General features: G+C 42.7%; 9 protein-coding genes across 11 annotated transcripts; 6 read left to right on the forward strand and 3 right to left on the reverse strand.

Annotated features, from left to right (window-relative positions):
• The first annotated feature begins 383 nt into the window (after nt 1-383).
• On the forward strand, nt 384-12,564 carry acad9 (acyl-CoA dehydrogenase family, member 9). 2 transcript variants are annotated; one of them, XM_069178313.1, is made up of 17 exons: nt 384-667; nt 1,553-1,646; nt 1,755-1,856; nt 2,354-2,460; nt 2,653-2,753; nt 3,961-4,039; nt 4,129-4,300; nt 4,393-4,542; nt 4,647-4,717; nt 4,819-4,938; nt 5,032-5,160; nt 6,538-6,617; nt 7,369-7,495; nt 7,586-7,663; nt 9,020-9,148; nt 11,640-11,712; nt 12,144-12,564. In XM_069178313.1, exons 1-17 carry the CDS (start codon nt 491-493, stop codon nt 12,242-12,244), a joined length of 1,890 nt encoding a protein of 629 aa, XP_069034414.1. In that variant the 5' UTR covers nt 384-490; the 3' UTR covers nt 12,245-12,564. The 2 variants fall into 2 exon arrangements, with proteins under 2 accessions (XP_069034414.1, XP_069034502.1); XM_069178401.1 differs by lacking the exon at nt 1,755-1,856.
• Nucleotides 12,565-15,313: 2,749 nt separating this feature from the next.
• cfap92 (cilia and flagella associated protein 92 (putative)) lies at nt 15,314-23,286 on the reverse strand. Its single transcript, XM_069157542.1, has 12 exons — nt 23,058-23,286; nt 22,678-22,871; nt 21,475-21,694; nt 21,264-21,383; nt 20,994-21,104; nt 19,732-19,916; nt 18,672-19,537; nt 18,356-18,550; nt 16,862-17,120; nt 16,624-16,788; nt 15,965-16,147; nt 15,314-15,654 (listed from the first exon to the last, which is right to left on the reverse strand). Exons 1-12 carry the CDS (start codon nt 23,284-23,286, stop codon nt 15,490-15,492), a joined length of 2,892 nt encoding a protein of 963 aa, XP_069013643.1. The 3' UTR covers nt 15,314-15,489.
• Nucleotides 23,287-23,399: 113 nt separating this feature from the next.
• efcc1 (EF-hand and coiled-coil domain containing 1) lies at nt 23,400-43,796 on the forward strand. The gene is made up of 8 exons (XM_069178528.1): nt 23,400-27,053; nt 28,157-28,596; nt 37,608-37,756; nt 38,987-39,122; nt 40,262-40,418; nt 41,961-42,119; nt 42,727-42,796; nt 42,940-43,796. The coding sequence occupies exons 1-8, from the start codon at nt 26,385-26,387 to the stop codon at nt 43,071-43,073; spliced, it is 1,914 nt and encodes a 637-aa protein (XP_069034629.1). The 5' UTR covers nt 23,400-26,384; the 3' UTR covers nt 43,074-43,796.
• Nucleotides 43,797-44,338: 542 nt separating this feature from the next.
• Nucleotides 44,339-56,947, forward strand: cfap57 (cilia and flagella associated protein 57). The gene is made up of 21 exons (XM_069138333.1): nt 44,339-45,467; nt 46,387-46,700; nt 46,785-47,044; nt 48,271-48,445; nt 48,517-48,672; nt 49,368-49,507; nt 49,773-49,938; nt 50,036-50,149; nt 50,246-50,458; nt 51,231-51,404; nt 51,550-51,711; nt 52,290-52,445; nt 52,654-52,747; nt 52,882-53,072; nt 53,192-53,365; nt 53,587-53,745; nt 54,434-54,577; nt 54,938-55,054; nt 55,322-55,456; nt 55,605-55,748; nt 55,883-56,947. The coding sequence occupies exons 1-21, from the start codon at nt 45,311-45,313 to the stop codon at nt 56,120-56,122; spliced, it is 3,585 nt and encodes a 1,194-aa protein (XP_068994434.1). The 5' UTR covers nt 44,339-45,310; the 3' UTR covers nt 56,123-56,947.
• Nucleotides 56,445-65,459, reverse strand: nuf2 (UF2 component of NDC80 kinetochore complex). The gene is made up of 13 exons (XM_069138451.1): nt 65,254-65,459; nt 63,414-63,488; nt 62,674-62,750; nt 62,356-62,417; nt 61,935-62,032; nt 60,729-60,802; nt 60,448-60,541; nt 60,276-60,338; nt 60,011-60,148; nt 59,743-59,883; nt 58,298-58,473; nt 58,007-58,142; nt 56,445-57,511 (listed from the first exon to the last, which is right to left on the reverse strand). Exons 1-13 carry the CDS (start codon nt 65,374-65,376, stop codon nt 57,404-57,406), a joined length of 1,365 nt encoding a protein of 454 aa, XP_068994552.1. The 5' UTR covers nt 65,377-65,459; the 3' UTR covers nt 56,445-57,403.
• A 532-nt stretch (nt 65,460-65,991) lies between these two features.
• On the forward strand, nt 65,992-70,899 carry ap5b1 (adaptor related protein complex 5 subunit beta 1). The gene is made up of 3 exons (XM_069138563.1): nt 65,992-66,235; nt 66,846-67,640; nt 68,596-70,899. Exons 1-3 carry the CDS (start codon nt 66,098-66,100, stop codon nt 70,528-70,530), a joined length of 2,868 nt encoding a protein of 955 aa, XP_068994664.1. The 5' UTR covers nt 65,992-66,097; the 3' UTR covers nt 70,531-70,899.
• Nucleotides 70,900-71,198: 299 nt separating this feature from the next.
• Nucleotides 71,199-73,778, reverse strand: cunh1orf50 (chromosome unknown C1orf50 homolog). The gene is made up of 5 exons (XM_069138813.1): nt 73,632-73,778; nt 72,937-73,052; nt 72,749-72,835; nt 72,495-72,626; nt 71,199-71,708 (listed from the first exon to the last, which is right to left on the reverse strand). The coding sequence occupies exons 1-5, from the start codon at nt 73,678-73,680 to the stop codon at nt 71,523-71,525; spliced, it is 570 nt and encodes a 189-aa protein (XP_068994914.1). The 5' UTR covers nt 73,681-73,778; the 3' UTR covers nt 71,199-71,522.
• Nucleotides 73,779-75,384: 1,606 nt separating this feature from the next.
• p3h1 (prolyl 3-hydroxylase 1) lies at nt 75,385-87,586 on the forward strand. The gene is made up of 15 exons (XM_069138690.1): nt 75,385-75,943; nt 77,470-77,622; nt 77,919-78,108; nt 78,258-78,389; nt 79,331-79,470; nt 82,184-82,273; nt 82,375-82,427; nt 82,547-82,674; nt 82,793-82,920; nt 83,022-83,117; nt 83,623-83,773; nt 84,391-84,508; nt 84,613-84,688; nt 86,372-86,512; nt 86,721-87,586. Exons 1-15 carry the CDS (start codon nt 75,479-75,481, stop codon nt 87,192-87,194), a joined length of 2,535 nt encoding a protein of 844 aa, XP_068994791.1. The 5' UTR covers nt 75,385-75,478; the 3' UTR covers nt 87,195-87,586.
• A 20,295-nt stretch (nt 87,587-107,881) lies between these two features.
• Nucleotides 107,882-120,101, forward strand: cldn19 (claudin 19). Of its 2 annotated transcripts, none has more exons than XM_069139018.1 (5): nt 107,882-108,639; nt 113,692-113,856; nt 114,209-114,293; nt 115,743-115,889; nt 118,569-120,101. In XM_069139018.1, exons 1-5 carry the CDS (start codon nt 108,417-108,419, stop codon nt 118,603-118,605), a joined length of 657 nt encoding a protein of 218 aa, XP_068995119.1. In that variant the 5' UTR covers nt 107,882-108,416; the 3' UTR covers nt 118,606-120,101. The 2 variants fall into 2 exon arrangements, with proteins under 2 accessions (XP_068995119.1, XP_068995035.1); XM_069138934.1 differs by having other exon boundaries at nt 107,883-108,639; nt 119,105-120,101.
• Nucleotides 120,102-131,492: the final 11,391 nt, after the last annotated feature.

A 131,492-nucleotide genomic window follows, 5' to 3' on the forward strand; every position in this document is an offset into this window, starting at 1 on the left:
AGGGATTTTTTTTTTAGAATTGAAAGATAAATCAAAATGCGTTTAGATCTTCACGTGACAAAATATGTGATGTAACCGCACATTTGTTATATTAAATATTGAAATAAAGGCGATTTGTTTTTGCCCACGGCCCTGCATTCAGAAGATTGGAAAAAATTAAATCCTGTAAATAACCTTGGTAAAAGAGACATTTTTGCATTGATATATTATTTGATGTTTTTTTTTAAAATAGCCTTTAAAACGAACACATTTTTTTTAAACTTCCAAAATGTCTTCATATTTCTTAGTTTTTGTTGTTTCTATGTTTTCTATGTTAAAAACCAACTGTTTACAATGGTGCCGTGAAAGCATCTCCTGGCGTCATAGCGCGCGTCATCAGCATGAGACAGAAACGGGTGAAAGGTAGCCCGGTGGCGTTTGTATAACCAGCTGTTTTTTTGTACACAGCGCTCATTCACCCCATGGAGTAGAGGTTTATGCCGGAAGAAAGATGAATGTAAACCGATTTATCGTCTTGTCCAACACTTTTGGGAAGCGGCTGCTTGCCCATCGGGCGAGGCGCGCCGGGGGAGACGCGCTCCATCTTCAGCCGCCTCGGAGGTCCATTAAGACGCATTCAAGACACCTGGCGTACGCGAAGGACTTGTTCCTCGGCCAGGTGAACAAGGTAAAAGAGGTCACCTCGAACTTAACCGTGAACTGATCTGTGTTTACAGTTATTTTAATCTGCAACGTGAACACAGCGAGCACTTTATTAGGAAGTGGACGTCAGGAGATGTGGTGCACTGCGACGATGTCGGCAACAATACTGGCATAAGCTGTGGCTTTTAAATCACGACTTGATTGGGTATTGGTAAAGGCTCAAAGTGTGCCAAGAAACCCCCCCCCAAAAAAAAAAACACCAATATGCCACCACCAGCACCACCACCAGCCTGGCCTGTTGACACATGGCAGGTCGGTTCCATAGATTCATGCTGATGCAGCAGAATTATAGTTTTAACATAACAGGCTTTGTTTTTTTTCTCCATTTTCCAGTTGTGCTGATCCTGTGCCCAATTAAACCTCACATTTGTCCTGTCTTGGCCGGCAGGAGTTGATCTGCAGTTCACTGGATGCCTTGTTTTGTTTGTTTTATTTGTAATATACAGCTCATAAGTAACGCTAGACGCTGTTGTAGGAAAAAAAAAAAAAAAAACCCAGCAGATCCAGAGTCTCAGAAACATTGGACCCATGCCGTGCCGCGGTCCCACGCAGATCACAGTCTTTTCCCCCCCATCCTGATGCTCGGTGTGAACATGAGCTGAAGCTGTTGACCTGCAGCGCTGCACCGCTGTCACATGATCAGCTGATTTAGATAGTTGCATAAGCAGGCGGGCAGCTGTTCCCACATAATGTACTCTTTTTTTCTTTTTTTTTTTAAATGCATAAATCATTTTCCTGTACAAGTAATTGAAGTTTTATCAAGTATGTTATGGGATCATTAACATGACCTTTGTTTTGCTGTACGGAGTGGGTCATTTTCTTTCCTTAAACCGCCCGTTTCCTCCCCCAGGCCGAGGTTTTCCCTTATCCAGAAATTGGAAAAGAAGAGCTGGATGAGATCAAGCAGCTCGTGGCGCCAGTGGAGAGATTTTTCAATGAGGAAGGTGAGAGAAGAGACGCACGCGTCTATACGTACTGTACGCGCGAGCGATGCTTTTGGAATCCGTTGCCTGAGTAGTGTGATGAGTTGAATGTTGTCGGCGCCTTTTCAGTCGACTCGGCGAGGATCGACCGGGACGCCCAAATCCCTCCAGAGACTCTGAATGGGCTGAAGGAGCTCGGGCTGTTTGGCATCATGGTTCCTGAGGAGTACGGTGAGATGAGCCACGTCCTGGATTTGTTGGACTGTTAGTACGTTACCTTTCACAACCTGGCCCGTCGGGCCCGCGCGTCGGTTCGGGCTCAGATGATTTAAATGTTCCTGCGGGCTCGAGACCGCCGCGCATAAATTAACTTTGCAAGCTGGATATGGGCTCTTCCACGGACGAGGCCAACTAAAAGAAAAAGAAAAGGGGGAGAAACAAACACAAAACAAACAAAAAAACGGTGTTCTGTGTCTCACATTTGAGATCACGCAACTTGACCTGCGGACAGACTGCAAGAGAAGTTTCCCTAAAACATGACAACAGTTCGCACACCGTCCTGACTTTAATGGCACCGCAGCTTATTTCTCTCACACGCACCCATCCGCGTACGACAGAAATGCAGAAATGCTACATATCTGTGTCTCTCCGGTACAAGTCGAAGGCGCCATCTCAATTTTCTTTCTTTCTTTTTTTTTTTTTTTTTTTTTTTGGTCTTTTCTCCACAGGGGGTCTCGGACTGTCCAACACCATGTACGCACGCCTGGCCGAGATCATCTCGTTAGACGGCTCTATTGCTGTAACGCTGGCTGCACATCAAGCCATTGGACTGAAGGTAAAAAAAAAAACCAAATAGAACACCTTCTGCATGCCCGATATGGGGGATAGACTGGAGGGAAAATGTGTTGGAGAAAAAAAAAAAAATATATATATATCAAGTTTTAGTCTGTGAGAACGTGGTTGGTGCAGTAACATTTGAATGAGGTTTTTCCAGGTGATTTGCTATAACAGCTGTTTGGGCTTTCAGGGGATTCTGATCGCAGGGAACGAAGCCCAGAAGCAGAAGTATCTGCCCAAACTGTCCTCGGGAGAGAACATCGCAGCCTTCTGTCTGACGGAGCCCGGAAGGTAAAGAACGCCAAAGCCTCGTCTCCCTCTCGCGACAGCCGGATTCTACGTTCGTTCATCGGAGCTTTTGGACCGTCCCCGCTTGCTGCGTAACACAACGCCAGGTGTCACACCCGTCGGGACGCCTCGGAGCGTAACGTCAACTCTCGTAGACTGACACACGGGCTTTTTTTTTTTTTTTTCATTTTGTTGTTGTTCTCATCGCCGTCTGTGTGTTTGGAGCCCGTTTGGAGATTTCTACGTTTTACGTTCCTCACCGAAACGCCTGAAGGTCTAACGAGAACGTCAGATGCGTCTCTTTCCACGTTAAACGCGTTCAAAGCTGGCTTTTTCTTAAAATATGGTTCGGGCACATACGTCCGGCGTGGCGAGACGATACGGCTGATGCGCGTTTTGAGAGCGGGCGTGGCCAAACGGCTCGCTCGCCGTGACACAGGAAGTTGATGTTTAAGGTCAAAGGATGCTCGAAGCCTCGCGGAACGTGTCACATACATCCGGCGTGGTGAGACGATACATGTGATACGTGTTTTGCGAGCGGGCGTGGCCAAACGGCTCGCCAGCGCCCCCTAAACTGCAGCTCCGGGCACCTCGTTTCGCCTACATGCACCAAAATCGTGAATTTGTTTTCGTGGATCGGTGTGACCGTGTCGTGGCGGCCATTTTGAGCGTCTCGCCATGAACCCGCAACTGACTGTTAACTTTTGCGCACATATTCCGATCTTCCTCAAACATTGCACATCTTTGACCGCAGTCCCGCCCTGAAGACACCCGGTAGTAATATTCCGTCATAGTCGTAGCGCCCCCTGCTGGAGACGGGAAACAAGACAAAAATAGCAACCTGAAACTAAAAACTGTTATGTTTTCATGAGCCTAAAATGACCTACATAGGGAGGGGGGGGGGGGGTCCCACACCACGTTGCACCACTATGTTTCTACAGTAGCCCCGAAGGGACAAACCGTACACTGCCTCCAGAAAGGGCCTCGTGGTTTTTTTTGTTTTTTTTTTTCAAATTCCATGGCCACCATAGAATCTCCTCACTACTAGATGTCACTAAAACCTACACGCTGCTCCTTTTAAGGAAAGCAGTTGTACGATTTTCAATGACACCTTCCAACCAATCAGAAATAAGCATTTATTTTTGCTTCCAGGATTGTTTTAATATTCCCGTTGGATTAGCTTCGCTTACACTCGAATCGATCATTTCAGTGGCAGTGATGCGGCCTCCATTCAGACCCGTGCAACCCTGTCTGACGACGGAAAACACTACCTGATCAGTGGCTCCAAGGTGAGATGAACCCAGCTGTTCAAACACACGCAGTCACATTCTCCCATAATACGCATTTGGCCTCAGACTGACCAATTGTGTGCTATCAGATTTGGATTTCAAATGGAGCCATGGCAGATATTATGACGGTCTTTGCGAGGACTGAGGTGGTTGTAGATGGCGTGAAGAAAGACAAGATTTCTGCTTTCATTGTGGAGAGGGCCTTCGGGGGCATCACCAGCGGCAAGCCTGAAGACAAACTGGGCATCAGAGGTTCCAATAGTAAGCCTTACACGAACACTTTGATTGCGGTGGAGTTTGTGCCTTTTTTTTTTTTTTTAATGTCATTTGTAATCAGCTTTGGGCCTTTTCAGCGTGCGAAGTTTCCTTTGACAACGTCCCCGTGCCAGTGGAGAATGTGATAGGAGGAGTCGGAAGCGGATTCAAGGTCGCCATGAACATCCTGAACTCGGGGAGGTTCAGTATGGGCAGTTCCTCCGCTGGGATGATCAAAAAACTGATGGGTAAAAAAAACCAAAAAAACGTTTTCTACTTTTGTAGGAGCTTCCATCTCTGTACGTTTTGTGAGACTCCTTAAGGTTGGCGTTATCTGCGCGTCTTTCCGCAGAACTGACTTCCGAGTACGCTGCAACCAGGAAACAGTTCAACAAAACCCTGAGTGAGTTCGGTATGATTCAGGTACGGCGGAGCTGCCCCTCGCTGGAAGTCCAGTAAACAATCTCCAGCTCTTAGTCTGCTCAGAAGTGATGAAACGGCACATTTTTGCCCCGTCACTTCAGGAGAAGTTTGCACTGATGGCCCTCAACGCCTTCGTGATGGAGAGCATGGCGTACCTGACAGCGGGGATGATGGACAGGCCGGGGCTCCCGGACTGCTCCCTGGAAGCTGCCATGGTCAAGGTTGGACAACGTCTGCTCTCTGAACTTTTGTGCACGATAAACACCAGTGTGGGACAAAAGGCCTCGTGACGCGTTTTCTGTTTTTCCGGGCAGGTGTTCAGCTCGGAGGGAGGCTGGATTTGTGTGAGCGAGGCTCTTCAGGTCTTCGGCGGTCTGGGTTACACCAAGAACTACCCCTTCGAGCGCTACGTCAGGGACTGCCGCATCCTGCCGATCTTCGAGGTGAACTTAAAATGATTCCGCATTTTTAAAACGGGAGCCGGACTTTGTAGCCATTTAAGGTGTAACTCTTCGATAAAAACTCATTTTACACGCGAGACTGATTCTCATATCTCTTTTTTTAAAATTTGATTTAAAAAAAAAAAAAAAAAAAAAAAAGAAATCTAATTTGAAGGAAATCCAAAATCCCACACACTTCTCGTGAATTGATCCCCTCCAGACATGTTTCAAATGCATAACGAACTACCGCCTACAGTGAATAATAATGGTGTCTGACCAATGAGATCTGCTCCTTCTCCCTTTTTAAACTTTGCAGAATCGATGTGTGTGTGTGTGTGTGTGTGTGTGTGTGTGTGTGTGTGTGTGTGTGTGTGTGATTGCAGACGTTTAAGAGCGTCACAACGCGTCTCACACTTCACTGTGAAGTTCACTAGCAGTAAAGACTCGTCATCCTTGCGCAAGTTAAATTGGATCAAAGGTCGGCTTCTGAGCTATTGGTGACGTCCCAAATCACGCTGCAAGTTTTTTTTAATCTCGCACAGCTGTCACCTAAAGCTTCACGGTGTGGGGAGGATGCTATAGACTTGAAGGAGCCGTTCGGCATTGCGTTTTCATCGGTGGATAATCACCTTTCATGGCCTTTTTTTTTTTTTTTTTTTTAGAGAGCCCTCCATGTCAGGGAGCAGCTCCTCTCGTCTCTCCGCTAGGTGCCACTAAATTCCACACACTTCTCATTTGAAAGCGTATCCCAATATTCGATGGTATGTTTACAGTTACAATAGAAAACGAGCGCCATTCAGTGATGTCGTTTGACCGCGAGTCACAATAGCTTGCGGTCTTTAGAGCTTTCTTCCCATATTCAAATTTCAATGCAAATGTTAACACCAGTTTTTTTTTTTACTGTACTTTGAAACTAGACACCGGTGTCATGTGATACCACATGAGCTGTTTAAAAAAAAAAAAAAAAAGGTCTTAAAAGAAATTAAAAAAAGAAATTAAAAAAAAAATAACATTTGATCCATTTTCCACTGTCGCTGCTTGTTCAGATGATAACGTCTATAAATGTCCACCAGGTGGCACATTTGACTCTGGACTTAAAGCTCTTCCATGGATGAAGTTGGTGATAAAACCCAGATCCTGTGTGTCTTATCCCACCTGAAGAATTAGCAGGCGGGGCTTTATTACAAGGGATTTTCAAGCCCTCTTGTGCTTTCACGTGTAGGCAAATATCTGATATGCAAATACAGAAATGCAGAAGGGATCCCACACGACACACCCACCCACCCGCACACCTGCTATTATGATGCCTTCTTAATGGGCCGAACGATCACGCACATTTAGTATAATAAGGGTCAAACTGAGTGTCTTGTCTGTTTTCAGGGAACCAATGAAATCTTGAGGATGTACATTGCTCTGACTGGAATGCAGTACGCTGGCAAAGTTCTCACAAGCAAAATCAAGTAAGAAAACGAAGACTGCCTAAAGCTCGTTAGTCTAAATGAATTTCTATAATAGGAACACACGACTTTAAAACGTATAGGTTTTAAAAAAAAAGTGGCATTGGTTTGTTTTTCTTTGATTTGGCCACTTCAATAACAACCTGAAAATCACACTGCATGTTTGACACATTATCATTGTTATCATAGAGTGGTTATAACTAGCCTATCGAACAGAAACAGAAAATGTTAAGTGTGTCATATACCCTCCTTTAACTCCGGTCGTTGCTTAGAAAAATATCTTTGTTTTAACTGATAACGTCGTCTGCTGTTCAGTGCTGAGAAGGTGACGTGTACAGTTGGTTGTTAGCCGTGCTTTACAGTTTTGTATTTTGTTGTACTTCCCTGAAATAGTTGATGAATTTGTGGACAAAACCGTGAGTCAAAGTAAAAACTGTAAAACTGAAGTGCAGAGTCGAGGTCATCACATACAGGGACACTTTTCACATTACAGATCGTCATTTATTCCATTTTTGATGTGTAAAAAAAAAAAAAAAAGTATGAATTGTTGCAGCTTTACATTTTTAGTTTCTTTGGTCTTTAAACTGCTTCACCACCTTTTCTCTTTGTGACCCTACATTCCCACTATTCACTAACTTGTGTATGACTATTCTTCCCAGAATAAGCCTTACATTGTCTTATATTTCTTTTCAAATTTCCAGTCGAGTGTTTGGCCTTGTTCTGGTCCCTAAGTGCTTCTCTGCTCTGCCTTCAGGGAGATGAAGAAAGGAAATATTGTTCTTGCTATGGGCATGGTCAGCAAGAAACTGAGAACTTCATTCGGAGGCTCCGTGGACCTCGGCCTGACGGGGAAAGACGGAGTGGTGCATCCCAGCTTGGCAGTACGAACTGTATAGAACACATTCTGCGCCAGCCGTACACGTACTCGGCGTTTTCTAGAAACTCAGCAGTTTTCCGTTTCCCGCCTACAGGAGAGTGCGAAGAAACTGGAGCAGAACGTCAACCTCTTCGGGTCGACGGTGGAGAGCCTGCTGTACAGATATGGAAAGGTAACATTTGATTTATTCTGGAAAAGCAGCTGTTGGACTTTCCTGCTCCAAATGTCCCATTCGTCTTCAGCTGCGGCACGTACGAGTTGTTTTGTAATGCGAGGTGCTGTTGGTCTGAGACAGCTGCTCCAGAGTTTTCTCTTTTTCTTCTGCGACTGCTTTTGTAATCACCACTTTCCCGAAGAAGCTATAAACCCCTTTGGAAATGGGCGAGCTTTCCAAATCCTCGCTTCCTGTATCATTTGACTGGATTCTGATCCAATACACGAGAAACTGTCCTCAGAGGACTTTCATCACACTGACTTTAACATTTGCCAAAAACCTTCAAACTTCCACGTTCAGAGTGCTTAAATCAGAGCAAACGAGCACTTTTTAAAGTTTAATGGTCAACAACTGATTATCGTTCTTTTCGAGCCATTAAAGATCAGAACTGGAACCCTTGAGATCGTTTTTGGAAATCAGGACGACGCTATTATAGACTGTAGCAGTTTTTCTGGCGTTCCGGCGGAGGTACTGATGTGCGTAGGTTTTAACCAGACTAAGACAAAACCTTGGCGCGAATGATTTTCCTGTTTAGACAAATATTAAACATTTATTCAGTCGGTGGTCAAAATAATGATCATTTCGAACACTGGACTCTGTGTTGCCGCTGAGCAGCACAAGGTTATGCGAGGAGGTGTTCCTAATATTTTGTCCCTCCCGTATGGGTTGACATGATGCACAAGAGTCCTCTTAATTTTCCTGGCACGCACACACACACACACACACACACACACACACACACACACACAGTGAGCTGGCTGACATCATCCGCTTGGAAACGCTCTGTTTACCCCATACACACTGAAAGCACATGGTTTAGAAGGTTTATGTGACAGCAGTGAAGGCACAAACAGGAAGCATGTGACGTGGGGGGGTGGGGGGGGGTCTGACATGTCATATAGGTCTTCTATGGTATCCTCAGGTTCTTCTTGGTCAGATCGAGTCATATACCCGCCTCTCGCTGCTCCCAGCTCATCCAAAGAGTCCTGATCTTAAGCCTCGTGAAGATTTCAATCTACCTAGAGAGAAGGGCATCCCACTCCCACTAACACAGACACCACAGGTTTGAAATCCCAGATATAATCCTGGTTTCTCCAAAACAAAGGAATGAATTAATTACAACTTGAGATATAAATCTAAACTGTTTCCTAACCTCTCCGGTCAGAAGACTTTCTTGAAGCCACCTGGGTTGAAGTGACGTACAGCAAAATGAATCACAATTTTTTTTTTTCAATTTTTATTTTCACCCACCAGACTACAGATGCTAAAGTAAAGGACTTGAAAATTGAAGTGTCCTAATTTTTCTGTCGTCAGACCGTCGTGGACGAACAGCTCACCCTGAAGAGAGTAGCAGACGTGCTGATCAACCTCTACGCCATGACAGCTGTCCTGTCCAGAGCCAGCCGCTCCATCAGCATCGGCCTCAGGAATCACGACCACGAGGTGGGTACATTACAGTTTTAATTCAGGCCAATTATGGCACAATGTTAGGAAAGCAAAATCTCCATGGAATTTTGCATTAACATAGCAGAGTCCACTACACTATCCTTTTTCCACTCATCCCAAGCCGTATTTATTTATTTAAAAAAAAAAAAAAAAATATATATATATATATATATATATATAACTATAAAAAAAATATAACTATAAATATAACTATAAAGTATAACTATTAAAAAATATATATATTTTTTTAATAGTTATTATTTATAGTTATTTTTTTTTAATATATTTTATAGTTTTTTTTATATATATATATATATATATGTAGTTTTTTTCTATATATAGTTTGTGTGCGTGCATGTGTATTTTTTTTTTTTTTTTTTCGAAAATAATCATTTTCATCTATCTTACCTCATGTATATGTATTTATAAATTGTGTCTCATTGCGTGCACCTTTTCTGTGTTTCTTTTGCTGCCGTAACAACTGAATTTCCCCGCTGTGGGATTAATAAAGTCCAGGGTCTACGTCTACACACCAACATGTGCAGGGCGCATTTGAAGTCAAACAGTTGAGGAAGTATGTCCCCGCTTTAATATCAGAGGCTGCAGGCACCTGGAATTAATATTCATCTTAAAGCCCTTCCGTAGTGACCCGCGTATCAGATGAGCGGGTTTAGACTCCCAAGAGAGGTCAGATGGAGTTTAGGGCTGAAATCCTAAAATGCAGAATCGAGTTTTTAACGTATATGTGCGAGAAGACATATCATGAGCGAAATAAGCAGCCACTGCCCCGGTTAGACGGTCACTGCAGTTCCACAGTAACAATGTTTGACAGACTCCTAAACACGGATTCAGACGGTCGGGGTTTAACACGTCTCACACACCTGAAGGAATCAGTCCTGGAGAGAGCGGCGGGGAGGTGGGTGGAGTTGGAGGTGGAGGTGGAGTTGGAGGTCGGGTGGGGTGGAGGTGGAGTGGGTGGAGTTGGAGGTGGGGTGGAGTTGGGGGTGGAGTTGGAGTTGGAGGTGGAGGTGGAGTGGGTGGAGTTGGAGGTCAGTTGGAGGTGGAGTGGGTGGAGTTGGAGGTCAGTTGGAGGTGGAGTGGGTGGAGTTGGAGGTGGGGTGGAGGTGGGGTGTAGTTGGTGGGGTGGAGGTGGAGTTGGAGGTGGGTGGAGTTGGAGGTGGAGGTGGAGTGGGTGGAGTTGGAGGTTGGGGGGGTGGAGTTGGAGGTGAGGTGGAGTTGGAGGTCAGGTGGAGTTGGGGGTGGGGTGGAGGTGGAGTGGGTGGAGTTGGAGGTGGGGTGGGGCGGAGTTGGAAGTGGGGTGTAGTTGGTGGGGTGGAGTTGGAGGTGGGGTGGGGCGGGGCGGAGTTGGAGGTGGAGTGGGGTGGAGTTGGGGGTGGAGTTGGAGGTCAGTTGGAGGTGGAGTGGGTGGAGTTGGAGGTGGGGTGGAGGTGGGGTGTAGTTGGTGGGGTGGAGGTGGAGTTGGGGTGGAGTTGGAGGTGGGTGGAGTTGAAGGTGGAGTGGGTGGAGTTGGAGGTTGGGGGTGTAGTTGGAGGTGGGGTGGAGTTGGAGGTCAGGTGGAGTTGGGGGTGGGTGGAGGTGGAGTGGGTGGAGTTGGAGGTGGGGTGGGGCGGAGTTGGAAGTGGGGTGTAGTTGGTGGGGTGGAGGTGGGGTAGAGTTGGAGGTGGGGTGGGGCGGAGTTGGAGGTGGAGTGGGGTGGAGTTGGAGGTCAGTTGGAGGTGGAGTGGGTGGAGTTGGAGGTTGGGGGGGTGGAGTTGGAGGTCAGGTGGAGGTGGGGTGGAGTTGGGGGTGGGGTGGAGGTGGAGTGGGTGGAGTTGGAGGTGGGGTGTAGTTGGTGGGGTGGAGGTGGGGTGGAGTTGGAGGTGGAGTGGGCGGAGTTGGAGGTGGGGTGGGGCGGAGTTGGAAGTGGGGTGTAGTTGGTGGGGTGGAGGTGGGGTGGAGTTGGAGGTGGGTGGAGTTGGAGGTGGAGTGGGCGGAGTTGGAGGTGGGACTATCCGCATATTCGTAAGACCACACGTCCTTCATGGAGACGAGGGTGAAGAGGACGCAGAACTTCTCGGCCACTCAAAGGCGTCGGGGAGGTTTTTCTTGGGAAAAAAAAAATCCTTAACACGTAACTTTGATCAAAGATCTTTAATTCTCGTGTCAAAATCGCAAATTCTTTGAGAGAGAATTTCAAAATAAAAGACCGGGATGTCAATCCGAACTCGCAAAACGGGGCTCGCGCGTTAACAGGACGCAGCACGCGGAATCGCGGCCGACCGACTTCCCCGCAGCTCGTTAACATTTCCGTCAGCCGGTGGCACGACAAAAACAAAACCGTCCGTTTCCGGCGTCGAGACGATTTGGATTAGGAAACGCGACGCGTTCACGACCGTCCGTTTTCCGGGAGCGCGTCGCGGCGCGTTCGCGCTCGAAAGTTTAAAAGCTAAAATAAAAACCCCCTCGGCGTTGTTCCATTTTTTTCCAGGTGCTGCTCGCGAACACGTTCTGCAACGACGCTTTCTACAAGAACAATTACTGGATGGTTCAGTTGCAGAAACGTAAGTACAACACAAAACGGTAATTGAAAACAGCCCCGTGCTATTTGCTGCTTTTCTTTCTTTCTTTCTTTTTTTTTTTTTTTTAAAGCATCCCGGTACAAAAGACTTGCATGTGTTGCGGAATTTCCCCGCCGAACTCCACATACCGACACTCGAACGCCCCACCCACCTCCACCCACCTCCACCCCCCCCTCCCCCCGCTGCTTCTCATTTCCACACTGCATTTTTTTTTTTTTTTTTTTTTTTTTTTTAATGACCTATATGTAATCCAGAGCGAACCGGTGACACGATCCGGACAGATGACAATGTTGTTGTGTTTTTGTTGTTGTTGTTGTTGTTTTTTTAAGAGCGTAACGAATGGCAGCGGCTCGTTTTGTGATTTTTTTTTTTTCCTTTTTTCTTTTTTTTCCTCATCTCCGTCCCGTTTCCAGACTCTCCTGAAAACAACGACGCCAACATCAAGCGGATCGCCCGGGAGGTCCTGGAGAACAGAGCCTACATCTGCTCTCACCCTCTCGAAAGAACGTACTGAGGACCGCGGCGGCTCCCCCTCCCCCCCCCCCTCCCTCCCGGCGGCGGCTCCGGTCGGACGGCGGCTCGGCCCCTCGTCTTCGCGGCTGCCGGCGTCTGGCCTCGTTTCCGCTTTTCGACGGACGCCCGGAGGAGGTCGACGACGGGGGGGGGCGGCTGCGTGGTTTTGTTGGTTTTTTTTTTAAGCGGGAGACGGCGCGTCCCGTCTTCGAGCGCTCTTTGCCCCTTTTTGCGCGTTAACGAACCGCTCGCCCAAGATACTAGTTTAAGTTAACTGTAGTTTAACTAGTTTAACCATGACGAGAACGGGCGGGGGGGGTGGGGGGGGAGGGGGGGGAGGGGGGAACCGGAAAAGGAGCAGCGGGCCTAAAAGAAAGCGAGTTAAAGGCTGTATTCGTGGAGTGTTGTTTTTTGTTTTTGTTTTTGTTTTGTTTTTTTCTGGGGTGGGGGGGGGGGGGGGCACTGCAAATGTAACAAGGGCACGATTAGTAGCGGGGGGGGGGGGGGACGTTGTTAAACGGTAACTTATAAATCCAGCAAAGTAACGTTTGCGTTCGTCTGGAGTCGTTTGTCAACCCGACAAAATAAAGGGTCCAGAATTGTGGTGGTGGTGCCCATTGGGGGGGGGGGGGGGTAGGGTGGGGTAGGGTGGGGGTACCCATCATGGCTCCTTTTTGCTGAAAACGTCCGCCCGCCGGAAACGAAGCTGACGAGGAGCGAATGGAAAAACGGTAACATTTCCAAAACGATGAGCCGGAAGACGACAACAGATCAGAGTGGGGGGAGGTGGGGGGGAGGGGGGGGGGGCAAAGAAAGGTTATAATTGTCAGTGGGTCCGTGGCTTCGTTTCACAACGGCATTTAGAGGATCGGTTCATATTAAAAACAATATATATATATATATATATATATGTATTACAAAGTGGTGCTTTTATAGTCGTTTTTTTTCTCCCCCCCCTCCTTTTCTTTCCAGACAGGCACCGTTCTACATTCATTACCTACAGAAGACAAATTAAAAAAAAAAAATCACTGCATATTCTGAAACAATACGAGTTCCTTTGCGCAGCAATGAAATTGAAAGCGGAACCAGTTCCGAAAGCGTTGATCCGAGAACCCCGCGAGAACCCCGCGAGCCGAGCTTCAAGAGGAGGGTCTTTCGCAAATCTCGTCGAGGACGACGTCCCCGTCCGTTCCGGCGTCGGCGACGGGCGCGTTATTTATTTTATTTAATACGCAGCGCCAAATCACAACGCGGGCTGTTTCGCGGCACTTAAAACACATTAAAGTCCTCACGGCGAGACTTTTGCAAAGTGAAACTGTCAAACTATAAATGCTCTTCTCCTGCGTGTGTGCGTGTGCGTGTGTGCGTGTGCGTGTGTGCGTGTGTGTGTGTGTGTGCGTGTGTGTGTGTGTGTGTGTGTGTGTCAGTCAGCAGCGGAGACTCGTACTGGTTTAAATATCCGCCATCTGGGGCTTCAATCAAAACATATCAATATTAGCTTTCAGAACTGAGAAAAAAAAAGAAAGAAAAAGCTTCCAGCCCAGACGGTTGTAGGAAAATATCCACTCTGGTTCAATTTTTGTGCGATGCCAAGTGCCGCTTATAACCCGACTTCTCTCGGGCCGTCGCGTGATCTTCGCAGGTTTCTGTCTGGACTTTTATCATTTAAAACAAACCAAAAAAAAACATCGTTATCATTTAAACAAAGCGACATTTTTTTTTTTTTCCCGCCCCGATGAGCTCGGTTCACCGACGCGGCGCGCCGAGTTTGCCGCGGCAACCAAAAATGGAAGTGGGTCACGGCTCCCCCCCCCCCCCAAAAAAAAAAAACAACAACAACAACAAAAAAGGCAGCATCTCAACACTGCAAGAGCATCGTCGGGTAAACGTCCGACTCGGCGGAGCGCACGTCGGCCCACCAACCTGCGGTACGACACCGTTCTGCATCATCGCGTGCAGTGCATTATGGGAATTTCTCACTCCGCTTCTTCTCATTTTCTACAGTCTTGCTGCTTCTCTTCTTTTCTTTTTTTTTCTCACTGAATATTTTTATAACGATAACTATGTTTCTTTGATTTTTTTATTTTGAGATATTTGCGCGAGAGATGTCTGATTTGGGGATTGTTCCATGACGTAGTTGTGTCTGAAAGGAAAATCGTGTATCCAAAATGCAAAAAAGATGTTTGCGCTCTGCTGTGAATGTTTGAAGCCTTGCTTTGGTGCTTTGTTGTGGTTTTCGTTAACTGGCTCCGTTCGCCGTTATTTATTTGTGTTCTACAACCTGCTGCCATGCCCGGGACGCGACCGTCCGCTGGATCCGTTGGCTCTGAATTACTACCAGTAAGTAACTCGTGGGACATCTTCCGTGGACCTTTTGAAGACTTAACCGTAAAAATGGATGTGTGTATGTTTTAACTCTACAAAAACATACCAGTAAATATAATGTAATACCGTCGTTTAACTGGTGTTCTTGGGTGTGTTGCTTTTTTTTTTTTTTTTTTTTTTCTTGCTGTCTTATCACGTGACCTGCGGTCTATCGCGTGACCTGCGGTCTGTCACGTGACCTGCTGTCTGTCACGTGACCTGCTGTCTTATCACGTGACCTGCGGTCTATCGTGTGACCTGCTGTCTTATCACGTGACCTGCTGTCTTATCACGTGACCTGCAGTCTATCATGTGACCTGCAGTCTGTCACGTGACCTGCAGTCTGTCACGTGACCTGCTGTCTATCATGTGACCTGCATTAATTGACACCTGGTGGCTTCACTTGACATGCCGGTTTATTAAAACCGCTATGAGGAGACCACTTTCTGTCACCGTGATGATGGACGTTGCCTGATGACGTCCAGTGTAAAATGCCGAGTGTGTAAAAGACGCGCTCGCTCTGGTTCTCGGGACACCGAATGTCCCGACATGTGCGGCTGGTGTCTCGGAAGGCTATTATGGGGACTCCTGTAGCTCCTGCTTTCAGGGTAGGTCATTTCCCGGCGCAGAGGGAACCCAAGTGACGTCAGTGTACGGTGATCGGTTCGCTGCGTTACTTTGCCCCCCCCCCCCCCCCCCCCGGGAACGCTACCGGTCTCGGTTCTAGGAGGATTAACGCTTCTGGTGTAAACGCAAACATAAAGACACGAAGGCTTTTTTTTTTTTCACCGAATTTTAAGATCTGCGGTGCTTTTGATGCTTCAGTGGGCTGGTTTTGCTTCGTCTCCCTGCACATCAGTTCCTGGGGGAAATTAAAGCTCCTTAAACGTCCACACCGGCCTGGCGAGTGAAGGCGGGAGGGGTGCCGAAGAAAGGGGGCGGTTTGCCGAAGAGCTGGAAGTCCTTCGAACGTTGATCCCAGGTCAAATAGTCCCGCGACACCGGGGGCTTCATCGTGTTGTCGTGCAGGATGTTCTCTCGCCATGGCTGTGGGCACAGTGAGCAGTGTCAGCTACGAACGCACACTCATCATCAGATACCTCCCGGAGAGCAAAGCAGATGTCTCGGGACGGGTTATAAAAGGCAATCCTTAAATCCGGCGGGACAATAAAGAACGGTGAGGTCAGGACGAGTGAAGCAACAGCGGGGCTAATGGCATCGAGTCACGTCACATCACGCGCTATTCTGCCCTAACATTACTGGGTCACGGGGGGGGGGGGGGAGGGAGGAACCCCCCCCCCCCCCTCCCCACACACACACACACACACACTCGCTTATAGATGAACAGTGACGTAACCTTCCGTAGATCCTCCACGCGAGCCTCATCTGGATGTCGAGGGTGCACTCCGGACGCGCTGGTACTGGCGACCCAATCTGTGGAGGAGGAGTTGGAGCTGGACTCCGTTTTAGAAGTCACGGGTCCCGGAGCCACTGTTGCACTGTGGTACTGCTGACAGTAGGTGAACCTCTGATCGGGCACCTGGGGCGGTCAAAGAAACATGGCGCTTTTTGTTGTTGTTGTTGTTGTTTTTTTACACCATATCATAATCATCATCATCATCATCTTCATCTGCTACACTAGTTTAAAGTCTGGTTCTATTCTACGGCGTCAACATAGCCGACGGGGGAAAAAAAAAAAACACAAGAAAGGAAGCTGACAATGAGTTTGTCTTCCTTGAATAAATTCTTCGAAAGCACATCAGTGACACTATTTCACGAGGGCACGTGCTCCATTTACATTTAGACCCCCCCACCCCCCCCAAAAAAAAGAAGCAAATTAAGTCTTTGGGGGTGTGAAAGAAAACCTGATAAAAAAAACAATAAGACACAAACAACCTCAAAACTCAAAACCTCTTTCTTTGGTCTATGCCACAGCGCTGGTACTTCCACAGCTTTCAACGCTACACCCGGATATATTAAAGGCAGCGCGTACTTTACGTATCCGCGAAGTGTTACCTCGGCCATCTCTCCACGGAGCCGTTGTTGGGCCAGCACATTTGAGTTGAAGGTCTGGACGCTGTAGTTGTGCGCCGGTCCGGCTGCAGCCTGCTCAATCCTCAACACTGCCGCCTCCGGCTTCCGCAGCCGCTCACTTTCCTCTCGTGCCTTTTTAATATTTTCCTGGAATATACCCGAGACACATGAGTAGCTCCGCCAACAAATCCGATTTCAAGCCATTGCGGCGAACACGGACCCGAATGAAGCACTTCGTCTGCCGGCTGTCGCGTCTCCATCCGACGTCGTCCGGGCGGCGCGAGTCGACCACGCTGCGTCTTTTCGCCCGGGCGGGCGGAGCAGGTTCGTCCTCTTCGACGCTCGCTGCGGCGTCCGGCGTCCACGTCTCGGCGCCTGTCCCGTACCGCTTCGCCAGGCTGAAAATCATGTCGGCTGAGGGGAAGAGGTCGTGCTGCGCCACAAAATGAAGTTCCTTTTCTTCGCGCAGCTGGTTTAATCTAAAGAAGAAGAAGAAAAAAAAAGACATTCATGACAGTGTATTCAAAAGTGAACATTGTATTTGATGTTTACGGTCACATTCCTATAAATTCGTGCGATAATTTTAAGGATTTTGACAATAATTTTAGAAAGTTACACAGCACGTTATGCTTTCATTTGAAAATTAAAAAAAAAAAACAACCTTGATCCATGCATCCCTGGAGACCCTTATACAAGCTGAGCTATCAATGAGTGGTTAACAATGAAGACCAGCAGTTGCAGCTGAAAGAACTGGAATCTGGAATGATGTTTTTATGCTGTTTTAAGGCTAATGATGAACTTTACATGTTGTACACTTTACATTTGCACCCACCTTTTTCAAATATCACCTGTTTATAAAACACAGGAATTATTTCTCGACACCAGGACGCCGAATGTGTGACTTAAAAATCTCAACTCAAAGGTTTTAAGTTCATGTTATTTTGCTCTCGCGACCGATGTGCAGTTTTAGATTTTTGGATGCATTTTTTCCATCCATCCGAGCGGCCATTCGTTTACAGTATTTGTGGTATGAAGAGAGAAATAGTGAAAGATTACCACACGTGAAGCCTTGCCTAAACGTTTGTCAAAGTTGAACGAAGACCTTTTAAACAAATCGGTACTCCAAAGTGAAACCGAGTCCAACCTTTTGCCGGACAGCAGCCAATTGTGCAGAAGGGGCTGAAAGTCGTTTACCAGACTCGGTGATGTCATAAAAATCTGCTGTCATTAGCTACCTATGATCATCATGAACTACTGGTCAGACCAGACGACGCGAGGCAGATTTTCACTTGTAAGTGGAAACGTCGTGTCTTTTAAAAGTAAAATAACTCCACTTTGAATTGCGTTACTACAATTGAACTTTGGCAGAAATGGATATAGAATGGAAAATTAATTCTTGGAAGTATTTGCTCAGTGATTTTTATACCATACAAAAACAAATTCTGAATAAGTGGCTGCATGGAGAAAAAAAAAAAACAATACACATTTCACAGCTACACTGAAATTTGAACGCGAACAAAATCATGTGATGACGGTGTAACGGTGAATGGCGTGTTTTACAGCTCGTCCTGCTGCCACCAAGTTTTTAATTAAAAATTTTAAAAAAAAGTAACAACGGTGGTTTACTGTGATGAGTGTTCATGATTTTTTTTTTGTTTGTTGTTGTTTTTAGAAAATGGCTGAGAACATTACAAAGTGACAAAATGATGACTACCGTGACAGAGCTTGGAAGCAGGGTTGCGGGATTTGGCCTCGAATGTAGATCAGAGGGTTTCTCATAATCATCTCCAGTGGTTCGCACAGATGGATGGTACTCAGGTCCACATCTAATGAGCCGTAGATGCGTTTGAAGAAACCCATTTTTGAGTTGTAGAGAACTATCACCTGCTGCTCTTCACTCCCACTCACCCTGCAAAACATCACACAAACTCCAGGAATCACTGGAATCTAAACACTCCATCCGACGGACAGCGCAGCTGAAAACCGTTAACACCGGCTGTTTGGGAGCGAGACGGCGTCCGCGGGCTTACTTCATGGGAACGGCCTCCCGAAGTCTCTCCACTGCTTCACGTTTCAGCCCTTCCAGCACAAAGATGTGTGTCCTCTTATCCAGCACGTGGAATCCCGTAACAATATCCAGATCCCCGCTTTTATCCTGCTTGAAATTCATTTTGAAATTGGACAGGGCCGTCTCCACGCTTTCCAGCGAGCCCGAGCCCAGGTCGAACGCCGAGGCGTTGATTCTGACGATCTCCGACCTCAGCCTGGTCAACGCGGAGGAGTTGCCGCACGCAAAGAGGTAGACGATGCGACCGAACGGGCCGCTCCGCGATTCCGGGTCGCGGTCGTCGTTTTCAACGTTGAGCGGGCAAGCTATCGCCACCTTTACTTTGAGTTGAGAGTTGGCGTCGTAATAATGCCCCGGTGAGGCGGGCTTACCGCGAGCGCCCGCGTCCGCCGCCCTCCTCGCCCACGCCCGCCGCTCCCTTTCCAACGGCTGAGGCGGAGGGCAGCGCCTGATCGGCAAGTACCCCTTCAGGCTCGTCTTCCCCAGCAGCAGCTCGGAGAGGTCCAGGCTCGCGATGCCGTGAGGGTCAGCGACCCCCGCCTCCCGTTTTAACAGCGCCGAGCCGACACGCTGGACGTGTTCGTCCGACCCGGTGCCCGACGTCGCTGGAGTCTTGGGCGCCTCTTCCAACTTCGTGTCGCGGTCGTGAACCTCTATCTCCAGAGGCAGGCCGGAGAAGAACTCCTGGCGCTCTTCGGGACTCATCAAGCCGGTCAGGATTACGTTCACGTCGTCGAAGTCGATCTTGGTGCCGTGCTCGTGACGCCGTGTCCTGTGCACTTTCAAATTATGGAACTTGTACTGACAGTATACGGGCTCGCATCTCTCCTGGGGGAAAGGAATAGACCACAGAATGGTTTCTTTTCAAGGCTCGGTCCGAAATGTTCACGTTTAATTAAAAAAAAAAAAGAAAAAGAGAATGTATTCAAGACGCAGCGTTGGCACAAACCGCGTTTCAATTTAAGACTGGAAAAATACAAAAAAATTTAACAAAAAACGATGAAATGAGATGGAAATCAGACCTGTAGGACGTGGAAAGGGGCCGGGGATGAGGGCATCGAAGTGGCTGACAGAATGGTGATGACCAGCGGGTTAAGTTCCGCCTTCAGTCGCTCTGATAATAACGGTCTGTCCAGAGTGATGCTGCATACGACCTCAAATACGCCGGAAGAGTCGACTGGGAAGCATTCAGTCAGCGAGGTTTCACCTGGGAGTTCGAGAAATAACAAAAGTCAAAAATGTTTCCTTTTACAGTTACTAGGATGACTGACATTTTATCTTTTTTTTTTTTTTTTTTTAATTTTAAGCCTCGCTATAGCAACACAGGCTGCCAGAGGTGTCGGTGGGCCATATAAACAATATGGGGGCGGGGGGGCATGCGGAAAAGTATACAGATCCTTTTGTGAAGTAAAAAAAAAATACTAATATCAGACTGTTGGACATACTCTGTTGAACACGTTAAAATATGATGTGGATGTAAAAGTACTCGTGAAGAAAAGATGTCCCTTGTGGCAGTTATATAGCATATAGATTACTATTATTCGTATATTAGTGTAAAAGCAGGATTTTATTGTTTTAGTTGGTATAGGTTATTTGAACTATTTTGTACTGGACTACAACTGGGTATTGTTGTTGTTGTTGTTATGGATTAATCTGCCAATACTTTTTTAGCAATTGATTGCTAGTTTTAGAAAACACTGACCCAAAATGACACCTTCATGGGTTCTGATATACAAAGAGTATATCGGAACAGATGGGAATACATTTTCTGTCCATCGATGGGTCAACTAATCATCTCGGCTTTACTTGTTTGTACTTTTGGGTAGCTTGCTTTAAAATAAAAGGCGACGTATTGTGTTTTAGAAATTCTTCATGTTCTGCATGTAAAATCAGAATTTCTAAAAACAACTAAAGCCGTCGGATAAATGTGTCGTAGGAAACAGAACTAAATATAGCAGAGGTAGAAAAGTCGGGCGAAAGGACCATCGTAAAATACAAAGTACAGTACTCGAGGAAGTATACTTAGTTACATTGCACCAGCGGACACAGTGGTTTGTTTTGGTGGACTTCCCTCTCATATTGGCCCTTTTTGAAGTGAATTACTGGATAATTTTACCTCTCGGGCTTTTGAAAACAAAATACCGACCAAAGCGACTGTAGTCAAATTGGTCAAAACCAGCAGACGTAAACATCGGAGCGAGGGATGGCAAGCCGATACCGGTTTTGAACCCGAAAGGCACCGTTGCTTTCGAGGCTGTTCCTGCGAAGGCACAAGTCGACTCACCTGCCAGCAAAAGAACGGGACTGATTTCGACTGACGCGTTGCCTGGAGCTTTGATGTTCTCAAGGTCAACGGCATCACGTGTGGGTTTCGGTTGCGAGGTTGTGTTCATGTCTAAAGGGCGGGGTAAAGAAACATATATTTACCTGGAAATATGTCCGCACCATGTTTGGTCAAGACATTAAATCGGACACCAGTACGCCTCACTCGGGTATTGTGGTGAAATCATTAAAAAAAACAAAAACAAAAATCTGGTAAAAATGATTAATATACCTGATTTTAAGGTCGCCGCTGAGCTGGAGTTCACACGTTCATCTCTTTGTTGCTTTTTGTTTGTTTTTGACCTCTTCTCACACGAGCTTTTCAGTTGGTTTACCAGAGTCTCAAAACCACCTTGGAGTAAAGGTATCATTTCAGCATAGAATCTTATTACCCAATAGATGTAATGTTTGGCTTTTGAGGAAAGTTTAAATTGCATCCTCACCACACATGTCTGTTGCATCTTCAGACTGATCCTGAGGCAGTCTGAGAACTTTCTGTGTTTCAAACCAGACTTTTCTGGCCATTTTATTCTTATTGTTCCATATCTGAAGCCGGATCTTGTGAGAAAGCAGCCCGACCAACATGTTTCTGTCGACTCTGATGTTGAATTTCTGGGCCCAGCCAACCCACGTCTGATCTCCTTCATGCCACGTTTTGATGAGCTGTTACAAAACGCACACGTTTTATGTTCGCGTTCGATTCAGCAGCGGGATGTGTTTTTTTAGCGGCCGACATCCTCATCTCTCTACGAGCCCGTTCACACTTGGCGTTAAACGTGATCCGGTCACAAGTGGGCAGCTCAGGAAAGTTTGAACCCGCCCAGGATACATCGAGGACACGTTTGAGATCCCATTTGCCAAGTCCACATTCGAAGGTGGTCTGGGACACGTACGGACATCACGTGTCACTGTCACATTACAGCAGGCTTGTTCATTTTGAATGATTTTTTAATTTTTTTTTTCTATCCACTCAAATCATTTTTTTTTACACCCAAAGGTCACTGACTGCTTTTATTTCATTTTTTTCGTTACCAGTTTTTTTTTTTCCTGTGCAGTGCGGCTGTACTGTGCAGACAGCAGGAGAGATTCACCTGCTTATAACCCAACTGGTGGCTACAAAGCAGCTTTTTACTGAACGAAAACAAAAGCCGTCAATGTGACGCTTGTTTCACCGACGCTTCCTGTGGTTCAGCATTTTTCTTTTTTTTTTTTTTTTTTTGCCTTTTCAGACGAGGCAAACTAATGAATCCACCCGGCCCCGAGCCCGACCCTCTCAAACCCGCCGGAACGAACGAATGAATAATCTGAGCCTGAATCGACACGATCAGGTTTAGCCTGACATTTCTGGGGGACGGAGGTGAGGAAAGGGGGTGGTCCGACATTTACATTTACGCGAAATATGTCATACATTTCTAATAGACGACGTGTTAAAGCGAGGATAAGAATATCAAATTTTCCGCCGAGGACTTTGTGTTCAAAACCGGGTGCGAACCGACTCGTGCGACGATTAACTCGCGCGTGAACTCACTGCGGCTCGACACCGCGCGGCTTCCTTGCTGTCGCTCGTTCACCGCGTTCGTGAATTGTTCCGCAAAAGGCACACGCGCAGAGACACACGCAACACGCATGCAACATGTCAGGATTACCTTGGAATTGTCCTCGCTGTACAGCTTTGCTACCGGCCCAAACATTACCAGGTCCACTTTGGCCGTCCCCGTGTCACCCGGCAACAACTCGTATTCAATATGAAAGAAGCTCTGCGCTTTATGGGGCTTCAGCAAAACATTAGATGAATTCACTTTTCTTTTCTTTGCCGTCGCGGCAGCGTCGCTTTCTTTCCCTGGAAAGGGGGTACATATTTATGGACGATAACAAGGATAAAGGACATCCGTAGAGTCAGCTTTTTTTTCTTTTTTTTTTTTAACGTTACAGTATATTTGTGGGGCATAAACTCACCCGTCTGACTTTCAGTTTTAGCGTTTCAGTGAAGTTTTTGTTCCTCACGTGCTCTTTGTGAAAAACTTACCTCGTGGAACTGCTATGAAGACATAAATGGTCCACGTGACGTTATAGGAGCGGTCATCTGCTTCTGCTGTTGTATCCTCCGTTGAACCTGACTTGGTTTTCAAAGTGTGCTCCCCGAACAACAAAGCGGTCTCGAGGGCAAGGACCTCTTCCCGTCTTTTATCTGTAACTTCTCCATCATCACGGTCTGGCTGTGAATAACAAAGACTCGTCGCTGACCTGTTGGCCATGAAGTCTTATTTCACCGCAAGAGTTTCCACGAAAAGCCCTATAAGAAAAGGGTCAATGTAAAAACACAGCAGGGGGAGCGGGGGGGGGGGGGTATTTTCATGCTTCAGTGCTATTTCATGTCTCGGAAGCTAAAAGTACAAAATAATTGTCAGGATGTGGTGTATCCGTTGCAAAAACACGACGGCTCCATTTCTGGAAGATTGCCGAGCTCGTCACGTTCACCAAAGTGGCCGCCCGGCAATCTGTGATTATCATGGACGCAGCTTTTGTTGCGCTTCGTTTCAGCTGCTTCAAATTTAGGAGGAGATGCAGGTGAAAAGTGTAAGAACGACGTCACTGTCTATTTACTCTTTGTTTTAAGAGTTTATTCTCTGAAGTTTTGATTTAACAGAAAGAATTTAGTTTTGTTTTGCTGCAGTTTTTCAAATCTCACTCTGGCCTGGACAAGGAGTTTTATTGTATTTCAAAATTCTCCTCAGTGTCTCTTACCCATCGAGCCCAAGGTTGATCATTAGGGCCTCACAGTAGCACATTTGTGACATGCAACGCTTATTAAGTAAAGATGTAAGTAGTTCTGTAAATAGTTTAGATTGAGGGTCTCGGATATTTTCATATTTAAAATATACAACATATAGGCTATATATATTTTTTTTCTTTAACTCTTATCTTTTATTTCAAAGCAATTACATCCAGGTGGGAGAACATTTGGATATACAAGTAGTCATCGTGCAAAAAGAAGGATTTAAAAAAAAACAAAAAAAAACACATGTACAAAACAAAAATATAATCTCTGCCTAATTTTCTTTTGACTTCCAGTCTATTTAGATTTTTAGGGGGAGCAAATTTAACTATATTTTCTACATGTTCTTAACTACTACCTTATAAACCCTTATATGCAATACGGATTAATGAAGCTATGAATCCAAAAGCATCATACAAAGGGAGCATTTTACTGCACAATGATCACTTTTACTTTTGATAGGCTACTTTAAGGAGGCTACATGTATAATACTTACATACTTGTACTTAAGGGGTTTTAAATGCAGGACTGTCACTTGTACTTCGGTGCAGTAGTACTCCAGTGTATTGTTAAGGCTTTCAGCAGTTAATACTTTAACTTTGACACATTTATGGGCCTGAATACCTTGCAATTTTTTTTATATATATAAATAACGTCATGTGTTGTCATAAATAGGCATTAATAATGAATTGGTAGCACACGTTACCGTTTATGTTCCTCTTCGGTCCACTTCGGCTCCTGCTGGGTGTCCTAACTACCTTCATTTAACGCCAACACAGCTGAAATTCGCCTTGGAAGAGTTGCATGCGTCGGTCAAACTTACCTCAGGTAAAATAATAAAAAAAATCCCTTCAACTTAACTGGAAGTACGTGCCGTAGAGGAGGGCTGAAGTAAGTCAGGCTGTCACATAAACGTCAACCTATATGATTTTAATAAGTTGCAACGCGTCGCCATGGCAACCTCCCCCTCCCCAGTTCCGGCTGGAACTGTCGGAATCCAAACGAAAAAAAAAAAAAAAAAAAAAAAACAGACGGAAGCTCGTTTGTTTTGTTTTTGTCAAAACGATTTATGGACATGAAAATCTCTAAATGCGACTTTTAGCCTTACTACTGCATATGGACTGATAAAAAAACAACAACAACAACAACAACAACAAAAAACAATAAGCAGATCACATCAGTTTATTAAATGAAAAAAAAAAAAAAAAAAAAAAACATCAGAACTGAGTAAAATGCAAGTGCGAGTTATATCATTTGTAATGGTAAATTGATTGCCTAGTTACAAATAGGCTAAATGAATACACGATAGCGTATCATTTCCATAGATGTTCTCTGTTTTCTGCATCTCCCTATTACTATTTTAAGAGGCCCCTGAGCAAAACTTTGATGTGGGCTTTTAGATTCTTCACAAAGACGAGAATGCATTAATTCCCATGGATGAGGCTGGTTAATTATTTGCCAATAGTGTGCAAACTGTGGCTACTCTTGAGGAATCTAAAATGTGAGATTACAGGACATACGGAACATAAATATGAGATGACAGAACATATGTGATTTTTTTGAAAGACCGCCTGCAATGAAAGTCCAAGATTTCAACCTTGTTAACATGTCCATGTGTTGTTTTTACATGCCACACGTCATGGGCCGAATAAGAAGTCAACAGTTCAGCTGTGGAACAGCAACGACGGTCTCAAGAAACACATGTTCAGACAATCGGGGTTTCATACGTTCGTTATGTTCGTGTGAAATTTTGACAAAAAGACATGCATTTTTATTGGTTCAATTTTAGGGGATTTTAACATATTTGATGAATACATGAAACCCTATGTGTTATTTAATATTTGATGTCTTCAGATATTATTTACATCGTCAAAGATAGTGCAAATTAAGAAAAAAATGCTTCAGTGAATAGGTCCAAAGCTTTAGCATTGTATTTTACGCCTATAGGAAGACTGATGATCAACAAGCTTGCATGCAAGATGTGGATTTATGTCAGCATTTCAGATAAAGACTAACTGCAAAAACTACTGTATAAAACAGAACAGGATATCTGAAAGAGTGACAAGTGGACCATAGATGAAGATCACGTGCAAAAGCTTGAATGAGCTTTAATGAAACAGAAGAGGATGAACAAAGCAAGGTTTAACTTTCGCTAAACCTGTCCCGCAAGCATGCGTTTTACCCTACAAAAAGTCCCTGCTGCTCAAATTCCTCAACATAGTCTACCTCTCCGGCACTGGCCTATTAGTCTCTTGGGCATCTTACGTCTTAACAAGGTCTAACCCAAGTGAACGACCAAAGTTTATACACCTGGTGGCAATTATGGCAGCCCGTGCAAACGGCAGACTCTTATAGTAGGCCTACATGTAGGTTACTCCTGGTTGGGACCCCTGCTTGTGGATTTTGGGGGCAGAGCTAAATTCAAATCTGCTCTGTCTGAACACACGCCTCATTTCAGCCCCGCCAGTCTGCTCCAGGTTTGTGCTCAGGGCCAGAACAGAAACACACACGGGATGCTGCAAGAAGGAACAAAGTAACTCTTTTCACTTTGTGTAAATATGATGTTGCTCTATAGAAATGATGGATGCAATAGACTCCATTGATCCATACAGCCGACCAGCGCGCAGGACACAATGGATAGTCAGCACTCTGGCTTACCATTACGGACTGGACCGGGGAGTGGAGAACGAAATTATAGTTTTGGCCACCGGGTTGGATCAATATCTTCAGGAGATTTTCCATCATATGGACTATCAAGGGGGAGGCAAAATCCCCGTGGAGGACTTTAACATCTTGTGTGAAGTTTTAGGTCTGAACAAAGACTCGGAGGACACAGAATGCGCCGGTGTTTTAGACGGCGAGATCACCTTCAGACACTTTCACGCTAAACTGTGCGGATACTTCAGCACCAAGGCGGGGTGTCAGTATGAGAACGGCCGGCTGCTGGTCGGGAAGGACAGCGAGCACATAGAGACTCAGATCCGCCTGAGGAGCCCTCTGAAGCGGCGAGAGAGGCTGCTGTCGGTGGGGGTGAGCGGTGGCTCTTCTCCCTCCCCGGAGGGACGGCACGCCTCCGGCTGCAGGCTCGGCTCCTGCACCAGGGAGTGCTACGAGGAGATCGTGGCCCTGGAGGAGGCAGAGGACCGGCTAGCCAAACTGGAAGACGAAAATGCAAGTTTGAGGGAGCTGATCGAGGACATGCGAGCCGCACTTCAGAGCAGTGATGCCCGCTGTTTGGCTCTGCAGGTGAGCGCACTGAAGTTTTGAATATGATTCTGTCCATTCATTTATGTAGCTTGATAGTAATAGCATTCAGTCGTATCACAGAAGCCTCTGAAAATGCACAATAGCAGTCCTTGTGTTAAGGAACAGGGGCTCCTCTCACAAACCTTAAAGGGATGGGGGCCCCCAACCCCTGCCACCAGCACCTAGAAGTTGATACTAATGACTGACATATAGGCCCCTAAAATAATAAGGAATGATCTATAAACATTAATAAAGCCATTACTGACAAGTTACAAACCTTTTGTTCACGCTTCCAAAGAGATAGCTACCAGTTTCTGAGATAGAACCACCCAGGCAACCATGGGCATCTGCCCAGGAGCCCCTGACCCCGAAGAACCCTAAAAGCTACAGATTCATTGCCTTTCACTGTTTTTGGCATTTTCTTTAAATGTTAACTAGCCTATTTACTCAATAATATAGAAGTTGAGTCATGCATTATTAGTTAATTATCTAGCGCTGTGGTGTGGAGGGGCCCTCTGGGAACCTTAAGTAAGACTATTGCACCAAGTAAAACATATTAGGTATTGTTTCAGCTTAGGTGGCCAAGCTGCAAAGGGGTTAATGGGAACTTGGCAGAGTATATATTTATACGGCAGGTGGAGGTCATGGGACGCCTCTCAGCAGGTTAATCCACCAGGGTCAAACAACACCAACCCTTATTAACAATTAAGAAAGGGTGCACTATTTGAATTTGTATACCCAAACCTGTGACCGTTTTTTTTTTTATGATTTTATTAACATTAACAGTAGAGGAATTAATGGTCTGTTAGAAACTTAGAATTCCAATATCCTTGACTAATGACTTATAACTGCTGATTGGATGTCTTAGTGTAAGAGTTTACAATCGAGTCACAAAACTGACTCACCAGCAAGACATATTTTTCACTGCGTGATGACCCAGAAGTTGTTATTTTTATTGACTTCTAAGTAACCTATTAATGAAGCTATTGGTTAGAACTTCTACAAACTACAAATTCTATCAAAGGATTTAACTTATTAATATTTTATTTATTAGACAATATCTTGAATAGCTCCCTCAGGTCACCCGTTCCTCTCCTCTTCAGGTGGGACTGTGGAAAAGCCACTCCAAACACAAACCAGAAGAAGGATGTTTTGTTGCCAGCCAGAAACAAGCTACCCAGAAAAGTACAGACAACACCAGCATGAAAAGCAGCACCTACAGCAACCTGAAGAGCCTACAGAGCATTATCAATGAGATAGAACTGCTGCGTAGCTCAAGAGACCGGCAGGTGGAGGAAGCCATGCTGTGTAATCAGAGACTGGAGCAGGAACTGTGGAACTCTAAAGAGACTGTGGCTGCAGTGGAGGACTGCAACCGGGTTCTGAAAAGGGAACAGGTGGGCATGAGGAGGAAGGTGGAGGAGGCCAGGCAGGCGCTGCTCAGTGGACTAGGTAAAGTGAAGGAACTGGAAACCAAGGCCAGCCATGTGCCAGCGCTGCAGAGACACATCGTCCAGCTGGAATCAGAGCTCCTCTACTACAGGTAAAAATACATGGATCTCCCATTCACATGTAGTATGTTAGCATCAACAAACACTGCTTTTTAAAAGGTCCCATGTTGTATAAATTAAGATTTGGATTATAAAATAAGTCTGGGTGTAATATTACAACTTTGAAAGTGTCAAAACGCTCATTCCAAAGAAAAAGCCATACAGCCTGTATTCAGCAGCTGTGCCTTTTTTGACTTTTGTAAGTTTGTGATGTCACAAACTCACACTTATGTCATATGTCCACCCTCAGCACAGCCCATTGTCCAACCTTTTATCCGAAAGAAAAGACAGAACAGTCATTCCATCGTGGTGATAGCAGGCCACCACACCTGTGATTGGTCTGGGCGTGTGTCACTCAGAAAAGAGTCAGCCAATCAGAAGAGAGGGTCATTTATTTTAGTGTGTCTTAAAGACATAGACATAAAACAACCCGTAGAGCAGACAGAAGCAAAGGAGGTGATGTTAAACTATATTGAGATGTTTTTTGATACTTAAAACCACAAACATAACTTTGTATTGGTTATCAAGTCACCTAAACAACAACAACACCAGAAACATGTGACCTATGGGACCTAATGTTTAGTACAGTATTGCTACAGCTCAGAGTTTTGTTAAGACTGCTTCCTAGGCAGCCATTAAACCATCTTGACTGAATTGCCATTTTGTTTGAACATTGTGTTAAATCAATCTTGCCCTGTTTGCATCTGTGTTTGCTTGCTGTGGTCTGACTCTGGATGTAGAATGTTGCTCTAAACCTACCAATGGCTGACTATTTCAATACGTTTTCCTCCCCTGCTGCTATCTACGTATTATTTTTAAAATCCCTATTGCGACCAGAAACAACAATAACAAGACAACAGCTAGAAACTTACATGCTGTAAATGCCTTTTTCAACAGCTTAACTGGAACCGTGTACGATCATTTTGTAACTTTCCAAAACCAATAATCCAACAGTCTCGTGCGGCTTTATGCAGCAATTACCCCAGTGTTTGGGGGCGTGAAAGTAGGCAAGATTGGAACTTTTGTCAAGCTTTCCTTCTCACTCTTGATCATTTTCAACCGCTTCCATCCCTTCTGGACCTTTAATTTCATTGATAAGTTGTCTCTGACACTACCATTTGAACAAGAAACTGAATTTTTGGAGAGAGATTGAGGAAGTGTCACCATTGTGTACAGGTATAAAGGTTTTCTTGTTTAAGACATACTGGAAGAAAAGGCCAACGATAATAGTGAAGTCATCGCACTGGTTGAAAAAGGTCCAATCATCTGGGAAACTCTGAGCAAAACAAGTGTTTGGCCGTTAACCATGTCATGAGAAACAAGGGCTTGTTTTGGAAGGTTATGGTAAGCGGGGGGCTTTTGTGGTTAGAATCAACCATAATGAATTATAATTCCCCCAACAGTAGAATAAAATGACTCTGTTTACCTCTGGCCTCATGCCTGGAAAGCTCTGCCATGCTATTTATGAAGGCTTGATGTGGTTTAACTATTCCAATTTTCATCCTTGTTGTGTTTTAGTTTATTGAAATAGCTTCGTGTGTGGCAGACCGGTCCTGCTTGAGCTCCGCTACTGTTGGGAACCCTTCATTTTGGTGGAAGTAAGGGTGTAATTGGACTTTTAAAGTACAAAGCCATCGGTTCAATGTTTATCTCTGTGTCTGTTGTGTGTGCTTCAACCATATAATCAGTGTCTGCAAGTCTGGCTTTCTTAGATAGCAGATGTCTCTAAATGCTTATAGCGTCTGCGTAATTTGGAGTCTAAAAGTCAATTATGGACAACCAGAAAATTCCTCAATACAACCTGCATATAGGTGATTCTCCAAAAACTCATTTAGCAATAACAGTTTTTTAGCCCTTAACTCCAATAATCTATCCAGACTGTGTTTCAGTCTTTTCACTGCCCCTCCATTGATGCCCTAGTGGCAAATAATTCAACACCACAAAGGCAAGAGAGCGCTCCACTGAGTGAGGACCTCAACAGACTGAATGTTCTCATCAATCTCCGCTCACTTCTTTCACTGCTCCCAAATGAACAATACCACATAGGCACCCCCGTCCTATGGATCTTAGCAACCAAGCCCCATGAATACTCCCACAGAAACCCTCAAAGCTTGCTAAATCACAGCCCACTCAATGACACTGTTAGAGGGGAAGGTGCTAGGTGAGAGTTGATGCACTAGCTTTTTACCCCCTCTTAAGTCTTGCTCTAAAATAGTGTGACTCTGAGTTACCTTAGAAGGAAGTCATTACTCTTTCAACGTGCTGTCTCAGCGTCAACTGTATGATGTGCATATAGGAGTTTAGCGATGCAGCGGTATGTCAAGGGATTTGTTGAAATGATCGACCGTAACTTTATCCCTGCGGCTTAATTCTAAACTGCTGTGACAAGTAATGAGATTAACTCAGATGCTGCTGGATCTCAGAGATCCTTAGTTACAGGTTGCAGGGTGGGTGAGAACTGGCACTGCTACTCCTGTTGATTCAACAGTGATAGTTCAGTGATAATATAAGTGGAAAAAGACAATAGATAAGCATCTGTAAGATGGTGAAGGCCTCTAGTGTGAGCCATGACCCAACAGGATAGCAACTCACTTTTCTACCCGGAACATTTAAAGAAATAGTTCAGCACTTTGGGAAACACACTTATTTGCTTTCTTGCCAAACGTTAGATGAGAAGGCTGATATTATTCTTTCTATCTCTTGGGAGTTTAAAAAAACAACAACAATAGCATACATGTTGAGATGCATCTATGTCGCTACCTTATTGCAGCAGGATTCTGGCCAGTTGAAATAGTAGAGAATAACAACTTCTGAGCTCCTGTTATTTGTTAATTAAAGAAATGCCAAAACCAAGCCACTGGAGATAATATTTCACAGGGGAAAAGTTATCTGACTGTACTATTTTACAGTACTGAACATGTTGAATATCTTTCCATAGTCTAAACTAACATGAAGCGTCTTTTGATATCCATGCATTTATACACGCGGTCAATGCAAGCAAACCCACTATTAATCAAGTGAAGATACAAGTGAATATTTTGGTGAAATTCTTTTCTTCCAATGTAAAACTGTTTTTAAACATATCTATGAGATTAAGGCTAAATTAGTTGCATATGGTGCAGTTTTCTTGTAGAAATATGCTGCTCCGGGGAGATTTACTGTCTATCATTTATGCAACTAGCGTGACTTAAATGGTTTCACAAACTTATTTGACTTGAAATCAAATTAAATACAGAACTGAAAAACATCTGTGACCTTTGAACTTTACTGTGTGTTAATGCAGCACAAGGGGTGCAAACAGAGGGAATCTGGAACTCCCCTAAAGTAGCAAAGCCACACATTAAATCTTGTTTGCTTAATCTGCACAAAATGTCTGTAATAATTAGTGAGGTTTTTTTTTTGTTTTTACCTTTGCACAGAGAAAGCTAGCTGTTCCCCCCTGATTCTGGTCGATATGTTATGCCAAGCTGGGTAACCAACCTTTCTCGGTAACTTTGCATGCCTTCATGAGAGTTGTACCAGTCTCCTCAGTCGAACTCTTTGCAATGAAGCCATTAAGCATTTTTCCAGAAATACGGTACTTTCCTATGTGATTTTAGTCTGGATTGACTTTTCTGTTTTTTTTTAGCTTTCGGTAATGTTAAATTTGTTCATCAAGGAAATCCCCTTAAACATTCCATCAACATGCCAGCAGAGGTCCGTTTCAAAAAAGATGTGATCATCGGTATTAAACTTAAGCTGTGTGGGTGTTGTTGCATAACATGTCTGTGATTTCTTTGGATTGAATGTGAGAACAGAAGATGCAGAGAGCCAGATGGGAGCCACACCTTCAACGGAAGTAAATCAGCACAGGAAAGTCTTATGTAGCTGTGATCATCTGACACGGTTCCTTTTATGTTCTGTTTTCCTTTTTAGCTCCAGACGTTAAAGGGGATCTAAATCAGTCACTGTAGACTATAGAGCTCTGTGGGCCACAGGGATGAGACAATAGCAAGTGAGAACAGCGGGAGGAACAAAAAGAGATGAGGGGGAGGAAAAACTACCATCTGGAGGAAGAAGCAAACACTCAACTGTTTGTTTATGAAATGACAGACATGTTGTGCCAGGCGAGAGATGAATTGCTGCATTCATCCGCACCTTCTTTTTGTGCCCCCCCCCCCAAAAAAAAAAAAAAAAACACAGAGCGGAAATCAGAAATCCTTCAATAAAAGTGCACTTTGTTTCTTCTAGAACTTCTTCAGTTATTATCCCCTTGATTCTAGGTGTCTTACTTTATAAAGTCCGGGGATGTCTGGAGAGCATACCCAAGCACATGTATCCAACGTGTGCAAGTTTAAAACTTTGCATTTTAAAGGCATGCCTGCAGACTTCTTCTCTGTATGCCTCTAACCCCTAGCCCTCTGAAGGCAGGCCCCATGGGAGGCATAATCTCCCGGCCTTTTCATGCTCCCTGCATGGTGCCTGAAAGCAGAGGGGAGAGGAGGGTCTAGCAGACCATTTATCTGCCTCGGCGCAAGAGCTGCAGCATTGTGTGGAGCAGGTGCTGCCATGGCATTCCTACCCTTTAAATAATGGGGAAAGGACACACTCAAGGGACGTCTGGGACCCGTGGCATTCTGCTGCTGCTGCTGCCTTTCTGTTGTTCTTGAACGGCCTTCAAAAACCCACACTGCCAACTGGGCTCATATTCACATTGAACTGCTGCCCCGCTCTCCCTCTCTCTGGTTTTGAGGTATGCTGACATCAGCAGAAATACGTCACACACAAAATATCTTATAAACTTATACCACCCACCCTCGTTTTCTCCCCGCTATATTTCTCTCCACTTTTAATACCCTTGTTTGTTTGACTTTGGGGGTTTCTTTGCACTTTGCTTGCAAGGGAAGGCTTAACCACCGTCTGTAAGTGTTACATGAATTGGTTTTTGGATTAAGTCCTCAGCTAGTGCTAAACAATAATCACGTCCACGAAGCTGCTTTATCTGTATCCGAGGAACCGCTGCATTGTACGAGTGTGATCCAAGAGCGCTTGATTAATAACCGTCAGCTATGTAAACAAGACCTCTTGTCTTGCTGCAGGGCACCGACAAGCGGCGAACTTCAAGTTCAAGCTCAGGTTTACAGCATGACCACATTTATAACCTTTGCAGAGAAAGGAGACTGTCATTGACCGATGACACCTGAAAGAGGAAACTGCTCTTGTGGGATAGGAGGAGGGGGAAACGCTGATGGGGAGGGGAGGGGGTGTTGATGGAAAGTTCACTTAAGTGCCACACTGTGATAAACACAGAGAGGACTCTGGGTGTCCTGGCTCTAACAACAAACAGCTGGACTACCCCCCACAAGCCTAAAGCATGGCTTGTAAGTTTTACTAATAGAATACAGCATCCTATTAATTAGACATGCCTTGACATAGCACATAGCAGTCTTCACGTCTATTTCTGTTTGTGTCTTTAGGAAAACAGTGATAATTAGGCTACATTATAACGGCTCAAAAAAGGCTTCTATAACTATACCACCAGAGTATTTTCACTGTCAAGATCTTAGATGTCAAACCAATAATATAATCTAAAAATTATGAGGTGAAGTAGGTTTGGCACATTTCCTTTCCTCCTTTAATTTCCTTTATTCAATTCAGACTTTTTTGTTATTCTGTGCTCATGCCAAGTCTTAATTTAATTTTGGCCAGAGATCATATGAAAAGTTCCTTTGATACAGGAATATGATAAAAGAGAGTGAAAAGAGATCTTAAATTGTATAACCTATCTATTTAATCTACTTGTGTGCTACTTCCTCCAAAAAAAAAATGAGGTCTGTTTTTAAGTTTCCTGCAGATCTGTACGTCTAATCTGTGCCTTGATTCTCCATCTGATTTATATCATGGCCAAAAAGTTGGTGTCTGTGTTCTTTTTATTTTGAAAGGGGAGAAATGATCACTGTTCTAAACGACCCACAGGCCTGAAAAGTGTAATGTTTTATTCAATAGATGCCTAACAACAATATAAAAAGATGGAAGTAGGCTCCGTGATGTCACCCATAGCTTCCCTGAAAAGTGTTTTGGAAGCTTAGTGTGGATGACTTCGACTGTTGCCATCTTGGCAGTGCACGACTCCGCTTAACTACCGGCTACTTCAAAAATGGGCAAAGAGGTGGTGCATTGACAGAGCTGCGGTGGGCTGAATGAGGCCTGAAGCCAGTGGAGAGGAGTCTTTGTCTGGATGGCTCTCATTGATAGTCTACGGCTGGAACATGTTGGCAACTAGCCAACCGTGGTGGTACCCACCTGTAAAATTTGCCCCACCGTTAATTAATTAATTTGTTTTTATTCTCCCCTGGGAAATAAGGGTTTGACTCGCTTTCAGAGCCAGCCTCAAGTGGCCAGTCGGCGAACTGCAGTTTTTGGCACGTCTGCATCGGCTTCCTTTTTTAGCCCGAAGGTTGCCATTTGCAATACAAAATATTGATTATTGATTGATTGATTGAGCTTTAAGATGCTTTTTTGTGTCAGAGAAAAATAACTAACTCTTGAGCTGCCAAATTCTGTGCACTTTCTGTTGTTTAGTTCTGGGAAAGTAATACGGACTGGGTTTATCAGTTTTCTGCTGAAACAACCGGCAACAACATTTAATTCACAGAACAACAGCAGTAACGTTGTGGGCTACGGAACCAAAACAAACAGCTGAAAGATGCTAAAAGGCTCTTGAGAATTTTCTGTGGCATTTGTCGTTCTGACTCTTTTCATATAAAAATGATGATAAGTGCTGCGGGTGGCACAGTGGTGTAGTGGTGAGCATTGTTGCCTCACAGCAAAAATGTTCCGGGTTTGAATCCGGGCATGGGGCCTTTCTGTGTAGAGTTTGCATGTTCTCCCTGTGCCTGCATGGGTTCTCTCTGGGTACTAAGGCTTCCTCCCACCATCCAAAAACATGCACCTCAGGTTAATCGGTGGTTCTACAAATTGCTCTAAGGTGTGAATGGTCTTTGTTTCCATCTGTCTCTGTGTTGCCCTGTGATAGACTTGGCAACCTGTCCAGGGTGAACCCTGCCTTTGTCCAAAGTGAGCTGGGATAGGCTCCAGCCCCCCCCCCCCCCCGTGACCCTGTTCAGGATAAAGTGGGTATAGATAATGGATGGATAAGTACTGTTTAAGTTGTTTTTATTTTGCACACAAATTGGGGAGGGGGAGGGGGGGTGAGATGAGCCATTTTTTTTAATTTATTTTTTTTACTTTTGCTGTCCTTGAGGTATAAGGAAACATTAAGTAAAATCAAAACATGTACTGTTATTTCAGAATGTCTGCTGCCAAATGAAATTATCAGAAAAATATGTAGAAATGCAGAACATGTTTTATTTTTTAACTCATGAATATTTACTGTCTGCGGTGTATTTTACCGCATCTCTCTCTGTCAGCAAAATAAGTAAATGAACAGACAAGTTCGTTTTGGCAGGTCCGACCCATCAGTGCTGGCACATTGGCAAGAACTGGGCCGCTCTCATGAAGCACTGATCAAATTTTGTCTATGTCTGCTGCATCCCCCAGTCTAACCACAATCCGGAATATCTGCCTGGACTACATTCAGGGTGTCTCCACTCATCCAGTTGGAATTCCCATAGTCAGCAACAAACACTTCAGGGTAGCTCATCATTATCAAAATACGTGACGGGAAACCTTCTTGAAACAGTATAAATCTCACGAGTTACTAGTTACTAGTTCTCATGTGGCAGTTGGAAGGTCATTTTTTTTAACTAGCCTAAAAAGTGAGGATGTCTCCCATGACACAGAGCCATATTTAACATCAATGCGTGTCAAAGGCCTGATCCAGAAGCTGTGGCCTTGCTACAGTTTTCACTGGACACAGGCTGCGGCCTCCCTCCAACCACTGTCAATTAAAGTGCAATTAGTCACACCGAAGCTTGCATTTGAAAAAGCCTTCTTCCAGCTCATTCCAGAGTCGAGCGTCTCCACAGCAACCAGCAAAGTTTTGTGTGTTCACGTCCATGTTGGTCCAACTGCAGCTGCTGGCCCTGGTGAACTAACTCCTTCTTTCCTCCACCCTGGCCCCCTCTGCAACTTAAACATGGCTCTCTGATTGATTGCCTGAAATCATACTGCAATTATTGACCCTCAGTGAAGTCAGTTGTTTCTCTGCAATGTTTGCACAAAGAAAGCTGAAGTAGTGCACAGAGTATAATGTTGTCTTACGGCATAGTCTGCCTCGTGCCGACAGGATATAAGAGCTGGTGGACTTTCCTCTTTTTTTCCAAGGATTCAGGCTGCTGAAAAACTTTTCGAGATTTTCTCTCTTCTTTTTTTTTTCTTCGGCAAGACATCATCATCTGGAAACACTTATTCTGTGATTTATGAAGGCCCCCTATCGGATTTCCCCCAACACAAAAGAGCAGACAGCAGAAGAAACCTAGAAAATTCAAACCATTACAGAACGATTGATCCGCCCAAACTGCAGCCTCAGGCTTTTTATCAGGAGCGACTATTTAAATGTGACACGGACATAAGGGAATACATAATATATATATATATATATATATATATATAAAATTCTTTTTCATCAGATAAAAAACATGTAACTGAAGTTAGAAAACTTTTTTGCTGCACTTAAAAGGTTTGCTTTTGCCCCACATCTTGCAAGAAAAGTCTTGCACACTAATAGCACCATTCTACCACTGACCCACTTTACTGTAAAAATGCCTTAAAGATACAGTGTCTGGCTTCAATTACCCCACCCAGATTTGGCATACAACATCACAGGCCTCTATAAAATTATCATGGCGGTTGTATGTGGCGTAATACACACTCCCTTGTGTTACACGATATGTTCTCTTTGATGCTGGCAATTGGTTTAGACTGAACTTTTCTCATCTGTGCAAATTTGAAGAGCTGTTTTAGCCCCTTTGGTCACTGTCAGTACATATCCTGAGATACTCAGAACAACACAGTCAACATTATCGTCAAACAGCTATACTGAACTTGCAGCGCTGTCTTTTAGGTCGGAAGTGTCCAAACTACAACTCCCAAGCAGTGCCAGGACCGAGCAGCAGCTGAGCGTTAGCAGCAGGCCGGGCCAGAGATGCTGCACAGACGCCCAACATGACCGCTGTTCTCCGACAGGACGCGCTGTAACGACACCTGACAAGAGTAAGACATAAGACTATAAGCACTACTTTGTGCTTTTCATGCATTGCTTGTCTCATACATTAGTCTTAGATCTAAGCATTTGATTTTCCAAAAAAGAAATACCACGCAACCTTTAAAGAGGTCATTTGATAACACTTACTCTGATTTTGAAGGTATTTCCAGAATGCCCAAAGACTCCTTTAACCCTTAAGGAGTAAAAAAAACAACAACAACAACAAAACAATATAATCTAGTGCACAAACTGTTTTATTTCTCAGATAGTAAAACACTTCAGAAAACTGACACAGTGCAGCTATGAATTACACTAATTCCATACCATTTCATTTATTATTTTCTTGATACATTTGATAACATCATCATTCTCAGTTTTGTGATGAGTTGTCCAAAATGACAGGGACGGGTTTTTACCCCACTAAAAATTGATTAAAACTCATATTTTATTTCCTGCACCATACTTGTGCTTGTGAATTGTTTTTCATCAACTACGGGAGTCTTTAAAGATTCTGAACATACCCTTAAAATCAGTGCTGTCAAATGACCTCGTAGGTTTTTCATTCATAGCTCTGAAACTTCCATGTCAAGTAAAACACAGAAAATAAAACTGGGGCTTTTGTAATGAATGCCAGTGATGAGGAGAATTACCACAGAATGAATGATTTAGTACACATACTTTAGAAGAGTTCCATCAAGTCCAATAAGACCCTGTGCATATGGTATCTGTTTAACACAACCATAGTTCTATTGACTATCCCGAACCCCACAAGGCAACATTTTTACTTTTCCAAAAGTGGCATATCCATACGCTCTTGTAAACCCATAAATGATGTACAGCTCAAAAATATCTGTTGCAACATAACTGTTACAGATGTGGATTCAGTGGGCTACCTTTGTCAAGGCCAGCTGACAAGAACTCACTTTTACAGTTAGCTGCAACTAATAATTGTTTGAAATATCAATTAGAATCTGCCAAAGATTTTGTATGATTAAACAAATATCAGAGAATCACTTGTCACATTTAAGTCACATTTAACGCCCGTACAAATCGGCCAACTGTCCAGACCATATAGATTTTAAGTTTACTAAAAAACTGAGAAAATCGTCAACTGATCTATTGAATTGGTTTATTGTTTCAGCCTCAAGTCTTTTTTCTTATTCTACACCTCTGGCTACCACCCGCTGATTGCAATAATGATGATTCCAGTAGTGATGATGGTTTGTTTAATTGTGTAGTGGAGGAGCAGCTGTTTCGGTCAGTGGAGGGCCAGGCAGCCTCAGATGAAGAAGAGGACAAGTGGACCGGGGATCAACAGAGGCAGGTGGACGAGGTGAAGAGGATCTTAACCAGGCTGTCGTGCTGTGGGGAAAGGTACAGCACATCCATATCATCACTATATCTTTAAATTTACATTGTGCAACCCAAAACATATTTGTGATATAGGCCTACTTCCATATGCTGTTTGTATGAACACAGGAAATAAAAGGTTGCCACAGTGTCTTCGGCACTTATATGCAGCGCAGCCTCATTTACTTTCCACATATAATGTTGAATCAAGCAAATTGGAATGTGGGACGAGATAAAGTATGTGATAAATAATTGAAAGACTGTATACTAGCCTTTTTTTTTTTACCACTCAGGGGCAGAAGAACTCCTGACATTATTACGCTTATAAAGTTGCTGTGGCTACACTTTAGCAAGTTGCCTGTTTACCATAGACTAGGTCTGAAAAGTGAAGCCAATGTAGAATTGCCTTTAAGTGCAATACCACTGGGTGCCATTAGGGGCTGGCTCCAAAAAACCTCTGGCTTCAATAGACTCCTGTTAAAAAATGTCATGAAATACAAAGTCAGTGAATTATTTTTCACAAGTCATTACGGTGTTATTTGCTAAATTCCCTTTTTGTGATTGGCGTTGTGGTGGTAGGCTTTGGGCCACGTCTGGCTTGATTGACATGCCCGGGGTGCAATCAGGTTTAACCTACATAATAACCTACATATATTCATTTGATTTATTGTCATAAAAGTTACTAGTACATGTAGCTTTAAGGTTAACTTCTTATTTTGTGTGGGTTCCTCTATGCCAAAGTGTATTTAAATTTTGTACGAGTACTGTGGAATCTGCCACTAATAGAGGTGCAGTTTCAGAAATAAAAGTAAATTTCTACAAAAGACAAACGTATCTTATTTCCATAACCGCTCATCCTTTGACAACCACACTTTTAGATTCACACCTACAGGCAAAGAAAGCATCAAATGTGGTAGTTTTATTTTAAAGTCTGGAGGATTAACAACTAAAACCGAGACATGTTTTTGATGACTGATCCAAAGCACACTTGGAAACATCAAAAAATGATGACACGAAGAAGAAATTAAGAAAGACTAACACTCGGTAAACCACCGTTTCTCTGATCATTCCCCCAACATTTATCCAATTGTGATGTAATTTGCCAGCTACTGTTGCTCTCGGCCTGATGAACTTTATACCTTCTGGTATTTCTTCTCGAGCAGGTGCGAAGACAAGGCATTCAAGAAGCTGATTTCTAATTTCGGGAGCTCGAGAAGCAAAGAGAGCTGCAGTGCTGTTGTGGAGCTCCTGGAAAGGGTGACCAGGTTGCATAAACAGCTGGAGCTGAAGGAAAGCCAAGCGAAGATAGACATGGACCAGGTACAAACCCCCATAGACCTCCATCACACCAGGGTGGGCTTCAGAAGCGTCCTCTGTCCTGTTCCGCTGGATGCATTTATATGAAAATGTTCTCTCTGGACAATGTTCTGCCTCGCTCCACATCCAGAGTCATTTTGTGGCTGTGTGCGCAGTGTTGAACTAGATTAGAGAGGACTGGTGAAGGTTGTTATGAAAATGGAGGGCTTCAAAGGCAAAACCACAGCTAATGGTATGATCCTGAAGCTTCCACCTAACCAAACCACCAGCATCGGCTACACAGCCTCCCTCTGTGTGTGTGTGTGTGTGTGTGTGTGTGTGTGTGTGTGTGTGTGTGTGTGTGTGTGTGTGTGTGTGTGTGTGTGTGTGTGTTTGCAGCTGTTTCTCACTGGAGCTGACCCCAAAAACACTCCCCCCATGTTGCCACATGACACTAAGAAATATCCTGAATTAAAGCTCTCCAGTTACAGTCGAGTAGTATTTTCACAACACAGGAAGACAGGCAGAAGGGGAACTGTGATGTAATGCGTTCCCAGAGCATCTGAGCGCTCAGAGAGGAAAAGTTAAAACCAAACAAAGTCCTGACTGTGAGGCTTTGTTTATGCGCAGGATGTGTGGAGTGAGACCTTTGTCCTTCAAATATGCTATGACGTAAAGGTGCGCTGCGGGGATTTCCAACACTTCTGGCAGGCAAACGTTACAAAATGTGGCCTAAAACTCAATTTTAACCATAACATTTGACATGCATTTACACTGGGTATATTTATTTTTGTATTAAGATGTTCAGCAGGCCTACAAGGAGAAATGTTTACATTTTCAAAAGTTACATATTTTTCAAACCTGTCAAATTATGTGCAGCTCAAGAATATATATTGTCAAGTTGCTTAATGTGTTTTGGTCTATACTTTTAATGCATACTCAGATATATTCATGTTAGTTCATGTTAATGATGATTCAAAACAAAAGTTAGCCATGGAGTTTCATGCTGTAAGCAAACATTAAAAGGACGAATGAAATAAATGTTGCTATGCAGATGACACCCAGCTATGTTATAAAGACAATAAAGCCTGGATGACCTCTGTTTATTTTGACTCGCCAAATACACCGTCTAGCTGCTGTTTGCTACACAAACGTGTATTAATCTGCCGCTGAAAATAGTCCCCAACAAATACACCATTTCCTCCCATTTGAGCGACATTCTGCTAAATACTACATGGTTTAACTGTTTAAGGGGAATTACTAAACTGGCCCAAAATCTCCATTGCCGAGGCAAAACCAGTCTTTTACTTCTCATGTTACATAAAATTAAACCTTTTTCAGGCTAATGTTGACGTCTTCATAATGCTCGAGTACCTCGCTATGGTTTTAGGACATGTTTGCTGTGTAAATTTAACGATTCATTGAAAAATATTAGTCTCCCTTATATTTATACTGATGTTTTCAAAGACCAGATGTTAACGTAAGTTGAATCCTGACTGTATATACACCAGGCCAAAGGAAGTACCCGTCCTTTAGGTTTTGACTGTTTTGTGCCATGTCTTCCAGATGAAGGACTCGCTGATGCAGGAGCTGCAGCAGAAGGCCGAGGAGACGGAGCTACTTCAGATGGAGCTGCAGATGCTGGAGACAGAGAGGGTTCGTCTGTCGCTGGTGGAGGAGAAGCTTGTGGACATCCTGCAGCTCCTCCAGCAGCTCCGAGACCTGGTTAGTCACAGTTTCAGGTTATCCGCATTGTTGAGTTCAATTCCAAAACGATTTTGGAACTGAATAATCAAGGCTTTGTGTGGATATTCAACGTTGTTGTTTTTTTTTACCATTTAAAGGCCCAAACATGCTGTTTTGATTTTTAGCACAATGACAATTCCTGTTAACAGCAGGTTATCCATCATGTGAACTAAAATTTCAAAATAATGCAAATCATTTTGGGGGTTGGCAGTTGAGAGGAATCCACCCACGCTGCACTGGAAGGACTTTTTCTGGTCAGACATCAGAAAGGAAAACAAACTGAAAGATTGAATTAGCCTTGTTAATGGACAAACCTCCATATGGACAATAACCTAGTGATACTTTCAAATTAAGAGTCCACTTTGACCTGTTGAATCAGCAGACATGCCTTACCAATCAGATAAGACATAAAAAGGTTGGGTTTTTTTTCATTCTTTTGTGCTCATTCCTACAAGTGACAATAAGCAAATGAATATCTATCGTTGAACATGTGGGAAAGCTTTTGCGGTTAAAAGAGACCATTTGTCCATCAAAAAGCCTGTAAATTCTCGGAGAGTCTTCTGAAATTAGCTCTTTCTCATTTCAGAATGTCTCGCGGAGGTCTCTTGGGAAAATCTTGCTCAGCACTTTGGAGTCCTGCAGCGACCCGCAACATGGTTAGTGGCGCTCACATGCCCAATAAAATCAATACAAGTCCCGTAAAATGTGACAATGAAAATTTTGTTGCATACGGCGGGGAATTGAATTAACTTTATGTCGTATATAATGGGACTCAGACATCTGTTCTGTTTTTACGCAGGCAAAGCCCACATTCTGGAGGTGCTCAACGCTCTGTATCATGAACTGGCAGCTTGTGAGATTCTGTCTAGCGGTGGACCTTTGGAGCGTACACCGAGTCAGCAGTCTCTCAACGCCCTCCTCATCTCCTGCTAAACAAGACTGCCTCCTGCTGGGCCCAGAACGCTCAAGCATCTTTCTCGAGGACACTGACAGCTGAACAGTGTTTAAAAGTCGAGCCGATCGATGTGTATAGTGTATTATATTGTAGCGTATATACTCCTCATACCATATTATCTATAAAGGGATGTTAGTCTAGAATTATTGTATTCTTGCTTATCCATTTTTTTTTTCAAGAGCCTATTGTACATACCTTTTCACGAAACAGGAAGAATTTTTTTTAACATGAATTTTTCCAAAACAGAGTTCTTAATGTGAAAATGTTGAAATGAGCTCACATTTTAAAGGGGCGTAGAGTGCCTAGTAAAATTGATCGAGCTAGTCAAGCTGCCGGTCAACAGGTGAGCAACATCCCTGATAGAATTAATAGAAATGAACAGAAACCACTTATCAGTTCACAAGCCTGCATCAAATGGGTCGAAAGGGCAATGTTATTAAAAAAAAAGGCCTTTGCAAACTATATTGAGAGATGAAGCCTCTGTTTTGACCAACTCTGGAGACCAGTGTTTACTGTGGTGTTACTGTGCAACCCTCGGGATGCCTCGGTGTTGTTTCACATCGTATTCAGGAGGTCCTGTTGATGGAAAATATCCCGGAACCATCAACCAATTTGTATCTCATTATGTTGAGGCGCTCATTTGTCACTGGCCAATGCATCACGTCAACTAGACCAGTAATTGAAAAAATAAATACATTTTAAAAAGCAAATTTGTAAATATGGAAAGTACATTTGTTTCTGCATACCCACACTTGGTCGACATTTTTAGCTTTTTGACCATCGGCAAGCGGATGGATTATTGTTTCACCTCTAATCAGGCCATGATACTGTGCATTACAGCATGAATCATATTTTTCAGATACATTTCAATTTGTTCATATTCAGTGCACACCAAAGTTAGTCATGGAGTTCCACAAGAACTGGCACTAGGACTAGTACTTTTCACATTATACATGCCTCCTGTAGGGAATATAGGCTATTATGTGGAAGACATGCATAAATTCCCATTGCTATGCAGATGTCTCGTATTATGTCTTTATATTGGGACTATGAGACAGTGTTCGTATGTGAGTTCCGGATTGTGTAATTATTATGGTGTAAAAACATTATTATTTCTGTTTCTAATTCAGCAAAACCTTTTAAAATGTAGACTATATCGGCTGAAAAAAAAATGCTGTGGCACAACAGCTGGGACAAGAATCAGAAACCACTGAGAATCTTCAGATTTTAAAGAATTCACCAGGATCGAAATAATTCAGTGATACGTACCATCAAATAGCAAAAAGAAGCTGTTAACACAATTCGGTGTCACCTAATCTTTTAAAATCTAAGCCTTAACAAAAATATAACAACCCTACAGTACAACTAACTTCATCTGTGACTCATACGTCCTGTTTCTTCATTTGTTCATATCGTGAATATTTTCCATTGTGTTGAAAATAAATTAACTCAGGTAGTATCAAGTAGGCTAGGCCTCAATAGTGATGAATGATAATCGACCTTAACCTTTATCACGTTTTTGTCTTTTGTTAATGCAATGCGCTCCTGTGAGAGATTTTTACATTTCCATCTTGGAGCCCTGTTCACACTCTCACAAAATGACCATTCTGTTTGATTTTACTTCAGTGGGACAATACATTGTTACAATACATTGTTACAATACATTGTTACAATACATTGTTACAATACTGGTTATTGTATGGATTATGTAGTACACTACATGTGTTACATTCCTCTACTCGATACAGCTGAGTCAGTAGTGTAATCAAGAGTGCGTCGCTTGGCAACCGCCGAAATCCCGCGAGAACATCCCGAAAGTAGGACGCAAACAAACCATTTGTCTCGCAGTTCTTCCTTTTGCAGGAAAAGATGCAAACGTTGGAGTAATTCAAAGTTTGGTTGATATGAAACAAATGACAAGACGTTGCCAGCAAGAACAACATTGATTGTAGAGGGAACTTGAAACGAGTTCTCGTGTTCTCGCGGGATTTCGTAGCGTTACCTAGCGACATGACTCCAAATCACACTACACTCCGCAGTCGTCACTCGGTCGCCGATGCTCCTTTCTGGCATTGAAAACCAGTGTTATCTTAGATTAAAAAAAATAAAATAAAATAAAAAAAAAAAAAAAATTCTGGAAGTGTTACGAGAATATCCGTAGCTTTCAGTCTTTTCGCAGAATTAAAAAAAAAAAAGTGACTCAAAAAAAAAACAAATGGCTACTGTAGTTGCTCAGTCCCATTTCATTTTCGGTCTTCAGACAGGTGTGACGAACAACTTGTGTTTCTTTGACGAGCAAACAGTCGTCTTCCCCAGCGGGAACAGCTGTGTGTGCTACAACACCGTCCAACGATGTCAGAGGTTCATTTCAGGTATGCTGTCTGGTTTTGTAGACGTCTTCTTTGCGGTTGTGCCGTTTTGAAACTGTCACGTACCAAAATCCTACTTAACTAACTTACTGTTTCTGTTAGAAATGCTGTAACTTTTTTGCTAAATTAGTTGTCTGATTACATCATGTGGTCTTTTGAAATGTTGTTTTATTTTTCTAATGTTAGCAGTGTTTCGAGGTACTTGAACTTTACTTCAGTATTTCCATTTGATGCTACTTTAATACTTCCACTTCACTACCTATCATTACATATATTACACTTTCTGTTCCACTAGATGTGTTTGACAGCTTTAGTTACTTTTTACATGACGATTAGACACGATAGATAATGTGACGAGCTTTCAAAGTACAACACATTATTAAAGATTAAACCGGTGGTTTCAAGTAATTATTTTTTCCTTTAAACTTCTCACACGGTTTAATTTCAATAAATGTTCTCGTGATCACATATCTCACCAAAAAAAAATTGAAAGACCAGAGAAAAAGTCAAAAAAACTGAAAACAGAATTGTGGATCAGAACTTTTGTTTTTTTTCTTCCTTCCTCTCCCAACAATTATCTGATTTATCTGCTGTTCCTGTATATAAAACTGGATATAAAGTAGTTCAAACCAGCACCTCCTACAGCTGCAACAGTAACATGATGCTTACACGCTGATAATTATCTAATGATGTCACATATCAACACAAAGGAGTCCGAGGGACCAAACCAGGACATTTAATTTAGAACTTTGACTACAATGTTCTACTAATACCTCCTGTATTTTTACTTAAGTATCATTTTTATGCAGGACTTTTGCTTGCAATGGCGTAATCATCCATTGCTCGTACTTTTACTTAAGTCGGGTATCCAAATACGTCTTCCACCACTGAGAATCAGTCAGCTTTTGTGTCGCCTCTGCAGGTTCAGAGAAAAGCCGGGGCATGCGTGCCCTGGCGATCAGTTCCAACCGGCGTTACCTGGCGGTGTCGGAGTGCGGGGAGAGAGCCACCATCACCGTGTTCGACCTGCAGCATGAGCAGGGCAGAAAGAGAAAAGTTCTGACTGCAGGAGATGAGCTCGTTGCAGAGTTTGTGTGCGTGGCTTTCTCCCCTGATTCCAAGTACCTGATAGGTCAAACAGGGGGCCCGGAGTGGATGCTGACCTTCTGGCTTTGGGAAAAACACAAAGTCCTGGCAACCGTGAAGACAACTAACTCAAACAATCCCGTTACCCAGGTGAGTCAACTACGTTGAAGCTCTTTTAGGTGCAGCCATGCGCTCACTAAACGTACTGTAACCATTTCACTGACGTCCCGCCAGGTCAGCTTCAACCCTTACAACAACATGCAGCTCTGTGTGAGTGGGACTGGTGTGTTCAAGCTGTTCCGCTACTCGGAGGGAGCCTTAAAACAGAGCAGCCTTGCAAAGGTGGAGTCCATCAACTTCCTGTGCCACGCCTGGATGTCAGAGGAGAGGGTGATGGCCGGGACGCACACAGGCAGGCTGCTGGTGTTTGAGTCAGGACACCTGCGAAGAGAGATCAGCGTGACTTCTAAGTCGGCGCAAGGGCAGCCGGACAGGTCAAAAGCTTCACTACGTTAATTCTTTGGCGACATTGTTCATCTACAGATTGTTTTACAAACTGATTGATCGCATAGGCGCGAATAAATGTGTAGCGAAGGCCATCGGGCCTCGTCTATTCATTATCTAAGTGTTTAAACCCTTTCAGTCTCAGGAGTTCCTGTCCAAGGACCAGGCTGTATCTGTTCTTAAAACAAAACCCCGCTGTTAATTAGTAACGGTTGCAGGTTGCACGTTCAGTAAAACGTCTGCCTGGTGCCACTGCAACCAAAATGGACGCAGCATTAGTGTGCTTGATTTCTGTCGCATCATATTTGGTCGAGTCAAAACATTTTTACAACAGGTCCAATAACATCAGTGTTGCTGACACCTTATGTGGCAGTTATTTACTTTGTAATTTAGGATTTTTAGGCATAACTAAAGTTTGTTAAATCTCTGTCTGGCCAAAATCAGTTCGAAGAGGAAAAATGTTCGCTGTCAAATCAGATGGGAGATATGGTTCCAATATCCAATTCTGCTCCTGAATTGTGGTATTGAATAATGCACAGAAAAGAACATTTTGATATCACGGTGAAGTTGACCTCTGAACTTTTTGGGTGTACAATGTCATCACACCACCATTTCATCCCGAGACCCTTGCGTGAAATGTTGACATAGTTAGCGTACAGATGCTTGAGATATTGCCGCAAATGTGTTTCGTGAGGTCACAGCGACTTTTGACCTTCGACCACAACCTATCCTTGAATCCAAAATGAATGTTTGTGCCAGGCTTGAAGGAATTCCCTCGAGGGGTTCTTGAGACAGGCGTTGGCGAGAAAGGGATGGACCTTAAAACACCTGAAAACATAGCGTCTGTAAGAATGCGGGTCTTTTTTTTTGATCGAATTCGGCGACAGTAACAAGAATTATCGAATATCGTCAGTGCCAGTATGTTATGGACATTTCCCAGCCGGTAAAACAACTGCTGATCATTTAAACATGTGCTTGAGAAATTAGTATGAAAAGGTTTTGAGGAGTTCAGAAGTCATCCGTAAACCAAACGAGAAACGGCGAGTTCGATCAAGAGGCGATGCAAAGCTCCAGATCCTCAGTGGAAATGTGGCGGCACGCAGGAGCACGTGGGCGCAGTGACGGTGCCGTCACCGCGGCCGGCCGTGTCTTCAAAAATTAACCGTTTGTTTTGCGGAATCTGTCAGTTCAGCAAAGCCTTTACTTCACTGCGCAGGCTGGTGGAGATGAAGAGGATCAAAGACACCGAGGTGAATGAAAGTCCTGCTGCCGCTCCCGTCACAGCCATCCTGTCCTACTCCAGGGGCTTCGCCTGCTCCGTAGGTCCCGGCACCGTCTGCTTGTTTGAGAGGATGGAGGAGGACACTTACAGGAGGAGCCCGGACATACAGGTAAAATGTTGAAGCGGAAACCGCAGCGGTGCTGCAGTTTTCTGTTGTTTACGTGAACGCGCTGGTTTCAGATCCCGCCAGAGCCGTGCAGCGGTGATTCGACCCCGGCAGAAGAAGGCCGGGAGATCAACACCATGTGCATCAGTCCTGCGGAGGAGACTCTGGCCGTCAGCACAGACCGAGGACAGATGTACGGTGTCAGCCTGTCTTCCGTGGACGTGAACAAGGTGCTGCACAGTCACATCTGCCAGCAGCGCGGATGGCAAATGTCCAAACTGACCGAAGCACTGCGCGAATGTACACACCCTCCTCAGTCATGTCATCGAGGTTGCTGTGTCTTATTTTATTTTGTTGTCCTCCCTGCTTCCACCTGGAACAACATACCACTCCACATGGTGTTTCTTTTGAACCCACTTCTCTCTCAGTACCTGCATGCTCACACTTTCACCTTCTCTGTCAAAACTACCTCATACCCCAGCACGCAGTGATGGGAAGGGTTAGTTTTAAGATGTGACGGATGACCAGTTACCCTGTTAAAGACCCAATAAGTCATGCAACTATTTGAATTACTTCATCAGAGTAATGCAACTTATTACATTCAATTACTTTCCTGTGAATGTAAAAATCGAATTCAAAATGGCAAACATCAGCGTTGTTGTGAGCAAATTCACATGCCGATGTTAACATTTAGCTCATTAGCTTTACAGTGTTGAAGTGCAATAGAGCTGTTGGCATATCTGAAAGTGCTTTTTCAAGCCAGTGTGCCCCTCCTCTTCCTTCCACTTGTCTTTTGGCGCATCCGTCCCCTCGCCTCGCCCCCACTGTCTTTCTTTCTTGCATGTTTATTAGCGCGTCAGAGCAACTGTTCCTGGACTTTTTGATCCTTGAGTTATAAAGTTGACTTTGTAACTCTATCCATCAGGAGAGACAACTCTATTTTGAGTTCCTGTCGCAGCCCTTCCACTCCAACTCCATCACCGGTTTGTCCATCTGCATTCGGAAGCCCCTCGTAGCCACCAGCTCCCTGGACCGCTCCGTCCGCATCTGGAACTATGAGACAAAGTAAAAAAAAAAAAAAAAAAAACTCCCACACAAGCCCTCTGGTACATTATCTGTCACGTGACCTTAGGTTTGCAGTTTGAGGCAGGTTGTATTATAATAAAGAAAAATGACTTATTGAGCCCCGTGTTCACAGAGATGTTTTTTTTTTTTTTTTTTTTAATGCATAAGAGAGCTTAATTGATGTTCAACATAGCCTCTAAAGTATGGCTCACTGGGGACGTCCTACTGTGTTTCTCCCTTGCTGTTCTCTGGTAATTGTCACCAGAGTTCTGGAGCTGTACAAGGAGTTCCAGGAGGAGGCGCACAGTGTAGCTCTGCACCCCTCTGGCCTCCACATCCTGGTGGGTTTCTCAGACAAACTCAGGCTGATGAACCTTCTCATCGATGACATCCGAACCTTCAAGGAACTGACTGTGCGCGGCTGCAGAGAGGTAGAGTACGCACCGTACGCCGTCATTTTAATGGCCGACATTGCGGAAAACCAGCTTCGGCTCCTCACTCCTTCACTTTCTTCACCCGCGCCTTCAGTGCGCGTTCAGCCACGGCGGCCACATGTTTGCAGCCGTCAATGGAAACGTCATTCACATCTACGCTCTCACCTCTTTTGAGATTACCCTCAATCTGAAGGGCCACAACGGCAAGGTGAGATGGGCAGGAGGGGTTGTTTGTCCAGCACGGCCCGTTTGCCATATATATATATATATTTTTTTTTAATACATTCTAATGTTATTTCCGTAGGTAAGTGGCGTTAAATGGAGCCTGGATGACACCCGGCTGGTGTCGTGTGGGACGGACGGCGCGGTGTACGAGTGGAACACGCAGACCGGCAAGCGGGAGTCAGAGAGTGTCCTCAAGGCCTGCAGCTACACAGACGTCTCCTTCTCCTCCGACTGCAAGACCATCCTGGCTGTTGGGACAGACCTCACGCTGAAGGAGATCCAAGATTGTCAGGTCAGAAGCCCAACACACTTCGATGCGACCTGTTCATTTCCCGTCGATTTTAAGGAATAGTGTACTTCCAGACATCGTTGTGCAAGCGGCGGGTCCCAGTTTTTTTTTTTTTTTTTTTTTACCAACGCTGTCGTAACATCGCATTTTAAAATGCAAATATGAGCGTTTTACAGGATTATACGACGGTGGATCAATATATTACGAGAGTGCTCCCGCGCGCAAACGGAACGCCGTACAGCGATGTGCACGGAGCAAGGGGAAGCCCTGACTTCCATAAGTATGTATTCAAAATTTTCTCGCTTGATCATCAGTTGCACCGGAGTAATATTTGATCTCGTGACCGCTGGTAGGAGGGCATTTGCGATTTCACGATTGACATCAGATTTTGGGTCAAATTCAGACTCAAAAAATAGATGAAAAAAAACAAAACAAAAAAAAAAAAAAAAATCACAAAATATAGCAGTGAAGCAATGAGGTGTTTTCAGTGACATCTACATTTCAAAGAGTGGCAGAAAGTCACTGTGCCAAGACCGAAGAAGGTGCGTCGGGTCAGGAGCACAACCAAATCTCTGCCAGTCGTCGGGTAGCGCACCTGTCAATTCACCACCCAGGGTCGGACTGCCAACGCCGGAGCTCCACGGTGATGTCCTGTGAGGCGTCTGAGGGAAAACGTTTGGCGCGCTCGACCTTAACCGTGGCACGACGACACCTCGGGTTCTCTTAGCGGGAACTCTCTGGCTGCCGTCGTAAATCACGGTCATCGGTTCCGCAGGTCTTGAGGGAGGTTCCCGCTGATGCGACGGCTCACACCGCCCTCGCAGTGTCTCACTCTGGCAGAGTCGTCTTCACCGGGACCTCCAGTGGAGCGATCAGAGCCGTTAAATACCCGTTACCTCTCCAGAAGGACTGGATCACGTACCAGGCTCACTGTGGGCCCGTCACCAAGGTGAGCCCGAACGCCGGCGTGGACACGGAGCTGACAAAGAAGCAAACGTGCGTCGCCTTTGAATTCAATCTGCGATTGTCAACCTTTGTGTAACTTAGAAAGAAAAAAAAAAAAGTCGCACTGCCCAAACTGCGCGTGTCCTCAGATGGTGATCACGTATGACGAGCAGCTCCTGCTGACGGTGTCTGAAGACGGCTGTCTGTTGATGTGGAGGATCATCGATAAGGAGGGCCGAGGACTGAAGAGCAGCAGGCAGATTGTCCACACTGAGGAGATCCTCGTCACCAAGTCAGACCTGGAGGAGAAGGTGTGTGTGTGTGTGTGTGTGTGTGTGTGTGTGTGTGTGTGTGTGTGTGTGTGTGTGTGTGTGCGCGCCTGCACATAATGTGCAAAGTTCTACTCCTGATAGATTTGACTGTTTCAACCCATTGTTCCAACTACAGTCTCTGAAATTCCTTCCTAACAGTGTTGAAATGAATGTTGTACAGCTCAAACTAGCTGAGTGGCGATATGAAGATAATATGTCTGAATAAGCAGTTCAGAGTTACACAGTTAAAATAAACAAAATGTTTGCTTGCACCGTGGAAGGAAGCAAGTGTAGCTGCAAAAAAAAACAAAAAAAACCCACACAGGTGAAGACGGCGCTCCGGTACTGTACATGAGGACGTGAGGAACACGCGGCAACTTATTTTACCGCTTTTTCTGGTTCGTAAGCGTCTCCGTGTTCCTCCTGTACTGTTCGTGTACAGTACCGGAGGGTTTTGGAGAATTTGTACAGCTGTAACTAAGTAACAACTGTCACGTATTGGTTATAGATAATAAAGATGAAAAAAACAAAACAGTCGCATAATCTGAGCCTCATGTTCCCGTCCGTCTGCGTTCCAGACCCAGAACATGCTGGAGCTGAAGATGCGTCTGGAGGAACTGCAGATGGAGAACGAGTACAGGCTCAGCCTGAAGGACATGAGCTACAACGAGAAGCTCAAGGAGCTCTCTGACAAGTTCATCCAGCAAATAGAGTCTCTGCAAAAAACACAACAGGTCTGCCGCCGTCGGACATTTAATGATCACGACTCAAGTTGTTTACTTTACTACTTTCTAATGGCGTTTTAAAAGAATTAACGGAAGAAACGAAACGATTTAGCTCGATTTCCATACGCCTCCGTACGGTCAACGCAGCGGCTGCTTCCGCCTCTTAACGAATCGTGTAACTTTGCTTGTTTGCTCGCGACATACACCGCAACTGTAGGTTATGAAGACGGAGATGGAAAAGCGGGACCGTGAGAACCGGGAGGATTGTGCAGAGGTGAAGATGAAACACTCAAAAGAACAGAAGGATTTAGGTAAGGGGAGGGACGGGATCGACGTCGGCATAAACCAAGGGACACAATCTCTGTTTCTACAGGAATCACAGAGTCGTCTTGTGTTTTTTTTTTTTTTTTTTTTTTTTTTATGTCCATCTGTCCATCGTCCACAGAGCTATACTACAGCCAGAAGCTGATTTTGGAGCACGAGAAGTTCCAGGATCTTCAGCAAAAACATCAAAGAATGAAGGAGGACTATGAGAAGCAGCTGAAGTCTGCGGAGGACGGCAAGACCCAAGCAGTGGTGGAGCTCACGCAGGTGTGCGAGGCCCAGCTGGAGGAGAAAACTCAGCTCCTGGCTCAGGTCAGTCAAGGAGGAGACGGGGGGGGGGGGGGGGGGGGGGGGCAACGAAGTGGAAGGAAACCCCCCGAAAGTTCTCGCGCTCGCTTTGAATTTGCCCTTGGCTTTTATTATCCGTACAGTGTCGGGAGGACGCCCGGCGGCAGATCCTCGAGTTTGAAGAGATCGCGAGGCAGGCGGAGGAGGACGGGGAGAGGAAGATCCACGTCATCCAAATCCAGTACGAGAAGAAACTGCACACCGAGAAAGAGACCAGCGCAAACCTGAAGGGCAAAACAAGCATCATGACACAGAAGGTAAACCGAAGCTCCCGTTTGTTTTCGGGAATATTCGCTCTCGTCGGAGAGCGTTCTCAGCCTGTGGGTTTTTTTTTTTAGATGAACAATTCGCCGTGTTGGATCTCCTTCCCACCCCTCCTCCACCCCCCCCCCCCCCCCACCCCGTCTGTCTTCCATGTCATCTACCTCAACGCCTCGTCGTTTGCTTCTCTTGTCGGTGGACGTTGGCGTGATCCCAGTTCTACACTCTCCAGAGGCAGATTGACGACAGGGAGGCGGACATCAAGAAGCTGAAGCAGGAGCGGCAGAGGCTGCTGGGCTTGATCCGCTCCCTGGAGGGCGACATCGAGGACCTGAAGAGGCAGATCTCCGGGCATGAAAAGGCCGGCCAGGACAAGGTGGCTGAGACCGGCGCTTCCCCGGGCTTTCCCGTTTCACTGACAACCAAAAAAAAAAAACACATTAGATTAGCAAATTTAGATTTTGAACAGTTTTTTTGTTCGGGCCCCGTAAGGTCACAAGAGATTAAGTCTTGTTCAGCGCATCTCCTTGTTTAACCCGTGCAGTCACAGACCTACATTTGCCTAAAGTGTCTACTCATTTTTTATTTATTTTTTGATTTGTCTTTTTAAATATATTTAGTTTAACCCCTCGTGTTGTCCTCGGGTCAAAATGACCCGCAGCCGTGTTCAACCAAGTTCTATTTTATTTTCATATTTTTTTGGGGGGATCATCGGTGACAAGGAGGCCGTGAGGGTTTCTTTAAAGAATGATGACCAATGATCCCCAAAAAATATAGAAATAAAACAGAACTTGGTTGAACACAGCTGCGGGTCGTTTTTGACCCGAGGACAACACGAGGGGTTAAAACCTGATATGTGACTGTATAGATTTGTTGTAACAAAGACAATATCGATTCATGAAAGAATTATGTCAGTTAAAGTACGGACCATCCGGGGAAGAAATTGCTTTTACGTAGCCGGCAAACAAACCCCCCCCCCCCCCCCGGACGAGATAATGACCCGCGTTCTTTTCTTACGCTCTAAAAAAACAAAAAAAATGTTGCACCTGTTCACGCGCACACAGGACAACGCCGTCTCCGACCTGAAGAAGAAGAAGCAGGAACTGGAGAAGTTGCAGTTTGTGCTTGAATTCAAGTTGGACGAGCTACAGAAGCAGACCGAGCCTCTGCGAGACGGCATAAACCAGAAGAAGGAGACGATCCACGAGGCGAGTCTGCATGTTTCTGTCTGAGATTAAAAAAAATAAAATAAAATAAAGCCCGAAGTGCCCGTGCTGAGACGACGGCGAGAAAAACTGCGGCGAATTTTTTTTTTTTTTTTTTTAGCTTATCTTCATGATTAACATTCTTTTGTGTCTTTCCTAAACATTGACGGTGCTGGTGGGGAAAAAAGTAAGTGAAGAGCCCTGGATTAAATCCCTGCTCAAACTTCCCTTGGTGCCAATAATAAGAAAGAAAGTGGACGGTACTGCAGCTATATTAAGATGACATACGAGCGCATGAGCTGTCAGTGTAAACAGTGTGTGGGGTTAAAAGTGCTGTTTGTTTGTTTTTCCCCTCTTCGACAGCTGGAGGAGGAGCTGGTTCAAATCGACAAGAGCAACACTCAGCTGAAGCTCGCCGTCTCCGACCTGAGGCTCAAACTGAGGACCAGAGATGCAGAAATGAACAAGGAGATGCAGAAAGTCAGCAAATACACAACACTTGGTTTCTCTATGAAAGCCACAGTAATCAGTCTGTCCATTAAAAAAATAAAAAATTAAAAAAAAAAAAAGTCCAGCTGCAACTAATATTCAGCTTCATTTACAAGATAGCCCACTTGTATTGTCTAACTGAGGCTGCTGGAGTTGTATCTTAAAGCGATGAGCGAAGAAGAATAAGTCCCGGAAAGAAAAAAAAAAAAGACAAAAAAAAGACGTGAATCTGTCCTTTTAACATCTTTCTGTGACCAGGGGAAAGATTTGGAGACGCACATTCAGCGGCTCAAGGCGGACCTCCATCACTGCGTCGGCTTCATCCAGGAGCCCAGAAAACTGAAGGACAGCGTACAGAAGATCCACGCCCGCTACGTCACACAGGCTGAGGCGGTGAGCGTCGTTTTGTGTGCCGCGGCGGATCCCCCCCCCCCCCCCCCCCCCAACCCCCCACCTCCCCCAAACAACCGACCGGAAGCCGAGAGCTCTTCACGCCAAGTGTCTGTGCTTGTTTTTTTTTGTTGTTGTTTTGTTTTTTAAGGTGGAGAAAAGCGGCGCGTCGGCAGACGTTCAGAGAGCGTTCCGCCAACAGCGCGATCACCTGGAGAAGACGGTTAACGGTCTCAAGGCGAGGCTGGCCAAATCCGCCGAGGAGCACGAGAAGGTCTACGTCAAAATCATGAAGGTGAACCAAAAAAACAATTGAGGCGCCGGCAAAAGGCACCGAAAGGTCCCAACCCTTCCGAATAACCGATAAGGACCTGCAGGTCAAGGTTTTGCCGAACGGGCAGTATTCTAACGGCGGGCGTGTCTCCGCAGGACAACGTGACGCTGATCGCCGAGCTCAATGAGCTGCGGAAGGAGCTGGGCTCGGAGAGGACTCGGGTTAAAGATTACACAGCTCAGCTGGCCCTCTTAAAGAAGTCCCGCAGGTCTCGTTGCGCCGCAGAGGAAGGGCTCGGGGAGGGGAAGGAGCCCAGGCACGAAGGCGGCGGCCGCTCGCGTCGTCCGTCGGCGGGGACAAATGAAGAGAATTCCCGTCGAGACGCGACGGAATAATCCCACACAAACGTTGGTAATCAGGAAGCGATCATGACTTTAAAGACCAGTCGGTAGTAACACGTTTTGTCGAGGGTCGTGGCACGTCGTTGGATTAAGGAAGATGTAGAGAGTATTCACAGAAAAAAAAAAAAAAAAAAAATCACGGTTTCCATTTTGAGCTCCTTCATAAATGACAAACTAGAACTTGATGAAGAAACCAGTTTAATTTTGTTTATTTTTTTTCCAGCGATGCGGATTCTGCATATTTGTATTTTCAGATGATGTAGCTAAAAACTTGATGTAAATTCCTCTTCTGTGTAAATCCTCGTCTTTTTTTAAAAAATTATTTTTATTGATTGATTAATATGGAAGATTTCCTTAATAGTTCATTTTCACCGTCTCCCTTGCGTGAATTTAAAACGATCACGATGCGATCGTGATTCCGACCGGCGAAGGTCAGAAAAAGCAGCAAAAGCCGACGAGTCAACAGCAAGCTTCTCTCTTTCGCTCGGCGCAAACCTGCCTTTAATAATGTGCGACTTCGAGTAGTAACGGGACGCGTCGTAAACAGCCGAGTTATACGTTTAACTCTTCCTTCTGCAAGGAAAATAAGTAAACGTGTATTCCACACTTGCATGTGCGAAGCATCCGGGTTTTAGAATTTCTGGCGTCTCTGGAGCAACGTCGATATTCGAAGCGTCGTCTTGCTGTCAGACGGCTTTTTTTGGCCGAAGCGTGTAAACGCGTGTAAGGAAGTTGATTTTTTTGTTGTTGTTGTTGTTGTTTCTCTCGGAAAATGTACACACTAATAAAAAAAAACAAAAAACGGAACAGCAAATTTAAGTGTTGTCAAATACATTTTATTTATAAATCCCTAAAAGTAAACGTAATACCTTTCATGGACATGGATGTCATCTAAACTGATCCATTCCTTTTTTTTTTTTTTTTTTTTTTTTACACCAGCTAGAATCACGTCAGTCTTTACAGTTGAATACTGGAGTTTTATTGTAATGGTCAGCCGGGTGTCTGACTGGTCATTGAACAAGCGTACGAGTGATGTTAGTATTTGGATGCTGCATTTTTTGTTAGACGTCAGTCTTACCCGAACCGATTAAGTTTCTAAGGTGAAAGACAAAAAGAAAAAACGACAGAATTGACTCGCATTAATACGCGACTCTTATTTCGAATATTTTAAATAGTAGGTCTGAAAGCAACGAAGCGATACGAGGCCGAACAGAGAAGTAACAACAGGAGAATAGTGATAGAATAACAAAGAAAACAAACAAACAAAAAAATCGGTTAGAAGTTTGCGGACATCTTGGTGACGTTCAGTTTCAGGTCTGCGACGTTCGTCTCGATCCTCTGGTGCAGCTCCTCCATTGAAGTTGACAGGGTGTCGTACAGAGCCTGGACACACGCACACACACACACACACACACACACACACACACACACACACACACACACAAATCAAACGCGCTGATCAAAAACAATGGCTGAGACTGTGCAGTGCAGCTTGTCGTCTCCACCAACAGTTGTTCTCTTGTATCTCTATGCTGTCCTTTTCTCTCTCTGCTCTCCTCTCACCCCGACCGGTGGAGGCCGATGGCTCCGCCCACCTCTGAGCCTGGTTCTGTCGGAGGTTTCTTCCTGTTAAGAGGGAGTTTTTCTTTCCCTCTGTTGGAGGTTTTTCTCCCTTAAAGAGGAGGTTTTTTTTCCCCCCTCCTAGCTCATGTGGGAATTGTTGAATTGTTGGGTTTCTCTGTATAACATTGTAAAGTTCTGCTGTAAGGACTTTAAATGTGTTAAGTGCCATGAAATAACCTGTGTTGTGATTTGGGGCTATATAAATAAAATTGAATTGAATTGCAGCGGGGTGGAGGGGGAGAGGGGAGGGTGCACCTGAGCTTTCTCCGTCTCCTTGCTGCAGACGTCTCTCAGGTTTTTGATCTTGGCCTTCAGCTGCTGCGTCTCCGCCGAGATCTCCTGGACTTTGTCGGCCACCTCCTCGCGTTTGTGATGGACCTGGTTACACTGCCTGGGAGAACGGCTGGAAGTTAGATCTTCCGCGACTTGCACTCGCGCTCACGGAAGGTTTATCGCACGCGCACCGCTGCTGCAACACCCCCCCCCCCCCCCCCCCCCCACGACCTCGCGAGCGGCCGTGTTCATGACAGTGAAGTTAGCTCATACCCCAACACGTCCTGAACGTGCTGCTCCTTCATCTCCCTCTTCTTCTGCCTGCGGATGTTCCCTTTGCACTCCTTATCCATCTTCATGCCCAGAGCTCGCTTCAGCTGGCCTTCCTCGCTGCACAGGTTCTTCAGCTCCTTCTGCTTCTTCTCATACTGAGCCACCAGCTCCTGATGCTACACACACACACACACACACACAGCGTGTATCATTCATTTACAGTGACTATCATTACAGTGTCGAAGACCGGAACTTCAAACGAAGTAAAAAAAAAAAAATTTTAATTTAAAAAAAAAAAAAAAAAGGACATTGTGATCAATAAAAACCCGCACTTACCCGTTTTGACCTCTTTTATCTAATTATGTCTAATGTTTATTTTTTGCAGATGTTATTGATGTTATTTAGGATAGTCTCAGCAGCACACGACTGAGGACGACGCAGAACACGGGGCAGGTATTTCTACTGATGCCGTTTGACCAGCTACTTGGATCCATTGGGCTGATGTTTTGTCTATCGAGATTTCCCGGGTGTCACTGGGTATTTGGCGCCTCGTGTCCGATCTGTTTGGTCGCAGGCTGGTACGGGGACGTGCAAAGCTTTAAGAAAAAATAAAAAATAAAAGAGTTGCTCCTCATTTCAGCTTTGAGCGGGAGGGACAGTCCGGTAAACCTGTGGGGGTTTTGTTTTGTGCGTGTCTGATAATAATAATTTATAGGCTAAAGTGCTCATCTATCTTATTTTATTATACACTATTTACTTACACAACTGCATTTATAGTGTAGATCCATTGACAGGAGAATTGGGACGCGCTCATGTTATTTCACGGTGTTTGACATTGGGCTGTCACACACACACACACACACACACTCTCACTCAGCTCTGATTGGTTGCTGTGTTCCCAACTCACACCCCACAAGCTCCCTTTTTTGTTTTAAAATTATTATTATTATTATTATTTTTCCCCCCTCAAAAAAGCACCAAGTGACAAATCTGAGGCCTTGTGGGATGAACCCTGCGAGCCAGAGGCACATCTCTCCGCATCTACTCCGCTCAGAGACCCTCAGAGAGGCCGCGAGGGAAATACGGCCTCATCTTTCGGTTGTAACTTTCTCTTGGAAGTGATCAGTTTTTTTTTTTTAAAACCGGGAAATACAGCTGATTGCAGCCATTCTGCAAACCCGCGTGTACGGTGATTTTGTCAAGGCGACGTTTGGCGGTTATAAAAAAATCGGAAGTTTAGAAGTGCGGAGCAGCTCCTTGCGAAGTGACTGCCGCTTTTAAGTTTCGGCCGTCTTGTTGACGGACAACGCGAACAGAAGCCGTGCTGCGCAGCCGAGATTGGCTTTGTGAGGAGCCGGGGTGCGTTCAAATGTATTATAGGCGAGCAAAGGAGGGCACGCGTTGGTACGGCGGGAGCGCCGGTGCGCCCGCGCCCGGATCTTCACCTCCTCCTGGAGCCGCTTGGTGTTGCTCATGCTGCTCTCCAGGTCCTGCAGCAGGCTGAACATCTGCTGGATCTCGGCCTCGGTGTGAGTCAAGCTCTGCACCATGTTCTGCAGCTCCACCGCGCGCTCGTCCGATTCTTCCTGAAAAAAAAAACAAAAAAAAACAAACCCGAGATCGTACAGCGGGGCGAGGACAAACGCCGGCCTTTTTTTTTTTTTTTTTTTTTTGGAGAAGGACGTCTCCCCCCGACCGTTGTTTCATACTCACGATGGAGCTCTTGATGTTCTTCACGTTCTCCCTCATCTTCTCCATCTGGCTCTTCAGCTCCTCCGGAGACTCCACGATCTGAGACTTGAGTTTGCCGATGTCCTCCTTCAGGTTGCTGACATCCACTTTCACCTGGGCCTGACACACACACACACACACACACACACACACACACACGCACACACACACACACCCTTCTCAATAAAGGCCCTTGAGTGCAGACTGACATATAAAGCTGTGTTATATTGCCGTCGTAGTCAAGTACCAGTTTCTGTGTCTTCTCTGCTATTTTGGTCTTCCACTCTGCGATGCTGTCGTTTATGGCATTCTGAAAGGAAACACGGAGCTTTGACTGACAGGACACACACACAGACATACAACAACAACAACAACAACAGCTTTTCCTGCTGTGGCCATGTTTCATCACCACCCCCTACCACTTCCTGGTATTCATGCATGGTGGTGGCCTGCAGCTCTGCGAGAGCAGCTGCCAGCTCGTCGCATTCCGCCTGCTGCTCCGGTGGGACGGTCCTGAACGGGGAAGGAGACACATCTGTCAACATCTCACCGTGCAGGGTGAAACGTCCCCCCCCCAAAAAAAAAAAACCCCGATGAAAACGTCTCCACCCACGATCTTGCAACTTCTCTTTGGGTTTTACAGTAAATGCACCAAACAACAACAACAACAACAGCAGCCACATATTCAATCCGGACTTACGTCAGGATCTCGATCTTCTTCTCTGCCTCTCGGTTGCCTTTGGCGTACGCCTGCAGTCTGTCCATGTCTGCCCTCTGACAACAGACAACGTCACCGTTACGCCCTTTTTCACGGTATTTAAAATCACAACACAGTTCTACATTTGACACCTTTCGTCATCCAGAAAAACACACCTGAACGGCCGCAACCGGACTTATTCACCTCCCTCTTACCTGGAAGACCCGCACGTGTAAGCGATTTAAGAGAGAGAACAACGTTGAGCTCGTTAATAGCGGTACATATAAATGGCACGATCTCCAAAAAGCCCCATCAGCGAGATGATTTGGACCTCTTCGGTGAATGTTTCATTAGGCGCCATTCATGACCTCCGATAAATGTCTCCGCCTTTCTCACCAGTGTTTACTCTGCTCCTCGTGTTCAAAATCTTCCTCGCTAACATTCTCTTGCTTCTCCCTTTAGATCCTACAAAAACAATTTCAGCAGGTTCCGAATTCACAGACGGAGATGTCCACCACAGGATGGCCCCGAGACAATTCCCACGCGTCCAAACAGTTCCAGTTGAGTCTCATCGCTCCTTTGAACAGACTCCCAGAACTCTACAGGCTGATCCACACGTTCCTTTTTTCTTTCTTTTAATTCAGCTCGACTTCCGTGTGGATATTTTTCGTTGACGAACGGAGCTCTTGCTCGTTCCGTGTTCTTCTTACAGTTTGCGCAGACATTCTAGTTGCGGCCTTCGTCGGGTCCTCCCGCAGGTCCTTAGCGGTTCGCTCCGCCTCGGGGAAGGTTTGCCGCGTTTTAAACTCGCGTGTTACGCGTCCAGCCGTCTCTCTTGGAACTTGGAAGTAAATAGTAAATATTCTTAAGACATTTTCCGTTTTTGTATGAAACGATCCCCCCCCCCCCCCCTTTATCTTTGAGACCGCTGCTTCATCTTTGCCGTATTTGCTACTCAGCTTGAACACCGCAGCGGCCGATTTAAATCCGTCTCGCTGCCGAAAGCAAACGCAAGTGTTAGTCTCCAAAACCTTCGGCCTTACGTATTAGTAAGTAAATAACGCACAGGAATATTAGATGGGGTTGGAATAATTATGACGTGGCTGTGTAACTGCTGACCCTCAGGACACAAGCTTTGAGCTCACCACTAACACCCCCCCCCCCTCCCCCAACCCCCACAGTTCCCCACGTAGACCCAATACAACATACGAATTTTGCCTGCTTCTCCAAGACGATGTCCATCCTCTGCTTCCTGAAGTGGAGAAAGTTCATGATGGCGCTCAGGATGGTCATAGTCCTCTGTTTCTCTGCAGGAATGTGAGCAGAAAAAAAAAAATCATCGAAACAACTAGTCACCGGATGTCATGTTATAATTTAACACTCAATGATGTTAAGATTCCTCAAATCTGGAACGATTGGGTCAACAGAAAACGTATCTCCTGCTCCTCATTTTGTTTGACGTGATTTACAAACTGAATATTTTGGGGTTTAAGGACATTTAAAGGTGTTGCTTTGGGTTCCGGTGGCATTTTTGTCTCTTTACTGAAAGTTTACAGACTAAACAACAAATCGACTAGTTAAAATTAAAAAAAATCATCAGCACTTTAATCAATGAAAAACACAAACTTACTTGGAGCTAGGAGGTCATTCAGGGAAAAATCATACACGAAGCACATGGGCAGGAACTGCCGCCTGAAAAGAAAAATAAATAAATAAATACTCTTAAAAGAAATGATTACTGTACCTGGAACAATCCACATAAATTCCCCCGGGTCCAGAGTTTTGGACTGAAATCAAACTATCTGCGTGTTTATGTTTATTTGAATTTACCTGGTTATTAGATCAGAATATATCTCTAAACACTCGGTACCAGGGATCCTGACTTCTCTGAAGCTGTGTAAACTGGCCACATTGTGTTCTATCCCAGACAGAAAGCAAGAAAGCTCACATGCGGGTGTAGACGCTCATGATGGCGGTCGCTCCCTCGTGATAGGCTGGAAACTGAATGTTCTCCAGCAGCGGAACCTGTCGGGGGGGGGGGGAACGAAAGGTGAACCGACGGCCTCAGTGAAGAGCAGCTGCCGCAGCTGACGTTGTTCCACATCTCAATATTAAGGCCTGGAGGTCATTTTATCATGCCGGACGGAAAGAAATACGTTGACAACTTCAACGTGCAGTAAAAATGCACGAAGGCCTCTATTTTTAAAAGTCTGAAGCACGAGGAGGAGGTGCGTTCAGATCCACTTTCACTGCTTTAACCGGTGGATAAGAAAAGTATAAATGCGTAACAATAGAAACAATAAAAACAGACAACAACCACCGTGTTGCGCTGAGACTTAATTAATCATAGGTGTGTTTGAATGTAACGTGAAATAAACCAATCAGAGTGTCATCTCCTGTTTCCCCATAGGAACCAGGTACGCTTTGCGCCTCCGTGGATGCTGTAATAACAGCAGAACTGCTTCCCTGCGGAGGAAACAGATCCGCTCGTGCTCAGATTGATAAAATCAGATTGTCCATGTAGGTCTATTAAGATGTCAGCAATGCATAATTTAAAAAAATGACCGCGTCTTTGTGGGTCAGCAACTTTCACCTTGACCACACCTCATTTTAAAAGACCAACACGAACATCTACACGGACATATTTAATTGGACGGGAAGCCGACTTCAACGTCTGCCGGTACTCACCATGGAGTGACACTCGGGCCTGAACCGATACAGGAGATGCAGCACCCTCATGTACACGGTCTGAACTGCCTCTGGCTGTCAAGAGAGAACAGATGCTCTGTTAATGGTCTGTTGTTTTTTTTGTTTTTGTTTTTTTTTTATATGCGGTGACATCAACTCAAACAACATCTCTAACACAGATCCTTCATCTCATTCATCTCTGCTCCGGTTTCACATCCAGAAGCGCAAAATTCAAAGTTCAGTTCAAAAGCCAGTTTGACTTATGTGCTGCAACCTAAGCTCATTTTCATTATGATTAGTTTCTCTGTTGTTATAAAGTCTTTTTTTTTTTTTTTTTTTTTTAAGTCTCTCCAGCTGCTTATCTTTGTCAAATCTAATCGTGAACTGAGTATTTTTGATTTTTTTTGTTTTGGGATGATTGGTTGAATAACAAACAAATTCAATGCATTATTGTGGGTTCATGAAACTACTCGTTCGGTTCGTCATTATTTTCTACCATTATACAGATGAGATGATTAAATAAGAAAATAACCAGTGGAAATAACTGCAGCTTAATCCATTTTTATCTATGTTATGAAAAGCTCACACGGGACAAACCGAAACCAGAGATGGTTTGCTTGTTTTGCTTAAAAGAAATATATCCTGAATATGGAAAAGAAAATTGATCCAACTAGTCATTGAAGCTCCGACTTGGTTAAATCAAATGGGTCCCTTCAAAAGTCACAGCCTTCCCCCGAACCATCTTTTCAAGACATTCAATGAACATACAAACAAGTGAATCATGTGTTACAGTGTTTTGGAAATCTCCTTGAATACGTGTTAAGACCTCAGCAAGGAAACGTGTACATCGGGGCTGTGTGATATGACTTAATCAATCCAAATATAAACATGGTAATTTTTTCCAATACTGACGTGTGAAAATGCAAAAACCAGATTTTTAATTTGTCAAAATATAATAACGTCTATGTTTAATGTTGTGAATTTGGTTCTACATGACTTAAAAACATGATTCATTTTGGGACCTTTTCAATTCTGTTTGCTTGAAGTCCTTAAATGAGGGGAACAAAAAGCAACAGACTGGACTCAACGGTCTGCATCCTCTCTTGAGTGTAAAAGCTTTCATGACATATTTAGGGAAGGGTTGAGATGGGTGCTTAAAAACGAATGCCCTTTTTCATATAATTTTGAATTATTCTCATTACAATATTTATTTTAAAAAAAAATACACTGCATGTGACAAGAACAAACAAAACAAAAACTCACAGCACCGGTCAATCGAGGCTTGTAGCCTTCTACCATAAAAACAGGCCTTTTCTGTTCATTTGGCTTCGAGGCTGTGACAACTGTCCCATGGTGAAAACACGTCTCGATATTTTAATAGCATGTTTACTGTAAATATGTTATCATGTTGTATTGAGATTCCTGTGCCAACTACATTGATTAATCGTTTTTTTTTTTTACGTTTTTTTTTCTTTTAAAGCAAGTCTTAATTACTTAATTTGTGAGATGTACATTTTCTCCTTTTTGTTTTCATTTATTTTTTAATTTTCAACTTATGTTTGGATTCTCAAAAAAAACCCAGAAAACCGTTAACAGATGAATGTTTATTCTATTTTGAGTATAAAAAAAATATATATAAGTTTCGTTTAACATATCGACACCGGTTTGTGAAAACTCAACCGGTCCAATTGTAAAATACTGTACGACACACTTGAAAAAAAAACAACAACTGTAAACCTGCCCTTCAACGAGTCCTGTTTGTAAAAGTCTGATATTACACGTTCATTATTTATCCTCTTTTATAAATGGAGTCTGGTTCAGATGACACATGTTACGTTACCTTCGGCGACGGAATCAAGTCGGTCTTGGTGAAGTGTTTCGCCTCTTGACCGATGAGAACTTCAGTTCGATAAAAGTTCACTATCGCGTCCGCCGAATAGACAGGGAAGGTGTTTTCAGTCATTGTCGCAACTTTAGTGCCAAAGAAAAACAGACAAAGCGCAGTGAAGCCGACTTCGCCTCTTTCACCGAAACAAAATTGGCGCCTTCAACAACTTCCTTGTTGATTTGTGTACGGCGCAGCTGATTGGTCAGTTTGTCGTGTCTTCTTCTTCTTCTTGTTTTTTTTTTTTTAACGTTGGTCGACAACCAGCGTATTAGTTGCATTGCCTCCACCTTCTGGAGCATTGGGCGGTAGACTGTATATAAATGAGTGTGGATCTGGACTCGAGATTAAATCTTACCCATTTATTGTATTTTGTCTGACTAATAATCATTATTAATAATTAAAGTTTTAAAGTTAGTATTTTATTTATTTATTTTTAAAGAATACGAATGCAGTTTGCACTAGGAAGAGACAGGCGTGGCACAGGATTAATTAAAAGAATATGCGGGCCCAGTGAGTCCAGCTGAATCCGAGTTTGAAGGAAAATATGATAAAAGATATGTGAATAGAAAAAATAATAATAATAATAATAAAAAGTTCACGCTCCGACTCAGCAGGGGGCGATAATGTGATATTCCGTGAATTAGATGTGCACGTGACACAACACGGAACTTGCCCGTGCACCCATCGTGAGTGTTGTGTGTTTGTTCTAACGTCAGAGTTAACCGGGTTAAATATCCCCGGAAGAACTCTTGAGACGATGATTTGCAGATCGCCAACATTTGGGATTTGAGTCTCAATGGCGGCGAACTGGGTCGAGAGGATTTCTGCTTTCTCCCGCAGTCCGTCCCGCTTCCTTTCCGAGACAACCGCGGAGGCTTTCCTTGCAGAGTTGCTCCGGGAGCTCCGAGATGACAAAGCCAGTTACAGTGTCAAGGTATGATAAGTCTAGAATTATATTCGTGTCATGTAAAAAGTTATGTAAAAAAAACCCACAAAAAAAACATGTTTGCACAGATTTTTGTCGTCATACAAATACAATACGTCATACAACACGTCATCTGGTGCGGAATGAATCTGGTTTGCAGAAGTGGCAAAAGTCGTTTTTCTGTGATAAATCGATTTGTCACATTCACTGTGTGTTTCCTGATTCCTTTATGACGTGCTCAGACCCGTAGCCAACACTAAATTGTCCAATTTTTTTAAATGGACTTCGGCACGTTGCATTTTTTTTTTTAACACGGAGACAAACACATTCTTGGATTTAGGCAACTTTTGCCAGATTTGCGGCACTGAGAGAGGAAATTCACCACTTTCTGAATGTATCGCTGTACATTGAATAATTAAAAAGTAACGTAGATGTAAATATACTGGATGTTTGTTCGTGTTGTAGAAGCGTTTTAAAATGTTTGCCATTTCTTGTGTCAAGACGTAATGGTCATTGTTTTTTTTTGTTGTTTTTTTTATAGTTGTGTATTTAATGTGATTCTAACCAATGTGTCTGGTCTCCAGTGATTTATCTCATGTTTTTTTTTTACCCCCTTCAGGTCCTCCTGTGTTCCCCGCTGTGTGAGCACCCGGCTCTGCTGTGTCCCTCAGACTTTGTGGGTGAGGAGACAGCCCTGGAGCTCATGTCCGTGTTCGCCCAGTGTCCTCCCGCGTCTGTCCAGTTTCGTTGTCAACTCCTCCTGGCCCTCACCTCCGTCCTCATCTGCACTTCCTGCGCGAGCGGTCGCTCCCGTGCCTCTCAAGACTTCCTGGAGCTGCTCCTTAAAACAGCCAAGGACATCAGCGACATCCACGGCGATAGTACCCTGCGTTCTCTGAGGGCCACGGCTTGCGACTGTCTACGGGAGCTGGAGGCCTGCTGCCCCGGCCTTCTGTCCCAGCGTCTTGAGCTCTTGAGTGGGCTCCGGCAGCAAGAAACCTCCAGGCTCCACCAGGCCTTTGCGGGTCTTCATGCTCTGGTGTTAAGAAACGCGGTATATCTGCTCACCCAGGAAGCCGGAGCCGGCCCTCAGCATCTTAAAGCTCTTCTGGGAGGGAATACATCAGTCGCATGGGAAGGAGACCAGGACTCGGGCCTGTTGACTAACGAGGACTCAACCATACTGTCCTCTCTCATCCTGGGACCCATGGGCACAGTGCCGACCCTGCAGACCGGATCTGACTGTAAGGAGTTGCGATCGGTCCTCTCCTCCCTGCTGGAGGAGTCCTACCTTCTCACGCCTCTCTGTCAAGCTGCGCTGCTGCACAGGCTGGTAGAGGTGGTTGCCATGGTTCCCGGTGTGCCTCCGGCCACATTCAGAGCTCAGCTGCTGCGGCTGCTGGGCACTAGTGAGGTTTGTTTCACATGGGAAGTTTTCATTTGACATTTTAGTTCTTAAATTGATTGGTTGACCCTAATTTTGAAAATGTGTATTGCCACTTATTTTTGATGGTGTTTAGAGATTCCAATAGTACATTACTAAGAGTGGTAAAAAAGTTGACAGTCAGAGTCATGCACTCATTTGCTTTCTTTCCAAGAGGGAAATGAGAAGATCACTTCCACCTTCGTGCGGTGAAAAAATGATGACGCACGGCGTTTCAATAGTTTGTGCGACAATATTGGAACATAAAAAAAAAAAAAGAAGGATGCTAAGCATCTATATTGTATTGTATACAATCAATTTTTCAGGTGCATGCAACTTTTATGACGGGTTTTTATGACTGTGTCTGCTGTACAGTCCCATTTTGCTGCAGTTGCAATGAAGTGAGATCAACAGACTTCATTTCATTAGATACAACCGATGCTGGGAGTTTTCCTTTTGAGACATAATTTGCAGTTAATGTAATACATGCTGTCACAATACTTAGCATGTCACAAAATGTTTAATATGGCATTGCGTGGTACTGTGTCTTAAATATTGTGATACTATGTTATCGTCGGGCCTCTGGCGGTTCCTATTCCAACTCTCCGTGGTACTCTGTAGAAGGCTGTAGTCAGCAAAACGGGATACAACACCTACGTTAGTGAACTTTACTGGTGGACTTTGTTGTCTTTGGACCGAGCCAGACCGTCAGTTTTTTTTTTTTTTTTTCCTTTATCTCCAAAGCTAACCAACTTGCTGATTACAGCTTCATATTTACCGTACAGACGCGAGATGTGTTATCAGCCTGAACATCCCGTTTTTTTTTTTTCTCGTAAGATGAAACGATGTTTGTGTCCGCAGCTTTAAAAAAAAAAACAACGAAAAAACAGTTTCTACCCAATCGGCTGACTCGAGACTGACTCAAAATCTGCTGTCCTCCCGTCAGGTTTGCCTCTTCCACACCTCCCTGCTGATGAAGAGCGCGTTCACGGACAGCCTGTTCAGCGCCGAAGACGAGGCGTTCCTCCTCAAGCGGCTGGTCGTCCTCTCCCAGCACCCGCTGCTCGGCGCGCCCGAGAAGCTTTTCTACACGGACAGCCTCCTGCACTTTCCCGAAAACCGGCCGATCGGCTGCAGCGACGGCGACGAGGGCCCCCCCGTGCTGCTGACTCGGCGGCTCGCTGCGGCTCTGCTGCCCACCGTGTTCAACGACAGCGCCACCCTGCTCGCTCGCCTCCACCTGCTGTCTCTGGTCTACCTGGAGGAGGGGGAGGATGGCTGGCAGGGGGAGGAGGAGGAGGAGGGCGAGGGGCCGGCCTACCTCTACAAACTTCTCACCTCGCTGATGCACATTGTGCAGAACGGAGGCAGCAGGGAGCTCGTCGCCACCTTCTTCCGAGCTGCCTTCCTCTTCCTTTTCCATTTCTACCACGCCGAGCGCTACACCGCCGCTCTGACCGAGCGGCTGTGCCAGCTCTACCTCCAGCACGCCCGGCTGGCCCCGCATCTCATCAACCTGGCTGACCAGGCCCAGGACCAAATGGCCAAGTCCAACTGGGCCGTGAGTCTCCTGGAAGCCGTGCAGAAGGCCATCACCGGGGCCCCGCTCTCCCGGCTCACCTTGCAGGACCTCGGCTGGCACCTGAAGATGCTGGCCCGAGTGGCGGAGGAAGGCGCGATCCCCCAACGCGGCACCCTCGGCTTCCTGGCCGGCGTCGTCACGCCGTCGTCCTCCTCGCTGTGCGTGAGCGGCGACTGGCGCCTGGGGAACGGCGTGCTGGCGGTCTGCCGCCGCCTGCTCGTCCACCCCGGCCTGGACGCGTTGCTCATCCCCCTGGCCGACATCCTGCAGCATCTCGCCTGCCGCTACGGAGACACGGACATCCAGGACCACGCCCGCCTCTACTACAGCCTCCTCACCACGCTGTCGCAGGAGAAGCTGGCCGGGGTGTTGGCGCAAGGCACGACCGAGGGAGGGCAGCAGGTCAAGAAGAGGTCGCTGTCGTGCCTCGTGGCGGAGAGCGAGGGGCTGACGAGCGCGCTGACCATCCACCGGACCGGGAAAGCGATACTGAAGCTGATCGAGGGTCTTTCGGAGCCGCGGCAAGACGCGAAAGGAGACGAGCGAAGCCAGAATGAGGCGGAGAAGCACCCGGACGTAGCAAACGCAGCACTGGAAGCCTACAGAGCTCAGTTCCACGACCCCGGCTTTGCCTCAGAAATCCTCTTGAACTACCAGCTGGCTCACGTGGAGGCTCGCGACTCCCGCTTCGATCAGCTGTTCAGCGTTCGCCTCCACTTCGGCCTCACCGACGACCACTACGAAGAGCTGCGCGACATCAGCGTGCCGCGTCTCTTCCGGGAGGCGCCGTCACCCGTAGTGCAGCTCAGGCTGAAGCCCCGGCGGCCCTACCCCACCACCTTCCACGCCAGCGCCATCTTCACCACCCAAGACGGGCTCTCTTGGCACGCCGCCCTGCCCGACATCCGCCTGGCTTTCCGGCAGGCCTTCCTGCCTCTGCCGGCTCCCCCAGCCTGGGCCCGAGGCGGCAGACTCGGCGTGTTCGACGGATTGTGGGACGAAATTTGCTCCGAGGGCGGGGACGGCGCGACCAGTCGTTTCTGCTGCCAGCTGAAGGAGGCAGCTCTGACTGAGCTGGTGGGGAAACACTTCCTCCCATATCTTGTATCAGACCCGTCCCATAAAGAAGAGTTTAAAGCGCTCGTCTTCCTGCCGCCTCGGTCGCACTTGCTGCTGAAGATCAGGTCCGAGGAGGACGGCGCGCACTTCAACATCGCCACGGATAACTGGCGACTCCTGCCTCACGTCAATTCTTACCTACTGACAATCACATCTTCAAAGGAAGACACTCGGAGTTGACCATGATGCAGCTTTTTTTAAATTTTTTTTTTTTTTATACATATATATATATATATATAATATATATATATATATAAAACTACAAAATATGCAGATTTTTAACATCCAGATTTGGTCAATTTAAAAGTAAAATAACCAAACAGAGTTGATTTAAAATAAAGTTATTGCACTTTAATTGTCTTGGCATGAAATTAAAATATTTTTCAATGTATTTACTTGATACAGCCCAATCAACTGAAATCGTATTGCTTAGAACCTATAAATAAACAGCAAAATACATCATTTATTTGAGTTGAACAGGATCAACGTGTATTCTACAAAAGCAAAGATGAAATAAACAGCATGTTTAGTAGGACATGTTAAAATGTACCCTGTGGAGTTGTTGTCCATTAGTAGAGCAAGATCCCTGTTCTGGTTGCGTGTTGTTTTTTTTTGTTTTGAATCATAAACGAGCCTCGCCTTCTGCCGGCCGGCCGGCTGATGTAAGACAGCATTTAATTAATTAAGATTAATGATTATTTTGATTAGAAATATGGAACGGTGACACAAATTCTGTTGGTTTATAAGAAAACTCCTCTGGCCAGCTTTGAATCTGATCCTCGTGCTGAATGTTGGTCAGATAACCAGCAACATCTGAGGTGAAACGGTTCTATTAAGGGTTCCAAAGCAACGATTTAAAACATTTTAATTGTTAAAAGTGTCCATGCGCCGACTTTCCACGGTACCAATTTGACATTTTCTATTCTAGAAAAGCATCCAATACCAGCATTTGAGGTGTATACAGACAAAAACTTGTAGTCACGCATTGTGCACAGAAGTCAGTGTAACCTAGTCACCTAAACCCTTTTGATATCACCAGTTGCATTCCATGTATGGATTTCTGATGTCCATTTAAGACACAAGTCATTTTTTCCTCCACCGCCCGTCATTTAAAAAAAAATAAAATGCCGGTTCTTCTTTGTCCCAGTCGAGTCCAGTTTGAGCAGACCTTTTTATTCGGAGAGGCCCCTGAAGTTGGGTCCCGTGTTTGGCGGTAAGGCCGTCTGCTGTCTCAGAAGTTTGTCCATGATGGCGATCTCTGCGTCTCTCTTCTCCACTTCGCCCACGGGGGTCCAGGACATGTCATGCTGAAGTTTGAACGCGCCTACGAATGAATGAGGGCAGCTCGGGCCCCATTCCTTCGGAGGAGAGGAGACGAGAGGTATATCATGAGGACACTTTCAGGACAGACAGAATGTGTTTCTTCGACTAATTGAGTTTAAAAAAAACAAAAACAAAGAGGAAACTTTCGTTCATTTTCCAAAAGTTGCCACACGTTGAGGACATCAATTGGCTTAAATTTGTATTTTGTTTACTACTGCTTTGCAACTGGATATGTGATCGATCTTATGTCACAGAAAGCTGAATATCTTTTGAGTTTTGGACGGTTGGTCGGACAAACGCAAGCGATTTGAAAATTGCACTCGGCTTCAAATATTATTATTCGTATATAGCAAAATATTTAAGAAAAAATAATTGGTAATTGCAGCCGTAATTCATTAAAAATTCTAGAAACCAACAACCACAAGTGTATGAGATGCAATGTATTAAATCCCGGACATTTAAAATTGGAAAAATTGCCTGACGTTCCAGAAATGCCACGACCGACGCAAATCAGTCTGTACTTCCAAAACACACGTCAGTCGACCGTAACCAGTCGAATCCAACCTGAACTGCTTGCGTTTCAGCCACCCGGTTATTTACCAGCTTCCCCCTCTGCCTTACGTGAACTTTGAACATCAACGTTACATACACGGGCTGGTCGGTGTCACGTTTGGCATTCGCACGCGTTAACTCTGCGGGAACTCCCCCCGAGGGGATGTTAAATAACAGGTCGCGTGCTTGCGTTTGGTAACTTCTCCCTTTTCCCCCCACGCAGGGCGACGTCACGTTTTAGGAAGTATTTCATCAGTAATAACACCAACCTCAGGAGAGATGATGGAGAAGTATTTCTGTCCAGACGGCCGCTGGTAGAGGTGATACGTGTTGCCTGGTTTTTTCACAATGTTGCAGGCGGCATGGTGGAGGTCGGCGTCTCTTTTTGCTTCTTCCAAAACCTAAAGGAGATAAGCCCGAAAAAAAAAAAATCTTTGCGTTATGATCACATGACCACAAAAAAAAAAAAAAAACGGATGCAGCTCGTTCAACTGTGATCTTCTGTACGTGCTGGTGATCTGACCTTTCTGGCCTGTTCTTGCAGGTATCTGATTTGATCCGCGATGACTGTCAGTTTGTTGCAAGCGTTGGCTTTTATGAAATCATCTCCCTTAAATATACAGGTAAAAAAATATATATATTTATATATTTATATTTTTTTAGGACCGCATGAAAATAAGCACACAACAACAACAACAACTCAGTCCACACCTTCTGTACTTGTACTGCCAGGTCCACCAGGTCCATGGGGTCCCCCACTCTGTTGGTTTGGTATGAACTGACCAGTTCCACCCCGCTGGGGGCGCTGCTGCTCTCCACCAGCGTCACTGCAAAAACAAAAAAAACATTTGGCGTGAGTTATAATGCTTGGAGAGTCTGGATTTCCACTTTTATTTTTTTTCAAACGTCTGCCCGAGGACCCTGATAATAACCACAATATTTACTGAGTACTTTGTCCATTTACATTCATATTGATAATTAGCTGCAGTACTTCTATGATGTTTGTGTTCATTTCTTGACGCAGAAGAAAGGTCGTAAATTATAACTTTGCAATAAATAAATTCAGTATAAACTAAAATTGCGGTGATCGTCCTAAAAAAAATAAATAAAAATAAAATCGTTATTAATCAGATTCTGTGGAGAAAACTAAAGTAAATTTGAGCTTTTTAGGGCCCATGAGCAGCAGCTGGTAACCTGAGTTTTTTTTTTTTTTTTTTTTTTTTTTTTAATAACAGCAGCTACAACTGTTCGTACTTCTATACCACACAAGGATTACCGGACGTCAGGTGAGATGGAGATAATTTCAGACACGTGGAAAAAAAAAAAGGTATAATGATAAATAACAGAAGTGCTCGGGACTTCCTTTTTTTTTTTTGGAGTGAGTCACTGGATAAACGTGTCACTACCTGTGGTGGTTTTGTCAGGCTGGTTCGGTAAACTGACCGTGGTGTCCATTGCTAAAATTCTCGGCCGATACGATCACGTAAAAACTGCTCTGTAGTCTGACCACCTGCTGCTTTTATAACCACCTAATATTTCACTGAAAATAAATAAATACCGAGAGGTCCTAAATCTCCGCCCCGTTTCGCTTGGGGTGGTCGTCCGTACGCGTGCCTGTTAAAAACACCGACAATAAAACACGTATTTAGTGCTTAAATGTGAATATATATTTTTTTCTATATATAATTATGCAGCAGCAATGATAATTTAATCAGGATTTCTGTGGTTTATTTTTTATATTTCCTGATCATAGCGTTCATGCTTTCAGGCATGCTAATAACAGCCACGCGTAGATACAGAACATTTAAAAGAAAAGATGGGAATGATAACTATACCTATGATACCTATATATTTATAATAATAGCCTACGGCACCTCATTAAACAGTAGCTCTGCAACATGTTTTTCACAGTAACTGCCTGACACCATGTTAAAGCCAAGTTTATATTTAGTTTGTTTTGTTTATTGTCTCTGTTCTCGCCAATGGTTCAATATCTCGACTAAATACCCCCTCCACGCCCCATAATGCTTTGCGTGCACACTTATGAAAGTTTTTCTGAAACAGTGATTGGCAGTTTTTTTTTCTCATCAGCCACCATTGATAAATTGGGAATTGAAGAATGATGGAATAATGATGTTCATTTGTTGAGTTGAGTTTCTATGGTTGATGGCTTACACGGTTTTGAAAGCTGGTGGTGGAGCATCACCTTAATCTACCTGATGTTGGTTTTTCCATCCCATAAATGAGAGATATATGTGGAGGATCTCAAACTTGCAAATGATGCAGGAGCATTATTCTGCAGTTTCTTATTTGTCCTCTTCTTTGCCCCTGACTCCTGTTACCTTTTTGAGGCTATTCTTTTCATGTTATAGTTACAAACCTGTGTGGGGGGGGGGCACCATAATTCATGACATCATTTTAAGCAAATTGTATTTAATAGTGTGAGGGTACCTCTTGTGCGTCACCTTAAATAATTCATCATCATTATGGGTATAAAGGATTTAGGCTCTCTATTTATTTTGTTGTCTTTTAGGCACTCCTGTCGCCCTGCACAGCCTTTTACATGTGACATAGCAGCAGCCCTGATGTCAGCTAAGATGACTCCTATCTTCCATGTTGTGGACCTCCTCTCGAAAAGGGTCCCGATCTTAAAAATGACCTGAATGATTTTAGTTGTATTTTATCATATTTTCTCTATTTCTTTGTGTCAAGTTACACACACAATACCTCAGGCAAGGTCAATTGTTCCAACATAAAATGACTTTAAAGCTGCAAACAAAAGCTTCTAAAACTGAATGTTCTGTTTATAAAAATGTAAGAAAACAGTGAAATATAGCTATTATTCCCTTAAACTGAAGTCAACATGCCTTCATTTTATCTTGCAAACTGGACCACGTACCCCGGGGGCCCTTTAGGATGGTAATCCGGCCATTGCGTTTTGGAGTGAGAACCATTAACGACAGATCATGTTTTTTTTTTTTTCCCCTGAATGAATTTAAGGTGTTTTTTTTTTTTATTTGATTTGAGCTCAGCACAAATGGATATTTTACTGTATGCTGCATAAATCCAACTCGTTCTGTATGGCATTATAGCAATTGCTACATGCGTATGGGGGTGTTACCGGCGTCCCAGTTGTTCAAACCCCACCTCCTGACGAATTCCTGCCGGAGAAAGAAGACCTCCTCTCTCCACCGGCTCCTCGGTCTCAGGTCCAGGCTCCCGTCCCGCTGCGCATCCCGGACGTTTGGGCACGATGGAGCTCCGTTATGCGCTCACGTTTCTCTGTCTCGTTGTTGTGCCGTTGTGCACGTCGGACACTAACCTGAGCAATCACTTGACTTTGGAGCCTTATGATTTCCTTTTCGACACGGCGGTGGAAGCCTACTACAAGGGGGACTGGTTGACTGTTATCCTGAATATGGAGAAGGCGCTCAAGAACAAAGCTACAGTGCGCAACGTGAAGGCTCAGTGCCGTCTGAGCTGCGCCAACAAGACCGCTTTCGGCGAGCCTTTGGTCGGCTTTGGAGTTCCCATACCGGGGACCGGCTCTGTGGACGATCTGGGCTTCTTCCAGAAAATCCTGAAGCGGGCGGACTGTGTGAACTCCTGCGAAACTGCGAAACTCGGTTTACCAAACTTGCATCTAGTTGGCGAAGAAGTGAAGCTGGAGTTCAAGAAGAGGAGCCCGTATAATTACTTGCAAGTCGCCTATTTTAAGGTAGCTATAACTATATAACTGGGCTGTGAGCTACAAGTGTAACGGCCAAGGCAGCAATCACGGCTTCTCTGTTGATATGCATCACCCCTCTGCAGAGTTTTCTAGTGTGACTGAGTGGCTAAACACGAAGGGCAAACGATGTGAAAACTTTGCACATGTTCTTGTTTAGTAATCTCATTTAAGCTTCAATTTGTGAGGACTGTAAATGTCCCAACCCCCCCAAACCAAAGACTGCCATGCCACGTCTTAAGGTGGCGTCAGCTTCTGTGCGAGTCTGACGTTAGGACGTACAATTTGGGGATTCCGTGGTTTTAAGGCCTCAATTGTTGCTTCCAGGTCGCCACATCAGAGAACTTTTATATGTAAAAGAAAAAATGGACCCGATTGGCTTTGTTTAATTTTTAACATTATTCAGATAAACATGTTAATAAACACAATTGTTTCGTGTTTAAAGTTTTCTTAGATTGCTATGTGTGTTGTGGAAAATAAATGTAATTCTGAGATAGAACCTAAAGGCTGCATGACAAGGGCTGGAGTAAAATAATCTGCCACAAAACTCCATGGATATGGAAGAAATGACACATCATCATAAACAAAGCCGCTGTGCAGGTCTATATTAGTTTCAGTACAGGCAGTCAGTGATTTTCAAAAAATATAGCACCTGGGCGAAAGATAAGTCCAAAGCCCCCCCCCCTTTTACATAGACTAAAAGACTGACTAAAAGAGACAAAAAATAGTCTCTTACACTGGTGTCTCTAATTGTTTCGCAGTTCTTTATAGTAATTTGCCATGTCCCTACGACAATATTCCATTTTTGAACTGAACTTAGATTTTTGCGCAAGATTTTCAAAATAAATTTTAATTGTCATTTCATGCAAAGGCTCTAGCCCAAGGGTCCCTGACCTCTCAAGCCCCTCAACCTGTACCCGGCCCTGATACTGTCATAGTATGCACATGTCACCACAGACTTGTTTTATGATCAAACAAGTAAAGAAAATCTCAATACAGAAGATGTAGCAACTAAAGAGCAAAATATTGGTCTCAAGTGTTGGTGGACACTGAAGAAGAGCTAAAGGGAGGGTCAATTTTGAACTTACATTCATCAGGGAGTCAAAAATATGACCCAAAATAAATAATAATTTTGCTCGATGTCTGCTAAATGTGTTCATAGGTTACTCTCAGCAAACAAGTTAGCTATAAAAACGGATACAAAAAAACACGTCAGGATTGCGTGTTTGCTGGTTTTGGACTTCTTCTTCTGATTATGATAACATGTGTAAATAATTATGCGGTTATAGTACAACAATATTGTGTTATAGCTTGTTCCATTCCTCCCAAGTGAGCAGAAAAAGTCATCCATTGCTGCTTTAACACAGGAAGCTGGAAAGACAACCCCCTGGATGGGAGGCACATGTAGGGGGACATGTTTTACATATCACAAACTAGCTGTGAATATACCTGTTTCTCCTGTTTTTCAAGTGTATTAAATAGGAGCAAAAGATTTGAAAAGACCTGTGTTTTTTCAGATCAATAAGCTGGACAAGGCAGTGGCAGCTGCCAACACGTTCTTCCTGGCAAACCCAGATCACATGGAGATGAGACAGAATCTGGAGTACTACAGGATGATGGCAGGCGTACAGGCAGAGGACTTCAAAGATTTGGAGGCCAGGCTGCATATGGTGAGAGCAAACTCCTTCTCTGATCAGTGTTATGCCGGGTTTTTTTTCCTTTCGCCTCACGGTCAGCCTCAGTAGGTGTGCTGATTATCTGAATTTTTTTTTTTGCTCACATTTAAGTAGTCTCGTTAAGTTTATCAGAAATCTTTTGATATTTTTTCCACAAGATTTGAACTCCTTTTCCTACCTGACTCACTTAATACACATCGACCTTGACAACTTTAGACTGCTACCTTCGAAAAGACAATTTTTGTATAGTATCACGTTTGCACAAGCAGTGATACAAACTCTTTCCTCAGGCTGAATTTCTGCTGGGGAAAAGTTACTATAGTGACGACTCATTTGGCCTGGCGGCTGAACACTTTGAAGTGGCTGTGGATGAGTACTTCACAGCCGATAAGGAGTGCAGAGCTCTGTGTGAGGGAGCCTACAACTACGATGGATACAACTACATGGAGTACAGTGCAGACCTGTTCCAGACCGTGACTGGTGAGGCAGTGCATCCTTGATTTTTGAACAGAAAAGAGTGAAAAGCTGAGAGTTTCATATAAAGTGGCATGCGGAGGAGTAATTTGCATAGAAAATATGCATCCGCCAAGTGCAGTAACAACTTGCGTCAATGTGATTGTGTGTGTCAGACCACTACATGCAGGTGCTGAACTGTAAGCAGCACTGCTCTGTGGAGCTGGCCTCAACCGCTGGCAGAGACAAGCCCTTCGAGGACTTCCTGCCCTCACAATTCAACTACCTGCAGTTCTCCTACTACAACAGTGAGTCGCGCAGCCCTTTCTTTAACAGCCTGTACTGTGCAGAATGTGCCTCGACATTAACAATAATGTGGCAAAGAATGAAAGCCTCAACAGGCAGGGATTTGCTGCTTATGGTTAGATATATTTGTTTCATATAGAGGGCCGTTCTTGGCCATTTATGAAGTCTCTTTGTTTACAGATAGATAAGAAGATTAACAGCCCTCATCAGTGTGGCATCTATGCAGAACAGATGCCTTTCTGATACCTAAAATACACCTGTATTACCCTTCAGGTAATTGGTCAGATGTAATCAAACATTTGCATAACAACCAATAAGCATTCAGCGTTGGAAAAAGGAAAAAGACTGACAAAGTTCAACATAAAAAATGTGAGCGCTATCTATCAGACTTGGTTTGTCAGAAAATATTTGTACTTATAAAATGTTAATACACATTTAAATCATAAACAAACACTGTATTTTTTTTTTACAATATTGAAGGTTCATCCCTGACAAGATTAGTAGCGCATGCAGTGACATCTGATTTATTTATTATCTCATTGTTACACATTGATTACTTAAAAAATAAATAAATGTTTAGGTTTCTTTGGCAAATTTTACATTTTCTAAATTTGGTGGACCCCAGTAGCAGGATCCAAAAACACATGCCATAAAGCAGCCAGAGCCTGCTTTACAGGTTAAACTTTAAATGCAGGCTGCTTGCTGTAAAATAGGTGAAGTAGATATTGTGAATTTGGTAACAACATCATCAATGTTCTCAGTCTTGACAAAGCATCTATCTTTACGTCATGATTCGAAAACTGAGCCTCGAGTATGAACATGAATCTTCATTTGACAATATCCAACAAAAGCAATTTTAATCTGACTAACAAATAATATTGGACCCGCTCCTCACCCTCCTGCTCCCCCCCCCCCCCCCCCCCCCCCCCCCCCCTTTATTCAGGTGAGAAGTATGAGCAGGCCATAGAGTGTGCTAAGACCTACCTGTTGTTCCACCCTGACGACGTGGTGATGAACCAGAACCTGAATTATTATTCTGCCGTGCTGGGTGAAGACAAGGCAGGGACCATATCAGCCAGACAGGTACAGTTACACTGTTTTCAGTAGTGGCCTCCACTCTCAGCACCTCATTACGAGTACCCTTATTTTTAGCAGTTTGTTTTCTTAATCCACAGCGTCAGCAGTAAATCAGCCAGCACAACATGCACTGGCAGAAAAATGGCCTCCATTAGTACTCACATTTACTAAAGGGCACAAAAGACGTTAAAAAAAAGCTCTGATGGTAATCTAGAACACACAAAAGTTTGCTGCTTTTTAAAAGAAGGTTTTAATGTCCCAGGCACTAAATGTTATATAAAGCAATATTTACAGTGGCTTATTAGCTTTATCGATCGATACTAATGACTAAGTGATTATTGCCCGGGTCAAGATTTTTTTTACTCTCACAAGTGAACTCACTTTCTAGCCTGAAATATGCATGTGAAAGCTACAAGAGTGGAGATGTATTCAGAGGTTGGACCTCTAACAAAAAAAAAAAATGAAGGAATTCATTTATTTTCCTCTCTTCATGTACATTTATTGATTGTTTTGTTTCAGCGGTAGACTAGGGGTTTAAGTACACACACATTTCATAGTTCAGTATGAACCTTGGTTTTGGTGTCATGGTTTTGCACCTTCTCGCCTCAACTGAGAAAACAAATACAAAAGATAAAAATGCATTACCTTTTTTTCTTATTGGCAAATAATGAAAATGTTCAAAATTGTCTCATAGGCTACAATTTTTACTCTAGCACTAAAACAAAATCCTGCATATTGTCAGTAGGAAAAGACTCTGAGTTGTTTACTCTCAAGTATAGAATAAATAAAATACAAGTGCAACGTATTCCTCATTAACTTCCATTAACCATGAAAGCCAGCAGTGCAATATCAGCTGTAGAACTACAGAAAGTGATGCTGCCTAATGTGGTCAGGTCACTCCCAATATCAATGAATGCACACCGTATGATTTACAAATGCATTTAAGAATTGAAATATAAATGACTCCTCAAAAATATTTTTCAATGTAAAAAGACAAACCACATGTAAATAATTAAGGTTCACAAATGTGTTGCTTATGTACACACAAATATTTATTGTTACAAGTACTTGTAGATGCATTTAAAAGTAATTACAGTTATCATCAAAGACTTTGGTTATTATATTTCGATACAAACTGTTGAATTTTCATTTACAAATTCTTTTTTATTTGTGGTTGGTTTTTTTTTAGACCGCACTGACACAGCTGGAGTCACAAATGCAGTTTTTTCAAAGGGGAATGTATTACCTCTAGTCAATCAGATATGTCCTTCCTTTTCAGCCAATCTAATTAGTGTAGATTTAAAGGTATGATTTGATCTAAGTGAACCGTGGATGTGACCCCGTGTCTCGCAGCAAAGTGGAGCGTTAGCAGCAAGTTTAGCAGAGCAGCCGTAGACTGTATGTGTACATGCCGGAATACATCTTACACCTCTGTGCCATATCACTCCATTGCTTTTAAACTCGATGAGCCACACAGTTGTGTTGGTTTACGTATTTGTTTATTTTGGCTTCCATACACACCGTTTGGCCGCTTGAAATCTTCACTGATGCACCAAGTGTGTAGTAACGTGCAGCTGAAAATAGTTCCCATTAAATTCTGTATTTCCTTATGTTTAAGGCAAGGCAAGGCAAGTTTATTTGTATAGCACCTTTCAACAACAAGGCAATTCAAAGTGCTTCACATAAAACCATTAAAAGCATCAAAACATCAGGCAAAGGAAAAGCAAATTTAAAAACAATTAAGAACATTGATCGAAACATTAAAAACAGTCATTAAAACATTAAACAAGCTAAAAATAAAATAAAAGTTGCAGTGCAGTTTAAGAAATAAAATACAGTAATAAAATGCAGGAAATTGATCAACATCCTTGAGTCTGGTTCAATTGAAGGCAGCAGCAAACAGAAAAGTCTTCAATCTTGATTTGAAGCAGCTGAGAGTCTCAGCAGACCTGCAGCTTTCTGGGAGTTTGTTCCAGATATGTGGAGCAGAACAACTGAACGCTGCATCTCCATGTTTAGTTCTGACTCTGGGGACAGAAAGGAGACCCGTCCCAGATGACCTGAGGGGTCAGGATGGTTCATAAGGTCGCAGCAGATCACAAATGTATTTTGGCCCTAAACCATTCAGTGCTTTATAAACCAACAGCAGGATTTTAAAGTCAATTATTTGTTGGACAGGAAGCCAGTGTAAAGACTTCAGAACTGGAGTGATGTGATCCACTTTCCTGGTCTTAAGTAAGGTTTGCTTAAAGCCACAGTGCTCAGCTGTTTGATTGCATTATTCAAATGAAACTATGCATTTGTAGCCAATTTCTAAAGATTTACTGATTGTCTCCTTACTGGAGTCATATAATTGTTAATGTGAAAAAAACATTAGTATCTGTTCCAATTTTAGGCTTTTTGAGATTATAATAGAGAATCTTAATAGCACTTATGAAGATGAAATGATAAGCTGTTTCAGATCTGTTTAGCTTCTGCAGATCTTGCCCTCAGGATGCTTACATGGTATTACCAGCAACATGAACCAATCATAGGTTTTGCCAGGGTGAAAGAGGCTCCTAAAGCAATTGGTTCCAGCTCATAAAGGTTGTTTCTGTTTGACAAAAAGAACTATGAAAACATCTTAAATCAGGGGTGTAATTATTAGCTTTTAGTCCTTATTTAATGTGGGTACAGGAGCTTTGTTACTGGTTGTCAGGCTGTAAATTGTGATCCCCAGGTGGTGAAACAGTACATCCAGCAGTCCATACTGGAAAAAGAGCTGCTCTACTTTGGATTTGAAGCCTTTGGAATCACCTTTGTAGATCCAGTGAGTGAATAAACTGGTTATTATTCGATCACATTTAGTTTTATTTATGCAATGCTGAAAAAATAAATGTGGAATTTGACTTGTGAATTTTTGGTTTTAAGGACATATGGACCCCCGAAGACATCATGCCTAAGAAACTGAGAGACAAACAGAAGTAAGATTTAAGACACGTTGTATTTCTTTCAGCACATCTGTGTTGGCATATTATTAATTTACCATTAAAGAAGATATTATATGGCCTCAGTCAATCCATCATCTTTTTGTGTGTCTCAGGGCTGACAGAGAGACTGCAGCGAGGATCACAGAGGAGATAGGAAACCTAATGAAGGAAATTGAGACTCTGGTTGAGGAGAAGAAGAAAGATTTCACAGATATGACCAAGATGATAGCGCCACCAGAAGGTGAATGTTTGACCTAGAGTACCAAATGTCAGTACAGTATTTTGTTACCAACTTCTACAGCCAAACTTTACTATCCTTATTATATGTTTAACTCTGGACTGTGACCTTGATGCTGTAGGTGGTGCTCTGTTGTATGATGACATCAAGGTGACCATGATGTCCAAGCAGCTGAACGGCTCTCAGCGCGTGCTGCTGGATGGTGTGATCAGTGCTGACGAGTGCAGGGAGCTGCACCGACTCTCCAATGTGAGTCACCTAAAGAAGGAAGTTAAACACCTTTGTCACCTCACCTGACATCTGTTTGTGTGTGTGTGTCATCTTGGCATGATGTTGTGCTTATTTCCCAGGCAGCGGCTCTGAAAGGTGACGGCTACAGGGGGCAACCATCCCCGCACTCGCCCAGTGAGATGTTCCAGGGAGTCACTGTCCTGAAGGCTGTCAAGGTCTGTTGTACAGACTTTTTTTTAAAAATGGAGTATATGTCACCACTTCCTTCCACTGTACCAAAGTGAAGCTTAAATATCTCAAAAATGGGGGCTGCCATTTTATGCTCTTGACGTCATTTGCAACCAGAGTCTATGCAGTATTTTCCAGGGGACCAGCAAAAATTACAATCTGCAAATTGAACATAAAAAATGAAATACTTCTCTCGATCAGATTTAATAGCCACTGTACATTATAATCCTCATGAAGGGAGGATTTATTGCTGGGCTTTTGTATGATACTTTGTGCTTGGCTGTCAGAAGTTGTAATGTTATGGCTGATTGGGGTATGCAGTCTATGGTCTGTAGCTCTCCTGTGGCAAAAGTATTTAAACATGAAACCTAAAGCATTCAATCAAACCTGTGATGTTATGCTGACACAATAGCCCCCCGTTTCCTACATGCCAACGCTTCTGCATATATAGTTATATTTAAAGACTTTGACTCGTGTTTCCGCCTCCCACAGCTCGGACAAGAGGGGATAGTTCCGCTGAAAAGCGCTCGTCTCTTCTACGACCTCAGTGAGAAAGTGAAGAAGGTGTTGGAGTCCTACTTCCGCCTGGACACTCAGCTCTACTTCTCCTACTCCCACCTTGTCTGTCGCTCTGCCATCGATGGTAAGTCTGACACTGACGGTATGTCGGTGTCAGTTCTCTTGTGGGGACAAATGCTGTACACGTATGTTTGTTTTCCTGCTTCCAGTAAGGATGAATCTGTAATTGGTCTTTATTATTATTATTGGTTCATTCATAAAATGATCTCTGACATCTGTTAGATCCATCATCACATTTCCAGCCTTATAATGTAGGCATACTGGTAGAATTATAGTCTCAGGAAGTATTTTTTTTTCTCACCTACAACTAATAGATTTATTTGATTTGTTTAAAACCAGCTAGTCGATAAATGTGTTTGTCTGCTGTTTGCTGCTGCGTTTACAGGTCGGGTTTATCAAAAGCTTTTAGCTAAGGTAAGCCGCCTGCTGATGATGGAAAAAAGGTTGTGATATCGGATTTGCTTGCCGTGAAACCGAAATCATTGAGCTGAAAGACGCTGCAGTGATCTGGTAATTCTGGGTGACGTTGATGTATTGTTAATATAAAATCAGTCTTTTTTCATGCGGCTTTTAAAAATCCCTGGTGCAGTGCTACTGGCTGGCAATGTTGGTTTGAAAAAGTGAAAACAGTGTGGTCAGGATCTAAACTAGTCTAACGTCTCTGTGCGGCTCTTTATTTAGAGAAGCAGGAGGACCGTGAGGACCTGAGTCACTCTGTTCATGTGGACAACTGCCTGCTGGTTTCTGAGCTCAACGAGTGTATCAAGGAACCTCCTGCATACACACACAGAGACTACAGGTGAGGTCACGTACACTCAGAAATACACTGTGAAATGCCCTCCTTCACCCACCCAACCCTGGTGACGAGCACCCATCTGACATCCTGATGTCTCTCTGCTGCAGTGCCATCCTTTATCTGAATGATGACTTTGAAGGAGGAGAGTTCATCTTCACTGAGCTGGACGCCAAAACAGTCACGGTAAATATATTTCTATCTGCGGCACAGTATAAGCCCTTAATGAATTTAAATTGTTAAAAATGCAATTAACATGCTATTAATTACCCAGAAGACATGATTTTAACATTTGATTTTGTAAATTTATTATATTATTTATGTTATTTATAACAGTATTCAGACCCTTTGCTTTAATAATCCTTAAGATTTGTGTAGAATTTAACTGTAGTCCATCTTGGGTAAACCGCACACCGTTGTGTATATAAGATTTCACAATAAACACATCATGTCAGGACAAAAACCAAGACAGGAAGTCTTAGTAATTTTCTGTCGACCTCCACAAGAAAAGTTTGGGAAGGCATAGCTCGGGGTTAAGTTATGAGTGTTCCCAGGAGTAATTGTGAAACCTAAGAAGATTGGAACCACCAGGACTCTTCATAGTTGGCCCTCTGGCTGGAGTTTACCAAATTAAGAGAACGTTATTGTCATAATGCACAATATAAAGAAATTACACCGTATAAAGAAATTCTTACTTTGCTGGTCCTCCCTAACCTAAACAAGAAAATATCTAAATATTCACAAAATCTTTAAAAAAATGAACTTAAAGAAATATCTCAGAATAAAAATATAAATAGTTAAATAGAATACAATATAAGAAATACAAGAAATATGAACAAAAATTGTACAGTGTTGTGGAAGAAGCAGCAGAGAGTGCCAATCTGGTGTGCTTGACTGTTGGTCATAAAGTGTGGTATGCATTATTGCACATGACTGTGTGTTGACAAAAACGGTGCTTCTTGATAAGTTGCTGGTTGTTGTGAGTCCAGGTGAGGTCCTCGCTGATGTTCTCGCCAAGGAATTTGAAGGTTTTCACCCTCTCAACCTCTCAACCAAAGCAATTTATGCAGCTCCTCCCACCTTCTTGGGTCTTTCAGCTGGCGCATCCTTTGGCTTCTGCGCTGTTGCTTTATCGGCATTTAAAGGAATCTGAGAGCATGTGGAAAAATATTCTCTAATCTGATTGCATGAAAAATGTAATTACATGTACCATGTCTGTTGAACACCAGACAATGCCCGTCATCTAGTTAATACATCACTACAGTGAAGCTTGGTGGTGGCAATATTATGATATTGGGTGCCTCTCAGAAACAGGGACAGGGAAATAGCCAAATAAAGAGAAGTCTTTGGACATACCTGCTGCAGAGTACAGAGACCTGAGGCTGGTTAACCCCTCAGCACAAAATTTACCCGAAACAAATGGCCAAATGGAAGTGGGAGTGGCTTAAAGACAAGTCTCTGACAGAGGCCAGTTTCCCTTCCTCCCATGCCAGTTTGGTCTCCTCTGCGTAACGGAAGTCCTCGGCATTCTTGACTTGCCCCGTTGAACTTCTGTGCAGAGACCAGAATAGGGAAGTTCGCAGACACTTCCCATTCAGTCTGGCAAAGGTTGAGAAGATTTACAGGAAGAATGGGATACACTGCCCAAATCTGAGTGTGCAAAGCCTGCAGAGACTTACTCGAGAATACTGGAAGCTATAATTGCTGCGAAAAGACTCGTTTTTGAAAAGAAATCAATCAAAGATTTGAGTTTCTGAATAATAAAATATACTAATGTTTTAAATTTGTCATTACAAGTTGCTCCCTGATTCACCTGTGTGCATAATAGAAACAGAACCAGAAACATTGTGTGTTTTTGGACTTCTCCAGGCCGAGGTGCATCCGCAGTGTGGTCGCGTGGTCGGGTTCGGAGCGGGGAAGGAAAACCCCCACGGCGTCAGAGCCGTCACCAAGGGTCAGAGGTGTGCTGTGGCGCTGTGGTTCACCCTGGATCCTTCTCACGAGGAAAAGGTATGGACGTAGTTTTGGATCAGTGGATCATCAATAGATCATCAATGCAAAACAATGCTAGAACAAAAACAAAACAAAAAACAAGGATTTTGTTTTATTCAGTTTTTGTAGGCATCAAAAAAAGACAATATCAAGTCTTAGTTATGTTTTCTGGTGCTTAATTTTATATTCTGCTTTCCCTCAAATGTTGCCTTCTTCCGTTCTGTAGGAGAGAATCCAAGCTCAAGATTTGCTGAAGATGTTTTCTACCCCTGTGAATTCGGAATTCAGCAAAAAGGAGACAACTGACTCTTCAGCGCCTCCACCGGTTCCACCAGAAGCTCCTGCACAGGCTGATCCAGAGCCAGCAGAAAAAAAACAAGACGATAAAGCAGCAGAGCAGAAGCCAAAGGATCCGCCAGCTGACCCGCCAAAGGACACGGACAAGGTGAAACCGGTCAGCAAAGCAGCCACTAAAACCAAAACTGCCTCTAAACCAAAAGCCAATGCAGGAGACCAGGCAAAGGCAAAGACGGCAGAAAAAGTAAAAACCCCTGCTAAAAAAGATGGAAAAAAGACAGTTAAAACACAAGCCAAGCAGACTGATAAAAAGGACACAAAACCAGCTGCAAAAAAGACAGTAAAAGTTAAGAAGGTCTCCACGTCGGCCTCAGACTCTCAGAACATCAAGGTAGAGCTGTAATCAAACAGCACGTGTGACTGTCTCCATGTGGTGTCTGTTTTTCTACTATTTTCTGAGTTTTTCTCTGTGGCTGGTTGAATGAAAACAGAAGGGTTTTATTTGCCTTACATTTTTTTGGTTATGGTGGATGTTACTTGGGTTTTTAATAAGTTTATTGGTGCTGACAATCTGCTCAAGTACCCATAATCACTGCAGCCATCTTTACTTGTCACGAGCTTTAAAGAAGGTATTTTCATCTATTTTTTTTCACCCTGAACTCTCTTCATTTTCTTTTTATTTGAGTTGTAGTGTTTTGGACTCAAGCAGCGGAGTGTAAAAGTGAGAGGACAGGAGATCCTGTGTGAATCGATGAAATAAAAAGCGATGCTTCTTAACGTCGTGCAGCACTTCAAGCTTACACTGGGTGGCAGCATTGTAGCGTTCTCGAGTAATTTGTCACACTCTCACTGCACATTTAGCAAGCCATAACAAATTCACTTTGGATAAAACAGTTCTGGGGAATCCTGCTGCTGTCATGCTTTAATGTCTTTAAAACTTGAGACATTCAAAGCCCCACTGCTCTCTGTTCTGGTGTCACTCGAGTTCAAGTTGAAGTGCAGCAAATTTCACTGCTTTCCCTTTAGGAATCTCTGCCTTCAAAGCAACCTGTGTCCAGACCTGCACTGATGAATCTGTTTCTCTTTGGATGCTGCTGTTTAAATATAATTCATCTTGGATTTCTATATTTAAATATATTACGAACTAAAATGAGCCCTCTGATAAGATCCATTAAAAAGTGCTCTGCTTCCAGGTTTCAGGTGAGCTTAGAGAATTATCATTATTATCAGCAGAAGAATTAAAAAGCAGTTTCCTAGTGCCAAACTGGAAAAACAAATCAGTGAAGCGGAAACATCCAAGAAAAGGGACAATGACCACAGAGTGGATTGGAACTTGCAGTTTTCATCTTGATCCATTTCATCAGCATGCTGATTGAAGTTTTCTTGCACCCACAGTGGTAAAAATTAACTAGGTACTTCTGCCCAAGTAATATTGTACTTTATCTAAATACAGTTTTCAGTATTTGTAGTTTAAGTACTTCATTCTTACCTTTTTTTGAGAAGGAAATACTTTTATTTGTCTATAAGTACTTCAATAAACATAACTATGATAAATGTGAGCAGGCTGCCAGTAGCCAACCGCCCCCAGTTGCATCTTTGTGTACAGGGTCAATCACATTGACGGGAATCACTAATTAAGAATCATTAAGAAAATGGGTAAATACAGCTGTTGCCAAAAGTGTTCCACAACTTTTCTGAGGATACTCTATAAAATAGTAGTGTATCAATTTAATATAATTCAGCCGCCGGTAACCCAGCATGGTTAAAAAGATTTGTCATAGATCTGCTGTCTAAAATGCATACACAGGTTTGTGCAATTTGAGCTTTCAACATGAGTCTTCTTTAACCTGCCTGAAAAACTGATCATCAAACCTCAGATTAATCCTGAGGTTCTGTAATGCAGGCAGCGTAAACGTGATTGAATTTGATGTGAAGCCAGTGTAAACAAATCAAGATGTCACATGTGTTACATTAGACCTTGTAGGATCTGATCAAAAGCTTCGCAGCAGCATGCTGGAGCGCTTATATGCGATTGACTGTAGTGTCATCTTGTCAAAGGAATGGTTTGACATTTTGGGAGATACTTATTCTCTTTCTTGTCGACAGTTACAAGAGCACATTGATACCACTCTCATACCAGATTTAATATCATATTCAATAGATACAGACAGACAAGAAAACACACTTCTGCGAACTTATTGGAGTCTCCACAACAGCTGTTGATCATCACCATGAAAAAAAACACCTTTTACACTGTTACTCTGACATTTGATGATATAGCTGCTTTAAGTGGCTTATCCAGTATCTCCTTACAAAAAAGCTGAAAAATGATTTAACAAATGAGTTAAATTTACAACTGTATGTAAGAGATATATAATACACTGTATATACTGTATATTTTCATGATGTGTTTATTTAATCGTCCTGTGACATTTCTGATTTATCTTTGGACCCCCTGTGGGCTCCCAGCCCCCATGTTGGGAACCACTCCATAAACAATAAAATGATGAATTATTATCTTCATCTCAGCTTGATGAGACATCAAAAGTCAGGCTAGATGATTTAATCAAATTGTAATCAAGCTTTTTTTAAAAAAAAAAAAGAAAAGAAAAAAAAGAACTACTGTTATTTCTATTTATTTTTTTGTATATCTTCTCCTTTTCTAAATGTCTATTTTATCTGTTGTACTGCTGTGTGGAGTGTAGGCAGCTATGACTCTGAGATATGTGATGTGATGTCTGTGTAGGTTTAGCATGTGGATGAAGTCATGCCAGCACAGAGAGGCCATCTGGACACACACACACACACACACACACACACACACACACACACACACACACACACACACACACACACACACACACACAGGGAGAGAGAATGGTAGAACAATAATACACGCAAAATGGTTGTAGCTGTTGTATCAATCAAAGAGCAGTACAGACGTGTTTGACAGTTCCGCTGCTGTCCTACATATGAAGCAACAGACTGTACGTCAGTGTGTTTGTCAAATGTTTAGTGTGACGTTCTTTTAACTCTGTTCAAACACAACACCCGCAGGCTCGTATCCACATGCCTACATGTATACCGTCCATGTAAATACACGCACGTGAACACATGGATCCTGTGTCCTGCTCAAGATTTTGCCAGACGTCCAATGTTGATTTCCCTGCTCGAAAATGCTCGACTTTAGTTTGATTGAGCTCATGTGATTAATGTGAAAGGCAGATGGACTCGGCTGTCATGCATAAACCAACTCCCAACCTCCTACGGCATAGAATACATGGACAGGATCCCTCTGCTGTGCTGCTGCTGTGTGTGTGTGTGTGTGTGTGTGTGTGTGTGTGTGTGTGTGTGTGTGTGTGTGTGTGTGTGTGCGTGCGTGCGTGCGTGCGTGCGTGCGTGCGTGCGTGCGTGCGTGCGTGTGTGTTGTACTGTCAGTGCTTTCTTTGTATCTTCTTACACTTATTCATTTGAAAGCAGGAGAGACACACACAGGCCACTTTGTTTTTCTGTGTATTTGTGGCCTATGGATTTGACCATTGTTTCTCCAAGAGAGAGAGTGTGTGTGTGTGGGGGGGGTGGGCATAGTTTGAGAGTACAGTAGACAACAGAGGTCTCCTCCGTGATCGGTACAGCCCTCTCTGATTGCCCTGCCTACAACCCCATTAGGCCAACATTTTATTACATGTATATCAGAAGTCAGAATTTATTCATTTCTACTCTTTGAACTTCACAAAGTGTCTGTGTGTGTGCATGTATGCGTGAGCCACATAGTCGGCCCTTGTTGCCATGGTGACGTGGTGTTCATGGAGACGGTGGTGGCAGGTTGGGGTCGGGCACAGCGGGGCGCAGAGCTGAGATTAACTGTGACTGTGACTCTGGAGAGCGGAGAATAAAACAGCAGGTTATCAAGGACCGACATGACCTCCGTCTCTGCTCCTCCTGCTCCAGGCTCCAAAATCCAAAGGAAACTTTCCACAGTCCGACGCTTAGGCTGCGACTTTCAAGATCAGCCCCTCACCTATCTCCGTAAAGCCTTGCACAGCACTGTGGGAGATGTGTGTGTGTTGTATTGTCCCTTTACTGAGAAGTCATGTAAAGACACAGCACACACCTGAGGCTTTTTTTTTTATTTTTTATTTTTATAGAAATCGTTTTCCGCTCCAGTGTGCTTTTAGCGTTTAACTGATTGACCTGTGCAAATACAGCAATGATCATCAAACAGGCTCACTGCAGGCGTGTAAGGTGTTACAGTACAAGACAAGGTCAAACTGTATCTGTCAGTTCCATTGCTGCTGCCAGTCGGGCCTCTTGTCTAAAACCAATTTTGTGTTAGAGGGACAGAGGGGTCCATTGTTTTGGTGGCTGTTCTGACGGATGCCTGGCTGATGACTTCAGCTCCGCCATGAAGCGTCTCCTTATTCTTCTATAGGACTGGGATCACAGCCGTGCCGGTCTGGGCATGGGACCACAACTGAGAGGGACATATAGATTGGGACAGTTAAGTGATGGCAGGAAAAATGTGCTACTTTTCAAATTCTAGTTCAGGAAACCACTGGTTAATGTAAATTAATCCATACTAGTGTTTGTTTTGTATGTTCCAAGATCAAGTTTCTACTGATTGTCATTGCTACGCACATTTGATGACAATGTCCAGTAGACTGAACTCCAAAGCTGCTGGACTTCCTTAACATCAAACAAGGAGTTTCCTGCTGCGACACCATACCGCTTTTACAAAATATTATTTACATGAACAAATAAAGTAGAGAATATAAATAGTGTTTCTGATTCATCAGCGTTTAAGGATAAGTCAAGAAGTGTCTGCAAGGTGATTTGAAGTAGTGACATCGATATCTCTGATTTCTTAGCTTTGTGCTAACAATTAAGCAGGGAATGTCCAGATATACTGCATCTTCAAAGTAACAGTGTTGCTGGCCACCCACATCAGGTTAGTAATGTTTCTGATTTTAAAAAGGTATTTGCTTCGATATAGCCAAAACAGCCTTTTTTTTAAAATCTCTATAGCTCTTTTGGCAAGCAGCTGCCTCATGCTTATTCGATATATCCACGTTACCTGGCTTAAAGAAAAGGAGAAAAAAATGAGTTCTGTGAACGTTGGAAGTTTACATACACCTTCATGAGTCAAAAACATTTAAACATATCCTGACACTTCTTTACAAATTGTGAAGTGTCAGAATAATAGTGGAGATAATCACATTTGGTAGCATTGCCTTGAAGTCAAGTCAAGGTATTGGAGAGACAATCGCTTGGTAACCGGAAACGTTTCTACAAGCTTCTCACAAAGCTTGCTACAATTTTGGTCCATTCGTCCTGACAGAACTGGTGTACCTGAGTCGGGTTTGTTGGCCTCCTTGCTCACACACACTTTTCCAGTTTTGCCCCCAAATTTAGAATTCGATTGAGATCAGGCTTACTAATGGCCTCTCCAATACATTGACTTTTTTGTCCTAAATCCATTTTGCTACACCTTCCTTGAGTCATTGTCCATTTTAAAGACTCACTGGCGACTGAGCTTAAACTTCCTGACTGATGTCTTCAGGTGTTGCATCATTTTCCTTCTTAATCTATTTTGAGAATTGCACTGGTCCTTTGTGCAGCAAAGTACTGCCACAACATGATGCTGCTACCACTTTTTTTTGACGGTTGGGACGATGCTCTTTGTGTGACCGGGCCACTTAGCAAGGTCTCAGACAACAAGCACCCAACAAGTTATTTCGGAAAGATAAGGAGCAGAGACGTGAGCTTCCAGTTCCAATACAAAACACTGGAAAATAACCAAAATTAAATACAATCTACTTCTAAACAGAAAACATTGCAACAAATTAAAATAGTTAGAATGGGAAATAACCAAGTAGGCGACCATGTTGCATTACCTTTACCTAATATAGCAGAACTACATCACACAGGAAGCCAACACTATTTCCTCATTCCTATGATGATAGGTATACATTATCCATGAATATATATATATAAACTATAAATACCAAAGTCAAAGAATTGCATAACATTACTCGAGAATACTGGAAGCTATAATTGCTGCGAAAAGGCTCCGTTTTGGAAAAGAAATGAATCAAAAACTTTAGTTTCTGAATAATAAAATGTACTAATGTTTTAAATTTGTCATTACAAGTTGCTTCCTGAATTGCCTGTGTGCATAATAGAAACAGAACCAGAAACATTGTGTGTTTTTGGGCTTCCCCAGGCCGAGTTGCATCCACAGTGCGGCCGCTTGGTCGGGTTCAGAGCGGGGAAGGAAAACCCCCACGGCGTCAGAGCCGTCACCGAGGGTCAGAGGTCTAAGAATTGCATAACATGGAGCAATGGGTTTCAGTGACCAAACAAATGACCTGAGATCACACACACACACACACACACACACACACACACACACACACACACACACACACACACACACACACTGTGCTTACAACTCTTCATGCAGTGATGTACCAGTTTGACAGCGGGGAAGCTACTACATCCAGTCTAGCTGCAAACAGAACATACAAAGACGCCGGAAAATGCTTGACACTGAAAACCTTTAGGCTTAAAAGGGATGTTTTGTTACATCTCAGTTGGCACATGTTACTGTTCTTTTTGTATATTACGATTATAAATGTAGCAGTGGTAAATTGTTCAGACTTGTCCGTAAGTTTGGTAATGGTAGCATGCTCCGGTTCTGTGTTTTAAATGAGTTGCTCAGCAGTGCAGAGCAGGATCTGGTTAACCTTGTGTTTCTTACGGATAAGCCTGAATGTTTGTTTAGTACTGTGAGGAGGAGGTAATGGGGTGAATACACTAGAGCACTAACTGGCTAATGGCATTTTTATCGTCTGTCATAAAATGGGATGTAAAAATAATGACTTTTTATGAATTCTATCCACATCATCACACAAATGCACCATTTTCCTGAAAAGCAGAGAACCAGCAGCCGGAGTCTGTGTGTGGAGGGTTCATACGAGGGTGTATGAAAAGTTAGCCTGTGAGAAGGCCTCAGCTGCTCTTTGACAAACAGGGTCACAGTTCTAGGCGGTATTTTAGGGAGGTTAAATGCCACATTGATTCGGATATGTAACTACTCCATCCTACGTTCCTCTCCAAATATCCAGCTCCAAGCCCATAGGCAGCTGGCTTGCACCCACAATCCCACCAGGGGAACAGCAGTGATTCTTGGAGGCCCTTTTGTCCCATCAAATGAAGACGTCTCTGCTGGTTGTTATGGTGAAAAGCAGGCCAGGCGACGCTTGGCTCACTGCCACCCACTTACAGGGAGACAGATGGTAGAATAAAGTTGGTGGGATGGAGAGGAAAAGGGAGATGTTAGCTTGGAGTCAGACAACAGAACGCAGCATAAGCGAGTATTTTTTTTTACCCGTATATAAGTGACTGAATGTGCCGAAGGTTGGTGGGAAAGACAGCAACAAGGGGAAGTAAAGGAGACAGAGAGAGGGGGGAGATTCGCCTTCACGAGACAGCAGGTACATGACACATTTTTGGAATAGCAGCCAATAAAAAGGTGTTAAAGAGTGTGAGAAAGGTTTTGTGGACACTATAACTAAACACTGGGCTAACCAGTGATAAAATCTGAAGCTGAATTACATTGACCCTAAATGCAGACTGTATAAATAGCATAGTTCTCCTTACATAGATGAAGATGAATTCCTAAGCAATGAAGCTTCTATTTTAGTAAACTTTTGGTTGATAACTTTTTTGCTGCTATTGTATCCTGTAGCAGTCAACAGTTGGTCAAACCAGTTTCTCATGGTTGTTCGTTCGCAAAAATGGATACAAAAAAAGTGGCATTACTGTGCCACTTTATGAATGTATTACTTTCCTTTACTTGTGCTACTGACACATATTTTTCACCAGTCAGCTGTACATTTAGTCTTATCACAAAAGTAAGCAAACAAAGTGTGAAGTTTGCTATCATTAGCGTAGACCGGACACCTCCAGCTACCGGTAATACCAGACAATTTGAAGCGGTAGCAAAACACCTTAGTGTGTTTAGGGAAGCTTTTAGCACTTTAATGCTTATGAATTCAACGTTTTAATGTGGTATTTCTTCAGTCTCATTTTATTTTTTAAGTGCGGTACTTTAAAAAGGTTTCATAGGGTTTCTCTTTGCTACATCTACCATGTTTGGAATACACTGCTTTGTGAGTCTGGTATCAAAATAATAATAAACTAGTCCAGCGTCTTGGATTTATTTTATTTTTCATCCCACTCAAATACTTTGCTGGTTTCCTTTTATCTCCTAAAAACTCGTCATATTCTACCATCTTCTGTTTTGCAAGGTAACAAACATGAAACTGACTTTTTTTCTTCTTCTCAGATCTCTGGATGTTTCATTTGTACCTACAATAGTTTTATTAAATCCAGGCCTTGGCCATCCCACTGGAGTGTGTTTACATCCAGAACACAGCTTGCAGTCTCTGTCCAAGGATTTGGGAAAAGTGCTGGTTTCAGGCAGATGGCACCGTTGAATTTGAGCAGTGAGGAATTCGACCGACTTCTCTGTTGATGGGAAAAGAAGGATAGTGAACATCGAGAGGGGAGTAGGGATTCAAGATAGTGACATGGCCCTAATAATCAATTTTGAGTTCCCTCAGTTGTATGATACTTTCCAGGAAGTTATTTACTCGAGCATACATTTAGCCAACAGTAGCCAATTTTGGGAGAACAAACAACATTGTTGTTCATAATGAATGAGATGCTTGTATACAGTATGATCAGGGGTTACATTGAATTGTAGCTGAAGATGTTTTTTGCTGATGTAAAGTTACATTAACATGCTCCTCACTGCTGATGGTGCTAATACTAGTTTACTGCTCCCAGCCTACATTTACTGTAATACTGGGTCGGCAAGAAATGGTAAAATTGTCAATTGTGTGCACTTATATATCGTCTTTGTACCTTACCACAAGCACTTGACAATTTTTGCCTCCCATTCTCCCACTCTCACACACACACACACACACACACACACACACACCAATGGCTACAGTGCTGCCATGGGTGCTCGCCTGCCATTGTGCGAAACTCAGGGATGGGTTCAGTATCTTGCCCAGGGACACTTTCGCATGTGAACAGGAGGAACCAGGAATTGAAATTGAACCACCAGTGCCCATTAGTGGGCGACCCGCTCTAACATCTGAGCCACAGCCGCCAAATTTTCAAAGTTCTGCTGTGTCATCGTCTGACTCTGTTTGTGTTCTCTGTGGGCCCTTTTTTGGAGCCACTGAGTGTGAGAGAGTCTTTGCAGAAGTAACGTATAAAGCCAGCTTAACTAACTGCAGCAGGTCCTGCTGGCAGGGAGGAAGAGGGGCTGATTGGTCTCAGCCCCAAAGTCTGCAAGAATTCAACAATGCTTAAGATAAATAACTGTTACCTGAGATTGGTACTTGGTTTAATATCATTCATATTGCCATGTCTGTGTAAAAAAATACTCACTTTTGATCAGGAATTGGTACAGGAAGCCTTTCTGTAAGTTGACAGACTGTGTTCTTTGCACTTAATGAGCATGGTCATCGCTGACTTGTGACAAATATAGCCTCAAGTCCACTTTGGGCGCTACTGTAACACAAAAGCGGAGGAAAGAGACACCACTCATAGAGTTTTATGGAGCACTTATCAAAACCATGTTTGATTGTTGCTTGTTTGATTGCCATCATCACTGAACATGAGCAGGAGAGGCAATACGGTCGAGGGTTAAGAAAGTGGAGAGTGCGTGGAGGTTCGAGGGGGAGGACGGACGGAGAAAATCAGGGTCGAGGGGCTGTTCAGTGTTTGGTTAAAGCCAGATGGCAGGAGAATGGCGTCTGTAGCCCCTGGTCTGTGTGCTGTGTAGCGAGGGGTGGGAGGAATGCTTGTCTTTTCTTTGCTCTCTCTCAGTGAGTGGAGACTCAGAGGACTGCGGTACAACAGTGGATTAAGACCCACATTCCCTTTTTAATCTCCCTATAGTCACCCTCAGCTGTTCACCCTCGGGCCCCGGCTCCTCTACCTCCCACCGCCTGTCTGTTGACGCTGGATGGGCATACAGTATACACACACACTCATCATAACCATAGACACACTCTATAATCCCAGCACTCAGGTGAATTTCTCACAGATTGTGACTGAAGGTCATTTTAATGACGCACTGTATTCACATCTTCACTGTATGCACAGTGTTATTAAAGGACGTGTACATCTCATTTCAAACATTGGTTCAATATAACAAAACAGATCTGTCACGGCAATCTCTGATTTCCAACATTCAATACATACCCAAGTCATAAAGCAGAGAATGCTAATTCAAATGTAAAGATTTTCCGTACCAAAAATGCTGAGGGAAAATAATGTTGAACTGATTTGAAGTTGTAAAATGAAAAACGAAAACTGAATATGTTATGGGATAATTCAGATTTATCTCAAATCTGCTCTCAGTTTTGCCACCAAGTCAGTCCTGAGACCTGTGAATTTGGTGTGATCACTAAAGTCTATAATTCTATAATTTTTTACTCTGTGGAACAAAAAATGAAAAATGAAAAATCAGCCCATGGGTTTATGGAGTAAGTAAGACAAGTGTAAACCAAGCAAAATGTTAGATTATTTTGCTTTGATAAGAGTTTGGCACACTCTTCAGTCTCTCAGAGTGCTGATGCAGCATGCCATCACTGGTCAAACAGCTCGTACAGAGCATGCAGGGAGGTTTTGGGTCAAGCGGTTCTCCCTTAGTATGGGTTTCTTTGCACCAATTCAACTGTGTTTTGCCCAGAGATTTGTCTGCTACTTGAACTCTGGGAAGCAGGGATGTGAGCTGTAATCTGAGGTGCCGTTAATTACTGATTTCTGTAACTCTACTTTTCTGCAGCAGAATGAATTTACTTCCTGTCCAGGGGAGGTGCTCATTACAGACAGTTTCATCACAGTTTAATGAGGGGAGATTGCACTTAAGGGATCTTACGAAGTGCCCACCATTTTCTGGACTGACTGACCTCTAGATCTTCAAGTAATGATAGACTGTTGTTTCTCTTTTCACAGTTGAGCAGTTCTTGCCATAATATAGATTACTACAGTAGGTGAATAGGGCTATTTGTTGCACACCAACACTACCACAGGACAGCACAAGTAATAGCTGTCAAAATCATATAGGCAGGAAATTCCACCAGGTAACCTATGTCAATGCTTGTCTGCTTACTATGAACCATTCCAGGTGACATGAATCATGAAGCTGATTAACATTTTGCCAGCAGTGTCCAAAGCTGCCATCAATGCAAAAAGTGACTACTTTGAAGAATCTGAAATATGAAACATGTAGTACTTTCTCGCTTTAATTTCTCACTACATAATTCCACGTTATATTTCATAGTTTTGATCTTCACAGTTTTGTTTTACAGTGTAGCTAATAGTATGAGGAATTTAGCCTGAAGGCCAAACGACTCATACATTTTGTGAACTGCTTCGGAAGTGTTCAATCTGTCTTTGTAAGAAATGTTTGTGACACACATGTTTCAGCATATGAGCAGGGGGATCATACACTGATCAAAACCCATTAATTATCCAATTAATCAAAAAATAGCAAGTTAGCTATCAGTCTGATTAAATTAATATTTATTCATCTTGTTTTTTTTTATATAATGAAGTGTGAGCATGATATATATCAGAAAGCATCTAACTGCAATATACTATCTTTTTCTTGCACTGGATCTGATTTGAAAACACCCTTGGACCACCTTCAGATTGTATGAAGCCTAATTTATCATTTATTATAATTACATTTTTATTTCTGTGTCATATAATTTCTTAATAGAACGAATGTTCTGATTCAACCTCAATGGAAAATATTTTTTTCTGCAATTATTAAAAGATTCTTCGCAAAATTCCCAGTTTTCATTCCCAGTTCTAATTTGGTACAAAACTGAGACCTGACTGAAACCAGACATATTCTCCCAAATCCATCAAACTTTATATCCCCAGGTTGAGAGGGAGCTGTACTGCCACAGAGGAGGGGGGACTTAGAGGCCCCACTACAGACTAGAAAGGATTTCTCTGTTAAAAGCAGTCATTTTCCTGGGTGAACTTTAGGCTTCAAACAAACTCCTTCCAGCTCCAGATAAATTCACACTCATAAGAGGAACCTTCCCCACCTCCACCACCATTGCTGCAGCACTACTAAAGAGGTTCGTGCTCTCCTCTATGTTCTCCCCCCTTTTTTTTTTTTTTTACTCCCCTTCACATCCCTGGTTTTTCTTTAAGGGCCAGATCAGCACAGTGCTTAGAGGAATTCAAGGAACCGGATAGAGCCTGGACACGCAGGTGCAAGAGATTTGGTTCCAGCAATGGTATGGTACAGGAGGAGGAGGTGGGTAATAAGCCAAGAGCGGAGGGCAGGAAAGGAATGACGGAAGAAGACAAAGACGTGAGGAAGTGTAGGCTGGCTAACTTATCATTGTTTTGTGGATAAAGAGCAGGAGAAAGAATGGGCAAAGCAACAAACAATATCGATCATTAAGATTCAAGTCAGCTCCTAACCCAAACTTTGTTTAGTTTACACCAGTAGAGAAAATGTCTCCAAATCATGTCTGTTCGTATTTACAATCTTAAATCTCACTTAAACTTCCTGATGATTTTGCTGAAATGAAGGTCCACTTAATTAACTTTTTCCAGCCCTTTCATCCATATGTTGTGGTCTGCCTCATTGAACTGATGCAAGTCCTTCTCATTAGCCTCCACATGGCTCCAGTCTTTTTGTTCAGTATGAGCACTTTTTATATCTACAACAGTGAGATGGGGTTGAAAGCGCTGGAAAAGCTCATGAGTGGACCTTAAATCTTGCTCAAATACTGTTTTCAGGCAAGAACAGTAGACGTAATGAACAAAGTCTTCTTGGGGATTTGCCTCTGCCTGCACATATTTCAAGTTATTATTAATAACTCTTGTTTGACAATGTTTTAGATCAAAAAAGAAACAAAAACTAACCGGATGTTACAGTCTTGAAAGATTGACACATCATTTAATTGCAACCAATGTAGCCTAGTCCTCCTAAAGGCCAAATTCATAATTTCTGTGTCCACAGACTCAAAACAACTTGCACCAGGACTGTCACAATCATGGAATTCTTGTCTTTTTCAGTTCAATTTATGCCACTATTATATTATAAACTAAATCACATAACCTCATGAAAATGAAGAAACATTTACTGACATTTGGAAATATAAATATAAAATTACTTTTCTGTTTACCTTTTAGGCTTTTTAAATAAAGTAAAATATGACAGAAATAATAACTTCAAAGTGGAAAGTTTTTCACTGAAATATACAAGGACATTACTGACAATGACAGGTACAAATAGCAAATAAACTATGCATTATGGTGGTGCAAATTGTCCACTGATGTGCCATCAAACCGTGGCAGAAGAAGGGGGCAAAACAGTGACACCAGTCAAACCTCAAAATGAAAACAGGATGGAAGTATGAATTTTCTGTCAGTTTTATCCAGCTGGTTGTATACAGAAGAATGGAAACCATCTTAATAATTATGTAAAATAATTGTGATTAGGTGATTCTGTAAATTTTTTGTGACAGACCTACCTTGCACACACTATACATAATACAACTGGGGGTATGGGAACGGGGACACGTTCCACACATGCACACTAGAAAACATGATGGTGATCTCCTGACAGCAAGAAGAAGAGCTGCTTTGTTTATTGTGTTTGGCTGAACAACAAAAAAAGTGAAACAGAGAAAACAGTGTGTGCAATCGCTTAACAAGAGAAGGACCAAGGATGTGGAATACAGTACACACATATGGTGCACAAAATGAGTGCCCAATCTACTTTTCTCAACATGCACAGTTAGAGTGGGTGACAAAATTTACGCCACATGGACCCTCACAGAATCCATGAAATGGTTAACTCGTTAAATTTATTGTCACGTTAACTTACTTTATATATACCGATCTTTAACCATGATTAAACTGTTTACAATTCTTACCAAAATGGCAAGAAAATAAAAGCAATAGCTAAGTTGACCAAAGCTCACTGGCACTAAAGTCTGATTTGGTGACGAGTCTCTAACATTACTTTTTTTCCCCACTTTCAGACAGCAGGATGAATTTCCAACGCAGTGACGTTCCTTGTTCAACATGTACAAACGTACAAAAAGACATCATCGGAGAGAACTGTAGTTTCATTTCTGCTGGGGTCAACCAGCGGCCTACTGCAGGGCTACTGTACTCAAAGAAAAAAAGGTCATGAAGGACGAAAGAAGAAATGGGGAACAAAGGGAGGAGGAAGAGGAGAGAAAGCCTGCTAGGGCTAATTAGAGAGATAATAGAGGGCCAGAGCATGCAGGGGCAACTGGAAGGGGTCGACGTGACGAGGTGAGTGGTAGATGGAGAGGAAAGTGGGGAAGGTGGGGGTGAGAGGGAGGCGACTTCACCACACGAGGGGGATGCTCTGCAGATGTAAAATCACTAGACTAGACTGGCAGCACCTCTATAGGACCTGAAATCAGCTTTCTCAAGAATACATACCTTTCCTCATGAAAGCAGACAGACAATCTTTGTGCGTCTACCCAACAGCTATTGGTGCAGTCATGCAGGAAGAGTGTACAATCAGCGTTGGTCCCTCCATCTTAATTCTAGTTACAGTAGGTCTATGGCGGTGGGAACCCCTGGGAGGTCCTGTGTCGTTGGGAACTCTCGCCTCTTGTTAGCCACTACATGGCTACGGTCTTTGATCAGCTCAGCTGACTCGTAAGCTCAGCTTAGTGCGGCAGGGGTCTGGAAAATCTGGGGAGAGGGAGAGAGGTGAGAAGTGGGGAGAGACGTTGGAGAGAGGGAGTAACTGATGGCACCCACTGAACCATGTCTCCTCTGGTGTGGGCTCGGAGGGAAGGAAGAGGTGGTAGAAAAGACATGATGGTGATCGGAGATACGCAGGTTGAAGATAAACGGGGAGAGAGGATGGCTATATCTCGAAGCGCAATAACAAACTACCATCACCACAAGGCACTGACCCAGTAACTGAACTGAAGCCAGGCATGAAAGCAAGGTCGACCGCAGTGAGTTTAGGAAACAGTGAGATAAAAAAAACAATTCATAGAATGCTGCCTTTGGATGTCATTAGATGCTCAAGACTTTGGAACATTCATGGAAAGTGCTTCCATCAACCTCTCACGGTCATTTTTTTTAGGTTTAGACATCCAAAATGACACAATCAAAGCAATTAAGCCATCAGTCAACAGCAGTAACCTGTGCCTACCATTCAACTCTCGAATTGTTTTACTCTACCACATTCTCTGTTTTTTTTTTTTTTGTGTGTCACAGAACTCTGTGCTGCTGTCTACTTCAGGGAAAAGACGCCCTGTTCAACTCCATAATGAGCAGAGCCAACAGTCTCTTCAGGGGCACTTGAGCTCGACCAGAGGAGCTCTTCTTGGGGCACAGACATACATTATTCATTTCTGTGCTTAGTTAGCATTCATTCAGACGCCACCTTCTTATGTGGGCTCTCTGGGCGAAAAACATTAACAGGAAAGGCTTGAAGTACTGTAATTATCCTTTACTGTAGAGATCTACAAAGTCTCTGGGAATATTGCTAACTATGTACAAGCTCGCTTCCCAAGTGATATCAATTATGTAGTATCTTTCAGACTGCATACAAATTTACTTCATGTGACATCAAAGAGAATCTGCTTCAATGAATAATCCCTGCATGTGTCTTCAACTACACTAATCCACAACCTGCCTGTTGCATTACATAATTCTTCTCCGATACTGTTTACATGTCCACATGTGTCTCATGGTAGCCCTGGCAACACAAGCTAATCTGATTGGCTACTGATGTCTTAAATGTGTGTGCATGGGTATGAGACTGTGCTAACCACATTTGGTGGTTTCCTGTTTAAGGAGAGTCAAATAGATAAGATCTGAGAATAGAAAAGTGGTGTATCCACACTGATAACGGCGATAGAGCCCAGAGTAAGAGTACATGGATCCTGGGGAAAACTCAGATGATGTCATAGGCATTGTTTGAACTGCAACATGTTTATCAAAATTGATGCACATTTTAGAGTGGGCTTTTATTTTGACCAGTCCAAGCCCCACCAATAATCACACTGTTTAATCAGCATCTTGATGTGCCAAACCTGTCAGGTGGGTGAATTATCTCGCTAAAGGTGAAGTGCTCACTAACATGGGTTTGAACGAATTTGTGAGTAAAATTTGAGGGAAATACACCTTTTTTGTGCACAGTGTCATGGTTTGAATCTGGTCTCTGTTTTGTTTTTTCATATCAGCTTTGTGTCTCTTGTTTTACAACCCCATTTCCAAAAAAGTTAGGACGCTGCGTAAGATGTAAATAAAAACAGAGTACAATGATTTGCAAATCATATAAACCCATATTTGTTTTTAAAATAGACCAAAGACAACATATCAAATATTGAAACTATGAAACGTTATTGTTTTTTGGAAAATAAGTGCTCATTTTTAATTAGATGCCCGCAACACATTTAAGGGCAACAAAAGACTGGAAAAGTTGTTTAAAGCTAAAAAAAAACAAACTGCTGGTGGAACTCACAACTAATTAGGTTAATTGGCAACAGATCAGTGAACAATGTCTGTACGCAAGGGAAAAGGCTGAAAACCAATATTGGATGTTCTTGATCTTCAGCACCTCAGGTGGCGCTGCACTAAAAACAGCCACAATTCTTCAGTGAAAATCATTGTATGGGTTCGGAACACTTCTAAAAAAACATTGTCTATGAACACAGTTCATTGCTGCATACAGAAATGCTGGTTAAAACTCTACCATGTGAAGAAGAAACCATATATAAACATGACCGTCCCTTCTGGGCCGGAGCTCATTTAAGATGGACTGAGGTGAAGTGGAAACTGTCCTGTGGTCTGACAAATCAAAATCTGAGATTCTTTTTGGAAATCATGGAGACTGCATCCTCTGGCCTTAAGAGCAGACGGACCATCCATCTTATTATCAGCACTCAGTTAAAAAGGCAGCATTGTGAAGGTCGGAGGGTGCATTAATGCATTAATGGGTCCTACTTGCTCGCCACACAACAGGTCGGGTTGATCAAAATTAACCCAGCATATACTGAGTATCATGTTAAGGAACTCATGGAAATCAGCTACATTTTTGACTGGTTCAACTTAGCGATTCAGGGGCACTAGGAGAGAATGCGTCAGCTAGTGGTTTATCATATAAATTACTTCTAAATTACTTCTAGGCCAAAGCTCCTGAAGGGATCTGAAATGGGAAAGACTTTGGCAGACTTTGTGAAACTCAGGAGGAGTTTAGAAGAGTCCCCATGTCCCTCTGTAACCTATCTGTTAAATCAGACTTGAAGCCGTCTAGCCTTTTCCGAGTGCCATGGAGGACCCACTGCCTGGTGTAAAATCAAACGCAGTGTGGAGCACGGGCTGGCTGGATGCCGGTGCAGCATGTCGCATTTTGGACTTAATGTTGGGATTTGTTAAGGGACTTCCCGAATCTGTCACTTCCTGCCTTTGTGTTTTCCCACTTGTTTTTGCCAGCACCTGTGTCCCTGTTGTGTTCGTTCCTGTTCAAGCCCATTAACCTCGTGGAATTTCTTCTGAAGCTTGTTTTTTTGTTCTTTAAGTTCTTTTGTATTTTACCTGCTTCAGTTTGTTTGGTTTTGTTTTTAGTTTTAGGCTGGATTTTTTCTTTTTTCCAAATCAGCCATGTGTGGCTCGCTTTTTTTCACAGCCCTTTTCTTTTGTTGTTTATAAACCCTAGTTACACACACACAGAAGTCTTGGATTTTCTAATTCAACTAATTTAAAATGGGAGTAAAATAATTGTAGTTTAAAACTGCCTGTGTCTCTTAAAGGTTCTTTCAAATTATTTCAAGGATAATTGCAAGGTCAGTTAAGGCTTTATAAGCTCGTTACTATATATGTTTACGATAACAGCCTCATTTAATTTGACAATAAATTTAAAAATGAATTCAAAGCAAAATCAAAAGCTCTGGCAATAATTAGATATGTGAGCGGGCGCAGGGTCCTTTGGTTCCAAATCAGATTGAGTCAGAACCTAACCCTAACCCTATCCTATCCCTTGCTCCTTCCCAGCTCATCCAAATATGGTCACTTCTGGCTCAAAAATAGGAAGATGGCGATGGCCACAATCAAAACTCGAGGCTTCAGAACGGCAGTTCACAAACCCATGGGCGATGTCAAGGTTGGCTCTTTTAACCATGATGGTTTCATAACCTCAACCGGATGTTCATTACCATAACCGCGACGGAAAAGATCCTCTAACCTAAATGAAGTACTTATCAAAACCGAATACAGGATTTTTTGCTTAAACCTAACCAACCCTTTACTACAACATTGTTACATTGTAGAAGGCTTAAAGCCTCGTCAGACTACAATTTTCAACTGTGACAAAAGCACAAACTTGTGAGAGAACCACAGTAAAATCTTTTGTTGCCAATCCAAAAATAATGTTCTTAGGTCAAACTGGGAGAAGTGAGTGTCACAAATATATGACCAAATTCTTACAGTGTGACAGCAGCTACTTTTAATGTCTGCACTCAAATCAGTAAGAATAGATAGATAGATAGATAGATAGATAGATAGATAGATAGATAGATAGATAGATAGATAGATAGATAGATAGATAGATAGATAGATAGATAGATAGATAGATAGATAGATAGATAGATACTTTATTAATCCCGCAAGGGGAAATGTTTTCGCCACAGCAGCATTATAGATACAGGAAAGCAATAAAACAACAGTCAAAATATATTAAATATAAAAATGCACAGTATATACAATAAAATAGAATAAAATAAAATAGAATAATTAAATTAAAACTAACCAAACAATAGTGCAAGGATTTAAACAAACAAGAAAACAAACAACCAACAGTGTTATTGTTGTGTGATGAATTTTGCCAGAGGTGAGTTATTGTACAGTCTTATTGCAGTGGGCAGGAATGATCTCTTGTATCTGTCTTTGTGACAGCGGCGCTGGAGGAGTCTTTTGGAGAAAGTGCTCCGCTGTCCCTGCGGCAGGTGGTGGAGAGGGTGGTCAGGATTATTCAATATGGATAATAATTTCCTCAGCATCATCCTCTCCACCACCTTTTCCAGGCTGTCCAGTATATGAAATAGAATAAATGCAACAATGACACAAACAAAGCAATTAAGCCTTCAGTCAACAGTGTAATCCCATTTTTTAATATAGAATAGGGACGAAAGAAGAACATGCAAGCACAAACACACAAATCAAACCAGAAAGATTCAGAAAGATGTGTGACCCCTTGTGAAACTGCATTTTCAAAATATAAGAGCAGTGCACATAGATGACATGGCTCTGCTTTTATATCCCTTTTCCTATTTACATCATCATGGTGCTACAATTTATAAGGCAATCTTTACACAATATGACATGCATCAATTCAATTGATTAAAAAGATAAAAATGGGGGATTTTTGAAAGCAACGATAAACAACCTATTTTGTGTTTTTTTGTATGAGCACTCTAAGCCTACAGGCAGTGAATGTTTTACATTCAAACACTGCAGAGTGAAGTTTTTCACGTGTACTGCCATAACCCCACCAATGACAGTATGTTGTTATGATTCCAAATAAGGTCTTCCAAAGCCCTGTTAAAGCCCCCACCCCTCCACCCACTACACATTGACCAGAGCACTTGTTTTGCTGTTCTTTCATCTCCTCTCTCCTCTCAGACTCAGCTGACCTCTGTGCTCTGAAGACAACTCCCCACCCTCCCCATATGTCAAGCCTGTGCAAACCTTAACATAGACTACCACGTCATGGTCAATATCCAAACCATAAGAATGGTGAGGATGAGAGAGCGGCCTGAAGGATAATAAACCAGGGGATGGTTTGAACCATGGTTGGACCTTCATGTATGGTTCTTTCTATACAAATATGAGTGTGAATATGTCTACGCAGTGAAGGGTTTTCAAATATATGCTTGGTGCTGTGAGTCAATGAGGTCACTTGCATGTTCACATGTTCGGGTGTTTTTTTTAAATGAACTGGTTGTTCAAGTTCAAGTTCAAGGTTAAATTGGCAGGATTGAAAAGAGCCAAAAACAGAAAAATATAAAGTTGGTAAAAACAAAGCAGCAGAGAACTGGATGTTCATTAAATTGGAACAATTACTAATGTACTATTTGTTCTGTACAGCTTTGAGAATATTGGAGAGAACATGCTTTTTGTGTAGACTGTATGTGTATGTGTGTGTGTGTGTGTGTGTGTGTGTGTGTGTGTGATGAGAGTGAGTCAGTGTGTGTGTGCAGGGTGAGGGTGAGACATGTCTCTTACAGATGTGAGAAAATGGCCATGCCTCTGAGAGTGAGTGTGTCGACAGTGTAATTGGCAGAATCGAATTATTGAGTTTATCTTCAGTGAATTGAAGATTTAATGAGCTGAGTTGAAGAAGAGCTGACCGGGCATGCAGCTGTGGGAAAACAGGTTTCTGCGTTCTCCACAGACACAAAAGGCCGGAGTGTGTCTGCGTTTACAGCTCGTAAGGATGTACAGTTGGGTGAACTCTCCCTCGCTCTCTCTTCATTTGTCGGGGTTGCCATGGGGATGGGGGAGGCTTGCCTCGGCAGCCCATAATTTCCAAAGAGCCTGTCTGGATGTGACATGTCCTTTTCAGCCGGGGCATTGTTTAGATGCTGATTTACGTGGGTTTGTTGCACTTTGCCACCACCTCCTCCACACCTTCAGCTGGGGGTGGCAAACCTTTAAAGGATCAATGTACCTAATACCTGATAAAGCAGAGTATTGACATTTTGTTTGACCTGTTTGACTGAACGTCCTCAGTTGGGTTGGATGAATTTGCACAAAGCGCTACTTTCTGACTTTAGCTATGGTGTTTTCCATCCTGAGCTACATCTTTTGCTTTTCCTTTCCCTCTCTTTGAAACAGTACGTCAGTCAGCCCAACCCTCTTCCCTCCCAGTAGGCGTTCCTACAACACAGTGGAGTCCAATCACAGGCCAGTCCTTTTCCCCGTCCCTTCATGGTCAGCCTGTTGTGTTCTTTTTTCCCTTTTTACTTTTTTTTATGCTACCCCTCATTGAGCCACTTGAGCCTGGAGCAGATGGAAAGATTGTAGTGGGGGCAAAGGAAGTGAGCAGCAGACGGAGAGAGAGAACTGGAAGAAGAAGCCATGCAGAGAGTGAGGCATCCCAGCGACGATGCTTGATGAACTGATCTGCTGACCACCAGAAACTCTTTCTTCCACTTTGATCAATTCCTAGAGGGACCAAAGAATCAGACAGGACAGCCCCGAGGAGGAGACATCAATTCACCATCCCAGCTGACCAAGAGGTGGCGAGAAAAAGAAAGAAAGGAGTTAGAGACAAGGACAAAGAGGAGAGTTCTACAAATGTTAGTTAAAGCAGAGAGGCAGAAGGAGATGCTCAGAGGGACCAGATAGTGAAGAGAAAAGTGAAAAAAGTTCCAGGTGTGCCCACAAGGACTGCTCAAAGAAAGGGCGACGCACCAGACTCGCCCAGTAAAAAGTTGTCGCAAGGCAAGCAGGCAGATAAAGAGCCAGGCCAGGTAGAAAAAAAGAGGGACAGAGTTAGAAAAGGATGGCCAACTCAGGTCTCCAGTTGTTGGGTTACTTTCTGGCGTTGGGCGGCTGGATTGGCATCATCTCCACCACCGCCTTACCCCAGTGGAAGCAGTCTTCGTATGCCGGCGATGCCATCATCACAGCTGTGGGTCTGTACGAGGGGCTATGGATGAGCTGCGCCTCGCAGAGCACGGGACAGGTGCAGTGCAAGATCTTTGACTCCATGCTCTCGCTGGACAGTGAGTACAATGTTTGAATTTAGCTTGACAAACCCCGATGCTCTAACTCGCAGTGGCTTGTACTTTCTCTCCTCAATTATGCTCCTTTTCTAGACTTTGTAAATGACATTTATTTCATTCTGTTTGGTACAACTTCTTTATAAGGGATTAAATTTCATGCTCATAAACCAACATACAAATCACTGGGTAATTTGGCAGATGATGAAAAAGTACAATTAAAATTTAACTAAGCTGTTAATCTGCTCTTAATACACCACAAAGAAAGGTTTCTCTAATTCTTTTAATCACTCTTTGTCCTTCAAATGCTTTCTTCCCTGACTGTTTTCGTTTTGTCTTTTTGATGAGGCAGTTCTTTGTCAATGTTAACTAACCTTCTGCTCTGCTCTGTTTTTCCTCCATAATTTCCCCAACAAATATCTATTTTATTGTATTACAGATCACAACAGTTATTGTAGTTGGCCCATTCATTTGCCCACATTTTTGCCATTAATCAGCAGCAAAAACAGAAGGAAAACACTTCCCCAAGAACTAAAAGCTATGTGAGATGCATTCAGTTCACCAGCTGTAAATCTGCTGTTCACATCTTTAATGAAGTTCAATTAATTTATTAAAACTACAAAACACCATGACAAGTTATGTGCGAGGACCGAGAGGGCGTGAGGAATGTAGGGTTCAGACATAAATTAGCTCAGAATATAAGCCTCCTGTCATCTCCAATGTGTAAGCAGGAACTAGTGACTCATAATTAATTGGACAAAGATTATATGAATCCATCCATCTACTGTCTGTGTAAATCGTCCTATTAGAGATTCTAATGAGAAAGTACAGGGGGTGGGAGAGGGTTGGGGTCGAAGACATTTTCACGAAACAGTTTTGAGTTCTGCCTGTTTTTTCTCTGTGATTGTGATTCTGTCTGTGGCACACTTCCCTTGGAGCAACAAATGAGGCACTTTGCAAACATTTTGGTGTCTTGGTGAGTCATTATATCAACACATTTTCAGTGGCGATCTGTGCGACGGGGCGCCTGAGCTGATCTCCCATCTCCTTTGGTTGATTGCAGCAATGAGAACGGCGTATTGTCCTTGCGCATGAATAGGGGCTGTTAGGAGAAGAAAAGGCCAGTGTTGAGCCAAAGACCAGAGATATTCCCAGAATGCGTTCTGTCTTCCCCACACGCGCACATTGTTCCATTTGTCCATTAACACACTCTGTGAGTACAGATTCAGACCAAAGACAAAAAAATACAGAAAAAAACTCTAACTGCTTGTTGCTCTGAGGCGTGACCAAGCATTCTTGATTAATCACAGGTTTATTCAGGTGTCTCCCCAGACAGATTATGATACGCAGCAGATCCAATCATGTGCCCGGTTCAGGGAAGACGCTGCATGTCTGGATCTTGATTAAACGCTTCTCCGGTGTTGGTTTAATCCAGCAGTTAAAGTTCGGGAAGGAGCTCTTCTCCCCTGGATACGTTCGCAGCAGGAGCAGCATGTGATGGTGGGTGTAATTGTTCACCAGACTGTGCTGTGCTTTGCTGATGCGGCCAAGCAAACGTGATGGAAAGAGTTGCAGGTTTACTGAGCATTTGTTCAAGAGGAAGATGAGAGACAGGATAATAGATGGCTGAGAAGATTGACTTTTATTTGTGAGAAGAGGAGAATGTGGTTTGGTGGTGCTGAAAGGACAGCTCTTTGCACCCAGGAACATCCGCGCACAAAGTTAAAGACACGTAGACCTGCTTTTGACCCTCTGTAACACTGAATAATTACCGTATTACTCACTGTAAGAGGTACGGTGTATGGTGTCTCGTGTAGAAAACTTAACATCCATGTAAAAGGGTAATTTTGCTTGCTGAATTACCCTTTTGCTGTGCAGGAGCCAAATCATCTGTGTCCGCTGCTGTGTATTTGTTCCAGTTAAAAAAATGTTACCAAAATCAACAATGTATTACTGTGCCTGTGTTTCTCTCCTTGCCCTCATGGACAATTTTTTTTTTTTTTTAAAGTACAAACATTACTAAACATTACATTTTAGCTGTGAATGGATACAGTCTTGGTGCCCTCCTGAATATTGACAGCTGCAGGATGGTGAACGTGGCACTGAGGCAAAATTATGTGATTGTTATAACTGATGTGTTTTGATGGATTTTGGGCAGCTATAGGAATAGAATAGAATAGAATAGAATAGAATAGAATAGAATAGAATAGAATAGAATAGAAGGCTCGGTTACACAGAATCAGTTTATTTTTGAGACTTTTTTGGGGAATTGTAGACAACAATAAAAACAGAGAAAATGACCAGCCTTATCAACTGATGGGTTAGGTGCTCGGTCTCATTGACAGTGAGTTGGAAGTTAACCATGTCCTCCCATCCCAAAGAGCGAATGAAGTGGTGTGATGTGTAGGGACCCACACAGTGACCAGTAGCAGCAGCTACGTCCTCCCATCCCAACGTGATCAGTAAGAAAAAAATATTTTATCTGATTAAAGTGAGGTAATAAAACAGAAAACATCATGTTAGTGAGTTTTTGCTTTCACTTTGAGTAGAAATTGGATTGAAAAAGGCCAGGGGGTGTGTCCTGCACAGTGAGTGGGCAAACAGATATTACGTATAAAACAGCCGCAAGTGACCTCACAATGGGTCCTTACAGTGCCCACACACACACCAGCAAGCACACACACTCTTTGAAAGCTTGTGGCTGGCACTGCCAACCTTGGCAGTGGAACGAGAGGGCCTAGTGGGTGAGCCAGCCCACCCCCACCACTCTCCCACCCTTCTTCTACCCTCTCCGTCACCCCAAAGGCCCCCAAATGCCCTTGTGGTTTGTCACTGACTAAAAGTGGTCAGAGTGGTGTCATTCAGCCTAAACCCCCACATTCCCTCAGAAGAAAAGAGGAATACCCAGAGTGGATGGAAAACAAAAAAAACAACAACAAAGAAAATGAAACCTCTCTCTGTGAAAGACCATTCGGCTCCTCCATCAAAAGGAGCTCTGGAGCCATAAATCAGACTTCAAAGATCGTTCCATCCTCTTCCCCATCATAACTCCCTTCAGATCAGCTTCTGAAATGCTGATTTACTGCTGCACCATGAATGATGGTGTGTGTATTTCTGTCACAAAGGCAAATGATGACCTTTGGCCTCCTGCTCAGGCTGTTGTTCAACAGCTCTTTTTGAAGTGATTCTCTTTTTCTTGATCTTATTGTCCCATTTTACTCTTTCTATATTATATATGACCAGCTTCTATACTTATTTCTATTTCAATTAAGTCAACTTAAGAGCAAAAAAACTGTGGTTGAAAGTTCTCATAAAAAGCAAACAATTGTCCATTATATTTTTTTGGTATTCTGTTGCATTCTATTCCATTGTATTGTATACTATTCTATTCTACTCTATTCCAGTGTCAAATTACGCTAAGTACCTTTTGAAACAGTAGTTTGATGGTAGTAGTAGTAGCAGTAGTAGTAGTTGGAAGATGCGGGTAAAAGATGATTTCAAAGCAAAACTGTTGTCTATTCTATTCTATTCTATTCTATTCTATTCTATTCTATTCTATTCTATTCTATTCTATTCTATTCTACTCTATTCTATTCTATTCTATTCTATTCTGCTCTATTTTACTCTACTCTAAACTACTCTATTCTAGAAAAGCAACACATTTCTCTTTCTTGACATTAGAATCAGTAGTTTGATGAGCTCATATTTGGAAACTGAGACAGACAGATCTGAAAAAATTCTACTGGAGTGCAAAAGTGGATTTTTTAACTTATAAAATCGAATTACTATCTTTTTTTTCAGGAGCTTTCAAACTGTGAGGTTCATTTGAGAGCTCCACAAATAAGTGAGTGTACCTTAAATTGGAATTTCAAATGAAGACTATTCTATTCTAATTATGAACATTTTTTTTTCGGTGTAGTTGTGAAAAGATGAGAAATGGGGAAAAAAAACTAAAACATACAAAAAGCAGCTGGTGAACATTGAGTAGTTTTGTCTATGCTATCTTGATCTGTTTGTCTGTTCAGAGATGTCATGTTTGTGTTTTTGATGTAGAGTAATTTGTTTCTTGACTTTCTCTGGTTTTCCACCACTATTAGCTGACACTTTGTTATTTAAAGCTAATGCCTGTAATCTAAACTTTGAAACCTGTAAGAAAAGCTTTTCTCATTTATTTTAATCACCACATTTGTCAGCTTTGTCAAACATCAGATTTAGGATATTGGAATTTGCTCAATTTCTACTGCTGCAAGGATTTCAAACAAACCCCTTGCTTGTTGTAAATAAGACACACTCTATCAGTATTTTGACAGTATTAGTATGCGCTTAGCATTGCTTTAACATATCTATGACCGGCTGTGGCTGAAGCAGTAATGTCTGATTGCTGTGGCGACAGCACCGGGAAAACAATCTTGCTTTGTGACAGAGCCACACTAATCCCACTGTGTGAAACATGTAAAGCAGGACCTCCTACAGTCGCTCTGTGCTAGAGAGAGAGAGTTTCATCTGTGTCTATTCCACCTACAGTCATCGTGTGCGTGCCGGTATTGTGCACATACGTACATACGTGTGTGCGTAAAAATGTGTAAATATGTTCCTCCCACTAAGTTATGTGTGTGCCGCGGCCTGTGTGGGCAAGCGCATTCGATTTTTGAGACGGCGAAATCACAGTGGAATGATGTGGAGAAGATTTGGGGGATCGTTTCATTTCCCAGACTTTGGCCAAGAAAGTCACCTCTGGAAAATAAAGAGCTGGAATTTTTGCTCTGGAAAGTTGGACAGTGGTGAACTGACGCTAATGAGTTGCCGGTCGTAAATGCATGTGGTCTCCCATCAATCCTGCTTGGCATGTGTAGCTTCACTCCCTTATAATTATCACTTTTATGTCAAAAATATTTTTGTTTCATTACAAGGGATAGACTGAAAGGCTGTTTGTTTTCTCATCTACTCACCATTTTTCTCCCTCTCTTCTCCTTTATTTCACATCTTCTGTTGTATCATCCAACATCTTGTGCTCTCCCTGCGGCCTCTGCCTCCTCCTTTCCTCTTCTTATCTAGTCCACATCCAGACATGCCGGGCCCTTATGGTGGTGTCAGTACTGTTGGGCTTTATGGCCCTCATCATCAGCGTGGTGGGCATGAAGTGCACTAAGGTTGGGGATAACAACCCGGCCACCAAGATCCGCGTCGCTATCACTGGAGGAGCTCTCTTCCTGCTTGCAGGTGTGATTTCTACCTGACATCTGTAATTATTTGTTTAGTTTTTATTTTACGCGCAAAAATACATGCATCATCTACCACAGTCGGTTTATTTAGCGAGAGTTGTCTGGCATTTTTATAGCCTGACTCTCTCACCAGGGGTCTTCTGGGTAATTAGAGTCCCCGCTGTAAACAGGAAGTGGTCATTTCGGAGGCATTAGCTGCCGACCTCAGACAAACCATAATCTCAGGGGAGAAAACTAACTGAACACGGATCCCCACCAATTCATTTGTTGAATGTGTTGTTGTTGCTGCAGTGAATGTTTGCAGGGTTATTTAATACTGAGAACTAATGCACTGGTTTCTCCTTCCACAGGTCTTTGCACATTGGTGTCAGTGTCCTGGTATGCCACTCAGGTGTCCTATCAGTTTTTCAACCCAAATACGCCGCCCAATGCCAGGTATAGATCTCCGTGTGCTAAGGTCTTTTCTATTTAAGAGGTGCCCTCGCCCAAGGTATTAACCCAACACAGTGGAACTAAGCTCCCCTTAAGTAGTTGTTTGCTTGAGATTAGACTAAAGCATCGATGCCCTTTAACTATTAACAGACTACGGTTATCAAGCTTTGATGTCAACATTAATACGTATATTTGCTATGATGTTGGGTAGCCAAACAAGGGACAAACATGAAGGATTTGTGATAAAGGTGACATTTCATTACCCTTCTACTGAATGTGCTTCTATGTTCTGAAAAAGCCACACTAATTCTGAAAAAGCCACAATGATAATAACTGTACTTACACAGTTTTGAGGCTTGTGTGTCACAGTCATTTATGCTACAGACTTCATCCCAAAAATTCCAGGGCCACTTGAATCTGGCTTCTTGACTTTTTGATTTGAACTACAGCCAAGGGACACTAATTATAATGCTGCGGTCAAAAAGTAGGTCAACAATAAATATGGCCAGTTTCAATAGAGTTTAAAAGGATGGCTGCAAAGATTGTTCACATTAAGTGCCACCATACGCTAATTATAGCTGATAAATATGGTTGGCTACAATTGCTAATAGTTTGAAATTATGGCTAATAACAATAGCTTAGATTAATTGCAAACAGTTAACAATATTTGGCTGATAAGTAGGCTACGGCTAGATACAGTTTCTAATTCCTTCAAATTATGACGTGTAAAATAGCTACCATTAAATACTAACAGGTGCTAAATATAGCTGAAAAAAAACCCCATCTTCACTTGAAAATACTTACAAATCATGACTAGTAAATATAAATAACATTATTGCAAATAGCTGTCAATTGTGGCTCATTTATAAATATGACCAGCTTGTGTTAGTTGTAAGTTGTAGTTATAAGTTGTGTTAGTAAGTAACAGTTCCAAATAATGGAAAATAAAGATAGCTAACTTCAAAGAACCACTGCCGGTAGTTCCAAATAATAGCTAACAAAATTGCTAAAACTAATTGAAAGCAAGTGTTAAATGTCTGTTTAACATGGCCAGCTTTAGTTTCTTACAGTTCCAAATTTTGGCTCGTTAAATGGCCAACATTACCTGGTGAGAGGATAGACATTAGCATATTTTGTTACTAATTTCCAAATTATGCCTATAAACACGGCCAGCTTATCAATAGTTTATTATAACAGTAAATAAACACAGCTGGAAATATTAATAGTTCCCATTATTGCTCATGAACAATCAGAGGAAGTTTTCTTTCATCTTTGTTTTAAATATCAGTCTCAAAAAATAAAAATAAAATTCTGCTATGATGTAGCTTTTGGATCTTCTTGAATATAGGATATTCATGTTATTGTTTTTTTTTTTAAAAACATTTTTTTTTTTTATCTCCAGCTAGTTCGAGATAGCTGTTTTAAACCTTTTCCTTTCTATTTCCTGTACAGGTATGAGTTCGGCTCAGCCCTCTTTGTGGGCTGGGCAGCGGCCAGTCTCACGGTTCTGGGCGGCTCCTTGCTGTGCTGCTCCTGCTCCAAAGACAACATGCGAGGGCAGCAGTATTATCGCCAATCACAGCCTTCCACAGCCAGGGAGTACGTGTAAACCCCACCCCCTTCCAGCAGTCACCCAAACAGAGAGCAGAGGACACGCTTGTCGCACCCCCCCCTTTTTTTTTTTCCCACTCTAATTATGCCTGCCAAAACAAAAAAACAAAACAAAAAGACTATCATGCGTACACACATGCAATCATATAGCGCTCACAGACTTGCATGCAGAAACACATCGCACACAGTGTTACACACAATCAGTAGGATGTATTTTAGTGGCCTACATATTTCAGGTCAGTCATCCAGTTCACGTATACATTGTTAAACTTGTATTGTGAATGGAAACCTCTTATGTGCCTTATTGTCATTATTGGATGTTGTTGAAATTAGTGCGGGGAAATAACGTAAACAAATGAAAGCATTTGCTTCTTTGTACAGAGGAAATTTGGACGATTTAAAGGGCAAAATAAAAGGTGCATCACAGTAGATACCCACAGAGAACGTCGGCATGGAGCTGCTAGCACTGCAAAAATCGTTGAACTTTTACCAGCATGTCCTATGCTTCCTGGTTGGAGCTGCTTTTGTGTTTCGTCTCCACATTACTTTGTGTATTCACACTCCACTGGTGCAGTTAGGTTGTGTAAAAGGAGAATTTTCAAAAACATGAATTTACTCATAAGCTTTTACTTTATCTGTCATATTATTTCTAAATGTTTGTTCCCAGAATGCAGCTTATAAAGCATTTTATTTCAGGGCCTTTTCCACACAGCCAGGAATGAAATTAAGAACTGCTAAATCCTTAATTTATTTATTTTCTGCTTTTAAATTAAAGACAAATGTACAAAAAAACATTAACATTGGAATCAACCAGTTATAATCAACAGGCAGCTCTGCAGATATAGCAATGATGGATGCAGCTGGTGAGCGATTAAAACAACCAAAATTACTTACAATAAAAAAGCAGATGTGTATGGTGTGCTATTACTGTCTTACTTTGAAAAAAAAAAAGGAGCTACTGTTTTACACAACAGTCACCTGATGAGAGCTGCACACGGGGACACAATCTGAACTGCAGAGTGGAGGTGAATTGCTAGTGGAAGGTGTATGTTTAGCTTGTAATGAGTATGAATGCTGTTAATTATCACTTTGCTATTATGCACAGCACTAAGAGAAAGTGGAGCTTCTAATCGACACATATCGTCACGCTCCATTTACTGACATCATCACTCCAGATTCATACCCTCCCTTATCTAATTATCTCTTGTATAACCAAACGTCTAAGCTATGTCGTAGACTTCTGAAAGAATAATCTTACTGGGAATCATAAGTTATAAGACATATGGTATTATCTTACAGTGGACAATAAGCTAACATGATGCTTTACACACGGCTACAAATGAATAGAAAGCATATTTAACTTCGCTACAGAATACACTGTTTGATTGATCACATACAGCGACAACAGGTGTTTTGCAAACCACTGACTGCGCCATGCAGATGAAGTACAACAGATAACCTACCTGCAGCCATCCCCACATTACAGCCTGTAAAATTTAACTGCACACTAAATTGGCTCTTGAGTTCCCCCTTAATGCTCCCGCATCACTTTGCCCTCATTTGTGTTTCTAAAAGAGCTGGTCCATCACTGTTCCAGATAATAATGCCATTAACTTTTCTCAGAATAGGTCCCAGTCACCCCATTTCCCTCTCATATGGCCTCTCTTCTTGGAAGACACTTGTTTGTTGAGTGCTATTATTCTCAGATTGGAAGGAGGTTGTAGGTCTATTGGAAACTCTGTGGGCCCTTTAAATAAAGAGGGATGTCAAGCCTCACTGTTTTGTCAGTAGAAGCTGTATTTTGAAGAGGGACTGCTCAACAATATGTGTGAAAAACTACTTGTAAAGCTATGTCCAAAAGATACGACAATATACATTTAAAAGACTAGTTTGGAATTTAGGGGAATTCCAACCAAAACTTTAGTTTTTAGCTGAAAGTTTCTGTAGATGAGAACACTGATACCACTCTCAACTCTCCATGAAAGTAGGCTCCCAGCCAGGAGGTTAACTTAGTGTAGCATAAAGACTGCAGAAGGAATAGCTTGCAAGCTGAGAAACAATATGTAATATGTTAGCAAGTATGTTTTAAAATGCGAAGTTCCAACATTTTAAAAAAAATGTTTCTTTTCCTTTTTGATGAGCTATTTTCCCTTTGCTTGCGGTCCTTAGGCTAAGTTTAACTGTCTCTAGCTTCATAGCCTATCAGTCAGGATGTTAAGCAGAAATGCATGAAAGGCAGTGGGAAATAGATCTCCAGTAAAAAAAACAAAAAACAAGATTGAATACTTTTAGCAGTGAGCTCTAAAGGTGCTGGTCAGCAGTGTTTTACAACTTTTGGACAAAGACAGGTGAGCTGTTACACCTAACCTCGCTTTAGCTTCATTTTTAGAGTAGTTTCAATTGTATCATCTAATCTTAGCTGGATTAGATGATACAGGGCTAAGGACTAATCTTAGCCTAACCTTTTTCATTTGTAGATTCCTTGCTGACATGTAGCACCATCGTGCACACATCCTCCTCATTTGCCTTTCAACACTATTTGCTATTGACTCAATCATCCCACTGGCTTTGTAACACGATGGGAATTGAAGAGGTCTTGATGTGTCACTTATTTCCCCGCCTATCGTCTGTTCATCTCTGACTGTCTTCTTCTCTCCTCTAATTCAGGGCAGACTTGTTGAGTGAAACTAGTTTCCCTGAATGATCAGCCCCCGCCTTTTTATCGAGGACTGTCCGACTGTCCAACCACTGTCTTCCCCTCCTTTTTTTCCTGTTATCTCTTTGACCTCAAATTTGGACCTCTTGTAGTAGATGATTCCCCTTTCTCTCCGTATTACATCTGCACCTTATTATTTTTTAATGGGAACCAAAATATACTGTCTGCTCCCATTTGCCCCCAACGTCTGAGCCTTTTCTGTAAATATGGACTCTTAAAAAGATGTGATCAGACCTTTTCTTGAAGAAATGAGGTGTCAACCCTCTACTACTACATCTCCAACACCCCCTTCCCTCCTTTCTGTCTCATTATTGGATGAACGTTAACAATGAGTTGAAACATATTGTGGGTTTGTTGCGCTGATTTATGATTTTACTTATATCCTATGACCTCTGGGTGTTTTTGTAAATGTGTCCTTTGGGTTTATTTTGTTTGCTGTGTCTGTACTTTGACTGAAACATGTCTTTTTTTCCCTTTTGAATTGCAGACCAAATGTTAAAACTACCCCACCAGAGAAAAGGGAGCAGTACTTGTAGTTTGGGAGAGTCTTCTGGCCTTACCATGGTTTAGATTCTGTCAAGAGACAAAACCCTCTCACTGAGGAATTCAAAACAGACAAGAAAGAATTTATGAACAGCAACCTGTTGAATATATTGCAACAACATAAATTAGAGTATTTGTGGAAGTTTAACAAATTGTTTTAAAAATTAGCTGTTTTAGGGGGTTGAGAAAGATGATATCCTTGTCTTGTCTGTGTTGTTGACTTTGGGAGAGACAGTCATTCAGGGTATGTTTTCTATAACATGTTTAAATGCCCAGGTGTATATACCACCTACTCTATTCTCTTTTTTTTTTTTTTTTTTTTTTTTTTTTTTTTTTTTTTTTACTACATATATAATGTTTTACTACAGTGCCTTATAACACATGTTTGTGCACATGTATGTTTTATAACTACATGGATTCTTTATAGTCCGCCATCCCATGTGAGGGATGTGTGCCCACAGTTCATCTGCCAGCAGTTCTGTATGCCTTTATCTATTGTTGGATTTCCAATAATGAATGTGAAGCTACTCTACAGTACTACTTATGAAACAACAAATACACACCATAGGTAGTCTGCATAATGCCTCATGCCACTGTTTATAGAAAGCTGTGTGCCTGTTTCCAAGTAGCCTGGATTGAGGATATACCAAGTACATTCATTTTGTTTTTGTTAAGTGACAATATGATTTTGTATGAATGACAGAGTCGTAGTATTAATGACTCCAAGGGATGTACTGTACTGCGTGCTGTCTCCTGTACTAAGGAATGCCAGTTAGCTGAGTGTTCATATGCCCCTCTGATGCCTGCATTTATTTACCATGCCATTCCTTTTTCTAATATTTACCTCCTCTATGTTGTGTATCATCTCATTGACAGTATACCCCTGTCTGTCTCTTTTAGAATAAAGTAAACAGAGACAAAAAATAAAAATGGTATTCGTCTCAGTGTTTCATCAGTTGTTTCCTAACATTTCACCCCTTCCTGACTTTTTGCCCACGCCCCCCTACTCGTTCCTCTTTTCCAGCTCAAATACTTCTTTCGCACCCTGTTGTTCAGTAATTGCAGACGTGGAATTCCACTTCTGCTCCACTGGACTGTGGCACATTCTTAGAGTTGGACTCACAAAGTTAACTTGATCACCACTGATACAACTGACAACTTGTTTTGTAAAGTTTGAACTTGAAAACAGTTGTTAAATCATGACCATGTTCACAGTTAGGTTTTGTGAGCATCAACTATATTTGACATCATAGCTGGTGAAACCAATGGAAAACCTGATTTTAGACTGATCCCCAAAAGGTCAAGTTCATATTTTATTTTTATTTTTTTTCCCACGACTGTCTTAAACAATATTCACATGAATATTATCGATCACTGTAACCACTTCTTCTCTTAATAGTGGCTGTGAAGACTTTAACTCCTAAAAATGTCGTACAAACTTCACAGCTATCATTTTAGGGAAATATGCCCTTTAACGTTTAGCCATAGATAACGAGGTACCAGACAATGACATTACTATCAGAATATTCAGCAAAACCCCAGATTGGACACAATGACTAGCCAGTGATTTAAGTTTTTACCAGCTTTGCCTGTATCTGCACATAGCCACTACGGTATGGTAAGGTAAGAGAGAGATTGTTGTTATCAGTAATAAACAATGGTTACTATAGATTAGGGTTAAGTAGCATAAACAGGGAAATATTGGTGTTGTGGTTGATAAAAAGGAAAACCTTAACTGTGGTACTTTGTGATTGGAGGCAAACACCAGTTTCCTGCATGGAACTCAGAGGGGCTTGCATGCTCATTCACCACCCCGACTTCCCCAGGATACTTCTTGCATTTGCTCAAACATTGGTTTTGAACAGTGGAGTGGAATCATCCAATTTCTGCAGGTAAGCTTATTATTATAATAGTAGTCCATTTCGACTGAAAGAGAAAACAGAAAAGATCCTACAAATATGTGGATGGTTTGAATGATTTAATATTACTGCAGAGAACATGAGCCCCTAAAGCTGAGCATGACAGCTAGACTCACAAACACAACATTCTTTCAGAGACTTTCAGAGCTGCAGCAGGACAGACTGACCGTGAGCTTGTGTACAGTTAAAACAAGGCAAGGTTCGAAAAATGCACACTGAAGACAGCAGTGGCGAGAGCAGAGTATGGACGTGAAATCTCACATACACCCGACGTTCACGGATTCACCTCTCCTACCGATGACTATACAAACTGTGTATCATTCACACCATGTAAGACTATCATGCAAAAATAACACATTTTGCACCCGGACATTTGCTTCAACTACATGTATAGAAGCAACAGCTGCATATTATAATAGCTTCTTCATAAATATGTCCAACACTCAATCAGTGTGTCTTTTGTGCTCTACTGCTCAGCTCAAAATATGACTTCTTACCAGCTTCTTATGAGAGATAAATCTTTGCTGACCTACTTATGGATTTACTGTAAGTAACAATGGTGATGCAGAGTAGAGGTTACTCACATAATGAACCCGACGAACTGAGGCTAGCAGCAGAAACAAAATAATTACAGTAAACACAGGAATGTGTTTTCCCACTTTTAGCACTCTGAATGACGAACGATGTCTCACATGCGTTTAATTGGGACTTGCACATTGTGGTAACTCAGGAATGGGAAATTGGAAAATGTCTCTTTTATTGCTGTAAACTGCAAGTTATTATTATTACAACAATAAAACATGTTTTCATAGTTAACCACGCTTTCACATTCAGGAAGACGATATGGGAAGATATCAACACTATCCAAGAGTAGCAGTGACTTCAACAACAGTTCCTGGGATTATTTATAACTAAAGTTGAATGGTTGCATATACAAACCTCATTTCTGGAAAAGTTGCAACCTTTTGTTGACTCTCTCAAGCATTTATTTAACTGACAAAAGTACAAAGAAAAGATTACTAATGTACACCTTAATAAAAAGTTGGCTCAGAGGAAAATAAGGGTGAAATGTTGATATATAATTTAAGTTACACCCTGTTGAAAAATATAATAATAATAAGCAGGTGATTTAGTAACAGATGCGGGTTTAATTGGGTTTAATATGAACATCCACCAAAGTTCAAACCAAAGTGCAGAAGCCAATATTTGTTGTGGCATGGGGTACTGGCATATGTGAAAGGCACCACTGATGCAGAGGCATATGAGATGTGCTTCCATCAAGGAGAAGTCCAAGGTTACTTTAGCAAGACAATGCCAAGCTTCATTCTGACAGAGGGCATGTGTTAGACTGGCCAGCCTTCAGTTCAGATCTGTCTCCTACTGAAAATGTATGGCGCTTCACAAAGAGGAGAATCACGCAGCAGTGACCAAGGACTGTTGAGCAGCAGTCTTGTATCATGCAAAAATCTTTAAATATTTCACTTCCTTAACTGCAACAATTAGTATTCTCATGTTTCCGAAAGAATACATACAGTAGTCATAAAAACAGGAAAGATGGTGTCACTCAGTCCCAACATTTTTTTTTTAAATGTGTTTTGCAAGAATAAAATTGTACATGTATTTAAATTTACAAAATACAATTAATTTGTTCACTGCAAACATTGGGAATCTTAACACATCATGTATTTTTGTTTTTATTGCATTTTATACCATGAGACCAGTTGATGATACAGACATTGTCGAGCTTTTATTTTTAAATGTAAGTCTTGTAGCTTGAGGTGGGACACTGTTGAGATGTGACATTGTTGGTTTGTGCCAACTTCCCTTTTTGCATCCTGATGACATCACTGACATGAGACCCTCCTGATTGTCATTATAGCTGAAGTCAGAGAGCAGAGCACATGTCCCACCATCAATCAGTTATTCCAGGGATCTGCAAAGCCACCTGTCAGAAGAAGATGCAGTAATGATGAAATAAGAACATTGTTCATTTGTTTGAATAGATGTTGAAGGCATAAAAAAAGTATTGTGATCTTTCCCCTTTCTTCCCCTTCTGCTAGATGAGTGTCTGACTGGATCACAGCTCTTTTAAGTTATTTTACTGGCAAAAAAAAACTCTGTGACTGACACACTCAGGGACTGAGGATTGGATTATTATCTCCTGATGCTCCTATTATTAAAAAAAAGAAAACTCAACATTTCTTAAGCAAGCATTAATTAGGTTTTTTTTGGCCATTTAATGGGAAGCAAATTAAGCTGCAAATACATAGAATACATATTAGCCGCTACCTATTTCCACTTTGAACTGATACATACATTGGTGTGAAAAAGTGTTTGCCCCCTTCTTGATTTCCAATTTTTTTTGCATGTCTGTCACACTTAAGTGTTTCAGATCATCAAACACATTTCAATATTAGTCAAAGATAACACAAGTAAACACAAAATGCAGTTTTTAAATGAAGGTTTTTATTATTAAGGGAGAAAAAAAATCCAAACCCACATGGCCCTGCGTGAAAAAGTGTTTCCCCCCTCTTGTTAAAACATAACTTAACTGTGGTTTATCACACCTGAGTTCAATTTCTCTGGCCACACCCAGGCCTGATTACTGCCACACCTGTTCTCAATCAAGAAATCACTTAAATAGGACCTGCCTGACAAAGTGAAGTCGACCAAAAGATCCTCAAAAGCTAGACATCATGCCGAGATCCAAAGAAATTCAGGAACAAATGAGAAAGAAAGTAATTGAGCTCTATCAGTCTGGAAAAGGTTCTAAAGCCATTTCTAAAGCTTTGGGACTCCAGCGAACCACAGTGAGAGCCATTATCCACAAATGGAGAAAACATGGAACAGTGGTGACCCTTCCCAGGAGTGGCCGGCCGACCAAAATTACCCCAAGAGAGCAGCGACGACTCATCCGAGAGGTCACAAAAGACCCCACAATAACATCCAAAGAACTGCAGGCCTCACTTGCCTCAGTTAAGGTCAGTGTTCATGACTCCACCATAAGAAAGAGACTGGGCAAAAATGGCCCGCATGGCAGAGTTCCAAGACCAAAACCACCGCTGAGCAAAAATAACATTAAGGCTTGTCTCATTTTTGCCAGAAAACATCGTGATGATCCCCAAGACTTTTGGGAAAATACTCTGGACTGACGAGACAAAAGTTGAACTTTTTGGAAGGTGTGTGTCCCATTACATCTGGCGTAAAAGTAACACCACATTTCAGAAAAAGAACATCATGCCAACAGTAAAATATAGTGGTGGTAGTGTGATGGTCTAGGGCTGTTTAGCTGCTTCAGGACCTGGAAGACTTGCTGTGATAAATGGAACCATGAATTCTACTGTCTCCCAAAAAAATCCTGAAGGAGAATGTCCGGTCATCTGTTCGTGACCTCAAGCTGAAGCCAACTTGGGTTCTGCAGCAGGACAATGATCCAAAACACACCAGCAAGTCCAGCTCTGAATGGCTGAACAAAAACAAAATGAAGACTTTGGAGTGGCCTAGTCAAAGTCCTGACCTGAATCCTATTGAGATGCTGTGGCATGACCTTAAAAAGGTGGTTCGTGCTCGAAAACCCTCCAATGTGGCTGAATTACAACAACTCTGCAAAGATGAATGGGCCAAAATTCCTCCACAGCTGTAAAAGACTCATTGCAAGTTATCGCAAACGCTTGATTGCAGTTGTTGCTGCTAAGGGTGGCCCAACCAGTTATTAGGTTTAGGGGGCAAACACTTTTTCACAAAGGGCCATGTGGGTTTGGATTTTTTTTTCTCCCTTAATAATAAAAATCTTCATTTAAAAACTGCATTTTGTGTTTACTTGTGTTATCTTTGACTAATATTTAAATTTGTTTGATGATCTGAAACATTTAAGTGTGACAAACATGCAAAAAAATAAGAAATCAGGAAGGGGGCAAACACTTTTTCACACCACTGTAGCCATAACATTATTTTTGAAGATGCATTTCCTACCTAAGACATGAACTGAATGGGTTTAATTGTTTTAAAAGGTTTCCAGATACTAACATGCCCACAATAAGCCATGTGGTAACAATTAGAAATATGCAGTGACAAAATAAGTGAAATATTCTGATAAATACAATATGCATATGTAAAATAAATATTTGGCAGACCCAAAGGAAATTAGTACAACCCCAAAGTGTTATGTTGTATGACACCGATGTCCTGTTTGTATCTGATGTAAGTGTCCACCCCGTACCACAGCAGACCTACTGTACCACACACACCTGAGACACAAACACACACGTCAAACCAGAACACAGATATGAGTCAGAAGTTGAGCATTACAGCTGCAGCTGCCTGAAGTGTAAATAACAACACACTAGAGTGCGAGGAAATGTGTTTGTACCGCAGAACGATATAAATCTCAAGTAGTTGTCCACTTTCCACAAACCAAACAAACTGCTTCTGGCTGGATCTGATTAAGAGCTGCTTTTGAGTGAGGAGCTGCAGTACCGACCTCCAGGCAGAGAGAGGGCGCCAGACGCCTGCAGCAGCCTGCTCTGATCTGGGGATCAACATAGTGCACTTCAGGCTGGGCATCATGGTCAGGATGGAGACCAGAGACAGCATAAACATTCCCAATAACGACACTCTCATCACCAGCATTTCAGCTGTGGGAGGAAGAGGAAATTTTTTTTATTAAAGTCAAGATCGATGAAGGGTGTCATAAACCATTTACAGTTTTTTTTTGTAACATTGTGTTATGACCTATTGTTCAGTGTTTCCCTGTTCAGTTGTGTGTGTGTGTGTGTGTGTGTGTGTGTGTGTGTGTGTGTGTGTGTGTGTGTGTGTGTGTGTGTGTGTGTGTGTGTAAAGGCATAGGCTATAAATGCTGTGGGATGTGGCATTGGTCCATGTTTGTGTTCCTATTGAAATAAAATTTGAATAAAAAAGAATATGTTTTTGCAATATTGTTGACATATTATTATATCTTATTCTTAAGATTTATAAACTACATCAAATTTTTTATTTAAGTCATTTGTAAAAACAAAGACTTTCAGAATCGGGGCATAATCTTGGCAATGTTTTAAAAAAAAGTTCAAGAATATTATCTCAAAACATTTAAAAAAAAAGTGTTATAAGAGAATGTTATCTTAACTTTAAGAAAAACAATAACAACAAAAAAACTCCCCATAATTTCTTGACCATTGCATAATGATCTCAGAACATTTTAAGAACAAAGATACTCCAGCTGGGAATAAGGACATTTTTACTTTAGGATCAGACATGTCTGAAATGATTCAGGAGCGATGAAGAAGGGCAGAACAAGACGTGTGTACCTGGCAGGTAGTCCATGTAGGACACCGACATGTCACACGGCCTCAGACGAACCATATTGTCGTAAAAACACTCTCCTCAAAGGCCTCGACAACGGTAGCTCAGACCCACCGAGGTCAGCTGTTCTTTAGCTTCTTGCTGGACTGGAAGAAAAGATGTGAAACTGTAAATGATAATATTAGACATCTGAAATTTAAACACGTGAAAACACACACACTTAAAATGAGTGGTTGTCTACTGTTTGGAAACACGGTCTAAAGCTCAGAGTTTTTCAGAAGTGCAGCCTGGTGCTTATTCTCCGGCCTTTCCACACACCAGGATTAGCAGCGATTGCAGCTGATTGAGGGCAGGCATATGTTCCTACCCTCCAACAGTCCTTTCCAGCAGCAGCGATTAGCAGCAGCGCCGGGACCTCTTTCTGTCCTCTGCTCATCTTTTCCTCTTGTCAGCTGCATGAGGAAAAAAATAACATCAAATATTCAAATAAAAAGTGACTTTGCAAAAGCTGAACAAGTGCAGCCGATCTGAGGATGCCATTTTTGTGACAATGGGTTAGGGTTCAGGCCGGATTCCCAGGTGGAGAACTCCACTAAACCCAGTCAGTGGAAGAAATGTTCATAGTCTTTACTCGTGTTTGAGTCCTGATGTAAATACAGCATTACAAAATAAATCCTTTTATGTAAAATACAACTTCAATACAATAATACAATTGCAGCCTCCATATTGCAATCAATGTTAGAGAAATGTACTTAAAGTTTCAAAGTGCACATTAAGAGACTTAAAGAAACTAACATCATGCCCCGTGTTTTATATTCTACACATAGTAAATATTTTATTATTGAGTCTCTAAATGAGAGTTTGAAACGGCCTTGCAACACCAGACAGTCATAGTGTGAATTAAAATTTACAGATAGCTAGCTAAATAGCTAAATAATAAAACATGAAAAAAATGAAATAATTAGAAATAAGTTTTGCCGCCTTCTCGTTGACTCCTGGTCACAGTTTAGAGACAGAGAGCTGAAATGAGAAAGCCAAAGTCTAGTTACATCACAAAAATGGCTCAATTTGTAAATCACACCTTACTGTTGTAGCTGGTTGTTAGTTTTAAAAACTAGTTTTTAATGAATACTTTGATTTAAATGAGCGAGCTTTACAACTGAGAAAAAAATGAAATAATTAGAAATAAGTGTTGCTGCCTTCTCTTTGACACCTGGTCACAGTTTAGAGAGAGAGAGCTGAAGTGAGAAAGTCAAAGTCTAGTTATATCACAAAAATGGCTCAATTTGTAAATCACACCATACTGTTGTAGCTGGTTGCTAGTTTAAAAAAATAGTTTTTAATGAATACTTTGATTTAAATGAGCGAGCTTTACAACTGAGCTTGGCAAGCAAACTCGTTCCCCCTGTTTTCAGTCAATGTGCTAAAATGAGCTAGTGGTAGCATCATATTTACCATGCAAGCACTCCTTTATACTCTTTATGTACCCATAAACGTACTCATAGCATTTATTTAAATTAATATTTATAAGCTCATTATAGGTTTTTTATGTAAAATATGAACTTGTATCTGTTTGTAGTACAAAAGTAAACACCTGTGAAATGTAGTGAGGTAAAAGTTTAAATGCATAAAATTGTATGACAATTTTATTTAATTAAAATATGTTTCTTAACAAAAAAAAAAAAAATCTTCCAATACTAGAAAAGCTCTTTCGAAAAACCTACATAAATATGGATGGACACAGATTTGAAGACTATAATACAAGAGACATTGTGGTTAAACAGAAGCAAAAAAAAGAAAGAAGTAAAAGTCTGATATTATACAACTCATATTTAGCATGTTAAAAGATTCCTTGGAAAACTTCCATAAGCATTGAACATTTTAAGGCAGTGTTTTCAAAGAAGTTACATTATCTTTTAATGAGAAAAATTTCCACAACTGTTAAAATGATCTCTGTCTTAGAACAGCTATTTTATTTATTTTTTTTGTTTTATATCATGGGCAAAAACCTAGCAGTAATCTTGCAGCTGTCATTAGGGTAATGAACAGTCCTGTGAAACTACTGAAAAACACACACACACACACACACACACACACACACATACACATTTACCTCTCAGAACTTGTTTTATCTCGAGCAAGCACAGATTCTCAGACGGGCTCTGTTCATTTCCCCAAAACAGTGAAGTGGGAGAACATGGTGAAAAAGTGCAGCTTAACGGTGTGTATGAGTTCGATATGAGCGTGTCTTTGCCCTTGATCGTTCCAAAGTAAAGTGGCGTAGGCCCATGTCAGTGGGTTTTGGCAAAGGGATGAAATTAAGAATCTCAACACATTAACCACGCATGACCTTCATAAGTGCACTATGGCTTTTCATTTTGTTCTCCTCGCTGTTTCTTTTTTAAAGTTTCCATCTCAGCTTTGCTGCGAAAGACAGAAATCTGCCGCCCTTCAAACAGAAGGAAATCTGCCACATTTCCAGACATTTTCTACCATTTCGGACCGCTCAGATGTGGCGAGGAGATATTTGTGTAGAGATGTCTAGTTAAAAAGGGAAACATTTAAATGCATCAAAGAGAGAGGAAGGAGTGCGAGAGACAAAAAAAAGACAGACGGGGAGACAGACAGAACCATATTGAGATGTTCAGATGGATTATTGTGGAATGACAGTGCCAATGGCCCCGAGCTGCTGCAGACAGGCTGAAGAGGGCAGTGTTTGTCTTCCTACTGCACTACACCTCACTGGGAAGATTTGAGCTGGTTTCATTAAAAAAAAAAGAAGAAAAATTGCAAAAAAAGAAAGCTCTCATCCATAATTACTTTCAGTGATGTATACAGAATCCAGAAAGCTCTCTGCATATTAATATGGAGTCTTAATAGGTTTCACAATAATTAAAAGTGAAAAAAATTAGAATTTATAAAGATTAGTTCAGGTCTTATATAAGTATATATAATAATGTGTGCTTTAATAAAAACAGAAGGATTTGGTTGAAAGAGCTTCTGCTGGGCTGGTCATTAGTAATGAAGTTGACACTCATAGTTAGCTAGCCACGTCTGTCTTTTCCCTTATTTAAATTAAGAAATCATGTGTGTGTGAGAGAATGTTGACAGTTTTTGTCCTTGCACGTGTGTGAATATTGGCTGTATTGTGTTCTTGTGAATATGGTTTTGCATGGTAATTTGCGTGTATATGTGTGTGTGTGTGTGCGCGCGTGTCTTCTTCATTGTGTGAATTATTTCAAGTCTCGTTCCCTTCCAATCTTCTCTCTGCACAACCCCACTCCATCTCCTAACAATATGGCTTAAAGCCTCATAATCACCTATTGATTCCTCGTCATAATTACCACTGTTAGCGTTGTGTACGAAGCCTCATCTAAGTGGGAGGCTGAGGTAGAGTTGCACGGGACCATTGCTTTGATTCTAACAAGGTCAGAGGAATCGATCCCCTTTGATCGGAGACTTGCTCAGAGAAACAATCATTTCCAGAGGTGCTGCCTGCAGAACAAACTGTCTGGAGCTTGTGCTCAGTCCAAACGTGTGCGTACAGTGTGTCAAGACCACACGTGGGAATTAATTTTTCTCTCATCAGGCTCATTTGCTGGACTTTGTTTTGCATTTGGAGTGCCTGTGGCTATCATACATACTGATTCATTTCTGAATAAATCCTTTTCTAGTCAAGTTGAGAGAAAAGAGAATGCAGTTTGAATTATCCGTTTGAGGCAGATAATAAATTAATTACCGAAAACTACAACAACAACAACAACAACAACAACAACAACAACAACAACAACAACAACAAAACTTTAGATACCGCATATTTAGACAACCTGTTACAAAATGTGTCCTTCATGCTTCTTCAGTTTTTTGTCCATTTGAAGTAACAAGCAAGCTTAAATTAACTTTCAAAAATGTACATGTAAGTCTTTCAGTATGTGCTTAATCAAAACAAAACAAGTGCATTCCTTTATAGTCAGAGAGGCAGAGACAGTAGTTACCTACCCTGCTAAAGAAGGTTAATTAGTTTTTAGCAGAACTATTTTTTCTGTTGCTGCTTTTTTCTCTATTATGAAGCTATTACCTTATTTATGTGGTTGAGTAAATGTAAGCATTGAATTTGAGTTTTCAAATTTCACTGTTCCTTTGTTTTCTAGTTGTTGTTAAAAATCTTTAAGAGAAAAGAGACTCATTTTGTGCTATAACAATTTTTATTTGGAGATAAGATATAAGAAGATGTAAGACAATTAGAAATCTGCAACTCAATCTTTACTGCATTTTGCCTTTGTAGGGTAGTAATCCCTCAATGTGCCTTTTCTGTGCGACTCGTATGTTTAAGTATTTATCATTATCCTGTGTCATGTGTCCAAAAAAACAATGCTACTGCCTCAAATTATAAATAAAGGGTGTTAGCATCCCCGTCAACCCTACAAGGACAGGACTCACACATGTGATGCATCCTCCTCCTACAGGGTCAGTGGTAGTGTCTGTTAAGGTGCTTGGCACCACCTGTCTGTTAAATCACTCGAGAAGGACATTGATGTCCCTTCAGGAGAGTCACAATGTGGGTACCTGTAACATAGCTGGGTTGTGGCTCTCTGTCATAGTTTCAGTGGAGGGGTCACAAAGCTGTAGACCGCCTGTTTGTTGTTAAGTGATGTTCACCAGCCCTAAATATCTTTTAAAGCTCTGAATATAGCACAGAAACACTGACGGAGAATATATCTTACAAGGGCACTTACACGTTTTTTGAAGTTAAGAGAGTCTGATGAATCGGCCTGGGAACACCAAACCTAAAGAAAAACCGTGGGAGGTTGAGGATGGGAGGAGGTAAATGACCTTGTATTAAGCCCAATATGTGTTGATTAACAGCCTGTATTTATGATATACCAGCAAGAATCTATGTGCTTATGTACAATATAAACATGAGGACCCTGCTTGGCCATTTGTTTTGTAATGAAACTGCTTCTAGTTACTATTACTTCAAATGGTGCTGTTTAACTGAGCTTCAATGTTGTTCAAAGTTATGTTACAAGTAGCCTGTGTAGATTCTGACCTCTAATAGCAGTAGAGCAGTTTTTCTATGAGTGGATGAATGTAAACTTTTATTCATAATAAACC

This window comes from Embiotoca jacksoni, unplaced genomic scaffold (genome assembly GCF_022577435.1).
Source record: "Embiotoca jacksoni isolate LCO1_2020_lvr unplaced genomic scaffold, fEmbJac1.0.p SCAF_1, whole genome shotgun sequence".
In the NCBI taxonomy this organism is placed as follows: domain Eukaryota; kingdom Metazoa; phylum Chordata; class Actinopteri; family Embiotocidae; genus Embiotoca; species Embiotoca jacksoni.

Bases quoted from the DNA above. Each gene is read 5' to 3' on its own strand.
- cldn19 (XM_069138934.1), top strand. From the start codon at position 108,417: ATGGCCAACTCAGGTCTCCAGTTGTTGGGTTACTTTCTGGCGTTGGGC. The intron at 113,857-114,208 runs GTGTGATTTCTA...CTCCTTCCACAG, and splicing joins AGCTCTCTTCCTGCTTGCAG to GTCTTTGCACATTGGTGTCA. The intron at 114,294-115,742 runs GTATAGATCTCC...TTTCCTGTACAG, and splicing joins AATACGCCGCCCAATGCCAG to GTATGAGTTCGGCTCAGCCC.
- acad9 (XM_069178313.1), top strand. From the start codon at position 491: ATGAATGTAAACCGATTTATCGTCTTGTCCAACACTTTTGGGAAGCGG. The intron at 1,647-1,754 runs GTGAGAGAAGAG...GCGCCTTTTCAG, and splicing joins GAGATTTTTCAATGAGGAAG to TCGACTCGGCGAGGATCGAC. The intron at 4,939-5,031 runs GTTGGACAACGT...TTTTCCGGGCAG, and splicing joins TGGAAGCTGCCATGGTCAAG to GTGTTCAGCTCGGAGGGAGG.
- nuf2 (XM_069138451.1), bottom strand. From the start codon at position 65,376: ATGACTGAAAACACCTTCCCTGTCTATTCGGCGGACGCGATAGTGAAC. The intron at 60,149-60,275 runs GTACTTGACTAC...TGTGTGTGTCAG, and splicing joins CAGAGAAGACACAGAAACTG to GCCCAGGTGAAAGTGGATGT. The intron at 58,474-59,742 runs GTGAAGATCCGG...GTGTGTGTGTAG, and splicing joins CCAAGCGGCTCCAGGAGGAG to CATCAGGAGCTGGTGGCTCA.
- p3h1 (XM_069138690.1), top strand. From the start codon at position 75,479: ATGGAGCTCCGTTATGCGCTCACGTTTCTCTGTCTCGTTGTTGTGCCG. The intron at 78,390-79,330 runs GTGAGTCGCGCA...CCCTTTATTCAG, and splicing joins GCAGTTCTCCTACTACAACA to GTGAGAAGTATGAGCAGGCC. The intron at 86,513-86,720 runs GTATGGACGTAG...TCCGTTCTGTAG, and splicing joins ATCCTTCTCACGAGGAAAAG to GAGAGAATCCAAGCTCAAGA.
- ap5b1 (XM_069138563.1), top strand. From the start codon at position 66,098: ATGGCGGCGAACTGGGTCGAGAGGATTTCTGCTTTCTCCCGCAGTCCG. The intron at 66,236-66,845 runs GTATGATAAGTC...TACCCCCTTCAG, and splicing joins AAGCCAGTTACAGTGTCAAG to GTCCTCCTGTGTTCCCCGCT. The intron at 67,641-68,595 runs GTTTGTTTCACA...TCCTCCCGTCAG, and splicing joins GGCTGCTGGGCACTAGTGAG to GTTTGCCTCTTCCACACCTC.
- cunh1orf50 (XM_069138813.1), bottom strand. From the start codon at position 73,680: ATGGACACCACGGTCAGTTTACCGAACCAGCCTGACAAAACCACCACA. The intron at 73,053-73,631 runs GTAGTGACACGT...TTGTTTTTGCAG, and splicing joins GCCTGACAAAACCACCACAG to TGACGCTGGTGGAGAGCAGC. The intron at 71,709-72,494 runs GTTGGTGTTATT...TCTCCTCCGAAG, and splicing joins TCTCCATCATCTCTCCTGAG to GAATGGGGCCCGAGCTGCCC.
- cfap57 (XM_069138333.1), top strand. From the start codon at position 45,311: ATGGCTACTGTAGTTGCTCAGTCCCATTTCATTTTCGGTCTTCAGACA. The intron at 47,045-48,270 runs GTCAAAAGCTTC...TTCACTGCGCAG, and splicing joins GCGCAAGGGCAGCCGGACAG to GCTGGTGGAGATGAAGAGGA. The intron at 55,457-55,604 runs GTGAGCGTCGTT...TTGTTTTTTAAG, and splicing joins ACGTCACACAGGCTGAGGCG to GTGGAGAAAAGCGGCGCGTC.
- efcc1 (XM_069178528.1), top strand. From the start codon at position 26,385: ATGATGGATGCAATAGACTCCATTGATCCATACAGCCGACCAGCGCGC. The intron at 42,120-42,726 runs GTTAGTCACAGT...TTCTCATTTCAG, and splicing joins TCCAGCAGCTCCGAGACCTG to AATGTCTCGCGGAGGTCTCT. The intron at 42,797-42,939 runs GTTAGTGGCGCT...GTTTTTACGCAG, and splicing joins CTGCAGCGACCCGCAACATG to GCAAAGCCCACATTCTGGAG.
- cfap92 (XM_069157542.1), bottom strand. From the start codon at position 23,286: ATGGCCAACAGGTCAGCGACGAGTCTTTGTTATTCACAGCCAGACCGT. The intron at 21,384-21,474 runs GTGAGGATGCAA...CTTTACTCCAAG, and splicing joins AGATGCAACAGACATGTGTG to GTGGTTTTGAGACTCTGGTA. The intron at 19,538-19,731 runs GTCTGATTTCCA...CCTTTCCCCCAG, and splicing joins CCCCTTTCCACGTCCTACAG to GAGAGATGCGAGCCCGTATA.